Consider the following 119238-nt stretch of genomic DNA (forward strand, 5'->3'; position numbering starts at 1 on the left):
TTCGAGCCCATCTGTGCTGTTATTTTGTTGATGATAGGCTGTAATTGTTACTCTTCTCACAGCACAGACAGAAATGACCATTATGTAATCTCATATATATATATATATATATATATATATATATATATATATATATATTCCCTGAGGACTTGTTTAATGCCCGAACCTGCATGGTTCAGAAGCCAGAGCCTCGAAGGTAGTAGGCATTACATTTTCATTATGCGTGACTGTTTCTTGTATAAGGATAAAAAGGGATGAGCTTTATAAAGGCTTTTATCATTAAGCGGTATTTATTACTAAATCAGCTAGACAGAATGAAAATGTCTGTATGCTGTGACCCAGGTTTAACCCACTTTGATGTTTTTCTTTATTATCGTTTGATATTACAACTCTTACTTAATGTTCATCCGCTGTCTTTAATGAGCTATTTCTGAATGCAGCTGAGCAAAATTGTTGGACATGCCTTTGTGGTTTTATGGACTATGAAAGCATCTGTGTTTTGTAACGCCTACAGAATCACAGTGGCGTTCTTTGGTCTCCGGGATTATTTACAGAAGCGCTTTTTTACCCACCCACTGCCTGGACTTCCTCCCTGCCCAGCTGTGCTCGCCACGACCCCCCACAAACAGCAATTTAAATCAGGCCCACAGATAACAGGTCCTTGTTCGTGACGGACTGTGGGCGCCTGTGATGGCACTGCCGGGTAGCCTTGCTCCGGCATCAGCCACCGTTACCGCTGGGCAAATTGGCAGAGAGGCTGGTTTAGACACGAAATCACCGCTTGAATTCAGCTGCATTCTGTTGTTAGAATGGACCAGTTTTTTTCACATGCAGGCAAAAATGGTAAACATGCTGAAAACTAAACACGGAGGCATATTTTTATGACGTTGCCATCTAGCATGTCAATTTCCGTATTGTGTTTTGGCCTTTAATTTGGTTGATATTATGTTAGATGAAAGAATTTTTCAAAGTGCCTTGTAATATTTTTAAATATCATGCAAAGATTTTCTGGGAAGAGGGTACAGATGTACTCGAGAAATCTGAATCAGATGTCAAGTAAAACAATTTGCCTTGAGATCATACGTGACCCAGGCAAAGTTCTGCTCAGAATCGCCTTAAGAGTAGGGAGGACATGACAAAATCTTAAGACTTTCAGTGTAAACAGCAGAGTAATGGGGTGTTGAAACCTCTCTTGAACTGCACATTCAGTATGAGAAGAGTAATTTATTATTAATGACTATTTGGATACTAGAAGTGCTGTCTAAAGGCACTTGTAGAGGTCGTAAAGACTTCTGATGTCATCTCCTTCCCGTTTTACTTAGGCGAGCTGGGCATGGGATCCCTTGTCAAATGATTGAATAGGCTCTTCCTTTCCTGGAATTGAGGCAATAGCCTCTTAATGACCAAGAGAATTTATGTTCTCAATGACCTGCCTTTGATATTGTATGAGAAGATTAGAGCTTGAAAATTCTGTACCTCCTTCCTGCTGTACTCTCAACTGCATCCCACGTTCCCACCCTGAAATTTATGAGCAGAACAGTCTTTAGTTGCTCTCTGAATCCTCTCCCACCTACAGCAATTTTCCAGGTTCATCCTTACCCCCCCCAGCTTTGACCATCTCCTAGATTGAACATCCAGGAGTTTAACAATTTTGAATCTTGCCAGGGCATACTGGTAATCATGCTCAATCTAGCATGCTTCCCCTGTACGTCTGGTAAAGGTAACGGCCGCTCAGTGCACGATGACTCCAGGCAACCACTCACAGGGTTTTCACTGCAGCAGAAGGTATAGATCTTGGTTGCCATTGTCTTCTTCTGCACATGTCTTTGGTTTGGACTGTGGGAGGAAATCCATGCAACCATCTGGAGAACATGGAAACTCTTGCTAGAATGTTCTGGATTTGAGTCCAGGTCAGAAACCACTGTGCTGGTACTGTGAGGTGCCGGTGTTACCTACTGTGACGTCAATGTTCCTGCACCCTCAGCATTGAGTACAAATGAAGTTGGTCCTCTACTGAGTGACGGCAACAAGCTGTGCCGCTTCAGGGTCATTTGAAACCTTGTGCCAAAGCAACCACCGTAGCTGTGAGATGCTATTAACGTCACACGAGATATGTAATTAAAGTGTTCGTATGTGAATTAAATCTATGTGTACACAGTGAGTGCTGAAATTTCCAATAAAAACACTTGCTGCTCATTCAGACACTGGGCTTTCCAAACATTGCACCATGCTACCATTGTTCCTCCACACTAGCTGCAAGGACCAGATACTCGCGTGCTCTGTGGGATCTTTGTTCTCTCCAGACTGAACCTGTGCTCCACTATGCTCCTCTTCTCCTACTCCTCCTCTCTCCTCCTCTTTTCTTGTATTCAGGCCACATGGGCCTCCCCCAGTCCCTCGCTTCTTCGTCAGGCACCGTGCTTCTCCGGCTTCTTGCTGCTGTTCTCCACCGTTTGCACCCTGGAGCGTGAACAGCTGGTGTCCCCGGTCACTTTGGTTTGCCAGCGTGTGTTTGGAGGTGTCAGGAGAGCAGAGTGCGACTCGCGCAGACGGGCCGTCTCCGTGACGGGAAGGTGTTGTGTATAGATGGATAGCTGTAAACATTTCGTATCTATACACGTAAGCTGGAGGGTTCGAAAAGGGACCGTGCAGCCTGATGTCTTTCTGTGAACCTTTCCGTAATGTATCGAGAATGGCTCACTTTTTAAAGATGAGGATGATGCACAACGTGATCCGCGACGTTTCTAAATTATGCGAGTTTTCGGATTTGCCGGGTAGGTATGTTTTCACCGAGGTTGTCCTGTCTAACAAGCTTGGAACCTGCGAGGAGCGCCGAGAGTCTGCATGAAACCTTTGAGGGACTACGCAGCACATTGTTTACCAGCCAGTGCCCCCCACCTTCCTCCCCACCGCCCCGCCATAGCCAGTTCATGTGGTCTACCCAATTAGTAAAGGGTTTATTTCTGGAAATGTGTTGTTTAAACCGTAGGGGTGCGGTGGTGCAGCAGGTTGGACCACAGTCCTGCTCTCCGGTGGGTCTGGGGTTCGAGTCCCGCTTGGGGTGCCTTGCGACGGACTGGCGTCCCGTCCTGGGTGTGTCCCCTCCCCCTCCGGCCTTACGCCCTGTGCTGCCGGGTTAGGCTCCGGTTCCCCGCGACCCCGTATGGGACAAGTGATTCTGAAAATGTGTGTGTGTGTTGTTTAAATCCGCCCGTCGCCGTGCTCTCTTCTTGATCTGGGTTGTGCCGATGCAAACTTGGCCAGAGAACTAAGGGGAGGTTTGGCTGGCGGATGGCAGGAGGCTGTTCCCTTCGTGACAGCCGGGGAAAGGCTCTCTTACAGCCTGCATTTAGACCAGATTTTGTCTTTCGCCTGCTGTTGTTTTATCACGTTTGCGTGTCATATAGTAGTTCCATTGCTGTGGAAAAACCCAGTAATTTTCATAACCAGGTGCAGCTGCACAGGTGGTGATGCCTTGAGACTTGAGGTCCGAGATCTTTGTGCAACCTGGCAGCACGCATTCCCGTTCACATTTCTTGGATGGACAACACATTTTTGACCAGTTAAACTTATTAACAGTCAGTTGTTCAGTCGACGTTGACAGCATGTAACGCAGTGTTTGGGCTTTTCGCAATCAAAAGCTCCTGGGTCCCGAGTTGGGTTACTAACACTCCCTATTTGAGCTTTCCCCTGGAGAGTTTTATGTCTAAAGAGAATTACTCACGACAACTTTGTTTTTCCTCATAACGAGGTCATGGCTTCTCAACAGTTCTCTGCAGTTATCTGGAAGCGCAAAGGAACCGTGTTGCTGCTCACCACAAATGACACCATGCCCATGAATCATCGAATGGAAAAAATACAATACGGTGGGCGAGTGATTAAGCTGCGCTGAAAAAGCCAGCATACTCTCTTATGCCTACTTTTTTCCCACGTTTTTTTTTTTTTTTTCCTAATGAAATTACTCTTTATTTAGCTGATGCCTTTGTCCATGGTGAATTACAAAAAGCTGGTCAGGGATTGGACTTTTTTAACGACACCATGATTAGTTAGCAGTTAGAATAATCACATTTAGCTTGTTCAAGCCATCATAGGATTGTCTCCTGTATTTTTTTTTTTTTTTTTCCCCCATTCAATGCACAGCTGCTGTTGAAGTCCTAACAATGGTGCAGATTGCCAAAACTCTCACATTAATCTCTCACAACAGTATGATAGCGACCCACAGCTACGGTATTTGACGCTACCCCTTCTTTTACAGCCGAATGCCTTAAGCTCCAGGATCTTTTTTCGTTGAATAGGAAGATGGTCAATGCCATTGATCTGAATGATGCTGGAGGTTGGGTTGAATCAAGCCAAAATGTCATCTGAAAATGTCACAGCTAGGTTACCTATTCTGTGCTGGTGGATTCCCCTTGTGCTGCGTGATATTATTCAAGTCCATACTTAGCACTCAAGAAAAAGGGTTGAAAGTTGGCAGTGTTGTTGAGGACAAAGTCGGCTAAGTAGGTGATACATAGCAGGTCTAGTGGATATACAATATTATTTAAAAAAAAAAAAAAAAATTCAGCAAAATTGTGCTTTTTTTTTAAAAAAACTATCGCACCGAAGATTTGAGAAGAATGGCTGTCCGTTTATTCTTTTACAATGTGCAAGTTCATCTAAGTCTCACAAATTTGTCCCTCTGCTGTGTTCTGTTTCACTGCACATTTTCTGGAGTAATTACTTCCCTGGTGATTATGCCTAATTTGAATAAGAAGAGCAAAGGAACTGTCAGTCAAGGGAAAAAGTTGGACTTTTTTTTTTTTTTTTCTCCCCTTTTCTTCCATTTTCCAGCAATTCCTTGATTGTGTTGAAATGGGTTACTGAGTTTCTCTTTTCAGTATGTCCCTACCTCTAACCGTATGTGCTGCTCATAACGGCTGGTCGCATTGTGCATGTTTTTGTGTGTTGATTTCTCAAGTCGGCTGGAGATGTTCAACGAGTTCTGTTAGGAGTTTTATGAAGTGTTTTAATTGTCGTGATTTGGTTGAGTGGCTCATGTTTCTCAAAATAAATATGCGTGTATTTATTTATTTATTTATAAATAACTTCATTCTTATAACATACAATAATAAGTTTTTATTTATAACGTTAAGATCATCCCTGGATAACCCTTTACGCAGCTACTCCTGTAATGTAATGCAAATGTTTATCTCCAAAAAAAAATTACTAGGAAGGTGATTTGGAATTGGAGGGGGTGCGGTGGCGCAGTGGGTTGGACCACGGTCCTGCTGTCCGGTGGGTCTGGGGTTCGAGTCCCGCTTGGGGTGCCTTGCGACGGACTGGCGTCCCGTCCTGGGTGTGTCTCCTCCCTCTCCGGCCTTACGCCCTGTGTTACCGGGTAGGCTCCGGTTCCCCCGTGACCCCGTATGGGACATGCGGTTCTGAAAATGTGTGTGTGTGTGTGTGTGTGATTTGGAATTGTGGATATTCGGATAAAGTTTTACGCAGCTGCTCATGTGATGAACATTGGTGCATATGGTGAAACTAACTGTACTTATGAATCACACGTCTGCAAGTACATCTCTCTTTCTCCTAACGTAATGCACATATCGTATCTTCTATGAGATGTACGTCGCTTTGGAGACAAGCATCTGCTAAATGAATAAATGTGAATTATTTAATTATTTAGTGCTAGAACCGTATTTCATGGCCTATTATATAGAAGTTTTTTTCCACTGATACAATTAATTGGTTTTTCAGTGTCTTTGTTCATACGTGCAAAATTTAAGTGTTAATTTTACACGAAATGTAACTCAACAAGTCAACGCATGAATAAGTAAAGGTTCGCCAATGTATTGTGACGGTGGTGTTAGTTTTGTTTTGCTGTATATATAAATTTAACTATGAGATCCAATAAAACAGATTACGTTCGCAGGAAATACGTGCGACTGTGCCGTAAGTAAGTATTCTAAAGGGTAGAAAATATTAATTTGGGTGATGATAACTGTGATAATCGCCTTGAATGTCAGCACTCCTCCCATGTGGACTAGTTAATGGTGATTCACTACTACCGTTGTTGTGTTTACCTTATAAGCTAGTTCTACTCAAAATTAGTAATATTGTTAGAGTGACATGGTAACTCTGTCTTTATGTTTGTGGGTAATTTTAACAGACCTTTTTTTAACAATAAAAAAAAAAAACTGATCAAATCTTTGCTTAAAAGATTAAATGACCCTAGAGTTGTCTTGCTATTTGTTTTCTACAGCCCTCTGCTGTTTACACCAACTGTGTTGCTTGTGAAGTGATCACACGTTTATCTTATCACACTGAACTCTGTTAACTGGACGCAGCGTACAGTAGATGGGCCATTTCCGCATCTCGGGGGCCGATGACCTCGGAAGGACACCTGAGCGAAACTCTGCAAGCTCGGCTTCGAACGGCCGCTCCGCCGTCTTTGCCCGCGTCCCTCCCTGGATCTCCCTCCTGTGCGAAGTCTCCGAGGCCGAGCAGGAACCGTAACAAAATCTAAAAAAAAAATCCTCGCCGGCAAAGGAGGACGATTATGAACGATTCAGCTTTTGACACTCAAAACTGTCCCGCAGTTTCAGACTTAGGGAGCAGGTGGCGAGAGGGTGGATCGGCAGACAGGGTTATTGCTGCTCAGCTCCGGTGCTCCGTGTTTGAATCTGCTCCATATTCTCTCTTTGCAGAAGGCTCCTAGCGTCTGAATGAGCCTCATCCGGACAACCCGGTTTCCCTCGACAGTCCAACAGCCACGCTCTTCGGAAAATTCCGGGCTGTCTCAGCTGACCTTACCTACTTGTATGAAGAAGAACTATGATTTGGGTGACAGGCACCTTTTGTGGGGTCTGAGAAACTTGACCCTTACTGTAAGTTGCTTCTGTAAAAAATATACAGAGTGAGTAAAGTGTTAATAAATCAAAGTTGCCTTTGTCACTTGGGACAATAGTGTCTGCAAAGCAAGTAAGATGCCTCAATGGCAATAAATCAAAGCCATGGATCAGAGTAGTTTTTAGCTCTTCCTTACTTTAGAGCCGTTCGCCTTTCAGGAAAGCACACGAGAACATTAGTTAATTAAGAAAAATGTGCACAAAAACACGCGCGGGGACAGGTGGGTGTCGGTGTCATGCTGTTCACCTCGACCATTTGAGGCACTTGCCGACGTGGGTTCCTGCCGCTTTGCGCGTGTCCGTCAGCAGCGGTTCGGTGCCGAGGTCCTTAATTATATAAAAGCCCTTCCACATTGTGGCAGAATTGATTCTCTCCTGCCTGCTGCACAATTGTGACTAAGTCTGGTGACTCATGGTTCTCATAAACAGCATGTGTGGAGTTCTCAAAGCGACTGGGGGGGGGTGTTGCTACAGCGGACCACTACAGTAATGCGCTCCTCAGTTCAACTCAAATCAACCATCTGCAGCACAATTCTGTCAGCCACCCGCCAAGGATATGATATAGCGCACACCCGGATTTACCCCAATCCCAGCTACGCCAAGATGGCCATAAATATTTCACAGCATCTGTGTTATTAATAAGAAAACATCCCACGGGCGCCTTCCCATCCCGAATGCCAGACGACGATCGTTTTTCTCTGTGTCGACGTATGTTATTTATAGCTTTCTTAACATTCTTACCACGTTGTTTAGTGAAAATACTTCCTCCTGCTTAAGGAATTTTGTGCACGGATGCATTCGAATGCAGAACATGTATTTAAAAGATTAATCCTTCTCCGTCGGCGTCTTAATGAAAAGAATGTGTGAAAATTGTTACGCGAGTTGTGCGGTCCTTAGGATTTGCGGAGCGGTTGCGTGTCGACGGCTCACTGCGGGAATAACGTGCTTTATGGGATGAGGAGTGCGAGCTGCGGTCTGGGGTAGTCGTCCGCAAGAGTGTTCCCCTAAGGGTCAGACGGCTCGCGCTGTTCCGGGGGGGCGCAGACCCCAGAGGGGGTGGGGCGTCCGCTGAATCACTGCAGGAGCTATGAGGTGACGCAAGCAGCGGACCTTGAAGGAACCACTGTATCTCCCAGCTCAGCCCGTGCCTTATACGTGTGACATATGCTCCTCCCAAAGCCGAAAGGCCCTCCCCAGGAACAAAAGAGTGCTGGAGCTTCTGGGCAGGAGGAGGCTGTCAAGGTGATCGCTGTACACACGCACACGCACCAGCAAATCTGTGCAGATCCAATGAGTACTCTGATAAGACCAAGACTGCAGGAAGAAGTTGTGTACCTTCTCGGCCTGCGTCTCAGGATATGGAAAGAAATCCTCAAGAATCTGCGAAGACACCAAAGTGAAGGAAGGTCACGGCTACAGAATCACTCTGGTTGAACGTGCCAGAACATCGGAGTAGAAATACTTAAAGGCCACCTAAAACCGCTGCTGCAACCTGTAACATCCAATAAATTACTGAAATAAGTCTTGTTTGTGAGGCATGGTTTCTCACTGTCCATGTTCATGCATCCAGTGAAGGAGATGTGGAGCTGGATGTGATACTGGGCGTCTTAGGTGGTCATATATGTCTCCGCAACATCTCCGATTGCTGTTCGGGAAGAAGGTCGGGAGGAGTTATTATTTTGACCCTGGCAGAAATGCCAAATGAGCTTCAGGAGCGAGAAGATGCAAAAGTTTACCATGGCTTTTAGATGAATTCACCTTTTAAACTTTTATTTCACACACGTTCTCTTATAACAAAGCCAACTGAAAGAGTTTACTGTTCTTCAGTTGAACGATTACTTTCAGGCTTTCATTTTTATTGGTAAGCTGCAATTCCTAAGCCGGGTCTCATGGCACAGACATGGTAGAATTCCTTGACTATTGCGGGTGACTAATGTCATTTAATAGTTTATCATTTATTGATCTGTCTGTATAAAGGGCAGTGGGCATGTGGGAATTTGAATATGGGTATTTGTACAAGGTGGGGCGTGGTGGTGCAGTGGGTTGAACCAGATCCTGCTCTCTGGCGGGTCAGGAGTTCAAGTCCCCGCTTGGGGTGCCTTGCGGTGGACTGGTGTCCCGTCCTGGGTGTGTCCCCTCCTCCTCCAGCCTTACACCTTGTGTTGCCGGGTTAGGCTCTGGCTCCCCATGACCCCGTATGGGACAAGTGGTTCAGGCAGTGTGTGTGTGTGTATTTGCATGATGTTTTTGTGTTAACCCGCACATAAGTACATTTCTACTTCAGCTGGAGCCGTCTGGTTTGAACAGTTGTTTCCTTTTTTAAACCCGGATGTGTCTCTTTGGGGGCTTCTCGTTTTATCCTTTCCCTAATTTCGCTGACAGGTGTGAAACGGGAGTGTGGCTACCAGAATGTAATTAATAAGCGGTAGAACTATAATACTGGGCACTTACACATATTGTCTGAACCACTTGTCCCATTCAGGGTCACGGGGAACCGGAGCCTAACCCGGCAACACAGGGCGTAAGGCCAGAGGGGGAGGGGACACACCCAGGACGGGACGCCAGTCCATCGCAAGGCACACCAAGCGGGACTCGAACCCCAGACCCACCGGAAAGCAGGACCCGGTCCAACCCACTATGCCACCGCGCCCCCCCACTGGGCGCTTAACATGAGTTAATTTTTTTTTACAAAAATCCAACTGTCTAAATGGGTGAAATCTTGAACTACGAAGACATGAAAGAGCAGTCAGCTTCTTTAGATATTTTGATATCATTTACACCACTGATTGAGGGGTGGCATTGTGGTACATGTCAGTGCCAGACTCCCACAGTTCCTGCGCTGTGAGTTTGAACCTGAGTTCAACCTCAGCATCATCTATGTGGACGTGGCTTGTTTTCCCCGTGTTTGCATGTATTTCTTTCCGCAGTCCAAAGACGTGTGTTTGAGGTGAACCGATGACTCTAAGTTGCCCTTAGTGTGTTTGTGTGTGTGTTTGTGTGTGTGTATGGGTGTGTTATTGCCTGGCATTTTAGCCTGGAATTGCACCCACGTCATAATGTGCCATGAATCCTATAATTCCTGGAAATGGGTCCAGACCACTGCGACCCTGTATTGTATAGACAGTTCCTAAAAATATAATGTGGATTGTGGATTTGGGTTTGGATGAATAAAACATTATACACACACACACACATTTTCAGAACCGCTTGTCCCTTACGGGGTCACGGGGAACCGGAGCCTACCCGGCAACACAGGGCGTAAGGCCGGAGGGGGAAGGGGACGCACCTAGGACGGGACGCCAGTCCGTCACAAGGCACCCCAAGCGGGACTCGAACCCCAGACCCACCGGAGAGTAGGACTGCGGTCCAACCCACTGCGCCACCGCACCCCCTAAAACATTATAAATCTTTCAATTTTTTTTTTTTTATTTAATAAAAATATTTGTGCGAATGTGTGACACTACTGTATGATGATCAACCTTATCAGTTTTAACCCTAACATTTTTCAGGTTACAAATTTAAAATAAATTATTCAATAGTGATTATTATGAGTTATACTTAATACACATTTAATATTGGTGGTGATTTCTTCCTGAAGTCAATTGGCAATTATATTTTGGAAGTTTTTGGTAGCTGATGTTGTATATCCTATGGCTTTTTTAAGAGCTGAAGGGCCACTCCTGGAAGAACCTGTCTTACTTTATAGCACTGCAGATAAACCTGTTCATCATATCTTTCCTTTCTGCATTAGTGTACTGTAAGTTAAAACATTTACATTTATTTAGCAGATACTTTTCTCCAAAGCAACTTCCAATGAACTCTATATAATGCTATAAGCCCGCACATCTTATTCACCGTGGTGACTTACACTGCTAGATACACTACTTACATTGGGTCACTCATCCATACAATCAGTGGAACACACACTCTCTCTGTCACTCACACACTATGGGGGAACCTGAACAGCATGTCTTTGGACTGTGGGAAGAAACCAGAGCACCCAGAGGAAACCCACAGAGATACAGGGAGAACATGCAAACTCCACACAGACTGAGCGGGGATTGAATCCACATCCTCTCACACCACCCAGGAGCTGTAAGACAGCAGTGCTACTCGCTGAGTAAACTAACTTGTTAACTAACTTTAATGACTTGTTTCTTGAGATATATCGTAAACAGTGTATAATTGATTAAGTTATGTAGATGAGGATAACACAATAATAGGATCCTTGTCTCATAATTTCAGGCAACAGTTTTGAATAATATGGGTGAATAATTGAGAGATCGTAGTGTAACAGTTATGCGTTATTTATTTCAATCTGTTTTGCCTTCTAAAGTGTGCTTTCGGAAAAAAAACTTGTGCAAATGTGCAAAGCACAACAAGGAACATTTCAATCAGCTTTCAATCTGGCCACAAGTTTCAGCGAGGCAGCTTTAAATCAGAGAGTTAAAGGTAGTTCTTCATTCACTTTTTTCAATTCAGTTTTAAATCCTAAGAGTGAAAAGAAGATTTGTGGGAAAATAAGAGGTTTTTCTCCCAGACTAAGTGGTCCAGCACTTCCAGTACGAGTCTGGGGACGGCGTGATTAAGAGCTAAATTGCCCGTCTGGTTATTTCTTAAGTTTTTTGTTTTACTTAGGTTTCCTTTATCCTCACGTCTGTGTTAACCTTTATTCCCAAGACAGTCCTCGCAGAAAGTGTTTACGCATATGGTTTTTCCCGCAGTTTTACTTCAATTTCTCAGATGAATTTGTGCAGCTAAGCAACTTTAGGAAGTGTTTAATCTGATCCCAAGTTCTCATTTTAGAAAGAAGATGACAAAGACTATAAAATACAGTATTAAGAGAAAAAAAATAATGTGCACAGTGACACTAATCATGCTTACATTTTGGATTATTTATAAAGACAGTTAATTATTTTGCTTGTTTTTGATATTTTATGATGATGAGCGGCATGACTTAATGCAAATGAACTTCATTAACAATGATGTAGTACTATTTTGACATAATTGTTTTGCAGTTTATGCTAAAGTGTGTCTATTTCTATAATGATAACCACAGAGAATACAAGAAGACAAGGAGGCAAAATTCATTCAAATCAGAATTACTTCAGTTACAGGGTAAATCTCTGTCAAAGAACTATCCATTATATATAGAGCTATTAAATATTATGAATGCAGGTAAAAAAACTGAATGTGTAAAATAATTTATTATGAAATATGTGAGCTACCAAATTACAGGAGCCGGAAATGGAAAGTGCAGTATTTTGACAGTATATTACTGAAATCAACGTCGAAGCTTAATGTATGTGTCTTAAAGCAATGACTGTTGCAGAATTTTTATAGCTTTTCAGGCCGCAAGCCTTCTCAGGGTATTTGAAGTGTTCAGTTATGAAGGTATAGTGCTTTTCAACTTAGTGGGTGGATGTGAAAGGAAGTTCGAGATTAAGAGCGGATAGTTGCGGCAGCGTAAGGCCTACGAAGTCTAGATACATTCATCGAAAAGATGGATGAAAGGAGGAAATATTAACAGCGCTCATTACTGAAAGGAAGAACATTTTTCACCTATTTCATAATTAGTAGAATAATTTTTTACCTGTCATCATTGTAGCTTCACATAACTGAATCAAGGTGCTAAATGAGAGGGTCCAGAAATCTTATGGGAAATGAGCTTTCTGCGGGTATTGCATGGATTTACCGACTTCGACTTGTTATGGCTCTGGGTCTCGCTTTAGCGTGGCTTCCTTCACGTGACCGAATAGCTGTAAGCAACGCAGCATGGAATGTAATCGTGACACTCGCTCGCATCTGTACCGGAATGTTGCGGGTTCGACACGTTACGACTCTGCGTGATGATAGTTCAGAATTTCTATTTCAGGGGATGCAGAGCTGTGAGACTTTGTTTCCAGCCATGTGTGTAGTTTAGCTTTGACCTGCTGCCTTATTGCTTCTCATAATATGTTTAAAAAGTAGTGAAGCACAGTTGAACATGAAGTAGTTTCTAGATGGACTCTTTCAACTTTGTATTTTGAAGTAAAAGCACCAGTATTAAAGAAACATGATTAAATACCAGTTGAGCCAGTTTATGTATGGAAACTACCTGGACCAGCAGTGTTTGGGTTTGAGAGCCCTGTTGTTGTATTTATTCTGTTCTGTGCATTTCATGTGTGTTATGTCGCTGTCAAGGTTGTGGAATCGCTTATGTGCCTTAGAGGTGCTTGAAACAATTTTCCCTTTTTTCAGCTACACATGTGGCCGTACAGTGCAGGGGAGTTGTATTTTGGAGGAGAAAGCCTTGGTTTTCAAATAGATTGTGCTGCTGCTGTGTTGTGATTGCGGTTTCGCGAAATAAAATTTGAGACTGTAAAATGGAAACGTGTACAAATTTGTGTTTGGCTGGGAGTCGTTAAATATTCCGTTGTTAACGACTTTATTCAGCGAAAATGCAAGCGGTTTCTCGGAGGTTCTGGGTTAACGATACCGGCGTTGACAGAAAGCAGAACAAGGCTGTCTGTGCCCCTTTCCAACAATTACATCTCTCTTACATTTATTACATCTGTTCATTTAGCAGATGCTTTTTTCCAAAGAGACATACATCTCGGAGAAAATACAACTTGTACATTACGTTAGGAAAAAGCGAGAGGTAGTTGCATACGTGTGATTCCTAAGTAAGCTTAGTTTGTTTCTTTCCACTTGATGCACCGATGATGTTCATCACACAAGCAGGTGCATAATTTAAAACTCAGGATAGACTAATCCCGATTACCTTCCTACATTTTTTTTAAGGTACACAAGCATTTACATACAATACAAAAGTAGCGGCTGTGTAAAGGCTTACCTGGGCATGATCATAAAGTTACGGTGCATGAACATTTACACCATACATGAGTTTGAGAGATCATGGGCGAAGTGATTCTGGAAAAGGTGAGTTTTCAGACCCTTCTTGAACATAGATAAAGTTTCAGCAGTTCTGAGTGAGAGGGGGAGGTCGTTCCACCACAGCGGAGCCAGAACCGTAAGGGGTTAGGACAGTACCAAGAAGTCATTTCTTAACCTTTCTGTCAGGATGTTTTGATTTTTGGGGACTTAGTTCCTCTTTATCTTTAAAGATGATGTACAGTCCTAATGTATCATCTGCTCGTATTTTATATGAAATCTCCAGTAGCTGTCTCGTACTATTGACCTTTAGCTTCAACTGAACAATTACAATAATGACACCTTTAATGCCACTGCAAGTAATGAAAATGAGTTTTCGTAAATTTTTCCGTGGTGTTTGATCTACCAGGGTTTTGAGGATCGTCGCTGCGCTGCAGCGAGCGGATGATTGTGTTCCTTTTAAATACGGTTCTGCGAAGACTGTGACAGTGAAATGAAGCAGAGTTTTTTTCTTAGTTCAGCTTGGGGTTGGAAGTGGAGGCCTTTGATCGTGACACTGTAATGAAGGCAGTCCACTTCGCAGGAATTTCTTTATTCTCCTGGCTTATTCGTTTTGTATGAATGAGACATATTCCTTGGTATCTCGTTGAACATTTATTTATAATTCATGGAATCTGAACCATGGCTATGCTGCTGTGGTGTAGGGTTCAAACTGTGAATGGTAATGGTGCACCTGTCAGCCCGACAGCTTTACCACTGTCTTTTTTTTTTTTTTAAACTATGCGTCACAGTATATTTTCAGCTGTACTGTCATTTTCGCTTTCGTTTCTAAATCGGTTTTTTTTTTTCTGCACCACCACGATATTCACTTTTTTTTGTTTGATAGCCACTGTAAAAAAGTAACTTGAACAGAGTCACAAAATGTGTAAATGAAGCAACGTTCTTGTAAATAAAATGCACTTGCTGACAGAGACGCTGAGTAAATAAGAAAGGTTGCGCTTTGCAGGAGTGCGGCCAGCCGATGTTGCCCAACGGTAGATGCTAGACTGTCAGACGTTACGAACAAACTTAGGGACTCGAAAATAACATAATAGTGTTGATGGGATGGCTGGAGTAAGTCTGGGTTGACGCATGTCGTAACTTGAGGACTACCTTTGACTGGCAATATAAACATCCATTATTTATTTTAATTAATTTATTGTTTATGTAGCTTAACAAACACTTTTCATTCATATGAAGCCGGTGAGATGCACTACAAATGTATATTTTTACTACTTGTTTTTCGAAATGCCTTTATTAAAAGTACGGCCGTAGTCCTGCCTGTGTCGTGTCCAGTTTGCACCCTGCCTCACACCCTGTGTGACCCTGCACCGGACAAGCGGTTATCGATAATGAGTGGATGGACATGTGTAGTACCCTTCGTGTCTAGTTCCTTTACCGTTTGTAATTTTCCCTACTTTTGTTCCTTTTTATAGGTCATTCATTTTTTAAGACGATGGGGTATGATTAAAAGCAAGCAGTGAAAAAGCAACAGATTCAGTTGCACCGCACCCGTGACCCAGCTTTCGGACGCCGGCTCTTAATCGTACGGCCGTTCCCGGCAGAACGGTGCCGGTCGCCGTCTCTGAGCCGCGAGGTTCCGGGAAGCTCGCTTGTTTGCGGACCGCCTCGGCGTCGGCTCATATTTGACTCGTCCGCCCTGAGATTAGGAGCTGTATTCACAGCTATCCGTTGCACATTCCCCTGGAGTAAATGACCGTCTCTGCGCTTAAGAATCACTGTAGATGTGCTACAACTCATACCCTTCCATGTCTTCACTGGGCAGGCTGTTGAGGATGCGCTCTTTCCTAAGATGATGTCGGTTACCTCCCCACACAGGTTGGAGTTTGATGGTGGAACTGTTCGCTGCGGGAAGGACCGGAGGAGACCACGGAGAGGGAGCGCGCCCGTCCTCCAGCTGGGATGAGGAAGAGCAGGAGTGTGCTGACGGTGTCGCCCGACAACGTGAGTGTAGCGCGGCCCTGTTGGCGTTCTCTGAATGTTCTCCGTCTGCTTCCGGTGCCAAGAAACGCTACGGAGTAAACACCTCTCATATACCAAGTTTCCTTTAACCACCTACCTGTCTACCTACCTGACACTTTTCTCAACGCAGCTCACCCATTTATATAGCCAGGTGTTTTATGGTACTGGAGCTGGGATTTGAACTTGGATCCTTTGAGTGACGGGCAGATAGTCTCGCCGCTACACGACCTGCTGACCCAGGTGTTAGACCGTACGGGTAAATAGCCCAGGTACACAAACAGGCGCAGCCGCTCCCAGAATTAATGACGAATTGTTTCTTTGTGTAACAGTATCTGTGATAAAAAGCAAATATTGCTATGTTCTTGTGCGGCAGAACCAGTGATTAGAACGTGAACGCGGTGTATTTCGGCACGTGGCTGAAGGCGCTCTCGCTAAGACTGTGGTTGCCTATAATAAAAACTTGAACGGCTTAAGTGTTCGTGTGTGGGGAAAAATAGATTCAAGCACAATCCCGGACATTCGTTTTTCATAGGTGTCCTGAAGTGGCTTAGGTACGGCATTAGCACGGACAGAAGGCATTAGTCAGGGAATCGTGGGTGAGAAGGGAAAAAAGGTGCCACTTTAAGAATGACTCATGGGCATCTGATCAAACCGAGCGGACCGGAGTCTGACGGCAGGGTGGGGGGGGCGATCGTGGAGGGAAAGGTCAGCCCATCTGTTTTTCCTCACAGGGAAATACAATTTGTGTTCATAATTGCCAGCAGATCCTAGCGGACCTGGGATTTTGCAGCTCTGCATCCCTCGTCTTCATGTTCGCTCTGCTTCAGCCGCTCTGGATCCCTTCCTTCTCGTTCGCTCCGGCCTTCATCGCTCGCTGCTTTATCCTCAGCTCCGAACACGTGTATTTTCGCTCAGTTTACCTTCACTTGTCTTCTATTCCTCGCTTCTTCGCCTTCGCTTCAGCTTCAGATGCTGCATTCTTCGTCCATTTCACGTTTCCCTGCTTCTCTCACGCCTCTCTTCTTGCTTCCGCTTCACTTAGTCTCACGGAATAGGCTTTACTTCCTCGCAACTTTCTGCCAGCTGGTCTGTGGTTTGACGGGAATTTTCGTGCTAGACCGAGACTCGCGTAAAGAATGTCTCGCGCAGACTCATCCGGTCGCTTTAAAGCCCCCGTTAATGACCGCTGCTGACTAAGAGCTGTGCGCTCCTCCGACGGTCCTGCGGTCCTCCCCTGCTCTGCCCTGCGTAGGACGGTGATGAGAAACATGTGAGAAGGGGGATGTCCTCCTCCCTGCCCCGTCTCCTCGTGCAAAATACGTCCCGATCTGTCCTCCTTTTCGCCGTTACTCACTTCGTTACTCGGTCCGTTTTATTTTCAAATTGCTCCCTTCCCAGCAAGCCTCCTCGTGACACTTAACGGGGAATAGTGCAAATAAAAATTCAGATATGCTGCAGTTAACATGAGTAATAAGAGTGAGGAGAAGATGTCAGAAGGCAGTGGAAAGGAAGCAAAACTCCGATTGTATTTAGGGGGCAACAGGTGGCATGGTGGTTACAGCTGTTGCCACTGACCTGGAAGACCCTTCGGATCCCACCTCCTGCTGCAGTTTCTTTCTGCAAAGTACTTATCTTGAGTTACTCTAGTAAAAATGACCCAGCTAAGTGGGTAAGTCATTATCTGGATGCCAGTGTTCAAAGGTTTGGAATCACCCAGAAATGTTTTTGAAAGAATTCATGCTTTTTTTTAATCAAGGTCCTAATAAACTGACTGAAAAATTAAGAGCCAAGACATCATTACTAATGTTGAAATGGCTACTGCTGCTTGAGACGACTGATTTACTTTTAATTTTCCACGTATCAAGTCCCATTTTCGGCAGCCATTACTCCAGTTTCGTAATTGTAAACCCTAATGGTAATGGTCCCAATGGTATGGAAATCTTTATAATTGTGTCACGACAGCTATTATAAAGCCATCCACTGTTCTGTTCAAGAAAGCAAGTAAATTGTGTTTCCTTGGGTTGCAAGGTGCTGGCATCCCTCAAGTTCATTTCTGGGTTCAAAAATGGCCGAAACGAGACGACTTTCTTAACAAACTGGTCGGTCTGTTGTTGCTTTGCGAAATAAAGGTTATTCCAACGTGTCAGATTGGCAAGAACACTCAAGAGTTCATACTGAGGTACTTGAGAGAAAGGGGCAAACTGGATCTAGCTGGGACAGAAAAGGAAACATTTATTCACTTAGCAGACACTTTTCACCAAAGCAACTTCTAACGAACTCTATGTAATGTTACCAGCCCACACACCCTATTCACCAAGGTGACTTACACTGCTAGATACACTACTTACAATGGGTCACTCATCCATACATCAGTGGAACACAATCTCTCTCTCTCACTCACACACTATGGGGAACCTGAATAGCATGTCTTTGGAGTGTGGGAGGAAACCAGAGCACCCGGAGGAAACCCACACAGGTACAGGGAGAACACGCAAACTCCACACAGACTGAGCGGGGATTGAACCCACATCCTCTCGCACTACCCAGGTGCTGTGAGACATCAGCGCTACTTGCTATACCACCGTGCCGCCAAAACAGAAGGGCCAGATGCCCAACTGCACAGGACGATAAATACATCAGCCATATCTGAAACTGAAAAAAAAAAACGGTTAAATTGGGCACCAGAACACAGAGAATGAACAAGGGATGACTGGAAAAGAGTATTATGGACAGATGAGTCTACGCTTTCACTGTTTTAGGTGACGCTGGTATTTACTTTGTAATAAAATCTCAGATTTGCTTTCGAGAAAAGCTCGAGCGAAACAAATAAATAATAATACTTGGTGAAAACACTTGGAATTTCCACGACCAGCTGTTTGCCCACATATCATGGACACGCACAACACAGTACACAGACCCATCATCTGAAACTGCTTGTCTCATACGGGGTTGCGGGGAGCCGGAACCTAACCTACAACACAGGGCGTAAGGGGACGCACCCAGGGCGGGATGCCAGTCCGTTGCAAGGCATCCCAAGTGGGACTCGAACCTCAGACCCAACGAAGAGCAGGACCTGGTCAAGCCCATTGCGCCACCACACCCCCCCAACACCGTACACTTAATGACAAAACTGTAGTGCTTACCACATGTTTTCTGAGGTGGTCGTGTGGTCACCTGGCCTTGCCCACGTGGTCGTCAGGTGATCTTCAGTGGAGAGAGGCAGCTCCAAGACAAGGGCCTGGAATCAGCCGACTGGAGCACCACACGTACCCTCGGTGAGAAGTTCTCGTATCAGCTGTCGGCAGGAGACGAACAAAGGAAAGACTAATGTTGCTGTGTAAGCATTGCCGGTCTCTGACAGCGGTTCTCACTGCGTTCGGGAAGTCGTGCAGATGCACATCGGTTCCTGGGGGCCAAAGTCAGGCAAAGCAGGGGTTAAGGGAAGAAACGGCTGGGTTTTAAATAATGCCTCGGGCGTCCGCTGGGACCAATTACGCATCTGGCTTCAGCTCAGTGCAACAAGGTTCCTGGTGAGCAGACAGAGCTGTCAGACCAAAGTCCTAATGAGTAAAAACATGAGTGATCACATCTCCCAAAGTAGCCTTAATTACCATTTACCTTTGCATAGTCTAATGCAGGCGGTGTTACGCAGGACTCGTTTGCCTCAAAGTTCGTTTTGATTTGCCGTGCAGCGTTAACCCCTTTATGCATTTTACTTTTTTATAACATTTTGGGTTATAAATTGGGCGCTTTCAAAAAAAACATAAAAAAAAAAAGAAAATTACCTCGAATAGCATTATCTACTATGCTGCTGTTTGGCTGTAGTGCTCTTTTACTGTGGCCCTTGGAGTAATTATGGAAAATAATTTACCGTGTTTTTAAAAACGTCCACAATATTGAAAGGAATGAATTTATCACCTCATGTTGTGATGTTTCATTTAATGCCCCGTTTATCCGGCGCACACGTAGCGCTCTATTTGAGGTGTGACTGTACTTTAGCAATTAATTTCTTACCGCAGAAACTCTATTCAAATTCTAAATCTGTCTTACGTACCTTAAAACATATATCATGCTGCTTTCTGTGCCTGAAAAGGTTAAGTCCACATACATATATATGTGTATATGTATATATTTATTTTTTTGCTTTGTTTTCATATGCAATTTTGACTGGGGGAACCTGTGGCCAGTTGAAGCGAGCAGCTGGTTACTAAAGAGGCAAGACACAGAGGTGTTGACACACACCCGGGCAAGTGATATAAGGAGCCGGAGCGTCTCACGGCTCCTGCGCTATACGATGGAATGTGTGTCTGAATGCAGCCCAGTCTGTGTCGGGGTCCCGTGTTCACCCCGTATTCGTGTGGGTTTTTCTCCAGGTGCTCTGGTTTCCTCCCACAGTCCAAAGACAAATGTTTCAGGTGAACTGCCGACTTTAAGTTCCCGTAGATTGTCAATATTTGTGTGTGTGCGAGAGAGTGTGTGCCACACTGTTCTGGTGTATAGGTGGCTGAATGACAGCAGTGCGTTAATGTCGTGTGTCAAGCATTGTAAGTCACCGTGGATAAATGTGTCAGCTGGATACAGTCCTAGTTAATGAACGCTACGTAAAAGTGTCTGCTAAATTAGCGTTAGTCAGTGTTTACATGTTTTGCTGTGTCTTCATGCTTTTCGCAATATACGGTGCCGTCGTGCATTGCAGCCGGATGGATTTGTCACTTTTTTTTTTTTCCCAGCTTTTAATGAGATTTTCTGGAACTTTCTCATGTCATGTGGGAAATGCTTCCCTTTCCTTCCCTTATCCATTTCAGCTGCTTCCTGCTTAAAATGCAGGATCGCACACGGTCTGATAGTGTTGCCATGGCAACTCGTACTCCTTGTTCATTCATATTGTCGTTACTTGCCAACTTTACTGAAAGAGTACCCTGTTGTACCCCTCGCTGCTTCTGCGTCCCGGTCTCTGCGTTATGTGTGAGCGTGTTTGCCCGTTTTTGTCTCTGTCTGTTTTCGTGTTTACCGCTGTTAGTGTGCTCATCTTCATGTAAGTTTGCCCATAGTATATATGTGTGTGTGAGGGCGGTAGAGTGTGTTTCACTGGGGTGTAGATGTGGAACTTGCATGTAGGGTGTTTTGTTGGGCAGCTGGATAGAGCTGCTGCCTTTAGATCTAAAGGTCACAGGTTCGATCCCCCCTACCTGTGGTACACTTGAGCAAGGTATTTACCATAAATTGCTCCGGTAAAATTACCCAGCTGTAAAAATGGGTAATAACTGTAAGCTCAACATCCTAAGTTGCTTTGGAGAAAAGCGTCAGCTAAATGAATAAATGTAAGTATGCGCACATACATCTCATGTTTTAGGGTGTGTTCATGCATACATGCGGGCGATACAGCTTCAACCGCGCAAAATATTCTTGTCCTTTTTTTTTTCCTCATAATTTCGGCTTCAACCGCCCCACTCAGTAACCCAGTGAGGGAGCGCTTTGAGGGACAGGTTGCCGCCTTGCTGTTCACATGTATTTGAGAGACGCCTCGGTAATATAGACTCGAAGCGGTGAAAAGGCTCGCTGTGAAGTTCAGTCATCGAGGGATTCCAGCGATGACGACGCGTTGCCGAGCATCAAGTTTCCAGGGCCGCGTCGACACCTTTCTGGGCAGCTGCTCAAAGGAGGCTCCCGACACGCAATCTTCACGCAAGACAGGGGAAGCTGCCCGTTTCCAGTTATTGTTCCACGGCTGAGCTCAGACGCCGATATGTATATATCTATATCTATAGTTCTGACTCATTCGTACGGTGGGATATTTCCTCAAGCGATTCAGCTTCCGTTCCTGAAGTTCGACAAATTAATTCCCAAAATGATAATTTATACAGATTACACACACCAGATGTGTGGGCTTGTAAATTGTTGTGCCAGAGTTTTTTTCTTTTTTTTTTTTTTTAATTCAGGTTTCTTGCAATAGGTATTTTATACGTTCTCATCTTATTTTATTTACATTTTAAATTTGCCTCCGTTGATTTTATGTGGCTGTTGTGCTTTATTCGTATTTATCTGATTGCTGCCTTCTCTGCTAGGGCGCACTTGAAAGAGACATTTCATTAGTTAAATTAAGGTTAAAAAAAAAATCCATTCATAAGGATACTACGGTAGAACTGATAACCTTGAAATAAGCGTCCTTTATTGCAGCGTTACGGTGACACAGTGGTGCAGCGGGGAGCCTGAGCCCTGAGGATGTGGATTTGAATCTGGCTCAGATTGTGGAGTTTGAATGTTCGCCCCATGTTCGCGTGGGATTCCTCACACGGTCCAAAGACAAGCGTGGAAGAAGGCAATAGTAAACCATTTGTGTGCCTTCTCTTACTATGCTTTCCGTGGAAGGGGAGGGTACGCATATGGTTTACTATTGAGAGTAATAGTTTTCAACAACTACTGATATTCAGCCACTATTGAAATTCATAGTAAATATCAAAATTTAGATGTTATAGCAGTGAATGAAACCCAGAGGAGAGATATGGTGGCACGGTGGGTTCAGCTAGTGTCTGCCATGTGGTGGGTCTGGGGTTCGAGTCCTGCTTGAGGTGCCTTGTGATGGACTGGTGTCCCATCTGGGGTGTGTCTCCTCCCCCTCCCTTTCAGCCTTGTACCCTTTGTTGCCAGGTTAGACTCCTGCTCAGGACAAGCAGTTGTTGATGATGGATGAAACAAGAACTATATACACTATTCATATAACTGCATTTAAAATTGCAATAATAAAAGAATGACAGAATCCATCCCTTATTCATAACTGCTTCTCTGTTGTAGAGCCTTGGCGGTCCAGAACCTCTCCTGGAAGCATAGGAACCTTGGACAGGGCACCAGTCCACGATCAACACTGACTTACCCTGCTCCTACAGCTGTGTTACCTATTGCCTCTTAATAAATGTAACAAATGTTGTAAGTGTGAAGGAGAGGCTGCTCCGGTTCCCTGTGAGCGCTGTGTCACGGGGCCGAAGGTGTGGAGTACAAGGGGCGGGGGGTTGTGTTGGAAGAGGAGGATGAGAAAAGCAGAGCGGTTCCCTGCACGTTGGCAGAGCCTGCGGTCGGCCGCCCCAGCTCCTGTGGTGCGGCCTTATGGGAGTAGCAGGAAGCCCGTTCGAAACCCGCCTGGAGCTGTCCGTCTAACTCCCGTCCCAGAAACGATTTTCCCATCGGTCATCGGTCAGCTCAGCGTTGCACGTCACCTCACGGTCAGCCTCGGGTAAGCCCCTGTATCGATAAGCGAACCCAGGCTATCCCTTTGGAGCCATCCTCGCCACACTTGCCGAGCATCACACGGGATGCTGGCATCTTATTGCCGTCGTGTCCGGAGCACACTGCCAGCAACCCGCGAGAAAATCTCTGTTGATCTTCTGCAACAACAACCGCTCCAAAGCGAATTCTTTTATCGGTTGATCCATTGGTCCTCGGCACACACGACGTGACCTTGGGGAACCTCCAGTCGGAAGGCACAGACACGGCACCGCTTGTTAGAGAAGGTCTTACCGGAACGTTTTGGCACAACTGGATTGATGTGTCTCTCTCACTCACTGCGGATGAGGACAAGGTCCTTTTCGTATGTCCTGCTGTTGCCGACAACGAGTGGCTAAAGTGCCGAAAGCTGATCGGATGAAGAAATAACACGACACCTTGCCAGATCGGTGCCCCCCCAGCCACCGTAATGCAGACAATTTGATTCTTCATATGGATCTTGGTGTAACGACCTTTAAAAGCAAGTACATTAGGAAGCAATTGCTGTAATGTGCACTTGAGCGGAAATAATGTAATATTTCCGTACGTATGGCGGTTAGTGCAGTCCATCCGTTCCTCACTCTTTCGGCACAGCGATACATTTCCTTTCTTTTCGTGTGTACGTTTGTGACGGGGACTGTGATTGATCGCATGGATTTCCATTTCGCCGCTGGCTCACTCATGGACTTTGCATGTGATTTTTCTCATTTTGTATCTCTAATGACCAAACAACTGGGGTGGGGGGGACAATACCCAGCGAGATGCTCCCACACCACCAGACCAGGCCGGGGGCAACTCGTGAGACAACTTGCTTCCGTGCTGCAGCAAAGGCGCCTTGTACACAACGATATTTTCTTCAGAGGCGACTTCCGGTGAATTCCAGCGCACTAAGCACAAATTCGCATCTGTCCACGCGGGCGGGACACAGAGGCCACCGGTGTAGTCAGTTGAGTAGGAAACGGAGTATGCGGGGCGTCATTAATAATGCAGGATAACATCACGAGATGTACGATGCGAGAGCGGCGCTGCAGAATGCCTGCGCTGTTGATTTACGTGATGGCTTGGTAAAGGAACTCGCTAATGGTCCATCTGACATTTGAAAATGCAAAATACCCAAAATGCTTTAGTCACCGGTGGCCCGCTTACGGGAATTAAAGGAGCGACGAAGAAAGTGAGCTCTCCCATGGTGTTCGAGCTCAGATGCACCGAGACTAGACCGTTAACTGTTCTTCAAATCAGGCGAACACACGACATTCTGCAGGGAAGAAATGTGCAATGTTGGTTTTACACGTTGATATACGGTACCTTCTCATAGGTTTGTCGAGCCAGTGACACACTTGGCCCGTGGCTTGTGCGACAAGGCTTAGTCCGCCATCTAGCGGACTCTCTGCCGGCACAGTCAGTTGGAACCCATCAGCGGGAAACACACATTTCACAGAATCAGCTCTGTTCTCACGCGCTGAATGTAATCTTGAGGGTGAGATGTGTGTGCCTCTAGAGCTAAGCTGCTCTCGTGTATGGAATTGTTTCCTACGTTCCCTTGTATGCCTCGGGTTGCTGTCACGAGACCCTTGACTTCCATTAAAAGTTCTTCCTTTAAGTTCAACGTAACAAAAGGAGGCCGAGACGGTCACGTGCGGTGCTCGTGAGGAGGGGTTTATTAACGGGCAGGTGCGTCGGTGGACAGAGGGACGGGGGGGAAAGGGGGCACAGGGAACTGGTATCGAGGGGTGGTGCTCCGGGTGAGGTGCTCGGGATCGTGCTTCCCGGTGCTCCGGCTTCGTCTCCGGCATCCAGGCTTCACGCTCTCTCTCCCCCTTACTGGTCCGCCCGAGGGAAGAAATAGAGGACCTGCTTAGATTCCGGTGTCGTTGCTCCGCTCCCCGCTCCGCCTGGCCCTTAGCCCGCCCCGGCAGGCTACACCCAAGTTTCAAGTTTATTGTCATAGATACAAGTACCATGTACATGTGTCACGCAAATCTTCCTGAATGCTTCTCCACAGACTATGGACAAAGACAATAGAAATACTGCACAAACAAAACAATGACAATGACACTTTTAAGCATGTTGCTCAAGGATACTACAGCTAGAGGCGAGATTCGAACCTACGACCTTTGGGTCCAAAGGGAGCAGTTCTGACCACCATTGTACAACAAAATTTGCATGGTGAGGTACCAACTAAGAGCTCTGAGAAACACCTCGCGAGAACACAATTTTTTTTACTCGGGATACGTGTCTTGGTGATGCGAAGCCTCGCACAAAGCAATCGTCCCCAAACAGGACATGACCTCTCATGTACATCTCTGCTGTGCCGTCGACGTGTGCCGGCACAGGCAAGCAGCTCAGAAATCCTGCGAACCTTGGTCACGTATAATAATTATCCCCAAAGCAATGAAGTGTTGAAGCTGAAAAAAGCAACGAAAAGCTTAACACTTGCAGTGATAAATGCATAGAATAATGACATTTTTAATGACGGTGTGATTTTATTTATGATTCATTTATTGCGTGAGACCCTTTATGAATAACTTCGCAGACAAGGTACAAGTGCTGAGTGACTGCAGTAATTATAATACAAGAACTGCCTTGTTAGGTGTGTTGTAATAGTAATAATTTTAAACTATGTTATGCAGAGCAATTGAAAGGAGTGTTTCAAAGCACTTTACGATAAAGAAGAAAGATTTGTGGCTTAAAGTTGCAAAGGAATTTATAGTAAATATCATCATTTAGGAATTACAACAGTAAATAAAATATATCTGCATTTAAAAATTGCAACAATAAAAAAATGACAGAATCCATCCATTATTTATAATAGCTTGTCCGTTGTAGAGCCTTGGTGGTCCGGAGCCTATCCCGGAAGCATAGGATAGGAGGCAGGGGTACACCATGGACAGGGTGCCGGGCCACATTCATTCACTCTCATTCAGTGAAAAAAAAACACACACACACACACACTCACTCACTCACTCACTCACTCACTCACTCACTCACTCACTCACTCACTCAGAACAATTTAGAGTCACCAGTCCAACTGAAACCCATATGTTTGGACTCTGGGGAGGAAACCTGAGTGACCTGTGACGGAGTTGGATTCAAATGCACGTTTGTGTAAAACACACCAGGAGCTGTGAGGCCCCTGCTATGCCTCTGTGCCACCAGAATACAACAGAATTGAAAAGGAGCCCACAGATGTGTTATGCGTAAGTGATTTGCATAACATGGGTCTTAAGCTGGGATTTAAGGGTGTCCACCTCCATTCTGATATTCTGGACTTGGTTTTGAATTGGATCTTCTCAGTGATTAAAAGATAAGGCAGGAATTATACACATTTGATGAGAAAATGGTAAACCTTTTTTTGGTTTAGTTTTCCATTATTTTTATCCATTGAAATGAATGGTAATGAAGAGTTCTCTTTACAAGCAGATTTTCAGGAATGAATTGTTCTTGTCATACAAAGGAAGCCTGCAATTAAACCTGTGTCCTTGGACCTCCTAACAGGATGGCAAGGAGCCCCCAGACTGTGACTCATGCACCAGCCCTGCCTGCACCCTGGGGGTTGACCTGCGCAGGGGTTACAGGCGCTACTCCGGCAACCTGCAGCTGCCCCCGTTGTCATGGAGACAGGCGGAGAGATCCCGCAGCCCGGACGATGACCTAATGTCCCGACCCACCACACTGCCGATTGTTAACCCACCCCGCATTGACATCACGCCCGTTGAACCAGAATGGTGAGTGTCCCCTGCGTCCTGCACCACTGCGTCCTCACCTCCTTCTTCTGACCTTTTTCTGCTTTACGTCTCGACGCATTTCTCATGTCCTCAGACAGCAGCCTCCCTGCTGTTCACAGAGCACAGAGTTTGGGATTTTAGTTCTGTCTGGTACACGTTTTCCAAAATATATTAACGAAGAAATGAAATTTTGAATGCACGAGTAAATTTATCTAACAGAGCGTCCGACATGAATGATATTTCTGTTTTTTTCTTTTTAAGAATCTGTAGCCAAGGCCCTCGTCAGTATTAGTTATTGAAGAGGAAATATGAATACAATATCCATATTGACTTGGCAAACTGAGATTTTATTGTTTGTACGTATGAAAGCAGAATGATGTAAATTTAAAATGCACTGCAGCTCAGGTTCTTGCTTGTAGGAGACTCAACCTTTTCAAAAACAAGAGTCTTGTGTATTTGAGAGGAGAGACGAGCAAAATGTGGATATTGTGCTCAATGAATTGCTTACCGCAGGGGGGCGCTGTTACTCAGTGCTGTCTTTCCTTTTGCTGCAGCTCATTTGAATATTCAGATTTTGCTTGCCAGAAAGGTCCTGGTGGTTTTAATTAGGATTTTTGTGCATTTTTGTTCATTTGTACCACATTCCATAATGAAAATGGTCAGAAATGGGCTCCATATTTGATTCCGTGTTCTGGTATGTTGTGAATGTAATATAAACAAACAATATGTGAAATTCAGTTAGGTTTTTTGGTATATTTAAACCAATGTTTCAAACACTTAGTACACGTTATAGAGGATGAAAAGTTAGACGTGATCATTTTATAATGGTGATGTGTAACGTAATACAAGGGTAAAAATGATGATATATAATGACATTGTTTGGCAGCTTATCGTTTTATTGAGTCAAAGTGCCAAGTTATCAGGGCATACATTTCCATTTTCCAAACCGCTTGTTCCATACGGGGTCACGGGGAACCGGAGCCAACCCGGCAACACAGGGCGTAAGGGACACACCCAGGATGGGACGCCAGTCCGTCACAAGGCACTCCAAGCGGGACGTGAACCCCAGACCTACCGAAGAGCAGGACCCGGTCCAACCCACCGCACCACCGCACCCTCTCTCAGGGCATACAATAAGGTCATTTATTTTCCCTTTCTTTGCATTCACAGCAGGTCTGCCAGGTGACAAAAAGCATGAAAACCCATGTCTTACTCCGGTAGCTTCTTTTTTGTATATTACACACATTTCATCAGTGAAATAAAAAGTACCTTACCTTGTACTTGTATGAGAAAAAATAAAAATTGATGCTGGCAGCTGGAGCAGAATGTTATACTTCTGACTCATTATCTGAAGCACTTGCTAATCGACACTAATTTGTTGATAAACTGCATACGGTTGCTCTTCTGCTTCATGCTTTTCCCTCTTGCTTTACTTGGGTTCACAATCTCCTCAGCTACATTCCTGGCAGTGCCTGAATGCCACTGATGACTGCCTGTCTGCTAAGAATGGGCAACATATTATTCCATAAATAGTTTCCAAGAGGCAAGTCTGGGGTTTGAGTCCTTCTTGGGGTGCCTTGCGATGGACTGGCATCCCGTCCTGGGTGTGTCCCCTCCCCCTCCAGCCTTCCGGCCTGTGTTGCCGGGTTAGGCTCCAGCTTGCTGCAATCCCGCTTGGGACGAGTGGTTTCAGACTGTGTGTGTGTGTGTGTGTAGTTTCCTGTTGGGTTTTCGGTTAAAGGTACAACATTAGGTCCCATGTGGTCCTTGTCCTTAATTAAGCAGGCAGCAGGGTTGCAGTGGCTGGAGGCGTCACCCTGAAATTAAAGAACCCAGGTTTGAAGTCCTACTGTACCGCCCATGATCAGTGTACACACCCTGATTTGCTTGAGTTACATTTAATTTGTGCAAATGAGGATATTTAAATGTAAAAATAGATAAATATTTGCAAGTAGCTTAGTATGCAGTGATAATATTGTCAGTTGTTACTGTAATGTAACGTAAATGTTTACATGTATCTTTAAAAATAATTACTAGGAAGGTGATTTGCAATTGTGGATACTTGGATAAAGTTTTGTGCAACTACTTGTGTCATGAACATTGGTGCATATGGTGAAAGAAACTAACTGACTGGATTTAAGAATCACACGTTTGTAACCATGTCTCGCTTTCTGCTAATATAATGCACACACCGTATTTTCTATGAGATGTACGTCGCTTTGGAGAAAGGCTTCTGCTAGATGAATAAATGTAAATGTAACTCACCTAAGGAGAAAACTGTGAGGTAAACATGGGTTGTTTAATAATAATAATAATAATAATGATGATGATGATGATGACTAGCACACCAGCTCCTGACTGTGTACTAGTCAGCCCTGGTGGGGACTTCACATCTATAATAACCACTGAGTTCTGCTGCCTCTTACTTATTATGGAACGCTATTATTACTCAATGGACTGTTTTATTAATAGACTCCACTGATGAAAAATGTGCTCCACTAAGACATTGCTCTGGAAGCCACTTCTTGGACCTTCTTTCCCTCCCTGCAAATGTATGACTTCTGGCCTTTTACAGCTTTTGCAACGCTGCAGGAGAGAACCCGTTGAATGTGCTCATTTTTGGAAACTGGTCTTTTTCGCATTGCCGGGCAACTCTGGATCTCCCAAGTGCTCATTTAATATAATTTGATAAGACCACGAAGGCTTTTGTCACAGAGACCCACACGCATTTCGCTGGTCTCCTGGACGAAGGCTTCAGTAAGAGCTCACAAGGGAGTCTGAAGTGCGGAAAGTGGTTTAAAGGTTAAAATGTTTGTGCCATTCTATTCACGCAACTCGTCACAGGGGGGTTGTTTCTAATTTCGTGCATGGTGTGCTTATATAATCTACGTGGGCAAATTAGGCTTCGGCTCTGGGATCCTCGGTCTGTGTCAGTTTGTCACTCGTGGCATCTTGGTGTGGGGTAAACGAACGTACGTCCTCTGAGGTTTTGTCTTTATCTGTTGGTAACTTGCAGCAACTCTTTGAGTGCCAAAGGTGTTTACAGGAAATAAGTGAGGAGATCTGTTTACAAAAGCACACTTTACATGTGCCGTCAAGTGCGCAAAGGGTAGCGATCTACCTCATCTTCTTGCCAGAGAGCAAATGATCCCTTGAAATAGCCTACCTTCAGTCTTTAATGAAGTGCCGACCCCTTTGTGCCAAAGGGGGTATCACAACGACATAGATCCGAACCAAGGGACCTAAATATAACATATTTCAGTGTATTTATGCATTACCATCTTACAGTCCACCATGCTTATAAAATGCAATAATTCATCAAAACCAAGTAATTGCGGACTTCAAGGTACGTTTACATTTACATTTATTCATTTAGCAGACGGTTTTGTCCAAAGCGACGTACATCTGTCACGTCCACGCCCACAACACAAGCGACAACACCTAACTCCGCACTAGCTCATGAGTAATCGCTCACCCTATAAAGACCCTCTTCAGCTCCCGTACCGTTGCGGAATCTCGTTTGGGACAACCGCCCTTCGTCGTGTTACTACGCTCTTGCTCTGTCCACGATCTCCGGTTTTTTGACTCCTTGCTTCGTTCTCCGACCACATCCACGGGTCCTCGTTCCTGTCCCGTTCGCCGATCGACCGACCCTTCGCCCGTCCCTGGTTTTGAGACTTTACCTCTTCCCTCAACGTCTAACGAACAACGCTGCACTTGGGTTCAGCCGTCTCGGCACCCTGTGTTCCGTGTGACGACATCTCAGCAAAAGTACAATTTATGCGTTAGATTAAGAGAAAGAGACATAGTTGCAGATGTGAGGCTGTATTCTGGCTTACAGAAACCGATTGCCATTCATTTCAAATTACAGTTCAACTAATGGAAATGATGGCATCGAATACAGCACAATAATTAAGGATCTTGCAATCTGCAGATGAAAGGCTGACGGCTTTCTTTGCCCGAAGTGGACTTAGGATGGAAATGCGCTGGGAAAACAAAGACGGGAGGGTGCTGAAGCCAGTCGGGGTGCATGGATAGCCCCGGGGGTTATTCCCTCTTCGGTTCGTTCAACAAACCGTTGATTCAAACTCTGGAAGACAATCACAGCCACCACCCTCGTCTCACTCCCGCTTTCCCAGTGCGTCTTTTCCCGCTGGGCCACCTCTGGTGTCAGAGGCACTCGGGCAGGTGCCGGAGTCGTTCTGGTCCAGCATGGTCATCGGCCTCACGCGTTGGAAAGCATCTCCCCCCAGTCATGCTCCCTATGCCGTCAGGTGCTTCATTATGTGAAAATGCAGCAATTTGAATGTAAATATCCATTATTGCGAAATATGGATTTCCACTGATTAATGGGGCTTCGCTAACAAGCTGCATCTGCTCTGCTGGAGCTGCAGAATTGCAGATGAACAGTGACATGGATTTAGAGAGCTCAGTGTTTGGGAAACCTACTCTGGTAATAATATGTATCATAATTGCAGGATAAAAAATTATCCAGATTCATTAGACTGCTGTCGGCAAGAGAGCTGCCCGTGTGACTGTTTAGTCTCCGTGCTGCGTGCTTTGTGTCGCCCGAACCTGCCGCTGGTTCGGAGAACACGCCGGCACGAGGCTAACTGGTGCAGCGATGTGCAACTACCATTGACCCGAGTGTGAAATCCAACATGGAGCAGCCCGTCCGTAGACCTTCTGCCAGAGAAGCTGGCAAGAAACATAGGATGTTGGCCGGTGTTGCCCCGCGGCCTGCCCCCGGCCACCGTGGGAGTGCCTCGGTCGCACCAGCGAAGGTTAGTGTGTCACATTGCCGGCGTGACAGTCATTCGCTGCGACGCCCTCGAGCTCGCTGAGACACGTCACGCCGATCACAGTATTTGCGTGGACAGCGCCGCACACCTCATCCCTGCGCTGTGCCCGTGCTCTAGCTCTCGCGCTGTTTTGCTGCCATACTTTCAGCATAGAGTGTGCCCTGTTCTATTAAAGGTTTCTGCGTTTTATTTTCCCATCTGTTTAAAAACGGACTCTAATAAAAATGACGTGCCAGATCGCAAACCTTCAGTTGCCAGCAAACCGAAACCAGAGAGAAATTTGTATCTCAAATTCCCAGAGCATCATCCCCGCCTGATACTGGCACACATAATGAATGTATTTTTTTTTTTTTTCTTTTTTTTTTTAATTTAAAATAAGCCTGCCGGTCTGTCTGACTGGTGCCGGTGAGATTTGTGAGGTCACAAGTCATCAAAATTCAGCAGCGGCTCCATGCCTTCTCCCAGCCTGACAACCCGCTGGTGCCGTCAATGCAGCCGGCAGCCAATCGGCAAGCTGGGGGCGGAGCCTCTGAGCACTGCGTAAATCTTACACTTCTGAGATTTTTCATTCTCAATGAGTGTGTGTCACTGTGCTGGAGGTTCTAGGACCATTTTTTTTGCCTGCTTTCTGCTCGATGGTTTTGGAGGGTGATTTTCCTTCGGTCTGAGAATGTCTCTTAATCTCCTCAAGGAAAGTTCCGGACGGGAGCTTCACAGGTCTGGGATCCTGATGAATATTTCATAAAGGTGGAATCTGAGGATGAATGGCTTCACTGAATGCCGGTGTGTACTTTGTTGGTGCGCCGTAACCAGCAGGAGGTTTGCGACACACAACAGAAAAGGGTGCGAGTGAGACCGAGGGAAGGTGGGGGGGGGGGGTGGGGTGAGAGAGACACTGGGGATGGGGAGGGAGCACAAGCCCGGCTCTCTCTCCGGAGGTGTAGCTGAGCTTTGAGAAAACCCTGCGCTCAGCCAGGCACCGTGCAGCACTGTGCAGGCTGCTTGTGCGCCGCCACCCCAGGGGGGTCAGTCCAAGGTCGGCCCGTCGAGTCCGTCCCTTGTCGCTTCAACCCGGCTGCGTTCACCTCTGTCCTGGGACTCGGATGTCGTAGACCCTGCTCCCGGCACGCCTCCCCAACATCCCCGTACGAACCTTCACGGGGGGCACTAGTGTGGGATCGCCCGCGCCAGCATGTCCGAGAGAGAGCCTCCTCCAGGAGAGCCGGACCCTCGCGTCCGCACCTTCAAGGAGCACCTGCACCTGGAGCTGGAGCCACCCGGGAGGTCCGGGAAGCGGGCGCCCTCGCCCCGGGCGTCACCCCGCACCTCTCCGCGCCTCTTCCGCAAGCTGACCGTCAACAAAAGTGTGCGGCAGCGCCGGCGCTTCACCGTAGCCCATACTTGGTAAGCCTGCGGCAGCCTGGGGCTTTGCATTCTACAGGCGTGGGCCAACGCACCTTTACTTGCTTCTTTGCCGTTCCCTGTGAACAAGGGCGTCAATATGAGCTCCCGAAGCGAGCGTTGACCTTTGTTATGTTGAGCGACATTGATTTTCACCATGCGGGAGCATTTTGCCAATTTCGTCGGCTGCGTTGTTAAAGTTGTTGCGTCACGAATATGAAATGTGACACGCCCACATGAGCGTGTTAGTAATACTAGTAGGCATTGTGCTTTCTCTGAAATCCATTTTTCCATTTTAAGGCTCTTTAGGTATAGTGTGGATATACACCTCTGTGTTAAGTGTTGAGAACTTACCTGCTGATGCATGCAAATTGACTAAATTAATAAGTATTTTTCTGGTACGTGATGCGCGTGTACAGATGCGCTTGGTTCGTAGTTTTGTCTCTGAACAAGGGTACGAATATTACCTCTTCAGGCAAGCAGTGACCTTTTCTATGTGCTTCACCAAATAGGGTTTTGTGAGTTTTGTTGATCGCATTGTTGGAGCTCGTGTGTCATAAAGATGACTTCTGAGATGCTCACGTGACGGTGTTGTTTATAATAATGTTTATTCTGCCATTTTCTTTCTCTGGAATGGACAGTGTAGACATTTCCAATTGTGGATGTGTCGGTACTCAACTGTATGTTCAGTTGAATTGTTCGTGGATACAAATTGTATGTATTAATATGTTTCTGACATGTGTTGTATGCGGTCATGTGTTGGATTTCTATTCTGCCAGTCTACTGGTGTACAGCCTACAGTCTATAGTGGACCCGCTTTGGAATAACGCTCGATTGTTGTGGGTGTTTAAAAAAAAAAAAAAAAAAAGGAAAAACAGAGAAAAAACTTAGTGATACACCAGAAAAAAATGCAACACCACAGAAATCTAAGTATAAACATGACTGTTTGTTTATTTTTGGTCCTGGAGGAGTGTACTTGATAAAACTGGTTCGGGCTTTCAGAAATTGTCTAAACCAGGTGAAGGGCCCCTTTGCTGCTGTACGTGGAGCTTGAGCCGTGAGCCAAACTACGTACCGAAATCCTCTCGAGCACAACATCACAGCGTGAACAGGTCAGCGTATGAGTTAATCGCTTCTTCGTTGGGTACGGCTTCGTGGCAGATTATCACTTACGAATATATCGGTGTTTTATTCTGAACGGTTCTTTGGAATTTCTTGAAACTGTTCGGGAAAGAAAGTGTTGAAATTGGCCCGACTGCTGCCTTTGGAATACACGCAATAGCTTTGCCCTCCAACACACACACACACACACACACTTTCTGAACCGTTTGTCCCATACGGGGTTGCAGGAAGCCGGAGCCTAACCCGGCAACTCAGGGCGTAAGGCTGGAGGGGGAGGGGACACACCCAGGACGGGACGCCAGTCCATTGCAAGGCACCCCAAGCAGGACTTGAACCCCAGACCCACCGGAAAGCAGGACCAACCCACTGCGCCACCGCGCCAGCGCACCCCCCACTGCCCTCCAACACGAGCTGTAATAAGTCTTCTCAGCCCTGTGTAGATCCTCAGTGTGGATTACAGATACAGATGATGCAGAGGATGAATTGTGACGTTCGCACAGGATTCACTTCCGTGTCCAGAAATGAAAACGATGTGACTGCCACAAGAAGGGTCGGCACGGTAGTGCAGCGGGCGGCACGGGTGCCTCCTGCAACCTGTGCTGCGTGGTTGGATGTAGGTTCAAATTTTGCTCAGGAGTTTGCGTGTTCTCCTCGTGTGTGTGGGTCTCCTCCGCGTGTTCCGGTTTCCTCCCAAACTCCTAATATATGTTACAGGGGAACTGCTGAGTCAAAATTGCATGTATTTTATGAATGTGTGTGTACGTCCCTCCCTGGTAATGGACCAATGTCCAGCCTAAGGTGTACACTGCGTACACTGCCTGTTGCCCTCTGTGTCCGCGATAGACTCTGGACGGCTGCAACCCTGCACAGGACGCACAGTAACTGATACTGAGTGGTATGAAAATTTCCACTGGCACTTGTGAAATTTATTTTTTGTGTTTCTACATCGCACGGAATGTATGTGTTCGCGTGTATGCGGGTATGTGGATATTAAGCAACTATTTCACCACTTTTGGGTGAATCTGTAGCAGTGCACCTGAAACCGAGGCTCCGTTTGTTCGGCGTTATGCATTAGGGACGAGGTGAGTGTCATAACCCTCGAACCAGCGACCCGGTTGGGCTCTGACATTCAGCCGAGGCGTGTCATTCTTTTCTGTGGATCGCATGGGTGACGGCTGCGAGGACGCTCGCCGGCTTTTAAACGCACACAAACAATGAAAGCGTCTGCTGCCCTTCGGCGAGCGCCGCAGACGGACCAAGAAGTGGCAATTGGAAAAAGAATTAAGGCTCCTGAAAGGTCAGAAGCTATTACAACTCCTACCACGCCTCTGCCTAAGCGTCACTGTGCAAAACAGGGCGGCCAGGTTCTTGTTTGATTAAAATGTCAGGTCACTTCGGTCACAGACAAAAAAATGAGACCAGCCACTGCTTGATAAAACCTTGAAAGGGGGTTTTAAAGTAAATTTGTAAAACAGAACAGGCATGTTCTCTCTGGATTTTCTGCTTTATTACTCAGGTATTAATGTTCCATCTTCAAAGTCCCTGCCCTCTGGCATTAAAGTGCATGGTCTTTCTGGAACCCGTGCTGTATGTTAACCTTGGCGCCGACGACGTACGAATCCTTTCCGTTACGGCCACCTAATATTATATAAGGTGATAGACACAGGGGGGGTGCGGTGGCGCAGTGGGTTGGGCCACAGTCCTGCTCTGCGATGGGTCTGGGGTTCGAGTCCTGCTGGGGGTGCCTTGCGACGGACTGGCGTCCCGTCCTGGGTGTGTCCCCTACGCCCTGAGTTGCCGGGTAGGCTCCAGTTTCCCGCGACCCCATATGGGACAAGCGGTTCTGAAAATGCGTGCGTGCGTGTGATAGACACGTGCACACGGCTAGAGTACATAGACCAACCACTTTTTGACATCTCAGGTGGAGAGGGAAACTGCTGGAGGTGGTATTGTGTAGCTGTGGTAGCGGAGCGGTCAATACGTTCACCTTTCTGCCCTGCTCTCGCTGTGGGTTGCCTCTAAGCGACGTCTGACATAGACGTAGATGGGGGGTCCTTCACCCGGTGCTGACGGACAGGTACGTACCGGTGTTCCTTCGGCACTGCGGCTCCTCTGATGTCTCCGCAAGTTGCTGTGCACGCGCGCAAATGGTGCGATACCGAAGCGTGGGAAGCGGAGCGGGGTTTTTTCGGTATGAAATTCCATAGAAGGGCTCAGAAGCATAAAGCAAAAGCACTCTCGGTCAGCAGGGCTGAACGTCCGTTTTCTTCACCTGCCCATCGCAGGAGAGCAGCTGCCGTTTCGGTCAAGGACGTCAACATAACCGAACAGGTGTGAGACCTTTGGGCCGCTCCCTTTCACCGTCCCCAAGGTAGTGTGTAAAACACACACAGAAACCGCTTGTCCCAAGCAGGGTCACGGAGAGCCAGAGCCTAACCTTGCAACACGGGACGCAAGGCTGGAGGGGGGACATACCCAGGATGGGACACCAGTCCATCGTAAGGCACCCCAAGCAGGACTTGAACCCCACGCCCACCAGAGAGCAGGCACAGGCCAAACCCGCTGCGCCACCATGCCACCGCACCTCCGAAAACAAACCCTTGGCTCCACAAATGGGTGCATTAGGAAAGGTAAGCTATGCAAGCTGCTTTGGGCCTTGGACTCAGCGAACTACCTGCTAGTGAAAAGCTTCAGCGATGCTGGTTTCATATGTGGGTTTATGGTCATCAGAGGGTCTGTGCGCGTTGTGCTGGGCTCACACTGGGATGAGTGAAAGCAGCATGTTGGTCTCGCGCTGTTGCTTCTCATCGAGGTTAAAACACCTACTTGGTGTGGTCCGGTCGCGTGGGCCCATTGAGGCTCGGTGCACTCATCGGGTCCCTGAAGGAGATCCGTTTTCAGTTTACCCTCAGTCCTCTTTCCGTGTGGGCCGGCAGCGATGCCATCTCTTCTCTGCACGGAAATTTGTCTAATTAAGTGTTTCTTTTCAGGACATCTTTAATGTATTGCTAAGTCCCATCAGATTGTTAGCTCGCTTTGTTCTGAGCACTGGGGCACATTGGTTATTTTAATGAACGAGTTTGAGGAACAATAGACGGATCTCAGTGTAAAAGAACATCTTAACAAAGGCTGAGTCTCAAAATGGGACACGGAGGAGAAACGGTTTCTGCAAGAGTAAGACACGACAGTAAGACTTTGACGGTTTATTTTTTTGTTTCTCTCGCTCGTGTTCCCCAGCTCGTGTGGTTCCCCAGAGCGTGGCCGTTCTCTGTATTTATAGGGCATTCGTAGTTTTGTTTGTAAGCTGGGAATGCGGGAATGTTCCAGAAAGAAGCAACATTCAAATTTGCAATCCGTTTTTGAGTGGTGTGGTGGGGAAACAGCAGTTCCACTGAGGTGCCTCATGAGTAACTGGGGTACCTTCACCAGCCTGCGTTGTCAGTTTGTAAGTACCGAACAACGCTAAAGCAAAAGCTGCTGCTGTAGAGGGCAAACATCTCCTAGCCAAGTGTGTGAACAGATGTCTTGTTGATCTTGGGAACTTTTGTGGCGTCACTGGCTCTCTATGACCTGCTATACTCTTAGTAGATCAGAAGGCAAAAGGTCTATAAATCTAGTGCAACAGTAAATCACGCTATATCTACCACCCCAGAAAATTTCCACAACATTAATCAACTGTAATGCATCTGCCATTTTTAATGAATGACTTCTGGAAATGGGTATTTTAAGGACTTCCCTTCAGGGTTGCCTTCTTCTTCCTTGTCTTGGTTCTTTGAAAGCCGGAAAGGAGTGAAACTGTCTTCTTGATGCCGCTTTCCAGGGTAGGGAATGGTAGCGTGTCCAGGGCTGTCAGAAGACCCAGAAGTGGTAGGCCAAGCTGGATCCTCTTAGACTTGCAGGGAACTAATGTTGTGGGTCCCTTCAAATCCCACTGCTCTGTGTCAACCACTTCATCCAACACCAAGAGAGTGTAGTTTCTTCCACTATATTCTTTTCTCACTCCTTAGTGATATTTTCAGATACTCTGTTAAGTCTTTAGAGCTGCTGCAAACTGTAGCCACTGGGTCTGAATGGCCACCTTGGGTTCTTCTTCTCTCGGAGATGACATGGCTTCCGGGTGTCATAGAGCAGCCTCAACTCGGCTGGGCCTGCTTCGGTCACACCTCGCCCGCTTGAGCTTGCTCGGTATGTCATGACATGTCTTTACTGGTGTTATCAGAAATGTGTGATTGATCTTCAGCTTTTTTTAGCGCCCCGCATTTGCGAAAGGCTCCGGATACATCTCTCAAATGCTTGTCATAGTGTTTAAAGTATTTTAAAACCTCTGTTGTTAGTTATCATAGAAACAAGCCAAAACACTTTAGCAACAAGTTATCAGCTAAATGAATAAATGTAAAATGTAATAATAAATGAAGCTGTGACTCTGGGCCCTTACAGTTGCATGGGACTTGTAATGTGTGAATCCCTGTGGGAAGCACATTGCTCTTCACCTGCAAGACTTGAAATTGAAGGAAGACGTAAACTGCTTTGGTTTCTCAGAGGAACAGATTATGCCCCAAAGGATAATGTCAGCTCCAACACTTTATGCTTGTTGTTATAGTAAGCAGATAGGTTAATGCAGATTTAAATGGCCTTAAAATAGTCTTTCAGTCCTACTGTAGGATTACAAGAAGGTGAAAATGGTCATGTGTTGAAGTGCAAGGCAGGTGTTGCAGTGTAGCCGTGGTTAATCTAGAACCTGGTCAGAGCTAATGATCTGGACTGGTCATCTCCATGATCTGAAGGAGGATGGGGCATTCCATATCCAGCCCCGTTCTGAGATTGTTACGTGGACAACTTCCGCCTCCTTGTCGCAGTAACCCAGGAGAGGTTGTGCAGGGGTTAGTGGCAAGGTGTTATGCGTTGAAGCAGAAGAGATCTGTGAGCAAACATTGGCCAGATACCCCCTAGATTTATTTCTGCTCTTATTATCTGTAGCGGTCATAGATTAAGAGCACGGCACAGTCCATTCACTCAGAAAAAAGTTTCTTGCAATGGGGATATTAGCCAGAGGCAAAGCTTTCCAGGTCTTCCAAGCAGCCTGTGTTTTCTCTTCATTTGTCACTGTGGGCTAAGAAATGGTCTTCTGTGACAATCTCCACGATCTCGGACAAAGATCTTTCATTTTAGGATAAATTGCTTCCTAAGTGTGTTTCATTGATTTTGTGTCGTTAATTTATACTCAGTAATCATGAGTGTCATACTTCAGTGACTTAGTATGTATTGGGGATAATGTACTCATTTGCAAATCCAAGTGAAGCATATATATTTATACTACACTATTATATACACACACACACACATCATCTGAAACCACTTGTCCCAGACAGGGTCACAGGGAGCCAGAGCCTAACCCAGTAACACAGGGCATAAGGCAGGAGAGGACACACCCAGGATAGGGCACCAGTCCATCACAAGGCACCCCAAGCAGGACTTGAACCCCAGACACGAACCCCAGACCCACCGGAAAGCAAGACCTGGTCAAACCCGCTGCGCCACCACATCCCCCTACACTATTATACACAACATTATATACTATAACAGTAGTTGCTAGATAGAAGTATCTTTTTTTTTGTTTGTTTTTTTTTCCATGGTTTCATTCCAACACCAAACCAAATCAAAGATGACTTAAAGAGCAAGTTAAGTACTTTCTATTTGCCAACATATCTTTAAGGACTTTTGCAATTATTTATTACAGGCTCTGAAAATAGTTACCACTCTTGCCTTGATATCATATTGGCATGGGTACCTTTCCATGGAAACATTCAGAGTCTAATATTTAATGATGGTCCAGTACTTGCTTTGATACCAGTCGCTATAGTAACCTGTCCCAGGTCGCTAAACAGTCAGTAAGAGTTAGTCTGTATAATTGGCATTTAATAGTCTTCCACACAGCTTGACTGGCAGACTGGGATGCGTCACGCATGCAGGATGTATTATTAGTCGCTGCATACTATTCAGATGTAGAATCAGTCAAATGGTGACACAGGAAGCATCGCCGGCTAAAGGGAGTTTATTTATTCATGTGTTTTTACTGCCACATCAGAGATGTTACAGTGCTGTGGTCTAATGAAGTGTATGAGAGTGTTGGTATAGTGTAGAAATGTGAGAGATGCTTTTGATTTATTTATGCATGCTAGATTCCGAATTTTGGTGCTTTAATACAATCAAGGTTATGGGATAGAAGGTAATAGTCTATGCTACAGGCTCTATGGGGGTGGGGGGCACAGGGGTGCAGCGGGTTGGACCGGGTCCTACTCTCTGGTGGGTCTGGGGCTCGAGTCCTGCTTGGGGCACCTTGCGACAGACTGGCATCCCGTCCTGTTTGTCCCCTCCCCCTCCAGCCTTACACCCTGTGTTGCCGGGTTAGGCTCTGGCTCCCCGTGACCCACCTGTGGGACAAGCGGTTTCAGATGGTGTGTGTGTGTGTGTGTGTGTGTACAGGCTCTATGTGTTTATTTACATTTATTCATTTAGCAGACGCTTTTCTCCAAAGTGACTTCCAGCAACCTCTATATAGTGTTATCAGCCCACACACCTTCTTCACCAAGGCAACTTACACTGCTTGATACACTACTTACACTGGATCACTCATCCATACATCAGTGGAACACACTCTCTCTGTCACTCACACACTATGGGGGAACCTGAACAGCATGACTTTGGAGTGTGGGAGGAAACCAGAGCACCCATAGGAAATCCACGCAGACACAGGGAGAACATGCAAACTCCAGCCAGGCTGAGCGGGGATCGAACCCATGTCCTCTCATACCACCGCAGCTCTGTGAGATATCAGTGTCACAGTGCTGCTGTGTTTATTTTAAAAGCATCCTGTTTTTCCAACATTTACCAGCGTGTCCCAGTAGAGGATTTAGGAATTTATTAGTTTTCTGGAGTGTGCAGCAAAAGGCCTTTTCCCGAAGGCCAGTTCCCGCCTCTGGCCCTGACCGCCTTCAGTACAGTACTGTGTGCTTCCACCAAGGCCAGTCCCTCGCAAGTGCGCAAGCTCTGGGGTCTGGGCTCTATAGCAAGGTGTCCAGTTTAAGAACATGTCTGAGTGGACATGGTGCAAATCACACTAAGGAGTGATGTACCAAATGAAACGCAATACTTGCTGTTGTTCTCCCGTCCAAATTGTTCTTACCTTGTTAATTAAGAGAATAAATTCTGGTGGAATGACATTACTACCAGGTTTGAGGCTGTGGCTCTGCATGCAAAGCTGAATACACCCCTGCAGCTATGTGGGGGGTCTTACTGCAAGAGTAGCTTCCACTGCAATTTGACATTTGACTTTGCTTGTCTTATCAATTTTACCTGTTTGCCTAAGATTTTTCTGAGCTAATTGACCTAGTGTCAGGTCCATATAGCTTGGTGAAAGAGCACAATGTTGTGGAGATTTCAGTTGTGTTGTTCGAACTAAACACATCAGATGCTAGGACATGCCTATATTGTGCTTTCAGCCAAAGTGCTGTTATACAAGAGCAAGCAGGTGATGGTACAAGGCCGTTTTGACAATATTATTGTATATTTCCTTAGAATTACATTTATTCGCATAACGGAGGTTTTTCTCCAAACTAATGTACATGATTAGTATTTAGCTGACACCTTTGCCCAGTGTGCTGTCCTTTGGGTGGCACAGCGAGTATTGCTACTGTCTCACAATGCCTGGGTGGTGCAAGAGGATGTGGGTTCGATCCTTGCTCAGTCTATGTGGAGTTTGCATGTTCTCCCTGTATCTGTGTGGGTTTCCTATGGGTGCTCTGGTTTCCTCCCACACTCCAAAGACATGTTGTTCAGGTTCCCTCATAGTGTGTTCCACTGATGTATGAATGAGTGACCCAGTGAAAGTAGTGTATCTAGCAGTGTAAGTCACCTTGGTGAATAAGGTGTGTGGGCTGGTAACACTACATCATTGGAGTTCATTGGAAGTTGCTTTGGAGAAAAGCATCTGCTAAATAAATATAAATGTAGATGACATATAATACCAGATACACTACACCGAGTTACTCACCCGCTGTATCGCCGTGATGCCCTTACAAGGTACACTTGACCAGAAGAAGCTCTAATTCCTATAACGTTATTACAGTCACATAGCTGGATATTTACCTAAGCACATTAGCTGGTCTGTTTAGTTGTAAGGGAGTAAAATTTGCACCTTTTGGTTTGAAGTGCATTGAAGCACCGTACCAATTCCTGGCCCTGCTGGATTTCATACACATCCTAATTGTAAACAAGGTGAAGTAACATAGGAAGATGTTCCCATCTGGGCATGGAACATGATGAAGTAGAGCAGCACCCCTCGGTTCAAGTGTCCATCGCATTCCGCCACCGAGGTGTCCAAATACGAAGTCCCTCGTGTCCTGCACGTGACGTCGCTTACTTCTGTGTGCGGCCGTTTGGCTCGTCCGATGCACCGCTCTTATCCGAACGGCCTGTGCTGCATCCAGAACGTACTTCCCTCATAACCGCGCTTATGAATTTTCTTCCCTCCCTGCCTGAGCCTCCCACATCTCTTCTGCTTACATGCCCTTTATCGTATTTGGAGCGGTTTCTGCTCCTGCTTTGTGCTTTGCTTTTAGCCCCGGTTGAATCCCCCGGTGCATTGTCGCTGAAGTGTCAACGAAATCAAGAGTACGTGCTGTAGCTGGCGCTCGTGTGAAGTGCCTCTCGTGCTGTATCGCTCACGACCAAGTGTAACGCTGCAGAGAAACTCTCATATACCCCCTTTAAATCAGGACCGCAGATGAGTTATTTTAACTGACGTAATGCTGTTGACTCATGGCTGCCTTACTTTCTAAACCATATCTCTCTCTCGTATCTCTGCTGCGGAAATCTCGTTCTCGCGGATTCATCTTATTAGTGCAACGTCAAATATAAAACCACGTGTGTGTTTCCGGAGGCAACGTCTAAGAATTATTATTGTTTTTCCTCCCCTCTATTCTGCCTTTATTTTTTGTGCCTCAGGTGAGAGATTATGTGCCTTTCGAACCCTCCCCTTAGCTCCTCGAGAAACTATTTCCATTGTCCGACCCTAGCCAGAGAAAACCCATAAAAGACATGGTTATTTGATTCTAGAAGCGTTACAGTCCCACACGATAGAATGACACGGCTGGGGAACAAACCGCAGGAGATCAAGCTTTTTCCAAAGTGTGTGCGCAGCTGCGTCGGTTCGGAACCGCGATTCTCGTGGCTGTGATTTTGATCTCCTGCCGACACGCTCGTCCGTGCTGCGTGACTGTGATTGCGCTACTGGGGAGGAATGGCAGCGGTTTCACATAAACTAAAGAGTCATAATTTGTTTCTTTGCTGCCTTGCTGCATGATGTGATGAGCATATGCCATGGATCTCAGCATTACACACTCTGCTAAATATTCTGAGAAGGTATGTAATCTCAGATCTGACTAATGTGTCCCGTAGAGCTATTCCCGTTTCCAATTTTTTTAATAAAGGCAGCCTTTTATATCTCCATGCTAGCAATGTTTTTTCTTTCTTAGCTCTTCCGTTCTTTTTCTGAATGTATTTGAACATCCCGTACAATCCCTTTTACTCACGGATGCTTTTCCGTTTCTGTAGATGCGACACGAATAGAATAAAGTGCATCAGGGCAGTCCCCTCCTCGAGTCACTGGGGAGATTTCGACACACCGCGAGCGCTTTGGCAGGCGTGCGCGGTGGGCTCGCGTTCAGCTTTTTTAAAAACTGTGGGGAAAACAGGTTGAGCAACCCGAGCAATTGGCTGAGCTGGTGAAATTTTAAACCGACTTTGACGCGACGCATGTACCTCGCTCTCCGAATAGCCCGGAGACAGCAGCATTCCAAGAATTATTTTAACTTTAAATCTTGGACCTCTGTGCTCCTTAAAAATATCAGGTTTTTTTTTTTTATTATGTGATGAAATGGAGTCCCTCCCGCTTGGCCTACGCTGTCTCACCCGCGTCGCCCGGTTCGAAGACATCCAGGCACAGCTGACGTTCGGCCGTGTTCTGCGGTGTTTGACCTTTTCTCGCCCTTATCTCTACAAACAGATGCTGTTTCAACGGCAACCGCTGTCAAAGGCTTCCCAAAAGGTCAAAGGCATTATTAGCGAGTCACATAAACATGTACTACCGGCACAAAACAGATCCCCTACTGGGACCGATCCCGGTGAAGTGCCAGCAGACCTCGCAATCCTGCGATGCTCAACAAGGACATTTTCAGCGTGCCTTCTTTGGTTTTCCAAAGCCACGCTTTTAACTGGCGCATATTATGCGGGAAGCTGCATAGAGAATTGCTTGCGAAGGTGACGTGTCTTCGGATCATTCCGGAACGCTGCAAATGTGCTAATCCTACACGGATGTACGCGCTTCTCTCTTCAGCAGCAAATTTGCGGCAGGTTGTGCTTAGGCCCGCTCACTTTGAAGGTACAATTCGGAGAGCTTTTCATTTAAAAGCAAGGAATTTAAAACGCTGAGTTCGACCGACACGTTCAGGAGGGATTTCACACATCACGTTTCCGGTAAAGCCCGCGCTTGAGTCGCGTGAAAATGATTCGTGGCATTAGCGGTCCTAGGAAAGCGAAATCGCCGCCGTGCATTTGTTGTGGAATGTCTAACGTGTGATCTCAGCGGGAGGAGTTCGATGAGGGGCGTAATCCGGGTTACTTCCGAACGTCAGCGTGCCGGCGGTTCGCGTTGCGACCCCAGGAACCGATGACGAGAGGCGATCGTGAGCGAGACCTCTTCCGCGGGCTTCCCGCGCTGACATTTTCCCCATCTTGCCATGGCATTTAAAAAGCCGTCCGGCTATCGGTCAGGTTCGCTTGCTTTGCCCATTCGCGGTATTCACGAATGCCAAACTCGGGACCACGATCCAGCTCCGAGGGCCTCTCTGGCTCGATGCGAGAGCTGGGGACGGTAAGCTGCCGAAACTCGCAAGTCCCTATGTCACCTTCACGCGCGCTGGACTCGTTTGCTATCGCCGGATTTGCACGTAATTGCTCTTCCCTGGCGCGCCATCGGAGAAACAAAACGGCAATGAATCGTCGCCTCGTTTGCGGTTCGCGGTTTTCTAACTCGTTAGGAAGCCGAACCTTTTTTCTCCTCTCCCGTTCCTCAGCGCGCCTCAGCGGCTGTATCTCCCGCCTAATAAACTGCCGCGGGATGGTTTGGAGGGCCGTTACTCCGCTTCGTCCTGATTTATGGACACGGATTAGGAGCACGCTGAGATAAAGCAGGTTCCGGCAACCAGAGGGCCGGCAGAAATAGTACCCGAGAGGATGCCGAGGTACAGACGCAAAGCAGAAAGCCGTCCACACCCACTGGCTATGAATAACTGTGCCTTTTAAGTATATTTTGAAAGAAGAGGTCGCAGCACGTAGCACCCTGTCCCTTGAGACCTGACTGTCGTTCGCCAACCCGTCACAGCTGACAGTAATTGTTTGTGGCAGTAATAGTTAATGTCTGATCAAAGATCCGTGCCCGCAGGTCCATCTGATTCCTCATTATTTTCTGCCTACGCTAAAGTCATGGGCATGTTTGGATTCTAGTCACGGTCTGGGTTTTGCCATTATTTTCCCGGTCGGCATTCGCTGAGGAAACGCCCGGCGTGCCGGGAGTTTTCGGATGCTGCCGGACGCCGTTCGTATTGTCCGCGCGACGCCCTCGTCCCCGAGCGCGGGGAAAACGGCGTCCTGCGGGTGCTGCGGTCGGCATTTCGAAGTGTGTGAGTGACACTGTGCAGCGTTCTTCTGCTCGAGATATAAGATGTGCCAAGTGGTCCTCACAGTTGCGTGTGGATAATGAAGAGGCTCCGGTTACTTAGCTCAATCACACTTGCTCCACTCAACAGAATTCCACGCATTCTATCGCGCGCGGATTTTTCCATTGGGTCAAAAAAAAAGAAAAAAGAAAAAAGAAAAAGACCGCTCTTACGTCAAACCCAAATAAAGTCCATAGATACTGTTACCAGAGCAACAAGCACCTTCGAGGTATTTTGTCTCCAGCAGATGCGGCATTCATCCGCGAAGACGAGCGTCTTGGTTCCAGCACAGGGACTGTGTCACGACAAGGTGGTGACTCGCGCTGGAGACAAGGGTTTAGGATCCCAGAGGACGGTCTCCACCTAGAAGTCCCGCTACAGCTTCTGGACCGCATGTGCGGCGCGTTTCGGTCTCACGTGTTCGGAGTCGCCGCGATGACTCCGAACACGTGGCGCTCGTACTGGGTCTTGCCAGCTCCTGCCATCTGTACTCTCTTCCAGAACGTTCCCAGTGCTTAGCGGGGTGGTGGGGTGTGTTTGGAGGTGACGGAGAAACACTTGATATCCTTAAAAGCCGATTTGTAACGACAGCAACGAATGAATGATGCTGGCTTTGGCGGTCAGCATGATAAGGGCTTGTCGATACGGGAGGCTCGCATACCTACGGGTGTCACAGCGCCGCAGACCCTACTAGTTTGGTGCAACCCGCTGATCTCCTGCTTCTCCACTTTTTAGATTTTTAGAACTTAGCGGAGTCTCAGCAAGAGACTTAAGACATTACTCTTGTTTCAAGAGCAACATACAGATTCAATCACAGTTTTTTCCTTGCCAAATTCAGGTAGGACCTCTTCCGTGTTTGAGCTCGGCCGGTGCTGGTGTCGAAGGGGAGATGCTCAGTGGTTCATTTTCCACTGACGCTAGAATGGCAAGAGGAACAGCACAAGGGCAGAAGGCAGCAGGTAGCGTAGCAGTTAGAGGTCTTGCCCTAACTGTAAAGTATGGGTTCTGGGTTTGGATCCCACCCCTGCAGCAGTTCTCTTCATGAACACACTAACCCTGAATTGATCCAATAAGAATACCCGGCCGTATAAATGGGTAAATGATCGCGAAATTGATTTTCTGACATTGTACGCCGCCTCGGGCAAAGTGGTCAGCTAAATAAAGGTTAATAATAAATGTGGGAGTCAGATGAACAAAAGGATTTGCGGAATACATCCTAACATCTCTCACCGAAGGGGTACCAGACCCTCGGAGGCTGCGCAGGGAGTGGCGGTTGACGTATTGCCAGTCTATTTTCAACAGCTTGTTTTAAAGCAAAAACTCCGAATGGAAAAACAAAGAAAAGCCTTTTACGTCGCTGACCGGCTGTTCCGTTTACTCGGATTTTTATCGCAATAACATCTTTCATATTAAATCACGCACGCAATAAACTCCGTCAGCGCTGCAGCAATCGTCCCTTCTCGAACGACAAGGGCATACTGACGCCACGCCGCGGCGCGATTAATTCCGTTTTGGCGGCGACGGCAAACGTTTTCATTTGCCGTTAATGTAACACGAACGCACTCCTGGGGGATCTGCTGGAAAACGATCATATCGGTGCACTCGAAAGCTGGGAAAGGGCGGCTTTTAATTAACGGGCCCTTCGAAGCCGGCAGCGTCTTAGAAAATGACTTTATATCAGCTGGGTTTGTAGCTACACCCATCAGTTCGTTTAATCGGAAGCATCGCCGCCGTAGTTACCGTTTCCTTTCATGGAAGGTAATTGTTCCGTTCTTTTCGTGCCTCTTTTCTGCCACATTTGCATTTTCGCGTGAAAGGCCTTTTCACCGCCCGTCCACTTGCTCCTGCTGCTCCTGCCGCTCCGCACCTCTCCCGTTCGGCGCTTATCGCTCGTGTGTCCTGATCTCACTTGCATTCTCCCGCTAACTTCGTCGCCTCTAGTGACGGGGGCGTTTCAGAGAGCGCCAGCCGCAAGCGACGAGGTAGCCTCCCCTGTTGGGGTCCGAACGCAGGGCGCCATTTCAGGCGGAGAGCGAGGGAGAGATGGAGAACATGGCGGGCGGGCGGTCGGCCACCTCCCAGTCCCATGGCAACCGCGGGCTCCTTTGTTTGTTCCGCGGGTGGTGGGACGGGGGACCGCCACGGCGAGCGGTGGCGCGCAGGGTGGGATGCACGTCTCCCACGCTCTGTGCCCTTCTGCCACCTACCTGCTCACGGGCGCAGGAATTCCTGCCGTGCGTTGCACACGTGCGAGTGACACGTACGTTACGGCAGCCCCGAGCGTGGCGGTGATGCAACATACCGACTATACAACCGCGCTGTTAGTAGGTGTTGTCGTGCCGTCGAAGCTGTGTACCGCTGAAGAGCAGAAGTTGGGTGCGCGTGCAAGTACCTGGCTGTAGGCTACTGCAGCAGGAGGTGGCATTTGAACGCAGATCTTTTGCCTCTCAAAGCTGCCTGCTGTTCCAGTCACATTTTGCTGAAATCATCTGCAAAGCAGGCAGCTTTAAGAACAAGCGAGTAGCGCCGCTGTCTCACAGCGCCTGGGTGCTGCGAGAGCACGTGGGTTCGATCCCCCACTCAGCCTGTGTGGAGTTTGGGTGCTCTCCTCGTGTCTGTGTTGGTTTCCTCCAGGTGCTCTGGTTTCCTCCCACACTCCAAAGACATGCTGTTCAGGTTCCCCCATAGTGTGTGAGTGACAGAGGGAGTGTCTTCCACTGATGTATGGATCAGTGACCCAGTGTAAGCAGTGTATCTAGTAGTGTAAGTCACCTTGGTCAATAAGGTGTGTGGGCTGGTAACACTACATAGAGTTCATCGGAAGTCGCTTTGGAGGAAAGCGTCTGCTAAGTGAATAAATGTAAATGTAAGCAATTCCCTAACTGAAATGTTAACAGTAATTGTAGCATACAGGTAACAAAGTGTCCAACACAAACAAAATTGGCGACGTCCCACAAATGTTTGCGGTGTCGGCTCAGAGCTACCGACCAGCACTCTTACTTTCTTACGCTAATAATGGTAACTGGTTGACCGTGTTTTCGGAGACCTTCCCTATCAAACCATCAATGGCTTTGTGTCCTTTTTTCTGCATGAGTCCAGTGAAACCAAAAAAAGGAGACCCCCCCCTAACGCTCTGTTGACCAAAAGTGAACTCTTTGTTGGCTTTCATGTGTGTTTGCTTTCCTATTTTTACCTCTCCATGGGCTCTGTCCAGCGCTCAGATTCTCATGAACATGTAAGAGCGGGAGTTCAAGAAGCGCTCGCATGCACTTGATCCTTTCTGGAATATTCTAGGGAAACACGAGCGGTTTTCGTGTAACCCCATTCTGCAAGCGGGGATTGTTTTGAGCTCGAAGTGCAGAAACTTTCTGTTTTGGAAAGCATCTCCCGTTGGACTTGTAAATGTGGTACGATAAGGGTTCCGTGACCACGTGAGGAAATCGTCTTCTTTTTTAATCTTCGCATTCTATCAAGCGAGGGCTTTGAACGACCGAGCACCGGGACCTTTTCAGCAGGGGCCGCGGAATATGGCTGAAACGAGAGGTCCGAATGTTTGACAGGTTGCACTTCAACTAATTCCCTTTTATCCTGGTGGAATCTTGCCTGCTGGAACAAACAAACTGGGTATTATGCCGGGTGATCCTGTTAAATATTCGTTCAGGTAGCGTATTGCTTGAAGACCTAGACTTACAGTCAGGGGCCCATCTGTGCTATTTTAGAGTGAGGTCCTTTAAATAGTGTAGTAAAACAGAATTGTAGGTGATAGTTAAAAAGTTCTTTTGGACTGTACCTATTTTCTAATTATTTTACTTCATTATTTACTAGTCTCCATTATTTTATTAATCATATGTATTGCATTCTGGGGGCGCAGTGGGTTGGACCAGGTCCTGCTCTCCAGTGGGTCTGGGGTTTGAGTCCTGCTTGGGGTGCCTTGCGATGGACTGGCGTCCCGTCCTGGGTGTGTCCCCTATGCCCTGTGCTGCCAGGTAGGCTCTGGTTCCCTGTGACCCTGTATGGGACAAGCGGTTCAGAAAGTGTGTGTGTGTTTTGCATTCTTTTCATGTACATATTACTACGAACTGCATGCTATAGAGTGTTCTAGAATGCAGAATGCCTGTGGCTGAAAGCCCTTGAGTAGCTTTTGTTTGAAGAACATGCTGAGTTTGAACTGGCTGAACTAAAAGATGTAATAGAGACGTCGTAGGGCAGGCTGCAAGCACAAAGGACACACACGGAACAGTGCGAGCATGTGAACATCAGCATTGCCGTTTGTCTTTTTTCACATGTGCCTATACGTATCTGCGTGTATCTGTGATGGATAACACCTGGTGAGAGTCTGCAGAACAGAAATAAAACTTTTACTGAGCCTTAGTGTGACTCCGAAGAACCTCAGACTGACTGAAAAAAGATCAATTCTGACAGTTCTAAGCTTTGATAAATGACTTTAGATAACACACACACACACACACACACACACACACACACACACACACACACACACACACACACGCCATGTCCACAACCACTTGTCCCGAGCGGGGTCGCAGCAAACCGGGGCCTAACCCGGCTACACAGGGCGCAAGGCTGGAAGGGGAGGGGACGCGCCCCGGATGGGACACCGGTCTGCCGCAAGGCACCCCGAGCAGGACTCGACCCCCAGACCCACCACATTGCAGGCCCCGCCCAAACCCGCTGCACCACTGTGCCCTCCACTTTGGATAATAGCGTTTGTTAAATGGGTAAATTGTGCCAAAAAATAAAAGAGGCAGTAGGTGGCATAAAGAGGGGGTGTGGTGGTGCGGCAGATTTGGGTCTGGGGTTCGAGCCCCGCTTGGGGTGCCTTGCGACAGATTGGTGTCCCCTCCCTCCTCGGTCTTGCACCCTGTCTTGCTGGGTGAGGCTCCGGCTTGCTACAACCCCACTCGGGACAAGCGGTTGCAGACAATGTGTGTGTGTGTGTGTGTGTGTGTGTGTGTGTGTGTGTGTATTAGGTGGCATAATGGTCAGTGCTGTTACCTTCCACTTGAAGGACCCATGCTTGAATTCTACCTCCTGCTGTCATACCCCTGAGCAAGGCACAGACTCTGAATTCATGCAGTAAAAATTACTCAAGACCATAAGTGGATAATAGTCGTATGTTTCTTTGAAGAAAAGTGTCAGCCGCATTAGCGAATGTACTGCCCTGACTCGTGTTTCTCCAAAGAGCGGTACAACCAGATCGCATTGGTGACCTGCTCAGCATCCGATCTGCATCATACTATCTGAGGCTGGCTTCGCTCCGTGTCTCGCTTGCGATCGCATTGGTTACATTCGCTCCCGTCTCCTTCAGATAATCTGCTCTGCTGTGTGTCACTGCCTTGTTGCACAAGTAATCAATTTCCCTGAGCCAATTAGAGTGACACAATGGGCAGTTAGGAGGTAAAGTCCTTGCTGAGACCAGTGTGTTTGGTGACGTCCTTTTTCTGCAGAGAGGCTCCATCCAGGCTCAAGTCCACCTGTTCAGTGCAGAAAACCCTGGAGAGCAAATTCACATGGCAGGGAGAGCCAGGCTGTACGCATCACACTGAAAATTCATAGTGAAGTTTCTCGGTAGTGAAAGTACAGTATATGGCTCAAATTAGACTGGCTAAACACTATAGTAAGGATGGGTGCAATGTGATAACATCTAAACTGGGTGATTGTCATATGGATACCTTCCCTTAATGTTGAGTGTCTGGCATGACAAGCAGTTTATGCTGTCATAAAAAAAAAAAAAAAGCCATACCCACACACACAGAGTCTGAGATCGCTTGTCCGGAGCCTAACCCAGCAACTCGGGGCATAAGACTGGAGGGGGAGGGGACGCACCCGGGATGGGACGCCAGGCCTTCACAAGGCACCCCAAGCAGGACTTGAACCCCAGACCCACCGGAGAGCAGGACCCAGCCAAGCCCGTGCCACCATGCCCCCCCTTCCATGCCCATAATATGCAGTTTGTCTTCTTCTCAGGGGCTCTGATAGTAATCACTGTAATTGTTACCCAGTTAAGGTATACGGCACAGAGCTCAGGTCGACACTGCTGTTCATCGGCCCAGCTTGTCGGAAGGTGTTCTGCTTTTCAGGTTATTTCGCCAAATGAGGAATGAAGCCAAGACCGCATCCCTCTTTCAATTAGCAAAACAGTTCTGAACAGCAGATGAAAGAATCGCTGCCTCTTCATCTCCCTATTTAACCTTTAGATCCAGAATCGAGCAGCTCGGCAGCGCCCCAAGCAAGGCTGATTTTACCGAGACTTAATGTTTTTTTCAAACAATCTGGCTTGTGGTGGCATTGATTTTCAGCAATTAGGCTTTTTGGGGATTATTGAAGCCTTTAGATCACACTGATCGGGGCTGTAGGACGGCTTTGGCGGCTGCCGGGGGGGGGGCTGTGGGGCGCTGACTGGTGGGCACGAACAGTGAGATTCAGGAACACTCATACACCTAGCGTGCGGTCCGTGTTTTTCGAGGACAGAGTATGGTCTGGTTTCTGAGTTGAGCTGTGGCGTGAAGGTCGGGGGGGACAGTTTGCACACTTTTGTTCCAGTGGGAGATGGATGTTTTCATTCGTGGTCAAAAAACCAAAAAGGAGGATGATGTGACATTAAACAGACCTTCCTGGGACAAGGCAGGTTATGTCAAGGGAGCCAGATGGTTTAGTGTGAGGCAGAGAGAGTTTTTCCATCATGCAGTAAAATGAGGCAAAAGGTGGTGTGGTGGCTGTAGTCATCAGCTGAACTGCTCCAGTAAAAGTTACCCTGCTGTATTAATGGGTAAATAAATTGAAGTAGCTGAGTGTACAAAGCTCACACTATTAAGTGAGAGCCGCTTACAAAGTAGCCAGCACGCACGGTGGCACAGCAGGTAGCACTGGTGCCACACAGCTTGTGGGCTGTGTTTTTGGACATGGGTTCAAATCGAACTCAGCTTTGCGCAGCTGCTTTTCCGCATAATCTTCCTCTCTTTTGTTTTCACGTGGTGGCAGCCAGTTTCGTCTTGTCGGTTCGGCACCCTTTACAGGTGGTTCTTGACTTACAACGGGGTTACTTTCCGCGACACCCATCATAAGTGGAAAATATCGTAAGTCAAAAATGCACGTAATACACCTAACCTACTAAACATTGTAGCCTAGCATACGTGCGATGGCCATTACGGGCTTGCTGCCTTCATGCTGGGCAATTATCTTGAGTTTCCCCTCAAGAATAATTGCCCTCCTCTTCTTCTTGCCACCAGTAGCAGGAGACACAAATGGGTATTTCTGTGATATTATGGATGCACAAAACACAACGTAGATACGGGGGGCATCTGTATAGCGACCGTACAGCAGACTGGGAGATGTGGATCGCTGCCGTTGCCCAGCATCGCGAGAGAGTATCACATCGCTCACCCAGGTAAAAATCAAAATTCAAAACTGGAAGTACGGTTTCTACTGAATGTATATCGCCAGCTCACCATCGGCCGTTTTTTGAGCACCAAGTGCGTGCGGTCAAGTTGACAGTACGTTGAACATCAGCATGTTGCTGGTCTCCGCTTCTGCTTTCATCTTCGTGGAAGGTTGGTGTCGGCGTAAGTGGGATAGGGGATCAGTGGGTAGTGCTGGTCCCCCACAGGGCCTGAATGATGTGGTCAGACACAGGTTCAGATCCTGCACAGTCTTCATGCAGTCTTGCTGTGGCTATAGGGAGGTGTTCAGGTAAATTGGTGACTCTGCATTGCTTTTAGTGTGTTGATGAGGAGTGAATGAATGTTAGATTTCTCTCCTGTATAGACTGGTGAACGACCGTGTGGAGTTCAGTGCAGTATGTCCGGACTTCTAAGTCACCGTGGATGAAGGCATCCACTCATACTACTACTAATAATCACTGTTTGTCACTTTGAGGAATAGTGTCTGATAAAAACGAGTAAATGTGAATGTGATGGGTGGGTGAATTAGATTAGATCTGACCTGATTGGTTGGTATGACGTCTGTATGTCTGCGGTATGACATCATTTCCAGTTTGTTCCCCATGTGTTTTGCGAACAGCACAGTGGGGCAGATGCATCTGCTGGCATCTTTAAGACCGAGGAGAGGAATCCAACCTCCCTTCCCCCCCGAGGTGGGAGGAAGCACAGAGTGCAGGGTTTTCGGTCATGAAGGATGCGAGAAGACAAGGGTGCACACCTAGGGAGAGAGCAGAGGGATCCTACCTGGAAGACACAGCTGTCTGGCAGGAGATCGTCATCGTCTCCATCGATGTCAGCCCAGGAGAGGAGGTGGCCAAAACAGAAGCTTTTAATTCACAGCTGATGCAATGGAGTTCATGTAGTGATGGGGGCGTAGTGGCAGAAGATCGTGTTTTCATTTTTCTGACTTTGCTAGTTCCCGAGCGACATGGGAGAAGCGAGCCGGTCGTGTACGCTGTGGCGGTATGTTTGGCCGGTGAGTTACCGCAGTAGCCATTGTGCACCGGTTCGACTTTTCCAGAGGCGGGAGATCACTTTGCAGTTCGCCGCCTTTAACTGAAACACACGTGCTGTTGTAAGCAGTTACAGGAGTTAAGCTGAGGACCCGGTGTAATTGTACAGTTGAGCTAATGTTGTTAAGTCACCTTACGTAGGGAGGGGTCCGATAAATAAAGGTTCACTATCAGAAGGATGAATTTTATTAGAATCAATTAGCAGCGCAAGTTCAGGTTTTTGACAAAGCCAAGAAAGGAAGCAAATTACGATGCTGGCTATGTCTATTTACTCCTTTAGGCAAGTTTATTCTCATGAATATTACCTGACATTTTACTGTTTGTCGCGTAGGGAGCCCCTTGAGAACATCTGCTGCCTTGTTGGGCTGAATTTTGTCAACAGTTATTGCCAAATGCTGCTGAGACATCTGCTCGAGTCAGCGCACATGTTTTTACGCTGGTTTAGACGATAAATCGGGAAGAGACTGACTCTTTTCCAGAACAAATATTAATCTCCGATGTCTTGCACTGGGCCGGTCGTGCCAAAACTAAGCGGTGGTTTTCCGCATTATCCAGTACATGTAGATAACCACGGGTGAGGAACAAGACGCTCTTTGTGCTGCAATGACATTTGTTTTCAGTCCTGTCTCTAGACTGACATTTCATATTTCTGGAATTGTTCAGATGCCTCTCGACGACCGATGACTCACGGTGGCTGCATGTGCCACTATGAGATGATGGACCATTAAGACAAATGCATTTGAGCCATAAATACTCTGTCTGGTGCTGCTGGGGATGGATGCTTTGTCTTTAGGGTTTTTATGTGGGTTCTGCGAATTTCACTCGTTCTGGGCTTCTCGTCCGTGTTTTGGGACAAACGTGATGACGCCCAGGATGGAGCTTAGACGTGCAGCAGTGAACGAAGCCAACGGCAGAGCTGCTAGGACAGGGAACATCTTAATAAAAATGCTGCAGGCGAATTAGGCCACAGCCTCTCCCTGAATGCATTTCGAGACCCCCCCCCCCGTGCCCACCTATCCTCTGTGTGTTGGCTTCTAAATAACCGATTTTATTTTGCTGCAGCGTAACGAAACGAAACCATGACTGAACACCAGTTGACTGTCCCTATATTTCTGAAATATAGTTGTAGCTTTATATTATAATTAGTCTAAATGTGAGAGAAAAAACATTGCAGTGATTCACTTTTTTGTTGTTTTTGATATTATAACAATACTGTAGTTGCAATGAAAAAATGAATGGAAACTTTATAATTGCATTGTTGTTTATTTGTGTCATATTGTGTTTATTTAACCAGCATTATTTAAGCAGTATTTAAGATATCTTGCAAATAACTGTTTTATATAAAGTTTTGGAAATATACTGTACTGTACTATATGTTGTCCAGGACTGTTCAGTTCTTGTAACACTGAGCAGTGTTGAAGAGAGAACTGTGAGATCCTAGTGTTGGAGCGCCCCCTAATGTTGCTCTGTGGAGTAACAACATTCCCCTTTATACTGTATTACAGTTCAGCAGTGCCAAAGTCCTACTTTTTCATCACATTTTGACATAATGAAATCAGAAAATGTTAAGCTTGATTGGATTTTTTTATATTAGCATGTCCTCCCTGGATTCCGTCTTTCGCCTCCTCTACAGGCCATTTCCTCTCAACTTATTTCTTTCATCTCTCCTATCATTAACTTGTTGCCTCTTCAGGTTGTTTCTCATCTGCTTTCAGAACGGCCCCCCATCTCACCGCTGTTAAAAAAAACACCCTCTCTGGACCCTACCTCGGTCGAGAATTACAATGCAGTCTCTCTTCTCCTTTTTCTCTCAAAAGCTCTTGCACGCTCAGCCGATAAGCAGTTATCAGTATGCCTTGCCCACACCATCTCCTTGATGGTTATCAGTCTGACCTACGCCAAGACAGCCTTTTTTGCAGTGTCAAACGCTAGAATGGCCTCCCTTGCCTCAGTTCTTGTACTCTTCGACCTGCCTGTCACATCTGACATAGCTTCCTGGACAGCTTGGCATCACAGGAACAACATAGTTGAGTCTGCTCATTACTGAAGAACCTGTGAGTGACAATGGACACTAGTTTCTGCTTCTCTCAACACATTGTTGCCATAACCTGGGCCTGCAGATACCTCCTGGATAAATTCCACAGGATCTGTCCTTATCCCAGAAGAAACTCTAGAGAGCTTCTGGTCCAGGTCATGGTAATATCCCACCTGGAAGACTGCACCTCTCTCCTGTCTGGCCTTCCTGCCTCCTCTATGAAACCTCTCCAGCTGATAGAAAACGTCACTGCGCAAGTTGAGTTTGACCTGCCAAAACGTTACCGTGCATCTCCTCTCCTCATCTGTCACACTGGCTGCCTGTAGCTGTTCGCATCAACTTCAAGGTTCTGGTTATAACCAAAAATACCATCAATGAATCTGCTCCCTGCTACCTACAGGACCTGATTGCTCGTTGCACCCCAGCCAGATAGCTAAGCTCCTCCAGCACTTGCTGTTTGGTGGTCTTACGTACAAGTGGTCCAAACCCAAAATTTTTGGTTCTGACTTCAGTGTGGACAAATGAGCTCCATGGCTCTCTCAGAACTGCTCAGGCATCTTTCAAAACACATGTCTTTTGGGCCCTTCTCCTCTGATATCCGATCTACTGCATTAACTTGCACTACATTATCTGTTTAAAAAAAATTGTACTCTTTACCAATTCTATATGCAGCTACTCACAATGCATGCTGATTAAATGGTGGCATCAGGCAAGCTGCCTGCACTTCAACAAGCACATCTGCCTGCATATTGGTCCATATGTTGAAGAAATGCATTTTTTCCTCAAAGTTGGACGTCAGTTTGAAGAAAAGTGTCTTGTAAGTGAATAAATGTAAATGTAAGATGTACAAATGGGGACTGCATTAATTTTCAAAGAGAAACTGCAATATGGGCTGTGGCTGTGATGATAATCACTAAGAAACATTACCCAAAGTTTAGTATATGAGAAATTGCATCCATTAAAGAGCTGTTGTCTCCGATTTATTTTAAACAACTTTATCTGAACCGTCACATCATCTACCATTCCTGATCATCCCAACAAGTCGTTAATGTGTTATTACGTGCGTCTTCATTTTTTCAGTTGTAAATAGTTCTGTATACAAACACTTATTTTTGTTTACTAACAGATGCTATTTGATGTCATCACTTCACCTGTAGTTTTTCAGGACAGACCTGCTTCTCCAACCCTCACAATGAGCAATGGCAACAGCAGACTCTGTGGTCTGTGTGCCTGAATTTTCCCTGTCCCATGGTGCCTCATTTCCTCAACGCCACATTTACATCATGTCCTGAATGAATCAGCCTCATGCACCACACCAGCTTATCTGATCTCCCGGCCCTAACCGAGAAAGTCTCTTAAACAAATTCACGTTTTGATGTGGAGGCATCAGACTCTGCCTTGGAGCTTCGTGGTGTAGGAAATCCAGCAGGAAGGCGTGGGAACACAGGGAGGGGCTGTGCATTCGCTGAGAGATAAGACATCTGTCCAGCCATGCCAAAGTACCACCACCGCCTTTCAGTAATGTGGTGCTAGGTCCCCAGCTTATAATTAACTTAATCTTATTGAGATTTTTTCTTCCTGTTTCTAATTTAGCAGCATAAGTAAAAGGTCAGGAACTACTAAGTGATAGGGTATGGTGATTGTGGAGGCCCAGGCCTTATCAAGGCAACTGCTTTGTTTATGTTTGCATTAACGCCCAATAATCTATGGAACGATTGATGGAGGAGTTTACCACTAATGCTATTAATGCACAATGTGCTCACTCAATCAGTCAGTCAGTCGCTCATTCACGTTCTGGGATGTGTTTAACATTAAGTTGAAACACAACCTTTGGTTGCTAGGAGTGGTTAAGGTACTGGTCTAAGGCTTCTTCTTATTGGCTTTAGGTAACTTGGAACCAGGGGGGTGCGGTGGCGCAGTGGGTTGGACCACAGTCCTGCTCTCCGGTGGGTCTGGGGTTCGAATCCCGCTTGGGGTGCCTTGCGGCGGACTGGCGTCCCGTCCTGGGTGTGTCCCCTTCCCCCTCTGGCCTTACACCCTGTGTTACTGGGTAGGCTCCGGTTCCCCGTGACCCCCTCTGGGACAAGCGGTTCTGAAAATGTGTGTGTGTGTGTAACTTGGAACCGTGCACCCCTCCAAAAAATAATTTCATAAAGACATCATGTTCACTCATTTCAACTGAATAAACTAATTATTTCCAGTGAAACTTTGGAGACATTTTAAAGTTGGAAAACCAGATTTTTTTTTTTTACAGTCGCTGGCTAACCAAAAGGATTTTATATTTTTTATTCATGCCCATGTAGTCTGCTTTCAGAGCTTACCGCAGTTGGAATATTTTCCACAGAAATGTCAATTACATGATTAGCGTACACACACACACACATACACCACACCACACATCCTAGGACTGTAAACTTGCTGTGAACCCTCAATGTAGTATTATCGCAAGTTAGTCCACGTGCATCTGGAGCTGCCAAAGTGCTCTCCTGTCAACCTGGCACCAACATAATTTATTGTCACACAGAGCGGCAGCCGGGTCCCTTGAAACTGAAGCTTTATATTAAACAACACAATGTCCATATGACAGGACCACTGTGGTCTGATATGGGCCCAGGTTTACCAAAACATATGTTGCTTGGAAGTCCTCAGGTCTTCTAAAAAACAGCTTTTTTATTTTATAAAGCCTGATGAGATCAAGGAGAGTTTTTATTTAAGTTGTTCTCTTTGTGTATGAAAGAATACACACACACACACACACACACATTTTCCGAACCGCTTGTCCCAAACGGGGTCGCGGAGAGCCGGAGCCTAACCCAGCAACACAGGGCGTAAAGCTGGAGGGGGAGGGGACACACCCAGGACGGGACGTCAGTCCATTGCAAGGCACCCCAAGCAGGACTTGAACCCCAGACCCACTGGAGAACGGGACCTGGTCCAACCCACTGCGCCACCGCGCCCCCCTATGAAAGAATATTGATCTCTCAAACTTTCAGAAAAAAAGCATACTGAAACAAAACTTTTTTTTTTAAAAGAAATAAAGATTTTGACTGTGCTGTATCATACGTGGTATGTGGGGTGACAGTGGTGCAGCAGGTAGCAGTGCTGACTCACAGTGCCCTGACTGTGGGTATTGGTCGAATCATGTTGTCTGTGTGGAGTTTGCATGTTCTCCACGTGTCTGTGTGGGTTTCCTCCCACAATCCAAAGACTTGCAGTTTAGGTGGATTGGTGATGTCGAATTACCTGTAGTGTGTGTATGTGTATATGGGGATAGGCTGTGAACTGCTGTGACCCTAATCAGGACAAGCGGTTAATGAAAATGAATGGATGTATCATATGCAGAAATCCAATATGTTTCTAGGAGTATAACGTCATAGGTTTATTCAGTGACACATCATTGGTTACGTTTGTTGCAATAAGTTTAGGAAGTCAGTTTGTTAGGCTTCTGCGCCAAATTTGTCATCATTTGTGCGGTACGCAGCAGTGAACAGAGATACAGTAATCATATATGGAGAATATGAACTTCTGTTCCAGTTGTAGCATCGTTGTCTGGCTGCCTGGTTTGGAAGAGTTTCAGTGATATTCTGATTTACTCATTTCTGCCCAGGCTTTACGAATAAATCTAAAGAGTAGGTAAAGGGAATAAGTTTTCCCCACCCAGTGACTCCCCGTAAGTTATTTCAGCTTTGTCAAAACTTCAGTAGGTCTCTAGCCATGTTCACGTGTGTTTTGTGGGCCATGAAAACTTACTGTACATTTTGACTTCATCATCTATTAAAATTGAAGGAAATGTGGAGAAAAATGTACCGCATTCAAACTAACAAGTATACTGATTTTCAGCAGAAGTGTGTAAATATTTCACAGCTGCCTCAGTGGACTTGAGAGCAGCATTTAGTGTTGTTGCTGGTGACGGTCACGATGAAATTGCGGAGCGCGTTCTAACATCACTCACTTACATTTATTTATTTAGCAAGTGCTTTTCTCCAAAGCGACATACAGCTTATAAAAAATACAATGTGTGCATTGCAATAATTTCTTCTTTTTCTGGCACAATTTTAGGGTAACCATTTTGGTCGTTGGTACTACAGCTGGAGGTGAGACTTTCCCACAACTTTTGGATCCAAAGGCTGCAGATGTAACACTATGCTGCCAGGTAGCAGGCAAAGCCTACGTTGCCCTGCTTTTACTCTTTTAATCATCTTATTTACGGACATTCTGATTTCTTTGTATTTAATTTAGTCAAGTTTGATGTTATTGCTTAAATTTTATTAAATATTTTACCTCTGTCCAGACTGTCTACAGTTTAGAGTCAGTCTCCACTCTCATGACCGACTCTAACTGGGGGATTTACCAAAGAAACATCTGACTAATCTTTTCGAGGATTACTTACCGAAGCACCGTGAAAGGGAAAAATGTAATGGATATAAATTTTTTTAAAAAAAATCTGTCAGATTTGGACTTTTTTTGGCGCTTGTTGTTGTTCTTTCCGGTTTCTGACTTCTCCAAAGTACACTCAGTCAGTGTGAGCATTTCTAGGAAGTGCTGCGTCATTTGACGAAGAAAGATGTTTTCTTTCAGCTTAGTTAGTAGTTCTCCAGAACTGAACATTTTTAAATGTATGAAACAGAAAGTACGCCTCTCATTTGTGTTCTATCCAAAGTGCAGCACTGCTAAGTACATGTTCAGATTCCCATTTTTTACTGTTCTGTGTCATGAAGGTTCCCCAAAACGAGGCGGTCATGAAGAAATTAATATTCAAACTCATGTCAGAGCATTACTTTTTTAAATATACCCCCCCCCCCCCCCCAAAAAAAAAAACGAAAAACAAAAGAAAGAAAAACGTGACAGAGATGATAAGAAGGGAATTAATTGGTCTTCAGGTGTATTTCATACTGAACTGCAGGCAGGTTAACGGAAAAGTTTTCATGAGTAACCCTTCTCCTTTTTTCTCACATGATGAATTCATTTACATCATGCTTAATAATCCTTACTAAGTTCGCAATATAAATTCAAAACCGGTGTTATAAACGTTACCAAACTTTGTGACCTGATGGAAAACAAGTACAGTAGTATCTGACTGACAGCGTGACCGCAGTCGATTGTACACCGTGACTGGTTTTACTTCTGTACTCAACTTGTCTTTTTTCCCGTTTCATTTATTCCTATTTGCATTTTCTTCACTTATTTTCTGCAATTTCTGCCGTCGACATTACGACAGATATGCAGAGTATATGATTAGCTCAAAGGTTTCCCCACGACCACTGTTCCTCGCGCTCACACATGTTGTACTGGACAGTTATCACGCGCGCTGAGACGTGAACGATGCTACGCTAGTGTAACACTCTGTGTTACCAAGTGAAACATATAGATATGCGGTGTGAAGCTCGCGCTAAGAATCACGGAAATAGTGGGAAATGTGAACTGGCTTTTCGGGGGGAAACGCGTGGCCGTGGTCTTTGAAACACGATTTCGCAAAAGTTTGGGCGAGAGCATCGCATCGTTGATCATCGGGCTGTGTTCTCTGGTCTCGAGCCTCCGTGCGGGGTTGCGTCCCGTGTGTCTCTGGGACTGCTTGGCGCGAGAGGCCACGTGGCACGCCATGCCCCATGGCTCATGACCACCGGCATCGGTTCGCAGCCCCGCTCGCTTGACACATCATCATCATGTCTACTTACTCAGTGTATCATGTTTTCTGTGGGAGAATCGAAGTGGGAATGAAACGGAGAGAAGGCGGGATGCGTCCGCACCACCTCCAGAAAGGCAAAGGAGAACTCCGCCCCTCGGACCCTCGCCGCCGGTGATGACCGGCTCATTCCCCGGCTCGAAGGGTGTGTCATTCTTAGCCCACGTGCTGCGCTCGGGGCGAGGACGTTATACTCCGCTCCTGCGGGTCCGCGCCGGGTCTCTCCGCCAGCCCTCGTCCCCTGCGCTACGCACCTTACGAGGCGTCTGGTAGAGGAAGTCGCGCTCCGGCCGGCAGGAGTCGTGTCACGGGCACTACTAGCGGCACGCTTCCCGCTGGTGGCATGCGCCACGCGCTGCTGCACCCCCCGGGGCCATGATTCGCCGCTCGCCCTGCCAGCGCAGTCGAGTCCACTTTGACTTCAGCGAGGAAGGCATTCGGAACGCGCACGTCACCAACTTAAGGTCAGCGCTCGCAGCCTGTGTCCGACTGTCACTGTGTGAGTGACTGTGTGTGCCTGGCTGTGCGCGCTCGCTTTCTGCTCCGTTGCAAAATATTTGACTTCGCTTCAACCAGTGTTACGCTCTGGAGGTGCTGAGCGCCCTATCTGTCGCACACGGCTCTTTCTGTCTCTCTCTCTCTCTCTCACACACACACACACACACACACACACACACACACAATCTGAAAGTAGAATGAGGCTGTTGTTAGCGAGAACCAGAGTGTGGAAAAAATGATTCTGAAACGTGCGGTTTTTTTGGAGGGACAGTCTGAGTCTCACTTCATGTTTTTGTTCAATTGTTGTAACATCATGTCACATCATGTGTCATCAGAAACTGCGATGTTGGGCGGGATAGCTGGGGGACTTCAGCTTTTAAACCAAAAAAAAAAAAAATCATTTGTAGCAAAAGCTCCGGCTGTGAGTACGCGCGCCGCCGACGGGCTCAGACAGATCAGATGGTCGATCTGGTCTCGGCTCGTGCGTGTGCTCGCGCTTCTCCCGCAAAAAAAAAAAAAACAAAAAATAAAACCCTGCGCTACTCCAGTTCGAGCTCGAATCTGGGTGGGAGAGCAGTGCGATTGTGGCGCTTGCAAAACCAAATAGCAGCCCAGATCATCTCCCACTCAAAAAGATTTTCTTGAAAAATAAAAGGGAGGACGGGCATCTCTGACAAATACTTGTTAGCAGTGTTAAGTAGCGCGGAGTGCCTGTCTGTGTCTGTTCTTTGCTTCGTTCGATCAACGTTTCTTATTCCGCCGTCCTTTCGCACTGCTGTGCTTGTCTGTCTTGTCACTAATTGTTTCTGTAGCGCTGTTCTGTGTGTGTAATTTCCTCCAGGATCAACAAACTGGCTGCCTGTCCTGTCACTACATTTATTAATTCAGCTGACACACACACACACACTTTCTGAACCGCTTGTCCCATACGGGGTAGCAGGGAACCAGAGCCTACCCAGCAACACAGGGCATAAGGCCAGAGGGGGAGGGGACACACCCAGGACAGGATGCCAGTCCATCACAAGGCACCCCAAGTGGGACTTGAACCCCAGACCCACTGGAGAGCAGGACCTGGTCCAACCCATTTCTCCTTATTTACCCATTTACACAGCTGGGTAATTTTACTGGAGCAGTTTAGGCAAAGTATCTTGCTCAGTGGGATTTGAACCTGCAACCTATAGGTCCACTACACCACGTGTCTGTCTCCTACTTCATGTAGCTACTTGTCTGTACAGTTACAGGTGGATGGTAAGAGGTGGCGGTGAGTGAGTATCCTCATTTTATTGGAGCTGCTTGTGGTTTTGAAGAAGAGGACCTCAGCTGCACTCTTGCTTGTTTAAAGAGGACTCTTTGATGTGCCTAATGCTGTCCTTCTCTGCTAAAATGGAATTACTTGAGATCTTGTGGTTTTGATGAGGGAGGATGATTTAATAAATCATGGAAAAAAAGTCGAGGAGTCAGGCCACCGCATTGAAGGGAAGAGCGGTTGTGGTCACGCTGGGCAGTGTGGAGCGATTTGGCCGCTCATTAATATTCCCATCTGGTGTAAACGCAGGTATGCGAACCCGAGTCCTCGGAACGGTGTGAGAAAACACAGCTCGCGCACCACAAAAACAAAGCAGCATGTCCTGTGCTGCGGCTTTCTGATTACATCTGTTGCTCAGTGTGCATCCTTTTCTAAGTGCCCAGTCTGTCCCCCCCCCCCCCCCATCTCTAGCTGTAGTTAGTGAGAAAAAGTGTCAGTGGCTCTCAGTGCTTTTATTTCCTCCTTCCACCAAAACCACCTTCGTACGAACCTCCGTTGTTCAGCTTAGGTCTAATGTAATAACGTTTGATGCTCGTCCGTGATTCTCACCCTTTTACGTCAGTTACATTGTTTCCCCTCTCCTCGTTGGATTGCAGATTCTCCCCTCTCCGTGAGCTCACATTGTGCCCTTTAGCGCCATTTAAGGTAAAGCGACTGTAGAAAAATGCAGACAAGTCTTGTTAAATGTAAAGCGCGGTGTGTCGTTCCCCACTGAATTCCTGCACCTACCTTTTCTGCCTCTATTTTCCATAATAAGAGAGCTCTGCCATCCTTGACTTAGTAGCCAGAAAGGGTTTGTTTGTACTCGGTTTGTTGTAGGGGAAGAATAAATTTTGCCGTGCTGGATGTTGTCATGCAAGAAAGAGTCTCCTCCACAGTTTCCACGCCATGTTTGGAGTCCTGGTTTTGGTTTCTTCTGGGTTGATTCTCGTCACAGATTAAAGTTTCTGACGGTTTGTTTCTTGCTTGATGCTCTTGTTTGAGGAGCCTTCGCTGGCTTTGCTTCTGAACATATACATGCATTTGTTTATTTAGTTTATACTTTTGTGACTTAGTGTTAGGCTGGTGGGGGGGTGCGGTGGCGCAGTGGGTTGGACCGAGTCCTGCTCTCCAGTGGGTCTGGGGTTCGAGTCCCGCTTGGGGTGCCTTGCGACGGACTGGCGTCCCGTCCTGGGTGTGTCCCCTCCCCCTCCGGCCCTACGCCCTGTGTTGCCGGGTAGGCTCCGGTTCCCCGCTACCCCATATGGGACGAGCAGTTCAGAAGATCTGTGTGTGTGTGTGTGTGTGTGTGTGTGTGTGTGTTAGGCTGCTTACTTTTTTTTCTTATTTTACCCATTGTCACAGCTGGGTGAATTTTACTGGAACAATTTAGCGTAAATACCTTGATCAAGGGTACTACAGCAGGCAGTGGGATTTGAAAGTGGCTCCTTCGGTGCAGAGGCCAAAGATCTAACTGCTACGCCACCTGCTGCACCTTCCTTCAATTTAACCGCCCAGTCAGTGTGTTTCAGACCATGAATCACTTACCACCGTAGAAGTCCAGGTTAGGTGTGTTGTTCCTGTGTTGTACTATAAGACTCCGGGCCTTGAATCAACAACCTTAAGACAACAAGCTCATATACTCAAACACCACTGCTCACCAAATTAAATGCCCGGATCTTCTTCCCCTTCAGACTTTAATATTGTGAGTTGTCAAGATCATGCGTTTCCTATTCTTGCTTTAAAAAGTTAAACAAGATTAATTTTTAAGAGCTACATGTGATATACATTTGTAAATATTCCAATTTGCTTATCCAGTTATGGGTTGTGATTATGTACAGCATCCAGGAACGTCGGTACTTGGCTTGGAAGCCATCAGATTCACAGGTTCAGGATTAATCCTGACCTTTATTCCACCACCATATATTGATACAGAAGAGAAATAAAGAAAAAACACAAGTTAGAAGTGCTTTCCATTATTCAAGGGATGCGTACCAACCAATAAATCATGGACAGTAATGTATTAACAAATAATAAACATTTGTCAGACTACCAAATCACAAATAAGTACTACTTGTTGATATTTTTTTATATTGGTAGTGAATACGAATATGAATTCTCTTGGCTTCATGGTGCTCCTGGGGTTGAGCCTGGACTGGGGTGACACAGCTGCCCATTCCTCTTATGAGATGAGGACCACAAGCTCACAGACATTTATGGTTTATGGTTCATAAGTTTACCTGTGTCCCAGCTCATGTAGAGGGAAACAATTAAACCTCTTGATGAATTTCTCTTCTTTTTTTTTTTTTTTTTTTTTTTTATCCATGTTCTCTGTGTGACAGTGTTACAGCAAGGTGGATTTACCGTGTCTGGACTTGAGTGTAGTAATGTCTGCGTTTACACCCATAACACCCATGGATGGCTTGCGGTCCTTCAGCTCGCCCAGATGATTTCACAACCTGTTACTGGAGGAGAAATAACCTCACCCTTCCTCTGAGGGGAAAAATGGATGAAAAGAGACTGGTTCATTCGTCTTCTTACCTTAATGCCATGAGTCATGGGAGCTTCCTGTCCTTGTGCGGAATTTGAATGCCTCCAACGGAATGTGGTCCAGACCCATCAAAGAAGTGTTTTTCTGCCTCTGGCCCATGCTAGCTGTTGAGCCTGGGTGTAATGGGCTGCGAGTCCACATGATACGTGGGTCTCGTCCTTAGTCAGGAGGAACCCGAGAGGAGGAAGCTGGCACTGTCACTCCTGGCTGTAAAGTGGCACCCTGCAGCAGGAGAAATATTAGTCTGAGTAATTTCACACACGGACTTGTACCGCGCTGTCGTGGTCCACCGGGGAAGTCGTGGACCAGTCGGCGAGCGTTTACGCGTTCGCTTCCGTCATGTCCCTCGAAAGAGGTATAACTTGTGAAGGCCACTGCTTAATGTAAATATTTTTTGTAAACACGTACACCCATTTTAACTGAGAATGTGTACTCCGGTTGCTAAGTAAACGCTTGGCTGAGAACCAACTGATAGCGATGTGTTGAATGAATGTGGATTAGCGCTCTGGCCCAGCGCTCCGGGAGCTGTCTGCTGCGGGGCCGTGTGCCGTCATGACCTCCTCGACTGGAATGTAGGGGTGGAAATCCTATCAGGGTCCCAACCGTTTGATATAATCCTTACTCCTCATGCAGTCGAAGCAGAGAGCCTTCGGTCTGTCCACATGTAACAGGTGAAATGTCACATGATTACATCCCCCCCCCCCCCAAAGGATTTAATGTGGAAAGGCTAACAAGTTTATTGTGTGCTGTGTTCATTCATCTATTGATTCACTATGTTCAATCTTGATTGCTGAGAAGAGGTGCAGGAATTTTGAATAAAGAAAATATTTCCGTGTGTTTGCCTGTTGAGATATGCAAACCTTCCTACCTTCATCCTCGCATGGCTGGACTACTGGGCATCTGTTGTGTGATTGACCACTCGTTCCACTGTGTCAGTGGCTTAAAAAAAAGATTGTGACATGAAGTGGGTAGCTGGATAGAATCCATCTCAGTCTAAGTGTAACTTGGGAAGTGGAACCCCACCCACCCACCCATATCTGGTGTCCCCTAGCCTTGCACCCAGTTATTCCAGGATAGTCCATACTGCCACGCCCCTGACCAGGACAAGCGGTTATCCGAAGTGAGTTAGTGAGTGAGTAACAGAGAGATTTTAACATGATAGTAATCTTGTTGTTAAATTACTTTGATTGAATTGTATTTGATTGTATTAAAAAAAAAAAAAAAAAACTCTTCGACCTTCATTCTGACAACCACCTTTATCCAGATTTGTTTGTTTTTGCAGAATTTAAAAAAAAAAAAAGTTTGATAATATTGTGAAGCACTGGATTTTCTGAATTCCAACATCACATGCAGATGAACTGTATTTAGAAACCCTTCTGATTCTTTAAGAATTGCTGCTTAATTTCATCCGTTTGAAATCTGTTTTCAGTTTGTTCTCCCAACAAATCGGTCTGACCGTTCCCACCACGTTTTGAGCTGTGTGTTCGTCAAATGGATGTTGCAGAGCAAATGTCTTTGCGTGTGCTTTGCATGCCAGTGTCAGCTGAGCCATGCGGATGCAGAAAATCACAATGAGACCGAATTTTGTTGTGATCTCAGCGTGGGAGAATAAACAGGAGAGCTGTTGGCTCTCTAGAACGTTATGCCTTGTCACGAGGTGGGTCATGGGACACGATTGCAGATGCGTGTGTTGGAATTGCAGGCCACGAACAGTGCTCCCCTTCCCCTCAGCTCAACGCAGCAGCTCACCTTTGTGCTAAAATACATCCCCATCCTGTGAGTCTTCTCTTCTGGGTTTCCACTACGTCGGTCACAGAACCTCAGCTGTGCTCCATCAGTCTTTAAATCCTCCTTAGCTGTAATAATCAGACTTTTGCATCAGTCTTCTCCAGCTGATGCAGAATGACACGGCGTGAGTTTTGTTTGACCTGTCAAAGCGTTCAAATGCGTATCCCCTCCTTATCTTTCTGCACTGGCTTCCTGTAACTTGACTTTGTCAGTTCGACATGTCCTCCGCTTGCAGCGTACAAGAAGGTCCAAGGATCAGCAGCCCTATACCTACAGGACTTGATCACTCCTCACGCCCCAGCAAGAACACTGTGCTCCTCCATCTCAGATTGCTTGGTGGTCCTGCTTGCAAGGAGTCTGAATTGAGCTCCCTCCGTCCCTCAGGACTGCTGAATCCCTCCCAGCATTCAAAAAGGGTCTCGGTGTCATTTTCCGCAAGACCCATTTCCCTTCCAAGCTCCTGAAATTGTTCCAACTCCAGCTGCAGCATGCTGTCGTGCGACACCATCAGCCAGTACAACTGAGTATAACAACACCGACAACCACTACCACCAGTAAAGTGGCAGCATTGCGCTTTAACATCATGACTCTGCTTAAAGCTCTTCATGTTGGTGCGCTTTTGTGTATTCTTGAGTGGTACGTCGGTTTGGAGAAAAGCACCTGCTAAAGAAGAAAGCCTAAACGTAAATAAACTATAAACTATTAAACTAAATAAAGTGGCTATTAAGTGTGGCCTCCCATTTATTCACTTCATTGCTGGAATTCAACTTCCTCTATTTTATTTGCTTAGAAGGAACTTTTTCTGTGGTCATCTACATGGTTTAAGACCTTTCTCTTGCTTCGCATTTCCTGTGCCGCTATGTAGCGTCAGTCCTCAAGGGTACAAGAGCAGGACCTCTCCCCGAGCGCCTCGTCGTTGCCGTAGCCGTTTCGCGTGACTGTAGACGGCGACTCGGTCGGGACACGCGTACGACAGCATTTTTTGTCCTGGCCGTCTCTCTAGGCTAGAGGGATTTTTCCTAGATGGGAACTGAACTCGATCTTTCCGCCGTCCCCCGCAGAGCCCTGGGAACGTGGTCCCAGCCCTTGTGCAGCAAAACGTTGAATCTTGCTTTTGAAGTGGACAGAAGGCGCTCTCCCTGCTGTGCTAGCCCGAGTCTGGGGGCGCGGCGCTGGAGTTTCCCATGCGCTGGAAAAACCTGGACGGGAAGCGCTCGGAGGGGTCACCCGAGGACGTAGTACGCCTGCATCTTCTCTCTCACCGACCCGCCCTCCTCCCATCCGGAAAGAAAAGGAAGAAGTTTCCATACTTCCGCAACGTGTTGTACGGACCTTGAAGATCTCCCTCCTCGGTTCTCTTTGACCGCTACAGTCCCAGAACGATCTAGTTCTGCAGGCCGTCACCCGTAAAATGACGGCAGTTATAGGGAGAACGAATAATGTTGGTACCAAGGTCCAAGTGCGAAGCTGCTCCCAGCTGAATGCCAGAGGACAAGCTGTGAAAGAAAATCATCGTCCAGCGTTGCAGAGTATTAATTGCATCACCGTATGTGACTGCTGATAATTGGGAGTAAAATCTGTACGTCTTTTTTTTTTGAGCAGCTTTTATTTTTTGGGCTTAAAGCGAAGTGAGCTGAACTTTGTGCTGTAGTTTAAAATAACCGGCAGTGAATCTGCCCGATGTCTGTGACGGAAACGGATTTCTATGCCTTTGTCTGGTGCGCGCGTGCGCTCGTATGTTTGTGTGTTGCCATGCGACTTTATCCCTCTTTCTGTATGTGGGTTACACGCACACGAGTGTGTGGAAGGGACGTACAGAGACAGGAAGCGCGGCTGCTGGGTCGCCGCCGCCGTCCCAGGAGGCGGAGCTCTGCGGCTTCTGGGCCGCGTTCACCCTCGCGCCGGTTCCGCATGCAGTGCGGTTCACACCGCCGTCCTAGTGGGGGTGTTCTGTGTCCCTTGTGGGCTCATGTCATGTTTCCTGTGTCCCCAGCTTCGATGTGGAGAATGGCCCGTCCGCGAGCTGCAGCCCTCTGGACCCCCAGGTCTCCCCCGGCTCGGGCCTGGTGCTGCACACCAACTTCCCGGGCCACACGCAGAGGCGCGAATCCTTCCTGTACCGATCGGACAGTGACTACGACCTCTCGCCCAAGTCCATGTCGCGCAACTCTTCCATCGTCAGCGAGCTGTAAGCCCCGCCTTCCTACGTCACGCCGCCCCGCCGTTGTCTAACACCCGGTGCGCAGAGAACGTCTCTACTGTGTCTGCTTTTCCTTAGCCTGGGCATACGTTGCAGAACCGCAGGACGTGAATAAGCAGGTAGCTCAAGGCTTGCTTCAATGGACACACCTGGGACATCGGTGTTCCCAGAACGTGTGTTCGTATTGTGCTGTTGCGTAAGGTATTTGGTTTGTTTCAGTAAAAATATCTTGGTACGAATTGGTAAAATTGGTGTTTTTTTGCTGAAGTGTCTCTGAGTCTGTCTTCAGGATAGAGTGCTGTATCACAGTACGTGTGTTACGCCGTATTCCTTAGTTAAAGGTGTCGGTACATTAGCAACGTAATGATGTGGGAATTTTACCTGGAACACCAGAGCAGGGGAGGCAGCAGTAAGCACTGAGATTAAGCAGCGTAATCATGGCCTTGGAGAGGTAAATCTGGCCATAAGGTAGGGAGGGAGGTGTGTGTGTGTGTGTGTGTGTGTGTGTGTGTGTGTGTCGTAGGTGTAGCTTTCATGGGTACACAGGTGCAAGTTCAAATGTTGTCCTCTTTTTGGAAATAAAGTGTGCTGTTGCTGCTAAAAATGTTTGGATTGCTGCTGTTGGTATCCTAATGAAAATCAAGGGATGTGGGTTCACATCCCACCTCCTGCGCTAGATCACTAGACCAAGGTATTTACCCTCAGTTGATATAGTAAAAAAAACAGCCGGTTGCATAAATGGGTAAATTGCTCTAAGTAGCTTAGTGTACAAATCTTAACAGTGTTCGGGAGAAAGAAAGGTAAATGAAATGAAAAATTGAGCATTCAGTGTTCAGTGATGATGTTTTCCATGAATAATTGAGCTATACTGTATGGTAAAAGAACCCTGCATGGAAAGGGGAAGCTGGGGCAGTTCATGGGGGGCCTGCATGTATAGTAAACTATTGTACAGAATACGGTATAAAGTGGTGCCGCTTAACTGTTTTAAAGTATTTAATTTGTAGTACTTACTGTGCTCTCATTAAATTAAGTTCTTTTATGAAATTATGTGACCTTTACCCAAGTAAGTGATCTCAGTTGTTTGCAGCATATAATCATTTAGCAGAGTTGCTTTTAGCCAAGAAAATCCCTCCGTTATCATTCCTTCCCATTACATTTTTCTTTTTCCCAATGGCCGTAAAAAATGAAAAAGGGGGGAGGAACTCTTTCCCAGAATGTAAATTCCTGTAATACATCTCCGTGGGGCATTTCTGTGGACGTCTGAACTGTTTGTTTTAAACGCGAGGCTCAAATAGCGCTCTGTTTATTTGTTCGTAATATATTTATTCGGGGAATGTAGTAGGACGCAACCTTAGTTCAGCGACATTCGTTCAGTCGAGTGGTTCAAAAGCTCTTTAACGGTTTGGTTTGTCCCCCTCTATTCCACACCAGAAGCTACCCTGATAAACACGTTTGACTCGGATGAAGACAGCCGAGCGGCACGGTGTGAATTGTGGAGGATCCGTCTCCTTTATGGATCTTCTTAGAAGGGGCTGTTTGACTAACGCTGCTGAATACTGTAGTGCAACCCCTCCTCCCTCAGTTGTAGTCTGTACCATGCAGTAGAGCTGAAATTGATTAAATGTAACCTCTTTGCTTCTTTCACAGTCACGGGGATGACCTGATAGTAACGCCTTTTGCTCAGGTAAATTTACCGCGTCAACGTTGTCCTCAAAATAAGATATCGCGTTCGAAAAATACGTTGTTGAACATGTCCGTTGATCTCGAAGGGCTTTTTTTGTTTTTTAGGTACTTGCAAGTCTTCGCAGCGTAAGGAACAACTTCTCTGTTCTGACGAACGTACAATGTGCCTCCAACAAGTAAGTGCAGGTCACTTTGGGAGGTGACATTTATTCTGACCGGCTCTTTCAGTGCTCTACACTCTCTTCAAGCACACTTTACCCTGTTTATACCACAGACTGGTGCTGGGAATTTTGGACAAGCTTTGACCACTAGGTGGCAGCAGTGCAGCAGCAGTACAGGCACCAATGCACAGAAATTCTAGAAGGTGTTTTAATTATTTGGCAGTTCTTGTCTCGGTAGAACTGCGTTACGCACACGAGCGGGCTCACGGCAAACCGGAGCCTAACCCGGCAACACAGGGCACAAGGCTGGAGGGGGAGTGGACGCGCTCCAGACAGGACGCCAGTCCACTGCATGGCACCCCAAGCAGGACTCGAACCCCAGACCTGCCACACAGCAGGCACCAGGCAAACCCGCTGCGCCACCGCACCTCCCTGGTGCTACATTACCAATCATTCAAATGTGATACATATGAAATACACATGCAATATATTGGAATGTGCTGTATATTCAGGAACAGCCGCACGACACACACACGTGCATACAGCGCTTGTCAATGCCAGCTGGTGGTGTTCGGTGCATGGGGTCAGTACTGTAGTACTGCTCACAATTGCAAATGGCAGTGAAGGGAGCCACAGCCGCTCAACCACCTGCTCCCAGTACCTGGAGCGTTGTCTCTCTCCCCTTTTCACTCCATCTCCAGTGAAGCCTGTGCTCTGTCTCTGCTGTCTCTCTCAGGAGGTCCCCTGTGGCCAACCAGCCGCCGATCACCAGAGTCTGCCTATCAGGTAGGGCCCGGCACCTTCCCACAAATCACCGGGGTGTATGTATCCTCAACAACTTGTGTGTGTGTGTGTGTGTGTGAGAGATTGGGAAGGCACTGTGAGATCTGAGAAAGCACAGAGACTGCAACTGGGAGGAGAAAAAAAAAAAAAAAAATGAAAAGGTGCCAAGTTAAGATTTTCATGGGACTTTTCTTTTTCAGCAGCTGTTGACATTTAACAGACACTCTTTGCCAAAATGCAGTGCTCATGAACTAATATTTAGCTCACGTCTTTGTCCAGGGTGACTAAAGATGCGAGACACTACACTGAACTCCCTGCAATCATTCGCCCGTCTGTAGAGCAGAGCAATGTAACGCACTCATAAACACGGTGAGGGGTTTAGGGTCCCCAGTCCACTTGACTCCTGGAAAAAAGCCATGTAAACTCAGCGAGAACCTGCAACTGGCGCACAGAGCGAACAGGGAGTGAACCCACAGCCCAGGTGCACCAGCACTACCTGCTGATCCACAAGGTCGAAGGCCATTGTGAAACGCTGCAGCTGTAGTAATATCGTGCAGTAGGTGCAGTACTTTGGGACATTACTTTTGTGATCTGTGGTCTGCCAGGCTTCACGGTAAAATGTCGGTAAAATACTCCGCAGGTCACAGCGCAGCGAGGCTGCGGCGCGTTTTCACTCCTGCCGTTGCTATATGCGACGGCCCATCGGAGGAAACTTCTAGAAGACAGACACCTTTGGCCCACTGTTTCTGCATGTTGGGTGCACTCACGCGGCGTCTCGCATATGTGGCTGTCACGGATGCTATTAACGATTTCGCAACAGGGCGCACTCGTGTGTACGTGCGTGCGTATTTGTATTTCTGAGTATCTGTGCCGTGGTGAAGGTTCCTCCGTCTTCGCCAAAAGTGCCCTCGTGTGTGAATTTGTGTGAATCTATGTTTGCGTATGCACGCTTGCGTGATTGTCACCCTGATTTGGTGTGTTGGTGTCTGTCTGCATTTGTGTGCGCCTGGGATGCCCCCACCTTTGTGTCGGTAGCAGGGTGGACGGACGCAGGGTCCCCGTTCCCGTAATCGCGCGGAGCAATCTTTGTATCGCCGCGCGCCGGGCAGGGGGCTGTTCAGGGTGTTTTGGGTGCGAGAATGTGGTCGGCGAGGCGGTTCCTGTCAGCTGTCACTCATCCGGCCTGCTTAACACACCACGGCGCCCATTGACGTCATCGTGGCTGCGTGTGGGCTTTGTTGACTTCCTCCCAGCACAGATGGATGGAGCAAGCTTCCTGTGCAGGAAGATGACAGAAGGGCAGGTGCTGGTAAATTAGCAGAGTCCTTAGCGCTACACTCAGGTGCCTGCGGGGCCCCTCTGGTTTGGGGCCACTGGTTTGCACCGCGCTTGTGTCGCTTGCGTCAACTGCGTTCGCTGTCGCCGTTTATTTAATCGCAGTAGTACGGTGATCCTGGGGACAGATGGTAGTGCAGTGAGGAGAGCTGCTGCCTTTGGACCCAAAGGCTGCAGGTTTGAATCCCACCTTCACCTGTAGTGTCCTTGAGCATGGCACTTACCCTAAGTTGTTCTGGTAGAGTTACCCAGCTATATAAATCGGTAAATAATTCATCACATTAAGGTCAAGCACATATAATACATTGCATGGCTGGACCCCTCCCCCCCCCCCCCCACTAGTCTTCCTGTGCCAGAAAGCAATTATAATTTTATCATCCTTTTGTTTTATTCTCCTGGGGCATTTTGGATGTACTCTTCTTGGCGCTTGAGTTTTCCGAGCACAAGCCCATGTCCTTAATCGCTGCGCTTTTACACTGCTTTTCTAGAGATAAGTCCGTGTTTTTACCGTAGTGAATCACTCTCTGTGATGTAAGCAGGTCCCGGCATGTCCGCGTTAGAGAGACAATAAGAATGAAGGAAAACAAATTTCCTCCCACATCCTGGCCCATTGTCCATGGTGTCAACCAAACAGCATTTATTGACAGGAAGCAAGTGCAGACTTTTCCTGTTTTTCCGTCGTCCCTGTCACCTGTCAGGGCGACATGCTGAGCGGTTTTCCCCGAGTCAATTAACAAACTGCATAGGAGTTTCCCCGGTGACGTAAGAGATGGTCTGGATGGGGGCTACCATCCAGTGATCCCTAGTGTTTATCGGAAGGGATCATAGAAGCGAACGTTGAGCATGAAGTCATCGCAACCTCATGACCACGGAGCGAATGGTCTTGTTACATAGATCGTTGAATTGCGTGTTGCAGTGAGCCGTAGGTCTCATCTCCATGAACCGCTGAGTCACAGGTCTCGTGCTCATGACCACTGGGCGCTTGGTCTCGTCTGCATCATGGAACTAATTCACCACCCCGGCGGCCTGCCGTGAACCGATGACGGCAGCTGAACAACGGGCGACCTTCTTGTCTTCGTAAAGCAGAGGTGGCCACAGGTCAGTTTGCACACTGGAAATCGAGCCAAAGGCATCAGACCGTCGGCCGGTGTTAGTTTAACGCCGTTGTTCCAGAAGTCCGGCTGCTACGCTCTGTGGGACACAGCTCGCCTCCTAAAATCCCAGAATGCTTTGTGTCCGTCTAGTCTGCTTCTGGTCCTTGGAGATATCACGAGCGAACAGAAGCTTTGCCTTGATTTTGGCTGTTTATCAGCATAGAATTTTCAAGTCTTTTAAAGGGAGTTTCACAAGTTCACCGTTTTTTTTCTATTAAAATAGTGGTTAGGTTCGAAGAACACGACTCTTCCTCTTCCAGGAAAAAAAAATACCTTTTTCTTTATATATTATTCGTACGGAACGCTATTGGGCATTTCGGTTTAATTCTGTCGTTCTCCAGCCTACTCCCCACGCAGCTCTGTGCTGTCAGTGCGAAATTTAACTTTTACTTCCTCATTTGAATGTTTGGTGACACCGTGAGCGGGACGCTGTGTCCCGTGAACTGCAGTTTATCTTGTCATTCTGGCCTTTTTTGAATGAGTGTCTACACATTTCTGCTGATGTCATATAGGCTTGCATGTGGCTACACACGCCATGCAGTGGGAACATGTGCCAGGGAGATGAAGGCATTTTCCTGTGCTTCTGGAATGCGGTTCTTACATCGCCAAACCAGATGGCAGACAGTTTTCCTGTATGGCCTTCGCAGATGCCCTCCCCCAATACTGTCTAGGCTGGCGCATTACAACGGGCGAAGACTGCGGGCCGGTCCTTGGGAACATGGGAAAATTGTGAGGGGGGATTTATGTTGGGAAGAAGCGTGACGGAGTTGGAGAAATTCAAGCTTTAACGTGAAATTTATAGTGATTATATAATTATTATTGTTACTTGAGTCACGCTTTCATCCGAACAGATTGACTTTTTTTTTTTCTTTTTTTTTCATTCGTGCAGCTGGAGGTTTTGTTGGAGGAATTCCGCTTTCTCGAGGATGCTATAGCGTACGATACTATAGTATAGCGTTCCCTACAAGATGCTGGAGGGCCAAGTGGCTGCCAGGTCCAGCAGCTCTCTGTCTTCATGTTTTATTTAGTGCTTCTCTGTAGCGTTTCAACATTTCTAGCATTTTGTTTCCCTTTTCCCTTTCCCCTCAGTCTTCTTGTCTTAGTTCAGTCCTCAGTTCTTTTTTTAATGTTTTTCTGCGCTATTTTTGTTGTACTGAGCTTCATCTGTTCTACCTCTTTACCTCATTTCACCACACTTTCTTGCATTTACATATCATTTGCTTATTAGTTCTTAATTCTCATGTTTGGCCCCTGCGTGCAATCTGGGGTTAATAAAGTTCTGATTTGTTCAGGATTTGACCTGGAGCATGCTGTATTGGGTGCGGGCTCGGTGTTACGGTTCTGCTTGAGCAACCGATGATGACGCTTTTCCTGATAGCAGCTGCTGCCCTGGGGAACCTAGTTGCTCGGTAGGACCTGAGCCAAAGCGCCGAACTCGTACACTTGCGGTCAGCTACCACCCCGGGTCTGTGCATCTCACCTGAGTAGTGAGTAAAACCAGTAGCGGTAAACATTGGTAAACATTGCCAAACCCTCAGCTGCCCCTGATGCTCAGATTTAGCTCTTCTGCCTGTTAAACTGCCCCTGGTGTCCAGCAACTGCCATAAAGTCGAACAGTCCAGAGTGGCCCTGCCCGCCCCGAATATAGCCTTACTTCCAGTCACTGTTTGCGTTTCTCAGAGCAGGTACTTCCCGTCGGCTTGAAACTTCAGCCGGACTTTGGCTCGCTTTGGACAAAGAGAATGCTGCCTTCCGAGGTCAAACCCGGCCCCTCGTTTGCTTCCCACTTACGGAAAAGCTGTTTAGAATGCGTAGCGTATCTGTAACAGACTGAGATGTGCTCCTTCACGAGCCTTGACCTGGGGTTTTGAAAGTCGGCTTTGTGTCCACATCTCTTGTTGCTGCTGTTTCTGGGGAAAGAGGCTAAAGCTGAATTCAAACAGCTGCTTGTAGCGCCTGCTGATAACTGTAAAACATGATCCGGAGGCGTTTAAACATTTTGCGGGCTGGAAAGTGAGTAAACACTTAATGTTTAATCCTGTCGTGGTCCTCTCTGTCCCGGAGTGACCGCTGGCTGGCCTTGTCCCTTCACGGCGACGGATCGGAGGCTCCGCGTTACCGTGTCAGAGTGGCGTTTCAGGTACAATCACGCTTTCTGGCGTTAGAGAAGGGATCCGTGCCTAATGTCATCGCTCAGTTCCATCGTCACCTAAAAGTTCTTTATGTCTGGGACAGCAGCTGGGGTGGCGGTTGGAAGTGCCATCTTGCACTCAAAACCCAGGTTCGAATCTCACCTCCCGCTGTAATACTCTTTGAGCATCGCACTTACCCTGAATTCACACAGTAAAAATTACTTAGCTGTATAAATGTGTCAATCATTGTAAGCTGCTTTGGAGAAAAGCACCAGATAAATGTGTGACTTCATTTTTTTTTTTTTTTTTTTTTTTTAGCTCAAGTGCTTTTTGTACTTTTCTGATGTTAAGCCATGAAAACTGTGTGCAACGAGGGACTTGAGGATTTGTATTGCAGTTGTGTGTGTTATCCCACCGTGTAAGTTTTGACGTTGCTGTAGGATTTTTTTTTTTTTTTTGTTTCGTCATCGCAGCAGGGTTATATCGAAGGTTGATTGTGTAAGATGAGGGGGATTCAGTTCTTGAATTTCTTCCTGCCGTGTATCGGTTGATTTAAACCTCCTGTTTACTGGCAGTGCGGGGCAGGGAGTGGTAGGTGCTCCCAGAAGTCGGAAAGGCTCGGTTGACTCTGTTTACTTGAGCTTTATTGCATGGTACAAAAACTCCCTGTTTACCACAACACCAAAATTGACAGGGTTGGACACTTTTTACTACGCAGTTGGGTGTAGAGCACATAACTCGCAGACTTCCTAATGTCAGCTTTGTTCAAAGTAACACACTAAGCAGCCTTCGTTGTGAAATGTTTTTTTTTTTTTTTTTTTTTTTTGCTGTTTTTATTCATAAAATTATAGTTTCTTCTGCAGTGAGTGATCATCTAGCATTTAATTCCATATCCTCAACTGAATGTGCTCTTGCACAGACCAATATCTGTGAAAAACGGTACTATTACTTAGACAGCAGTAAGTTTGTACGTGTTCCATCTGGGAATTTTTATTGTCTCGCTTACTTAAAAAGGGAAAAAAAAAAGAGGTGGTCCGGAATGGACTCAAACCCGATTCCCTCCAGAGCTGCTTGTTGGAGCTGCATCAAAGCGAGGCACTGTTGTTGGAGAAGTTCACCGCAGCAGATACCTTCAGAGTCCAGAATGCCTCTTTAGCCTCTCTTAAATCGTGTGCCTGTTTCAGCCTTTTCCTACTGAACCTGTCAGCCTTGTCGATCTCGCCGAAAGCGGTTCTGTCGAGCTGCGGAAAGTTCCGGACGAGAGCCGAAACCGGTCGTTGGGCTCCTCCGCCACCTGCCCGCCGCATGAGTGAAAAACAGATCGGGAGGCTCTTGTCAGGAGGATCCGTGCGCTCGGCGGTTCACGTTGAGAGCGTCGAGCGCAGGGCGACGCCTCGGGATGACGCCCCTTCCCGGCTCCACGCTTGAGATGCTGCCTCCCTGGCCTCACGCCCTCGTTCTTCGAGACCGGGCGGCTCACGTGGCCCGTTCGCTCGGGAGATGAGCCGATTTTTTTTTTTGGGCGTCTTCGGCGAACGCAGTAAATAGGTCGCATTTGAAAAATGTTTTCATAGGAAGACATTCCACCGTGTCTTCATAGGAAGCGCCTCAGTGCCGCAGCTCTTCGCTTGTGTTCGGTAACGCAGGCTTGCGTACGCAGGCCACGCATATACAGGCTTGAGCGGCAAAAACCTCGTTTCGCTTAATCTGCGCACATGGAGTGGCACGGCTCTTATCAAGAAAACAAACGAATGTAAAAGTAATGCCCTTGAGCAAAGTGCTTGACCACCGAAGCGGAGTTTGCCGAGCGGAAATAGCCAGCTCTATCGCTGTAAAAGTGTCAGCTGTTTTCTGCGAAAGAGGTTAAACAACAAATAAATTAAATAATAGCCACTCCGTTAGGCCGCACTTCACTCCACTCGAGCTCAAGAACAATTGGCGTGTCATGTGAGAAAGGTGCATGTCTTTCTCTTCGTACCTTAACCGATTCGTGCTTTTGTATACAGGCTCACGTGGCTCCAGGGTCCTTCGCGTACGCGCTTTTCTCCTTCACGTTCGTTAAGCTCACGGCGCCGTACCCTCAGCCGAAGGCGAATGACTTCGCGCCGGGATTTCACTACGTCTCGAGCACGGACGAGCAAACGGAGAACGCGGGCTTCTCTTACGTACGTCATTTGAGAACGTTTTTTCCTTTCCGGACATGGCCTTTAAACATTTGTATGGGAAAATATTAAACGTTAGCCGCTTCAACAAAAAGGGAAAATACACACACACATTGTCTGAACCGCTTGTCCCATTCGGGGTCACGGGGAACCGGAACCTACCCGGCAACACAGGGAGTAAGGCCAGAGGGGGAGAGGACACACCCAGGACGGGACGCCAGTCCGTCACAGGGCACCCCAAGCGGGACTCGAACCCCAGACCCACCGGAGAGCAGGACCCGGTCGAACCCACTGCGCCACCGCACCCCCTCAGGGAAAAATACCTGTATTAAAAATAATTTTTGACATTTGAACTAAAAAAAGTTCCCATTTAAATTACATTTTTAGGTACGTGTGTGATTATGTGTTTATGGCATTTATTTTAATTAACTACCAGTCCTCAGCTGCTTGAAATAATGGTACAGAATGACACATTTTGGACACGGGCTATTATCACTTGATTTCCCATGATACTCAGTGGGAGGGCTGAGAGAGACCACAGGAAACTGCAACCCCCCCCAGCATCTGTGCTGTGTGCACAAACCAGAACCATGTTTACCTTGCAAATATTTGTACACATTTCCTGTGATGGAGGCTGATACATTTCAGACTGGGAGGTAGGTCTGTGCGACACTGCGATTCGCTTCCACTCGAGGCCTCTGGCAGGAGTCGAAAGCCCTCTCTGGTGTTCATGCCGACCGCTTGGTCCGTGTCTTGAGTAAAGCAAACAAACCCCCAGAAAAGTGCCTAAAGTCAAGTTGAACACGGGCTGTTTTTGCCCTCGCCGCAAGGGGTGCTGTAAATGAGGCTGCTGAAGTGTACCCCATGAAAATTTATTAAAAAAAAAAAAATTCACAGACGTTGGTGTTCATTGTTCCCAAAGAAGATGGAAAACAAGCTATCCAGCGTCCTATGGAGAGATTCTGTTATTGCTCTACCTGTAGACACGGAGAAATCATCGCTGGCTGCTATCCGAGTGTCTACACTCGTATGACTGCCGTTTATCTGACACCTTTGTCCAAGGTGACTAAAAATCCTGTACACGCTATTTAACTCATTCAACCATTCGTATAACAGGGCGGTGTACCGCTCGGACACTGTGGATAGTTTAGTCAGCGATTTAACCGAAAAAACATGTCTTTGGAGTGTGGGAGGAAACGAGAGCACACCCGTACAAACACGAGGAGAGCGTGCAGATTCCACATGGACTGGGGAGGGTTTGAACCCACATCCGCAGCCCAGCCGTTATGGTGCACCAGTGCTAGCCGCTGTGCCGCCCTACTTGTACATGCATAGGAGTGGATGACCCCAGCCATGCAAGCGTGGCTGAATGGACCGTGCGTTAACCACTTGTTCCTTAGCTTAGCCATAGTATAAAAAGTGATGGAGACAGGCTGTAGTTTAATGTAGTTGCTCTATGGAATACCCTGGAAGCGCAGCGATGCCAACGGGGGATCCCATTGCGCTCCCTTTCGGGAGCCTTGCTTTGGAACGTGCGCCGTGACTGGCGGAGCCATCTGCCGTGTGCGTCACAAATAGTTGGCGCCCCTGCCGAACGCCGGTGTCTGCCACTTGAGAGGGCTCTCCGCATGCTGCCGTGTCCCAGCTGGTCCCTATCAATTCTCGACAGACGCAGGCGGCGTAGGGTCAAGGCAGCCGGAGAGGGCGAGCCTCTGCCCGAGCGCCGCGTCGGGGGAGCGGGGACGAGTGCGGAAGGGACGCGTCGAGCCGAAACCCTTCCGACGAGTCAAACTTTCGAAGGGCTCTCTGCGGAGAAACGCGGAGGAATGCTGCCGTTCTAGAACGGGGCGCCCATATTTGTCGCAGCCTTGTGGTCGGGTCTCTAGGCCTGTTCCTGGAAGAGGAAGTCTGTGTCGCGTTTTCCCTGCGCTCCGCCTCCGAAGGAGTGCTGCGAAACCTGGAAGCTTGCACACGACTAAGTATTTGAATTATGCAATTGACGTCAGCGCAGCCATAAAGCAGGCGACCGCCCGTCCCCCAAGGGATCTGGTGCCAAAAAAAAACTCCACGCTGCATTCAAACATGAGAGAGGAGTGTGGGGGGGGAAACCCAGATGGTTCTTGTTTTGATACTCGACTAGAAAAAGGCCCTGTGTTGAAGTGCGGGAGGAACCCGCAGCACTGAAGATTGTTTATGAGAAAGAGAGTCTCCTTTTAGCCCGATGCTTTATGACGATTTAAATCCAGCCTAGACGTGGAGAACGGCGTCGGGTCGCCGACGGAACGGGCCGCCGTTGCGAGTTCCCTCAAGGCGAGCGCCACGTGCGTATTTGGAAACGCGTTGATGCGAGCGACCCTCGTAATTCTGAAACCAAAAGAGAGCGAAAGGGAAGGAAATGCGACCTTCTCGGATTTGCCGTTGACTCGGCCCCCAGATGCGGTGACCACGAGGGGACTTGTCACCTACCCATAAATATTCTCTTGGCCCTCTCGCTTGCTTTCCGTTCACCAAAGTTAAGCTCTCTTTCGTTCGTGCTCTTTATTTGCCCAGCAGAGGCCTTTAACCAGAGCCGCTTACATACCTCACGCATTTGTATATATTTATTCAGCTGGGTATTTATTGAAGTAATTTGGGCTAAGTACCTCACTCAAGAGTTTAACAGCTGTTCCCATCCATTATGATCCCATGACCTTCTGGTTGGTTCTGTGACCCACGAAACCGGTTTATTACACCGTGCTTCATTATACTGATGCTCTCGTAGTTGCACGATAGAATGCGATGGACTATTGAAGAAGTGGGTTTAATAATGTAACTGGTTAGTCATTTTTTTTTTTTTTTTTTTATTAATCGTATGTTTCCGTCGAACAACATCCAGCACGAAGTACTTAGGTTGTGTCCGAGAAATTATGTTGAGTCTTGGGTCTTTGTCAAAGGGCGTTACCATCGACTTTGCCCTAGAGATGTCCCTGTCGGCGTGGAAACCATCAAACGTGTACCTGAAACGCTGGATGTGACAAGCAGAGCAGGAAATCTGGAGTTCTCGTGGTTGCTGAATTCGCTCGCTGACGACAAAAAAAAAAAAAAAGTGCACGGCACCCTTTCTCTGGGCTCCTCGGCTATAGGTGTCGGCACCGGGGGTTCGTACAGGGACACTGCTTCCTAATTTACAGTGTAGTACTGTGCTTGTTTCGTGAATCCAGGAGTGTCATGCTAACAATACTAACAGTGCTCCCATTGAGGTCTATCGGCGATGCCTCCCAGCTGGCCGCCGGTTCAAGTGAGGTGAAGCAACAAAAGCCGTCCCTGTGTCAGGAAGCTCGCCGCCGCTCCTCGGTTTCCTGCTTATAAATAACATCGACCCTATCTTCCAGGGTTTTTTTTTTTTTTTTTTTTTTAAGGGTCGTTTGTGTAGTCTTCCCATTTCTTCCTAGGTGCCCAAGAAAGCTTTGGTGAAAACCTGCTCTGCCACTGCTCCTCGTACGATTGCCAGGCGTTTTGGGGTCCCGCCGCAGCTTGCACGGCCCAGCGCCGCTCCGCCAGCAGAAGCGGGAAGAGAGCGGTAGCGCGCGATGGCTTTTTTTCCCCTTCGTTTGTCACACGCATAAGGCGTGCCCGCTCATTAGTTTGTTTGGGACATAATCCCCCCCGATCCAGCAGGCACATGCTTCTAGACACACAAACGGATAGGAGAAAGGGGGAATTGTGGGGTGGCGGTGCAAGAGCCGGGCTGATTTATTGCTCACACAGAGGCCGTTCTGTGCTTAAACCTCTAGGGTCTCGGTTCACGGTGAAAGAATCGCACTGTGAGCAAACCTCACGCTGAAATTGCACGCACGTCGTCCGCGAAATTGTGCCGCGGTCTGTCACGAAGTCGGTTTTCAGATGCAGAGAATCGCACATTATTTCGCCATTTTCTGTATAAAGCCCTGCATGAGGTCATATCTCACTGCATATTGGATGTCTGTTTTCTAAGATGGAAAACATGCTTTTTGTCTCGAGTGTTAGCACTTGATAGCAGTTTTCAGTTCTGACATACATATTCATTCATCCGTTATCAGTAATCACGTGTCCGGTAGAGGGTGATGGTGGTCCGTAGCCTATCCTAGAGGAACGGAGTCGGTCCGTTTTTCACAGAATAAAAATGTTCGGGGGAAACAAATGGAAACAGAAATATGTAGGAACACATTTCTGATTGGGAAAACTTTGCAGCGGAATCCACATCGTCTCATTTTCTCTGTTTTCTGTGACCTTCCTGCCTGGCTTGTGCTTCTTCGGTTTCGTTTCGGATCCCCTAGGAGGAAGGCGGAATTAGGTTCCTTGGGTTTGCTCAGAAAAAGCACACGTCGCCTGCTTGATTTATTGTAAATGATGCACTTCCCACTAACTGTCTACCAGTTGAGCAACGGTGCAGCAGCCTACTGAAAGCCTATGACGCATCCTCAGTCGAGGAGGAAATCGCTCCCGCTGCCTCTCTGTGTCCGAGTCCCCTTGTCGATCGCTGCCTGCTCTTGGTGTGGAGATGTTTGAGTTTCCCTCTCTGCTCTGGTGCGATGTCTTTTAGTCATAAGAAGATGCAGAATTTCCGTTCGTCATAACTTTGACGTTTTAGGCTACAGAATCTTTTCCTTCATGATGCCAATACTGCAGTTCCACATTTCTCTTGGTGGCTCACCTCCTCAACTACGGAATCGTGTGACGGCACAGCTGCAGCAAATACCCGCAGGGCACGTGTCCCAGAGGATGAAGACAGAGAATCCCAGCCTCTGACTGGTGTGTGGGGGTCACCGTGGAGGTGGCCCGTTGCGCGCGGCATGAGTGCGAAGCTTCGGGTCTCCGCAGCTCTCGGTTCTCCTTAACGCAGACGACATCATGTCAGAACGCGACATGTCGGAGAGTTTTATGGAAGCGTAATAAGCCAGATTACTGCGTCCGGTCATACAGATGGCACACAGACGTATGGAACACCTGCCCTCAATCTGTCATATGTATGCCTGGTTCCTATGCCATTTTCATAATCTTTTTTTTTCCGCATTGCCATCCGAGCCACGTTTTTAAAATCAACTCTGATACTTTTGATCTCCTTAGTTTTCTTCTTAAGCAAACAGATGGTGAATTCACAATATGGTAATAATCAGAGGTCACCCTAAAGTCTTGCTATTTGAACATGTGAGCCTTTTTAACTTGTGACCTTCAGTGCACTTACGTGTGCTCTGTTTAACTTGTCTGTGGGGCAGAGGTGGCGCGAAGGCAAGTGAGCACGTAGCGGTGGGCCTGGGTGTGCCTGGGTGGGCCGAGTCGCTTGGCTTCAACCGGTACAAGTGCCTCTGCTCTCCTGGCCCCAAATCTGGGCCGGGCTTTCTGGGTGCCCCAGTCCCAGGGAAGTATTTCATTTACTCTGCAAACAAGCTAGAATTTAGCATTTTAACTGGGGAGCGTTGGCTCCCGTTCCCTGCGGCACACCGGTACAAAAAGGGCTTCCATTCCCCACCGTGAACCACTGAGACGGCGGTTCTGGTTCTGCGCGTTGGGCCGGTGGCAAAGTAATTCGCGTTCCGTGCAGGATTACGTTTACACGTGTTTAGCTGACGCAGCACTACAATTTACGTACGTTTACTTACTTGACACTCTTCTCCAAAGTGACTTGGTGTTGAGGTGCGTCAAAGTGCTTTATCCTTTTATACACCTGGGTCATTTTAGTTTTAGGGTAAGTGCTTTGCACAGGGGCACCTCAGCGGGAGGTGGGATTCACACATGTGTCCTTGAAAGGCAGGAGTGGTAACCATCACGCCACCCACTGCCCTGTCTGACTCTTGGGCTTTCTATTCCACGCAGCAGACCAGTAGGAAAGCACTTTCTGTGTGCCGGCAGGAGAGGGGCTCCTATTCCCATTTTTTCAGTGTCTGCCCTCACTCACAGCGGCTTCTCAACTGAGACAGACAGTATTACTGGCACTTCAGGTTGTCCCACTAACACACATGCACGGTGGAAACTCTTCTTCCTGCTCTTGAGAGTAGTTGTGTGTGTGAACGAGTCAGAGTGGGAGGGCACCCCCCTTCCTTTCCGCTGGGGGCCCATTGACATCACAGTGCGCCGAAGCCAGGAGGCAGAGTCACCACGGCGCGGTGGTGGGAGGGGGGGAGAAAACCGTCTTTCCCAGCCAGCGTGAGCCTCTCTCCCCCGCCGCGATGAAGGAGCACGGCGGCTCGGCCCTCTACGGCGGAGCGCTGGGAAGCCCCCCGGCCACCGTGGACACCCTCCAGCCTGACTACGTGTCCGTGCGTCTTCTCGCAGAGGAGTCGTACCAGAAGCTGGCCGTGGATACCATGGAGGAGCTCGACTGGTGCCTGGACCAGCTGGAGACCATCCAGACGTACCGCTCCGTCAGCGAGATGGCCTCCAACAAGGTAGGACGCGGTCACGATACCTGTCGAGAGATGCCGCTTGCGTCGAAAGCCACGTATTTCAGCCAGGACACGTGTGTTTGCGGCGGACTGTGAAGTCCTCATGGCGACAGACGCTGCGATTTCAGTTTATTTGGCTTTCGATAACCTGACGTCTGGCATCCTGCGGTTTGTGCAACCTTTGAAACTTCGATAATTTTGCTTTGAATTTTTTAAAAAGCATGTTAGCAACTTAAAAGTGGCTTGTTTCTGACTGAGTTTTTACTGAAGAGGAAACAGGAAACACAAAAATGTATCGTAGATGAATGCATTCTCAAGTCTTCGTTAATATTACATCCATCAGAGCAGGATGTGAGAAATATACATGATATACATATTTAGGCTGTTTACAGCAGTACTTGTGGGGTGGAGACCTGTAAATTGTTGCAAATATTTGTAAATTTCTCTTATGCATCAGACCTCCAGTTAACCGGTTGGGAGGATTTCAAGGAAGTTTCTTCAGTTTTTTAATCAGTGAAGAATATAAAGCTTTTAAAACTTTTAAAGAGGCTTTAAAGATGGGGAAAGGTCAGTTGACGCTGATTATTTAAATGCGAGGATATTACCTTTAAAACTCCGAACATTTTGAAGAAAATAAGTGTTTTCTTTGTCGTTTAGTTGAATCGCGGCAGTTTTCTACAAAATTGTAGAATTGCTACAAATTGCTTCGTTGTTGAGATTAAAAAGCAAAACTTCTTCATTGTATGCAAAAAGGGTGCATGAGGAGTTTGCCGAACCGGCTGCGGGGGGGCGTTGCGGAGTTTGTCTGCAAAACAGGATGCATACACTGTCCAGGCCAGGCCAGGCCACCACTCCACACACGTGGAGCAAAACCAGCGGCGGACGAAGTCGGGAGAACCGGGCCCCCTGGGGCCTTAGTGAGCCATGGGGGGCTTTGGGGACCAGCAGCAGACCAGAGGTGTTAAGATTTCTTCTTCTGGGCACGCTCCCGGAAGCAAAGGCTCTTGTTCATACTGAGCAAGCGATGAAGGCCAGCTGTTAAAAGGTGTGATTTAACTTCCTGTCTCCTTTCCCTGAACCCTGTTCCGCTGCGCTACAATGGCTTGAGCAAAGGCCTGCCTTTACCTTTATCCCTTCATGACATTAACATGCGCTGAGCAGTTAACGTCCTGCGCGCGCGGTACGCCGGGTTTCTGCCGACAGCGCCAAAACGCACCGTTACAGCTCATTGCTCCCCAGAGGTGTCATCGTGCGGCTGCTTTTGCTCATCGCCCGCTGATCGAGGGGCTCAGTCGCTACGGCAAAGACCCAAACCCTAACTTCCGGCATTATCGAGAGCGTAAGCATCTACTTTTTATCAATTAATCAAATAATTTTGCCGAGACACTTTTATCTCAGTACGTCAGATTTTCCCCTCTTTCAGTCATAAAGAATCAGTTTTTTTCTTTTTAATGAATTAAATGAGATTAAGGAGGTTTACAATGGCAGGGTAACCCTCTGTGGGACTGAGTCTGCAGGCTTCTGCATTAAAATCCCCCGTCTTGCCGAATGTTCGAGGCTCCGGTAGCAATCGGAAGCTTCATAATTCCACTTCTCCAGGCACTTCAAATGAATTGTTATGAACTTGTACAAGGAGGAGGATTTGTAGTGGAGCTTGACTTAGATCTTGACGTAGACTATTTTTGTTTTGTATCTGACAAGACGCTAACATGTAAAGATATTCTCAGCGATCGTGTTTCGTGTAACTGCAGTTCAGGCTGTTTTCTCGTTTCCCCGCATCTCTGCCAGAGAAAAGGGGTGCTGGGCTTTCTGAAAGAATCCATGCAGTCGGCTCTCTTCTGCGCACGTGGATCCTCGGTAGGCTTTGGGTTCGGTGCCCTGAGGCCGCGAGCCTGGCGTTTGTAGCTGATGATTGTTAAATTCAGCAACGTGCACGGAGAAGCAGTGTGCTGAGAAAATGCAAAAACATAATGCATTGCGTCATCATGTCTTCTGTCAAATTCCATTTTTACAAAACCTCAGATAATCCAAATATCATCATGCTGCTCAAACGCAGCTGGCTGCCAGGACTCAGGAGCATCACTTGGGACCCGTCCCGTGCACAGGCGCTACATACCGGTACCGTGCAACGTGTGGAGGGTGCAGGCCTGCGAAGGAATATTCGAAGCTTTCCAAACGTTGCTGTTGATCGCGGCGACCGCGGCTGTGACCATTTTCCAACTCGCACGACTCCACTGTTTCTGGGAAATGATAATAAAGCAGCTAACAAACGGTTAAGCTGCTGCGAGAGCCGTGACCTGTTTGCTGTTGACAGATCTCACGAGGCGCGGTCTGCATTCACCCTTTTGTCACAGCCTGTCTCGCGTAAGATCTCCGCTTTCTTTCGCTTTGGGGAACGCGAGCGGTGTCGGCCAAGCAGGAATCGCTCGCGTTTTGTAATCTGGGACTTTAGCGCGCCATTCATCACTTGTCGGCGTGTGTCACCTGGGACGGGGAGCAGCGGGAGGGGCTGGACGCTGCCAGGAAGCGGTCGGACGCTTGGGGCGTTTGAGCAGAAAGGGAGGGCGATATATAAAAGAGGTGGCGGGGCAGGTCCTGTGCGGTCAGAGGCACGTAACCGAGACGAAGCGCAGCCCTCCGAGTCAGCAGCGCGCTCAGGCACCCTCGGCACCCTCGCCTCGCCTTGCACCGTAGCCGACACACACACACACACACAAGTTGGGCCCATGTGCAGGACGGCTCCTACCAAGATGGGACTCTACTGTCCCGGGAAGAAAGGAAAGTCCCTTGGAATGAGTAGCGTGCGACGACAAGTAAGTCCGTGCAGTTTTTTTTCTCTCTCGCTCTTTAGTTTTCTCACATTTGGAACTTATTCTAGAGGGAGTCTCAGATCAAGGGGCTAAAGGAGGTTTATTTGCTTTTTTTTTTTTTTTAAAACAGTTGCGAATTTTCTGCTGCAATCCAGAAATCCAAAAATTTCTTGCAATCCGGCAGGACCAAATGCTCGTTCCCACCGATCCTTTATTCTAGCGCAGTGTCCTAACGGGCGTTTCACGTGTGTGTGTGTGTGTGTGTGTGTGTGTGTGTGTGTGTGTGTGTGTGTGTGTGTGTGTGTGTGTGTCGCGTGTTGATGCAGCGCTGACCGCAGTTCTGTGACGGGCTCGTGTGTCTGGCGTCGGGCGTGGAGGTCCTGCAACAGTCCATTTGCGTCGGGGTTCGAGGGTCTTATTTACTTTTGCGCCGGTTTCCCACAGAAGGTGTTTCTTACAAGCGCCTAAATCACTGACTTGCAGTATTGTTTTTTCAGCAACATATAAAGAAATCCATAAATTCCTTGCAAGTACAGGAATTACCCCCCAGAAATGTCAGATTTACTTTGCCATGTTTTCTGAGAAGTTTTCTTCACCACTCACTCAATTACGTTGGAGAATATTAAATGGTGAACCAGGTAACATTGGGAGCGTAAACGTTTATTCTGTTCAACTTTTATTGCGTTAGAGCACGATCAGCCCAACTGAACGCTGGATGGAGAGAAGTCGTTCCGCTTATTTTTGCCAGCGCGAATCCTGAAATGTCTGAAAATCAGGACTGAGCTGTTGCTCATTTGCCATGTCCTTTAGACATCAGTCACGCTTTGTTTGCAAGATATATATATATATTTTTTTCCCTCCTTCCCGCTGCAAACCTTTTTGTTTTCTAAGTGAAACAGGACTTATTTTTAATGAAGGAGCAAAAGAGCTCCCTGGGGAAAGTATGAACTTTGGGAGCGCAGTGCTGCAGGGCAAGTGTGGAAAGTGTCCTGAGAGTTCTAATGTACCTCTTTGGGAATTCATCCTTTTTTAAAAAAATTTTGCTTTAAAAATTACAAAATTTTACTTACTAATGGTAGGATTGGTGGGTCAGTGCGGGCCTGCACAGGCAAGTTCAGCTCTAGCACAAAGGACGAGGAACGGGAACGGTTTCAGCTGAGTGCTCTCTCTCTCTCTCTCGCTCGCCCACTCACTCATCCGCACTTCTCATACCCGGTTTCCCCATGCGGTGATTCCATGCCTGCGCACTTTGTTAAGAAAAGAACGGCTCTGACTCATTCGGCGGCGGAACGGAGATCAAATATTTGGGTTTGGCTGCTTCCACAAGTGCATAGCAAGTGGGTTCTCCTGAAAACGTGACATCACTGTATACCTCACAAATGCAGCAGCTGTGATTTCCTGTGTGAGAAGAGTCTTTAGCTGATAAATAAATCTCTGATTAATATGTCTTCGTTTCGGAGCTCAGTTCTTGATGGTCCTTGTAAAGAATGAGAACAGTGAGATTCAAATGCCTTTTTTTTTATCTGCTTTTTAACACCTTTTTAAGGCCATGTTTAAGGTTTTCTGTTCTCATTTCTTTTAGAAACTCATGTACAGCGTTCTGATATTGACGTTAATTACGTTAATACTGAAACGTACGATATATTTAGAGAGAGCGAGAATTCAGTTCCATTTGATCCGTTTATACAGTTGGGCGTTTTCAAGAATTTCACATTAAACACAGCACCGTACTACACGGTAGAATCAGTCTCTCCCACATAATTAACCTTTCGTTCCAAGTTTGACCCCTTAACCGCCTTGCTACGTACCTCTCTCCAATAAACAAATAACGTGTAAAATATAAATATAAAGATGGATACACACACACACACACACACACACACACACACACACACACACACACACTTTCTGAACCGCTTGTCCCATACGGGGTCACAGAGCCTACCCGGCAACACAGGGTGTAAGGCCGGAGGGGGAGGGGACACACCCAGGACGGGACGCCAGTCCGCCGCAAGGCACCCCAAGCAGGACTCGAACCCCAGACCCACCGGAGAGCAGGACCCGGTCCAACCCACTGCGCCACCGCGCCCCCGTAAAGATGGATAGCGTTTCTTAATTTGAAAGACGTGTGAGAGACAGTTGAAGCACCACGGGCTACGGGTGTAGTCTCAAGGAGTGAATGGTAAATCCAGAAAGGCGAAGCGCGTTTGCCGATTCACGTTTCATGCCCACAGAACACTGCGTCTGTTTTGGCAGCCACTATCCTACAGTTTTATGCTAATGGTATGCTAATTTCAGGTACGTCCGCCCACATCCTCTTCTTGCGTTCTGTGTTACAGCACTGCAGCATCTTCTCGGAGACTTTCTTAATGTCTCCGCGCTTCACGCACGATTTATATTACGGCGGTTCGGGGTGTTTAAGCAACTGTGCTTCTAAACGTATATGATCAAAATAAGTTTAAATGCTGTCATCAAAAATATAGGGATGGTGCATTTTGATCTGCATCCCGATCTCCTAGGTGCTGTTACTACCACTTATAAGATACTGCCTCATAGGAAAACTGCCCCGGATTGCAGTGGAAAAACGCTTCTGTCTGTTCCTTATGAGAGGCTGATTTGCACCCAGTATGCTGTACATCTTTTTTTTTAATTTTTTTTTAAATGTCTAAAATATAACGTGGATGATCACAGTACCACACAGACACTGTTGAAGCACATTGCTAAAATTTAAACTTTGACTTAGAGATTATTGTGGGTTTTTGAAGAAGACCTTATGTGTTATCGCGAATAGCTTTACGTAGTGGGAATGGCGAGCAGCCGGACCGCTGATTTAGTGCGAGTCTCTTTTCATGAACACGAATGATGTAAACAGCAACAAACATGGATGCTCGGTACATGGGCTCCGTCCCCGGACGGCCTCGAAGTCGGTGCGTCTCACGAATGGCTGAGCGGCACTGGCATGTGATGCGCCTGCATGGGGGAGACCTCCCAGAAACAGTGGCAGCGAGTCATGTGATACTGTTGCCATGGCGTTAGGCTCCGGTGCTGCGCCGTGTTCAAGGGTCCTCCGCCAGTGGCGGCACTTGGGGGTGATGTCATCCTGAGAGATGCTGTTGTCCTCAGCTGTCCGACAGAGACCGCAAGCTGCCAGCAGTGCTGCCGTCTTGTAGAAAATGGGACCTTTCCCATCAAGAGATTGACACAATCCAGAATATACCCCAAGAACAGATGGCACAGCCTGAAAACCTCCACCTTATTTAATTTTGCAAATGGAACGTGTCGAGAATGGAAATTACGTTCGGATGACAGCGTTGCCATCGTTAAACAGTGGACCAATTAACCGAATTGCAGACTGTTGTCAGACTAATAATCCTGCAGCTTCCCCCGTTGAACGATGTTTGTCGCGGAAAAGCTTCTGTTAAACCCGAGCTGCCAGTTGATTGACTCGCAGCACAGCGGTACAGAACGGACAGCCTAAAAACAATGACTGTAATTGGCTAGCATGGCGCCGCAGTGCCGGGGCATCCTGAATCCGCTTTGCATAAGAAAGCGGGGGGGGGTTTTCTCCATTTTCTGTCAAATCATGTGTGCTGTGCGGCGAATGATGTTGCTGGGGATGGCAGGCGCGGGAGGCGGAGGGAGGGAGGGAGAGGAGGAGGAGAGGCATGTGGTGCAGTGTGTACTGGAGCAGGACTAATCCACAGAAGGAAGCCCCCTCTCCCCCCACCCCAAACACTTTGCGCCATCTGAGCATCTTGGGCTTTTTCTCCCCCCCATAATCCGTCAAACCTCACCGCGGCGGCTTCTGCCGTCCGACTGGATCTCGGCGGATTGGTCCTGGCTGCACGGCTTGCCCGCCCGCCGCCACCCAGGCTTCGTCTTCGCATACCGAAGGAGCGGCGAACGCAGAGATGAGAGGCATGATCCGGCCCCCAGCGGACATGGGTAGCTGCCGCGGTCCTCCCTGAAGCCCGCGGTTTCCCGAGCCTCTCAGCGGGCGGGCAGGAGGATACACGGAGACGAGGGAGGGGGAGAGGAGAGCAGTGGATTTCGTATCAAGAAATTCCACCGGCTCTGTCCCCGCATTTTGATTTGGAAAAGGAGCTCTACTGGCTTTCCTCACAGCACTGATCAAAATGCCTGAGGCAAACTACCTGCTCTCCGTGTCCTGGGGCTACATTAAGGTGTGTAACTGGACCTCAGGGGGGGCTCCATGTATTGACCGTGATGCTGCTGGATGTGCTTTTCGGTGTGTCTCTGAGCTGCGGGAGGTCCACCCTGTGCACGCCTGCACATGTGTGTTTGGGGTTTTTGGTGCTCTCAGGGAAAGCCCGTCACGTTCCACGGGCACACCGGTTGCGGGCATTATCAGGGATTCGTGTGGGAGATGCAGCGCATGAAATAAACAAGATCTTCCTTGGCTTTATTGTAACGACGGCGTTCGAAGTTGCCTTAATTTTGCCTCTGGATGCAGATTGCGTCAGAGCTCCTTCCACCCCAGTGCCACGTTCAAAAGCGTTAATGATTCCTCCGTACATTTGACTCCCGTCGGCTTTGTTGGACAATGTCCATTCCTGACTTCATGTGTGCCACCTCCTTTGAACTCGACCCAGTTACTCTAAATAAAATTGCGCTAATGCTCATTTATTGTGTGGGTTTCGGGAAAAAAAAGGCTCGTTTCCCGTTCAAGCAGCTCATGGGAAAAATCAGGCATGGTAACACCACAGGTCAATGTGGCTTGACCCTGTATCCTCTGTCTTGTGTTTTCCAGTTCAAAAGGATGTTGAACCGGGAGCTGACCCACCTGTCGGAGATGAGCCGCTCTGGGAACCAGGTGTCCGAGTTCATCTCCAACACCTTCTTAGGTAACGGCGCGTTTGCAGACATACGCCGGCACTGAGGCAAAAACCACGGAGCCGCTGCGGCAATTTGTGGGCTCATCGTATCACCTGGTCAAATCCCGATCCAAAACAATGATACCGAAGAACAGATATTTAAATCCAAAGTCTTTCAGCACATAACGCAAGTGGGTCACCTGGCTGTTCGCAAGTTGTTTTTCGTCAACCTGAACTGTCTCCGTGCTTAGGATTTAGGCGTCGTTGTCAGCTCAGCATGTGAAACGGTGCTCAACATTGGGGAGGCTGATCCAGCTGGGCGCCTGGCTGGTCACGATTCCGGTCACTCGCATTTTTAAGTGCTCTGCTTGGGGGAATCTGGGACCTAAGCAGGAATCAGTCTACCCCTTGTTAAGTGGCTGTGTGCTTCGTGCACTGTGTTATTCTCCAGGTGATTGACATTTCTGGCATTTTACGGCACGCCGCAAAATGTCCTCGTCTGTGTTATTTGTTTTTGGCAGCTTAGGCAGGAGGAGGGCAGTCACAGCTTTAAGGGGAGGGGGCACAATTTTGGGGTGGGCAGATAGGTATGGGTAGAAGAGCGCATTCTGTCTCTAAGATGCATTTGCATCTGTCTCCACCAGCATTTTTATCCAGCCATATCTGGTCTGTGGGGCTCCTCTCCGCTGCAGTGAGACGGGGGCGGGAAGGGGAGTGGGGGGAGTGGGGGGAGGGGGTTGCAGGGGGGCTCCGTGCATCGCGCTGCAGGAGCTGCGTGGTGGTCCCCCTCGCGGGTCACTGGAGCAGAAGACTCCGTGACTCATCTCCAATTAGTGTCGGGCGACTTTGACCATCTTGGCTTTCTTCACCTTTTCGCATTTCTGGAAAGGAAAAAAAAAAACAGGTAGCGAGCTGTAACTACTCAGCCATTACCATTAAAAATCGGATGGGGTGTCGAGGCGTTTGGTGTTAGTCATGCAAGCGAACGATTTAATGAGCACTGGATTTAATACACTGTTTTAGAAATACCCTGAAATACAGGCCCCACTGGGCTAAAGAGAGACTGCATCATTGCTAATTCATGATGACAGTCGGTTGCAAGGGACATGCAAGTCTGTGGGAAGATTCTGCGTGACGAAAACCGGTCTGCACAATGTTCCCTGCAAGCAGCCTGCATAAGCCAGTTAAAAATTTCACTTTGCAGTTTGCCGTTTAACCTCAGTCTCCGAAAAATCCCGTCTTCTGAAGACCCTGGATTCAGTGAATTCATTTCTGCTCGAGCATGAAGAATGGCTGGATTTGTGTCTTTGATCAAACTGAGGGTGAAACAAAATGGTTGTTATCCGAATTAATGTCAGGATAAATGAATGTGCTCTACTTGAGGATGGGTGGCAGCAGACGGCTTAACCACGACAGAACTCGTCCACCGAATTTGCCGCAGTAGTGTTTTTTCCACTCAAACACAGACACGGTAACTAATATTTACAAAGTAGGAAATTCAAAGCCAGGTGCTTGGGATTCAGCGCCGTTCAGCAGTCAGGATCTTAAGGTTGTCGTCATTATCCGGAAGACAAATGAAGCCTATCCCCTTTAGGGTTGCAAAAAAGCAATTTTTTTCAACCAGGTATAAGGTTATGGTCTGTTGCACAGCTTCTATAGGGCCCTCTTGCAATGTAATGCCCTTTGACGTCAGCAGGAGAAACAGTAGATGCTACAAGACAAGAAAGGACAGAATTTCAAGCAAAAGACTTTTGTTTGCTTCTGGGCAGTCAGCAGAAGAAGTTCCTGGTACCTAAAGATTAGGAAAACAGATGTTTTACATTTTTCTTTTTTTTTTTTTTTGTACTCCTAGCAGCTGAAATGAGTAATGGAGTTTAGTGAGTTACATATAGAAATCTGAAGCCATCTACCTTAAAATATTCTATTGTGGAGCCCATTGTGTTTGTTCTGCTCAAATTTTAATTCTTCCCATTTGATGTTGGTAGTAAGACAGGTCAATTGCACCCTTTGTGCTGAAATTTTTATCAAGCATCAAACTGAACCGCTTTTTTTTTTTTTTTCCTCCCCTTTTCAGACAAGCAGAATGATGTGGAGATCCCGTCTCCCACATCTAAGACCCGGGAGAAGAAGAAGAAGCAGCAGGTGATGACACAGATCAGCGGCGTGAAGAAGGTCACCCATGGCCCGAACGTCTCCAACTGCAGTATCCCTCGGTTTGGAGTAAAGACTGACAAGGAGGACCTGCTGTCGAAGGTAAAGACAGTCTTACTGCCTTCGATCATTTGTAAGAAATTACTCGTATAACAAGTACTCTTAAGAAAACATAATTATAATAATAATGAAAAGATCAAAGAAGGACACTGCAGTTATGTATACGATATACTATAATAATCTCAATATACTTCTTGTGAAGTAAATTTTCTCGAACTGTGTCCTGATATGGGTATCTCAGTGCATTGCGTAAATTGAATTCAGTGCTTTCCCCTGAAACCAAGACATAAGCGTATGCATTTATATTAGTCTTCCTATTTGAAGATCTTGCAGATCTTTTCAAATGCTATAATACTCTACTGTTTTTTGTGCAGGAGCTGGAGGACCTAAACAAATGGGGTCTGAACATCTTCAAGGTTTCCGAGTTTTCCAACAACAGGCCGTTGACTTGCATCATGTACGCCATCTTCCAGGTCAGTGTCGCTCTCCAGTTTGAACACCAGTATTTGGAGGATGCAAGGTTTCTGTGACCTGTTATGTTTCTAAATTGGAATGACATTTAACATGCATTTTTGTTTCTCTCTTACATGCCCAGTGATGCATAGTTAATTATAACTATGTTCCACCCCCTCTAACGGTATTTTTCTTTTTTTTTTTTTTCTGTTCAGGAGAGGGACTTGATGAAGACATTTAAGATCCCTGTTGACACCTTTGTGACCTTTATGATGACGTTAGAAGACCACTACCACTCTGATGTGGCCTACCACAACAGCCTGCACGCTGCCGACGTGGCCCAGTCAACGCACATCCTGCTTTCTACACCTGCTCTTGATGTAAGGCATTCCTCGCACTGCTCAGTTTCTCACGCCTCCTTCCTCATCACTGCTGCCGTCCGTTGGGTGCGGCCAGTGTTGTATGTAACAGCATGCTCTTTTTAGGCTGAATGTTTAATATGGTGTTTGTGATGTATTTATTTATGGGGTGCCTGCCAGTCTGGAACAGGTTCTCCGTGTTCTCTGAGGACAGATAAGGGTGTTTTCTTCAGCTCACAGATCTGTCTCGGGTTGATCTCCACATCATTTCCAGCGTCCTGACTCAAGTTTACATTTACGGGGCAAACCGTGTGCTGGAAACCTTAACATGTCGAGTGGGATTATGTTGGTATTAGCTGTTCCCTGTTGCTGTGTTTTCTTACAATAAATGTGCTAAGCAAGCCCTCTCTACCCCCTCTGCAGGCTGTCTTCACTGACCTGGAGATCCTTGCTGCCATCTTTGCTGCTGCCATTCATGACGTTGACCACCCTGGAGTCTCAAATCAGTTTTTAATCAACACAAGTGAGTACTTCTATCTCTCCATCTGGCAAAAGAAGAAAAACCTGGATTGCTGGATTTTGAAATGTATGCTCGGTTTAGCGTAGAGTCCTCCTTCCGGGCACAAGGCCTGCTTTAGTGTACATCTTAGACCTTTTGTTGGGGTGATCAGCATTCCATTCATGTTGGTTGACAGACTCTGAGCTGGCCCTCATGTACAACGATGAGTCGGTCCTTGAGAACCACCACCTGGCTGTGGGCTTCAAGCTGCTACAGGAGGAGCACTGCGACATCTTCCAGAATCTCAACAAGAAGCAGCGTCAGTCGCTCAGGAAGATGGTCATTGACATGGTAAAAGGGCCTTCTGGCTGATGCTAATGGTTTTTCATCACTTGCTTTTTGATCTGTGACATTGTGCTGACAGTTGCGGTTCTTCTAACTGTTCTTCAGGTACTAGCAACTGATATGTCCAAGCACATGAGCCTACTGGCAGACCTGAAGACCATGGTGGAGACTAAGAAGGTGACCAGCTCTGGAGTGCTGCTGCTCGACAACTATACAGACAGAATACAGGTATAGTTTCTCAGTGTCTGTTTTGAGGCAAGCAGCTCAATAATGGAGAGCAAGTTAATGTTCGGTATGAAACCCATTACAAAGGATGGAAAGATGCATTTGCTTTGGGTTCAAATCCACATGCCAAAGTTTTGGCCTTTTGGGTGCCCAACAGGTTCTCCGTAACATGGTGCACTGCGCAGACCTGAGCAACCCAACCAAGTCCCTGGAGCTGTACCGGCAGTGGACTGACCGTATCATGGATGAGTTCTTCCATCAAGGGGACAAGGAGCGGGAGAGAGGCATGGAAATTAGCCCCATGTGTGACAAGCACACAGCATCTGTGGAGAAGTCACAGGTAAGGGTCTTCCACACACTCAAAAGAACTCCTCGGTATGAGATACTTGGAGAATTTGCCATTAGTTATTGAAGAACCAGTTGGTTTTTAAAATTTTACAGTTTTTTTTTCTTTTTTTGTTAAACGTAATCCTTGGAAACACTTATACCAACAAAGCAATTAGAAGGTGAGGCAAAGTGAAAACCAGCACACTGTTCAGTTGTCGAGAAATGGATTTGCAACAATCTGCTTTAGAAGAATCTTGTATTTTCCAGGAGAAATTAAATGATCCAGAGGCGTTTTTAGCATTCGGCAGAAGGTGTAGAATTCCGGTGTGTGACACTTCTCTTCTCCTGTAGGTGGGATTCATTGACTACATTGTGCACCCGTTGTGGGAAACGTGGGCGGACTTGGTGCACCCAGATGCGCAAGACATCTTGGACACTCTGGAGGACAACAGGAACTGGTACCAGAGCATGATCCCCCAGAGCCCTTCCCCACCCTACGAGCAGGACAAGGGCCACGGTGGAGGTGACAAGTTTCAGTTTGAACTCACACTGGAAGAGGAAGACTCCGACGAGCAGAGTCCGGCAGAGGCATGTTGGCTGCCAGAGCCTGACGGGGAGGGAGTGGGGCCCACGCACATCGAGATCGTCACACACGACGCATCGCCTGTTGACACGTAGCCTCGGCACCCGTGGCGTTGGGGTTTTTTTTGTTGGGGTGACGGCAGATGGCTGTGTGAGGAGAAATCCTGCAGTCCTGTGTTTGAGAAGCCTGTCTGCTTACTTTCGGCCGACCCAGTCGGAAACGGACAGTCTCAGTGGAACGATGGAGCAGCTCTCAGGAAATTGCTGCGGTTACTTGGGACTTGTTGATGGGCTGGTCCGTCTCGCAGACGGAAATGGGAGTAATGAAGGCTTGAGGTCAATCAGAACCGTTTAGTTGGACTAGCATCGTGTTGCTGACACTGCTGAGAGACTTTTCCAACAGGTGACTTTTTTGTAACGGTATGTCATGAGGTAGCATATGAACTACTGACATGCAAGTATATTTGTACTGACCGTTTACTCTTTCCAGTCGCATATGTCTAAAGACTTTATGTGCCTTTTTTACAGTCGTCTTTTAAAAAGTTTTGTTTTTTTATTTATTGAGCACAGTCAATGTTAAAGGCTGTTTTTAACTGAAGGCTTAAGAGCAGAATATTTTGTTTCTTGGTTGTAGAGAGAATATAAAGTCTTCCTTTTTACAAATCCTGGGCAATATCTAAGCTAAAACACACTGGCTTTCTGAACAGACTTTCAACGGAACCTCTATTCCCTCAGTCTTTTTGGCATAAACATTGAATTCTCATTGGGATGCAATTGATCGGCGGATAGGTTCGAGATTGAGCACAATATTTTACTGTTAAACATGGATGGATTGTAGAATGCCAGTAAGAACACCTGAAACATCTTTAAGAAAATCTTGTCTTCTCCATACATTAACAGTGTTCTATGCGTTAATGTGCCATATTCTAATCACACTTTCCAACTGCGATGGACATAGTTAAGAGTTCCCCACTATGTTTCATCCATTTTGGCTTTATTAAAACCAACTCAGATTTCAGTGAGGCTGAAGTTAAAGATGAAACTGTAAGAATGGATGATTAAAGGGTGGACAAGGAAGACACCTTGTAGCGTCATCAGCATTTGCTCAGATTGAAATCCTATTTCTTAAAGCTCATGAACCTTAAATGTGTCCAGTCATATTGAGGCTTTTTCTGTTCCCCGTCAGCTATGAGTGTTCAGAATCCACACAGGTGTTGTGTAAGTCCATCTAGGTCTTGGCTGCATGATATCGCACACCCGTAACTTGAAAAACTTTTCCCTGGTAAAGTTACCGAGTCCTCGTTAACAATATATCGGTGTATTCCTTAATTTCCTTGCAATAAGCATATACTGTTCTCACTTTCTCTGCAAATGAAGAACAAAGCTGAATCACAACCAAAAATATACCCTCTGTTCTGTATGCATATTTTTGATATGGGTTCTCATCCAAAAACACATTTAAAGATTGTATGTATGGAGGAAAAGCTAGTCTCCCCCCCCCCCCCCCCCGGGCTGGATCTCACAGAATGCTTGTAGAAAAAATCTTTTTTTTTTTTTTTTTTTTTTTTTTTTTTAAATTTATGATTTTAAACGGATTTAAACGGAGAGCTTTTGCCAGATTGACAAATCTTTGGTTTTTTCTTTTTGCTCTGTTGCTGTTTTCTTTTTTGCTCCATTTGTGTGTTAAGTATCTTATACATGAAAATAATGTGCGTTGAGGTAAGCTGAAATGGAACGGTCAAAGAAACATTACAGTGCTGTCTATATCTGTGCTTGTGTGTGAGTGGGTGGGTGGGTGTGTGTGAGAGAAATGGGGAGACAGAAAGACTTGGGGAGAAAGATGTGTGTTATTGTTGCTCCATATTTGGAGATTACTTTTTTGTCTCACAGTCCCTCCCCTTTGCACCTGAGCCTGTATTGGTCTTCTGCTGTTTATAACAGTGTATTTATTACTTTTTCTTGTAAATAAATGTTGTAAAATTAATTTATATGCACTAGCATTCCCAGAAAGGGGTGATGTAACGTGTAAAAGGCTCGTAGTTAGTCTTTTTATCAGTTATGTATTTCTGTGTGTATATGTGAGAGAGCAAGTGTGTGTGTGTGTGTGTGTGTGTGTGTGTGTGTGTGTGTGTGTGTGTGTGAGAGAGAGAGAAAGAGAGAGATATCACAATGTTTGAATGCCCAGAAGAGTTAGGAGAGACATACGGAACCCATGGACAACAGGGCAGATTTGTAATAACTGTGGAGAAATATACAAGGTGGTTGGGGTTGGAGACAGGATGTTAGTCTACTTGTTGATACCCTTGTAACACACTAAACAATATTGGAATGCATATTGCTGTTGAAATCTTGATTCCTGTCTGCCAAGCGCAGTGGAAATCCGTACACAGCCGTGTCCATAGAAAACCAATTAATGTAAATTAGGTTAAGGGAGATACCGGTGGCATGTTTCAATTAATATAAACACCAATGTGAGTTGATATGACACACGAAATGTGATATCGTACTTATTGTGCTAATGTAAACTATCTTCTGACCAAACGTGTTAGCGGTTTTGAAATTCAAGTTGTCTGTTTAACATCATAAACTATGTTAAAGCTTTTGGTCCAAATAGTATCCAAACGGTTTTCCAAAATAGCACTGCATGACCAATGGGTTTGTATGTCTGTTGAACCACTGCGTTGTTCCAGGTGGATACTTTAATGTTTTTCAGACATTTCACACAATGTATGGTATAGTATTGTATATTGTGTTCTACAAAATATAAAATACTTTTTTTTTTTTTCCAATGAAATTATTAAAAGAAAGCATGAGTATATTTATTTCTGCATTTGGAGTGTTTTTTTTTTTTCCCATCAGTTGTTGACTTGACACTTGAACCCCAACCAAATACAGGTGACTCTTCACTGACCGGTGTTTGGATTCATGTATGAATTGTCCTGAAGATGCTAGGAAATGCTGAAGGTCCTCCCAAGGCACTCGTGCTTCTCCAGGTAGTCACCCTTCACCTGGTTTCATTTTTGTGAAGGTGCTGCCGGAACGCAAACGAAAGCACTGCTTCGCTTATTGCTGCTTTATTCTGGCGCTTTCCCATGGTCGTCGGCTGATGGAAATACTGAACTGTAACAAATAAATGGATGTGCAAACGATGACGGAAGTGGTCACACCGGGGGTTACCTAATCTCCACAGGATGTGCCTAAGAATGTCACGATATTTAATCCAACCAAAAATAAACAGCAGCCCCACTGTGGTCCCATTTGAGTGGGTGGCTCGCTTACAGAAATAACAAAAAAAAAAACCTTGGCTTCCGTTTCTTTGGGAGAGCAGGCTTGAGGCCAGGAGACATATGCCAACAACTGAGAGGTAATGAGATGGCTTCTTGGACGTTTTACACCGTCATGACATTTCACAAGGCATTCATCCTCTGCTATCCTGTCCTGAATCTGAGCCCAGTCACGCATGGTGTGAGCTTTGCTTTCACGAAATTCTGCAGCGGTCGGTGAAAACCCGGGAGCCGGTTTTCTCCAGTCTGAAGCCATGCAAGAGAAGCCGTCTGAAACGAGACACTTTGCGTTAAGTGCCCGGATGCGGGATGTCAATTCTGTCCCTGGGCGATGGTGGCATGGTCCAGCTTTTTGGAACGCACTCGAGGGTCATTGGTTGCTAAGGGATCTGCAGGCTCTGTTGTTAAAACACAGCAGGGTTTTGTGATTCTGCGGGCCGCTGACGTCAATCCCGCAGTATGAAGGTCAAATAGAAACCATCCCTGGGGTGACCGCATGTAAACCGTAAACATTCGGACTGGGATACATCCACCTGACGTTCCAATGCAAATGGGATGGAGTACAGGGAGGGTCAGTCATTCCCACCTAGGTTGCCTTGTTTGCTGTGTTTTAACCTTATGGGTAAAATTTGCTGAGGGGAAAAAAAAATACATGGATCAGTGCGTAAAGCTGCTATTAAAACTGCAGTTAAACTGATGCAAAATGCACAAGCTATACGAAAAGTATATAGGACCATGAGTACGAATGCTATTTTTTATGTTCAAGAATCTTCAAAAAATGGAGATCAAACTGAAAAATGTGGAATATGAGTAATTTTATTTCAGTATGTGAAGAGATTTACTTGCATTGTACTGCTACAGTACCGTGCAGGTCGGGGTCGCAGTGGTTTGGAGCTTATCCTGGAAGAACCTGATGCGAGGCTAAATAAACCCATTGCAACGTGACAAAAGAAAATAGACATTTCTACAATAATTGAATAATAAAATTAATAAATACTATACTGTAATGCTTGCGGTTGCCTGGCGTCCTCTACAGAGTGTACCCCTCCTAGTCTATAGCACCACACGATTCTGGGATGAACTCCAGACTGCCACAACCCTGGCCGAGACAAGCGGTTAATGTGAATGAGTGAGGTCTTTGTCCTTATTATGTTCTGTTTTGTTAAAAAAAAAAATGGTTTCTGTGTAGCAAGGTTACTATCATCTCAAAATGATGTTTTAAAAACTATGGATATTGATATAGAGCGCATTGGCATGACCAGTCGATAGCCTGTTGGTCGATCCATCCCTCCGTTAGTCTGATCACGTGAGAATGAACTAGGGGCAGCACATGCTCTCTTTACGCCGTGGTGCAAACGAGCTGAAATAACGTAGATGAGATGTGAATTTGGTGAGGTCGCCAGATCTTTTCAAGAACGCGGAATCGACTGGTGGTTTTAGCGTCCCCCGCCCAACTGAGATGTCTCCACAAACGGAAGATCCACCTGTTCGATTGCTTGGCGTCCGCTGCTGCATTTCTGGCCACCGTGAAGCACTGAAACCGATTCAAACATGTATTTCAAAGAGCTGAATTCTTTCTGTTCTGTTTCCATACACGTTTCTGCGTTTTCTATGGGCTTCATTGTCTTGTACATTGCTTTTCACTTGTTTGGGGGTTTACTCTACAGTAGGGTCTACAGTAGGCTGTAGAGCTGAGATGCAGTTAGGGATGTGCCACCCCTACCTGGCACCTGTAAATAAAGTGGTGGTGTTGCGGGGGAGCTTTGGAGCTTTTGTTCGTATCTCCATTATTGATTTTCAGCTTTTAGTTAAAAATTATTTATATTTACTCATTTAGCTGACACTTTTCTTCACGGTGACACAGCGTTGAGCGACTTACAATTATTTACTCATTCATACTGCTGGGTAACTCGACCGGATCGATTTTAGGGTAACTACCTTGCTCAAGTGTACCGCAGCAACAGGGGAGATTCGAACCGGCAACCTTCGGATCCAAAAGCAGCAGCGCTACGCAATGGGGGTTGATCACACTTTTGAAATGAGTAAATGTAAATGGAATGCTTTTCAAATTTTTTTTTGGAAATACTTCTTTTTAATGCACTACTTGCCTTCTATTCATGCTCATCATGTGCTCATCATTTCTCTGTCGCAGTGACCCAGTGCTGCTAACTGGAGTGAATAGTCCACGGACGTGCGGTGTTCCCACGTTGCTCTTACGCAGACAGCTGGTAGAGTAGTGGTTAGAGCTCCTTGCCTCTGGCTCCCAAGTTCGCAGCTTTGATGCCCCCATCCAGCTATAGTACCCTTGAGCAAAGGACCTGCCCTAAAATGCTCCAGTAAAAATTGCCCAGCTGTATAAATGGATAAATAGAAGTAAGTTTGTAGCTGTAATAATAATTGTAACCCTACCAGTGTAAGTTGCTTTGGAGAAAAGCATCAGCTAAACGAAAAAATGCCAATGCTCTTCGTGCTGCGCACTGGGCCGGTTGCTTCCGATCGGACGGACCTCTTAAGAACGCGGAGTTACCGAGGACCACTGACTGCGCTGCCATAATGTGAAAATTATCCGCTGGTGTCACGCACATGGTGAAACGGACAAGGTCCCACACGGAGAGTTATCGTTCGGCCGAAATCCGCATCAAACGCAGAGCCTCCCTCTTCGTTCCGCAGACGGCATTCTTCCAGCTCTCGCTCATGTGTGCAGCGAATGCCAGTCATGGTTCGGCAGCTCATGCAGCGTAACGTCCACGTACGCGTCTGCCAGGCTGCTTCTGTCCTGCGCAAACACTCGTTTTTCCCAGTCATTGTGCACCTGCATCTTCCATAATAGCCCCAAGCCTGAGGGCAAGGTGAAAGTCGGGGCTATTCAGCTGTCCCATTTGTCCCAAGCAGGGTCACGGAAAATCGGAGCCTAACCCGGCAACACGGGGCACAAGGCTGGAGGGGGAGGGGACACCAGTCTGTTGCATTGCGCCCTAAGAGGGACTTGAACTCCAGACCCGCCGGAGAACAGGACCTGGCCAAATCCACTGCACCCTCCCAGAACCTCAGTTACACACATATTGGCTGAAACCACTTGTCCCACACAGGGTCGCAGGGAGCCAGAGCCTAACCTGGCAACACAGGGCGCAGGGCTGAAGGGGGAGGGGACACACCCAGGATGGGACGCCAGTCCATTGCAAGGCACCCCAAGCAGGACTCGAACCTCAGACCCACTGGAAAGCAGGACCCAGTCAAACCCACTGCACTAACACACCCCCCAGAACCTCAGTTAGCCTTCTGGAATTTAACTTTTCTACCATCAATCATTTTGGAGCTGTAACACTCACAATAAAAATGAAGAAGCACTGACTGTATAAGGATTTTCCATATTGCTGTGCTGTACTTTAGGAAAACTGTACTGCTCTTCTGCCGAAGGTATGCAGCATTTAGCTTCAAGAAACTTACTGAAGGTTTTGTGTTCGTATCTTGTATCTTCGTGTTTTGCTACATGGATTTTCTGAAAACGAAGAAAAGGTTTCGGTAAAGTTATTTGATTTTAGGCTTTCACACTATTTTACATAAGAATGCTTTAAAGAAACAAATCATTTCCTGAATATACTATGACATCCGAGAATATACACTTGATTTTGAGAAGTTTATTTTGAGTGTATGAATAAAATTATTAGAAGAGATTTTTCAACGTGAGAGCAATAAATGGAACTCAAGTTGGAGACTGGAAAATATAGATAGAGTTTCAGTATACAGGCTGTTGGTGTCACCACCGCGCTCACACCACAATCACAAGCACCTGGCCATAATCAGAGCCACTAGGTATAAGAAGCACCAGTCTACCACTTCCTAGCTGTAGAATCTCACTTGAGACAACTGGCCTGTCTGTGCTCTCAAACATGACCTTGCGCTGCTTGTCCCATGTTGTGCTTCTTGTTGTCCCCTAGTCCTTATCCACGTCTCCTTGGTTATGACCACTCGCCTTGTCCCTTGACCACGACATCAGATCCTCGCTCCTGTCCAGTTCGCCGATCAACCGACCGACCATTTGCCCGTCCCCGACCGCAAGAACCAGCCTAGTCCTCCCCCGCTGAATAAACGACCCTGCACTGGGGACCAGCCACCTCCACATCCTCTGTTCTCCGTGACAGCTGCATGACAAAGGACCCTTTTCTGAGATTTGGATTAACAAGCAAAGGTAATTTCTACATAAAGTTCAAATAACGCGCTCACATAGGAAACACTCCTTCCAAAACTCACCTTACGATCAACTCACACACGAGATGTTTAGTGAAAACAGAAATTTCAGAACAGCACTAAACAAAGTGAGCAGCGTTCAGTCCAATGAAATTTAACTAAATATTCTGTAATATTAGTTATGGTCCAGTGAACAAAGGGTCCATTGGTTCTTTGTTTTGGACTTGATGTAGTAGAATGAACTCCCTCTGTCCCTCAGTGCTTCTGAATCCCTCCCTGCATTCCAGAAGGGATGACACATCTCTTAATCTGTTGCTGAATGCATTTTTGTTTACTCAGATTTTTTTATTACTGTGCACATTGCTGAGCTGTACGTTGCAATGGTGCCTGCTAAAGGAATCAGTTTAATGCATTACACATTTCTTTCTTCAAAAGTTATTGATAGAAGTCTATCATTAATTTTGCTGATCTTCTGCCTCTGTCCACCGTGATGAAAACCACATCTTCAGAGCGAGGCCCAGAAAGTACAGGGTGTGAGACAGACTGCAGTGCCAGTCCTTTGCAGACGTGTAGACAGCCTCGCTGATACGGAGAGAGCGGTTCACCAAAACTGCGTGGACTCTGATGGGGAACTTGACACGAATAGACCTAAGGTCAGCCCAGATGGCAGCGGGTGTGAAATGAGGGGTATGGTGTGAAGATTGCCTTTGAATGTTCTATATGAGTGAATTTTCAGTTGTATCATGTAGTAGGAGGAACGAGGAGCTGAGGAGCCAGAAAGGCAGAGCAACACATCTGTGAGGTCAGTCTGAGTATCGTAAGCAGGTAGTTTTACTGGGGATGTAAGTGTCCCTCGATTCCAGTGGATCTGTTTCACTTTTGCGCACCAGTGCTACGAAGCGCTGTGATCGTGGAGTTCCCCTTTGGAATGGCGCAAAAGCATGTTGGTGTTTGACTTTGTAGATTGCCTTTGGAGCGTCTTTCAAAACCGTGCAGTTTTTATGCGGATGAATCAACAACCGGGGTAATAACACGCTGACGATCAAGGAAAAGCCCACATTCTTGGCCGGGTTGTAAAGCTGCTGCTGCGTCACTCCAACGTGCAGCACACAAGCAGGAACTCTCAGAGAAATGGGAACTTTCAGACTCTAAGTCATGTGAGTTTCAAGAAACACTCAGGATCTGAAAAACCTGGGAGGGAGGGGGGTAATATACTTTAAAAAAACTTAAAATGCTGCACTATTATGAAAAAGCAGCACATTTTTGCGGTATATCAGAGATATTATTGTCTGGTTTGGTTCCAAGTGTGAGTTGAGTGGCACGGTGGCACAGCAAGTAGCGCTGCTGTCTCACAGCACCTGGGTGGTGTGAAAGGACGTGGGTTTGATCCCTGCTCAGTTTGTGTGAAGTTTGCATGTTCTCCCTGTGTCTGTGTGGGTTTCTTTGGGGTGCTCTGGTTTCCTCCCACATGCTGTTCAGGTTCACCCATAGTGTGTGAGTGGCAGAGAGAGTGTGTTCCACTGATGTATGGATGAGTGACCCATTGTAAGTAGTGTATCTAGCAGTGTAAGTAACCTTGGTGAATAAGCTGTGTGGGCTGGTAACATTACATAGACTTCACTGGAAGTTACTCTGGAGAAAAGTGTCTGCTAAATAAATGAGACACATGTTTAGTTTTAAGCAGAGCCCCACCATTTATATGGAGTGTGTTGAATGATTTCCTCTGAACTTCACTGGCCCCCTTGACGCACTTGTGTAAACTGTGTTTTTAATAATGGACACTCTTTGTTTGTGTGTTCAATAATGAGACTTTCAAAGAATGCCCATTTGGCCTTTCATAAACCTTGAACTCTAACATGTAAAAGTCTATGCCTCAAACGGCTTTTCCGCTTTTACGGAGGAGTGCTTTTTAAAATGTCTCCAAATGAGCGCCAGGCCCTAGTTAGTGAAGGAAGGGGAGGGATCTGGGCCTGGTTTCCCCGTCTGACCTGGCACTCCTGTTTGATGTGTCTACATGTCTGCCGGAGTGACGCTAATGCCTCTAATCAAGGGGATTGTAGGTTGCAGCAATGCCTCGGCTTGTCGGTGCTCGTTTCCCTCCAGAAAGGCGGTGCCGGGGCCGGATGGCGATGGCAGCCCTGCAGGGAGGGGGTACGGTAATGCATTACGCTGAAACACTGACAGGATACATGGAGCAGTGTAAGAAATCGGGAAAGAAATTTGGCAGGGAGTTGGGTGTCGGAGGCCAATGTGGGCACCGCCTGGGCAGAGCAACAGGCCACATTGGGTAGATGGAGCAGCAACTCCGTCTCCCTTTTGTCCACCTGAGAGGACAGAGTGACATCCTGAAACACGTTCCTCCGAGTGTTCAGATCCCTCAAGCAACGGTTTTTTGATCACTTATGTTCAGTAGATGCTGGAAATTGAAACAGTCATGGTTGCCTCTATGTAAAGTGTAGAACCAGTGGTGCAGTGGGTTGGACTGGGTCCTGCTCTCTGGTGGGCCTGGGGTTCAAGTCCCATTTGGGGTACCTTGTGACAGACTGGTGTCCTATCCTCAGTGTGCCCCCTCCCCCTCCAGCCTTGCACTCTGTGTTGCTGGGTTAGGCTCCGGCACCCCGTGACCCCAAACAGGAAAAGCGATTCAGACAACGTATGTGTTTTTTCCCATTTATACTGTAGCGTTGCTTTGTTAGCATCGGGGCACACAACACCCTGGGTTTAGATAGGGCAAAAAACAGATGCAGAAAGAGCATTCATTACAAACAATTTATTAGAATACCAGGGCACTAATGATTTTGGCCTGAGAACCCTACTTCCTTCAGGATCTGCAGCTCAAACCAACCTTCTCAACTTACTTAGCATCTCCAGACACTGGCAGACACAGTCACCCCATTATTTTCTCCTTAAGTATCCCTAGTGGTTACACATGCTATTTACAAGTTACCCACAATGCAACTATTTACACAAAACACCTTCCCACCTAAATACCAGTAACGCGGGTCGTTACAGTATTTTTAAGCTGACAATATTGTATTGAAAATTCATAAAATTGCATAGGAGAAATACTCCTGGCACCTGAATAAGAAAACACAGATTTTTTTTTTTTTTTCCCCAACTGGAATAAAACAACGTAAAACTGTCTAGTGTGACAATTTCATAGATCCTTCTCAAATACGGGGCTGCGCAGGCAGAACTGCGCTTAAAAAGCATGTTTATCTCCATTGCGGCGGTTTGGCGACGCCGTGTACAGTTCATAAGAAACTCTCCCATCTACAGATGAGTTACTCGTGAGATCCGTGTCACTGCAATTTGTGGTATTCTGGCGGAGGCCGGAATCCATTGCTGTCTCGTTGCGGTGTCCTTTCCAACCACATGACACGCTGTATCTGGCAGGAAGCACTGACTGACGAAACATTCTCATGAAGCCCTTGCTGGCACATTATTCTGAACCCCGGGGCGAGATAAACCGAACTCCCAAACACTGAGGAACATTATGCCGGGCAATTAAAATACTTTATAGAGCTGTAAAAATTTCGTACGAAAAGATTTTTTCTGCCGTAGGCAGGAAACTGTAGTATGATATCAGTTCGGCCGTTATTCCAAAGAATTCCAGCGTGTGCTTCAAACGGCACTTTTGCTCCAAGCGATGTGACCATTTACATAACACCAACGGTTTACACTGAGCATCGCACCCTCCCTGGGGCACCGCAGCGGTACGAGCCCCTCCGCCTTCCTGGGAGCGCTCCTGAAGGCCATATCCGTTGTTCTCCCGCTGTCCGTCAGCGATAACAAGATTTCAAGGTGGTATTTTCGGTGTCGGTGAAGGGCAGCAGCATCACGGTGCACTAATTCCGGTTCTGCCCCAACGTTACGACGAGTCGGTGCGACGCACGGGCGGCGCTGTCAAGGGAGCGATCCTGCGCTCGTGGGCCGCCAATCTCTGAAAACGGAAAAAAAGCCCACCTTCCGTCCTCCAGCAAGAGCCCGTTTTGGTTTTACTCGTACGTGGGCTCCCACCCGGTGCCTCGTTAGGGACGGGTGCGTTCTCATGTGTCGGCCTTAATGAAACAACATGGGGGTGCTCTGACTCTCAGGAACAGGATGGTTATCTCATCCGTTGGGCTGCGCGTGGGCGAACCCGGGACGGCGGCGTGGGGGAGATCGCCCGCACGGTTCGGTTCGCCTCGTAACCCGGCCGACGCGGCGATGAATGCTAAGTATTGCTGTCGGTTCCGGGGACGGGCTCCTAAACGACGCGAAGCGAGCCGGTACATCTGGAGGGCGTCCGGCACAATTTATTAACGGCTCCTGGTGCCGGCGCCTCCTCGCACAGGGGGAGCCGCCGGAGGGGGGAGCGGTGCTGTTTCCCTGGGCTTTGATGTGTCACTCAGTGTGTAGGAGTGCCCTATATTTACTGCTGCTCCGCAGCACCCCTCTTCGTTCCAAATGAAAAGTGTGCGTGTATATATAACATTCACCCGAGGGACGATCAGGAACACTTTTTATCTCTGTAATCCTCTGCCAAGCATTTGTCCTGAAGAGATGCCTCTGTGAGACTTTCTGGCAGGTCTTGGATTTCTCCCAGGTGCGGGGACAAAAACCAGCAGAGAAGCAGCGCAGGGTGGAGGGCCCAGCTCTGTGACGTGAAGGTTGTTGTTTCGAGTCCCGGAGGGCACCAGGCTGCACTCCCTTGCCCCTGGAAGGGGTATAAAATGTAACTTGCTGTACATAAAAGTATGAGTTAGGATGTGCGATAATGAGGTGCCTGATTATGTAACATAATTCCATATATTTTTCCATATAAGGACACTTTGCTAGGTGGCGCAGCGGTTAGAGCTGCTGCCTTTGGACTTGAAGAATCCAGGTCTGAATCCCACCTCCTCCTGCTGTAGTACTTACCCTAAACCGATGGGTAAATTCACAGCACTATAAATGGGTAAATCACTGTAAAGACCTCAACACTGTAGATTGCTTTGGAGAGAAACGTCAGCTAAACGAACAGGTAACTCGGCAAAAATGCGTCTATAAACATCGGTCTGTTTTTTTTTTTTTCGAAAATCTAAATAAATGTTTAATTTCACTATGAGAGTGTGGGAGGAAGGCCTGCGCCGAAGTGCGTCACACCGAACCGTTCAAGTAAACAAGTGTTTGCTCTGGGGAGCTATTTGTGTCAGTGACAGAGCATCCTGGAGAATGGGGCGGAAATGGCGCCACGGTACCCGGGCACAGCCCAGCGTTTACCGGCAGCGCGTCTGAACGGAGGCCCCCGGCCATTTAGGAAAGCAGAAGCTGGTGGCAGATGCTTGCCGAGTGGCTGGTCTTGACATTTCCACTGATCATCTGTCACCACGGTATATTAACAAGCACCTCCTCCCCCACACCCGAGCGCTTACTCTGCGCTTTCCGGGTACCGTGCGCACGTATGCCGCTGCTGAGCACGGCTCCGAGCGCACGTTTCCTGCGCACGAAAACCGGCTCTCTCCCGGGCCGATGAAGGACAGCGATTGCTTGGTTTTTGTGACTTAATCAGTCCGAATCAAAACAAAATTCCTCCCCAGAGATGGCGCGATAAGTCCCCGTCTGTCCTGGCGGGCCTACGTGCCGTTTGGAGGGTGGAAGCTGCGCTCCACGTCCCTGGGCAGACGCCTAAGAGAGTGTTTACGTTTACCTAATGTTTGGGGTTTTTTTTTTTTTTTACTGGAACTGCCACCTCTCACCTAAATCTGATGGTGCTGGTTGACTTCACCGGGTTTGTCAGCTGTGTGCTTGTGCAGCGAGGTGGTCAGCGTTCACTTTGACACTGGCAGACATCGCTTGTTGCTGAGCTACAATTGACATTTCCAGCACCTCACTGAAACTTTTCCAGTACGGTTGCAAGAGCATCATATTGAATATAAAAAGGCGGTGGCACAGTGGCACAGCGGCACAGCGAGTAGTGCTGCTGTCTTCCAGTGCCTGGGTGGTGCAAGAGAATGTGGGTTTGATCCCTGCTCGGTCTGTGTGGAGTTTGCATGTTCTCCCTCTGTGTGGGTTTCCTCTGGGTGCTCTGGTTTCCTCCCACAGTCCAAAGACATGCTGTTCAGGTTCACCCATAGTATGTGTGAGTGACAGAAAGAGTGTGTTCCACTGATGTATGGATGAGTGACCCACTGTAAGTAGTGTATCTAGCAGTGTAAGTCACTGCGGTAAATAAGGTCTGGGCTGATAACACTACATAGAGTTCATTAGAAGTTGCTTTGGAGAAAAGTGTCTAAGTGAATAAATGTAAAACACAGCTGAACATGATGTGTTACCTAATGGGAAACAATGATGAGACTGAGATTTTGATCATTCCAATAAATTCTAGTAATTCTGACCATGTGGGTTGGCATTCGTCACTTTTCTCCATGAGTTGAACAGGTAACACTTAATGTGTTTATATTCATTAATTTTTCCGTGTACCTCAGCTGAAATGTATCTCTCTCGCTTCACAGCGTTATTGCGCAGCGAGCCACAGCAGCGTCACACCACCGATGTATTAGTTCTACATCAGCTCAGGTTAGTGATTATTCCAGAGTGGTGCCTTTTGTAGTTTGTTTCGTGATGGAATGGGTTGAGGACGGGTGCTGTGTGTGTGTGTGTGTGTGTGTGTGTGTGTGTGTGTGTGTGGGGACAGTGGGGGTGGGTGGGGGCCAGACTCTTTCACAGTGCTCAGAACTGGAATGAGCAATTCGCTGCCAGCCTCAACAGGAAAAAACATGCCTCTTTCAGATTTTATCACTGCTAAATTGCTCTGCAAAGCTCACGGTGACTTTTACATTCGTACGCAGATTCCTGCTAGATGAGTACAAAAACGGCTTTCGGTTTTACACGTTATCGATTGACACGCGCAACCGGAGATCGACTCGAAGCCCTTCGGGTTTGTGCCGGGAAAGCAGGGATCCAGCAGGGCCTTGAAACGACGGCGTCGTGATTTCATCATGTCGATGTTCTTAAGCGCCGAGGACCTGGATGGGGGAAATAAAGTAATTTCTTCACACCGTGGTACATGTTGCATTCCTTTTCAGAAAAAAGCTGCTGCTGGGATGTTGAGTTTATGTGTTCAGCCCTCTTGTGGAGGTAAAAACATTTCAAGTTTCATTCAAAAAATATTGTCAGATAGTAGGATGGGGGGACACTTCGCTGGCCAGGCGACGCCGCACGAACAAGGAGTTGTCATTCAGCCTCCTTTAGGAGGGGAGCTTAGAGCAACAGGCATCACACGACATTCAAGTAATAAAGGGCATATGAAGCACCAGCCCTGCACAACAATACTATACAACAATAAATGCTCGACAAATATCGTAGGAAAAGAGTCAGGATTTTACAGAAGGTAGCACTTTGTTCAAGCAAATGGATCTGTAACCTTGTGGTTGCTGGTTGAACACCTAGGTGGGGATATATCGTTTAAAGATATTTCGCCTAAGTCCGGGAACGCTGAGCCGTATGAGCGCTGGCTGGGTAGCCGCTAGTAGCTGATGTAAGATGACGTTTGCCTCGGTTAGTAGGCGAGAGGCACCGCTAAACCTTAGGAACACAAACACAGCGGGAAGGTCAAATGGAAAATGTTTTACATTTGTTCGTTTAGCAGACGCTTTTCTCCAAAACGACGTACATCTCAGCGAAAATACAATTTGTGAATTACATTAGGAGAAAGAGACATAGTTGAATACGTGTGATTCATAAGTAAGCTTAGTTTGTTTCTTTCCGCTTGATGCACCGATGTTCATCGCACTAGTAGGTGCCTAAAACTCAGGATAGACGAATCCTGATAACCTTTCTACAATTTTTTTTAAGGTACGCAAACATTTGCATACAATACAGAAGTACCAGTTGTGTAAATGCTTATCTGGGGATGATCATAAAGTTACGGGGCATGAACATTTACACCGTACATGAGCTGGAGAGATCATGGGTGAAGTGATTCCGGAAAAGTTGAGTTTTTAGACCCTTCTTGAACGTAGACAAAGTTTCAGCAGTTCTGAGTGAGAGGGGGAGGTCATTCCACCACAACGGAGCCACAACTGAGAACCTCCACGCTTCACCTTTCGCTTTATATAATTAAATACGTTGAACTGCTCCTACGAAGAGTCCAGCAGCAGAGCTTGAGAAAGGTTAGTACCAGCAACTCACAGGTCACAGATCCACCCCGCGATGCCTCCTGTTGACCCTTAAATTCACTACTTGCTCTTGTGGTATTTCACGTTTAACCCAGTCACTAATTTGTGCTGAAGAACATCGCAATAGCATCGCTGCTGTGCGCAGCTGTGACAACAATGAAAACATCTTAATGGCTGCACACATCTATTGGCACTACACACACATGCACACACATCATCTGAACCACTTGTCCCATATGGGGTCGCAGGGAGCTGGAGCCTAACCCAGCAACTCAGGGTGTAAGGCTGGAGGGGGAGGGGACACACCCAGGACGGGACACCAGTCTATCGCAAGGCACCCCAAGCGGGACTCGAACCCCAGACCCACCGCAGAGCAGGACCCGATTCGGCCCACTGCGTATTGGCACTACACCTTTCCATAATACATCCCTTGATGCATTTTATTTGGTGTCATTATTTTGATGTCTCATCCATGTAGCGGTTATCTAATGAGCCAAAGAGCAGCAGCAGACACAGCGGTTTAACTCCAGTAGGGGTGACTGCGGATGGCATGTCGATTTTTGCAGTTCGTACCCCTTTAAGAGCAGTTATTAATAAGTAGGTCATGTTCCCCGTCGCATATTCACAGTCACTCCTGTATTGCTCCTCCTTTGTGTGAAAACGATATTCTTTCAGATACTGTGTTTTTGCAGTCCTACCAGCCAGTCAACATGCATGCCTGCATGTATAGATGCGCACGGACGCACATATGTGAGTGTGCATATGGAGTGAGGGAAATTTCACGAATGAGTTTTCAGAATAATGGAAAAGGACCTAAAAATGCTTAAAATATAACATTCGTTCATTCATTTCGGTGCTAACGTTTCGAGCTCGTTTCTTTTCGGTTTCCTACGGGCATGGATTCCACAGGAGCATTTACTTTTACATTTATACATATATGTTTATTCATTTAGATGCTTTTCTCCAAAGTGACAATACACACACACATTTCCAGAACCGCTCGTCCCATATGGGGTCACCGGAGCCTACCCGGCAACACAGGGCATAAGGCCGGAGGGGGAGGGGACGCACCCAGGACGGGACACCAGTCCATCACAAGGCACCCCAAGCGGGACTTGAACCCCAGACCCACCGGAGAGCAGGACTGTGGTCCAACCCACTGCGCCACCGCATCCCCCAAGTGACAATACAGCTCAGTGAAAATAGAGTTTATTTCACCACCAGACAAAGCGGTACAGATGAATAGACCCAAATATCAATGTACAGTCCGTTTGTCCAACACTTCGGTTTCGCTAGAGTACATTACATGAGAAACTGCGTAGACCACTGACGACTCTGAGGGATGGCAGGAGCTCGTTCCGTTACACATCTGTCTCCTAATACTGCTGTTCAACATTGCATCTGAAAATTAAGTCTTCTAGAAGAATCTTGGGGGGGTGCGGTGGTGCAGCGGGTTCTCCGGCGGGTCGGGGGTTTGAGTCCCGCTTGGGGTGCCTTGTGACGGACTGGCGTCCCGTCCTGGCTGCGTCCCCTCCCCCTCCAGCCTTGTGTCCTGTGTTGCCAGGTTTGGCTCTGGTTTGCTGCAACCCCGTGTGAGACAAGTGGTTTTGGATAGTGTATGCATAATGATTTTACAGTTTAAGTGGAAAGCTTGTTCCATTGTCAAGAATTAAATGAAACAACTGGCTCAAATTCATGAGAAATTGTGAGATGTAGGCCTGTACAATTCACTACAATTCTTATTACCAATAATGTGTTTATGATCTTTTTCAGTGATAAATTAGAGACCATTAGAGTGATTATACAGCCCACTCCACGCTCTGGTCTTACTAGCTGCTGTGAAGTGTGAGCACCCTTTAAATTTATTCATTTAGCAGATGCTTTTGTCCAAAGCAATGGGGTGCAGTGGGTTGCGCTGGGTCCTGCTTTCTGGTGGGTCTGGGGTTCGAGTCCCGCTTGGGGTGCCTTGCCATCCTGGGTGTGTCCCCTCCTCCTCCAGCCTTACGCCCCGAGTTGCCAGGTTAGGCTCCGGTTCCCCACGACCCTGTATGGGACAAGCGGTTTCAGATGGTGTGTGTGTTCTGTCCAAAGCAACTTAGTGTTAAGGTACTTATAATTATTCACCCATTTATACAGCTGGGTAGTTTTTGGTGGAGCCATTCAGGGTAATTACCTTGCTCAAGGGTACTACAGCTAGAGGTAGGAATCCAACCTACTCTGTGGGTCTGAAGGAAGCAGCTCTAACCACTGTGCCACCAGCTGTTGCTATAACTTCCCCCTAATTTCAGTCTAATTACCAAAGAGGACATTCTGATCCCACACCACACTATGAATCCTACTACCTGTCGTTTGGACCCAGTCCTTACCACATTATTTAAAGAACTCCATTTGTTTTTGCAGAACCTCTCATTGATGTTATCCATCATCAGACCTCAGTTAAAGAAAAAAAGGATGTAGACCAGAATGTACGTATGAATTATAGGCTTACAAACTTGCCATTACTGTCAAATTCAATATTATCTCAACTAAAATAATATACTAGAAAAAAATTCAATCTAACTCCTGCCCTGGTCATGGCAGAGAAACAGCATTAACTCATACTGTAAATTATATTTTAGTTTCATCCGAGATGGGTAATACCTCCGTTTTTATGTTGTTGGACTTAAACGCAGTTTTGAAACTACTGCCCACAGTAGGCTTGAATATCTGGGTGGAATTTCAGCTACTTTTCTTCGGCGGTTCTGTGTCAACAATTTTTGGAGAAATCCAAAGAAAGTGGATCCCCTTTCTAGTCTGAGGTTAGAGTTGGCATTGCCCAGGGTTCAAATACTGTATAATGTTAGCTTTCACTCTTGTGCTCACAGTACTCAGCCCTAAGTTCTGTCAAATCTAATGAGCGTTTTATTGCTAATCAGTCCATTGAATTACAGCAATGGATGAGTAACTTTTCATCTCTGAATAGTAGTAAAAGTGACGTATTTGTGGTGGGGATGTGTAACTTGTTCAATTATTTTGCTCTCTTTCCGGTCTCATGCCGGAATCCTGCGGTTTCACGGGAGCCACCTGTAATGCGGAATGCCTGTACCAATAACACAAGGTCTATTTCCATGTCAGCTGATCAAGCCCCAACCACACTTTATGTTGAGCGCATGGAAAATGTTTATGACGGCAATGGCATTTTCTTACTGGTATCTCTAGCTAATCAAAGAATTTCATATTTCAAGCAGTTAATTTCCAGCATTTAATGTTTGTGCCCTCTGACTGGCATCCTGTCCAGGGAGTAAAATGCCTCATGCCTCATGCTTCCAGGATAGGCTCTGGACCACCACAACCCTGCAGTGGACATGGGTTTACTGATAATGGACAGATGGATGGATGAACTGTAATGTTTGTCAATACTGCCACACAGTGGCGAAGAGGAGTACTGCACAGCAGTAAGTTCACAAGTCTGTCCAAGAGGGGAGCATCATCCTTCACAATCTTTCTGTCTTGCAACCTCTCAGCCTTGCAACGTGTGACTTGCTGCAGCGGGGATTACGGTGAAGGGAGGGAATCGGTGCTCGTCTTGCTGCTGGAAAGCCAGATGGTCACTTGGGTGACGGTAATACTGGCAGGGAACGAGTGGTCCCACACAGTGCAGACTGGTGGTGGTCAGTGAGTCAGGCCCGGTGCGGAAGACTGTGGCTCGGAGGCTGAGCGTAGACAACCACCATCCGTAATGCGGATAAAGGCGTCCACTAAATACAAGTTAGTCAATCATTGTACGTTGCGTTGGCGAAAAGTGTAGGGGGGTGTAGTTGTGCAGTGGGTTTGGATGGGTCCTGCTCTCTGGTAGGTCTGGGGTTCGAGTCCTGCTTGGGGTGCCTTGGGACAGACTGGCGTCCCATCCTGGGTGTGTCCCCTCCAGCCTTCCGCCCTGTATTGCCAGGTTAGGCCCTGGATTGCCGTGACCCCGCTCGGGGCAATCGGTTTCAGACAATGTGTGTGTATGTTGGTGAAAAGCCTTTGCTATGAACAAATAATGGTTGCTATAAATGAAGTTGGTTGCTTTGTACATACACAGTATTTCTTGATGTCCTGCTTCTGTGACCCACTGCTTTTTGGAAATCTAATTTAAAAAAAAACAGTTTTATATGTACCATGGAATGGGTTTCTTTCAAAACATTCTAGCTCTCATCACCAGCATCGCTGTATTCTTAGACCGCACAGCACAGTTGGACCTAAGACAGGACTTCTTCTCCATAGTCTCTTAAATGAGTCTTTCTTACTGATTGAGTAGAGGGACCTGCAATCTGAAGGAAATATGTCCATCAGAAAAGTCTACATCCATGTAACCCAGTGCTATTCATAAAATTAATAAAAAGAATTAAGTGTCCATTATACTTACTTGTAAATGTAAAAGTTTCCATCTGAATCTCTAGTTCTCACTGTAGGTCAGAGGTGAGAGACCCTAACCAACAGTGCACATCGGTGGTCCAGTTCCCATTTCCCACCTAACAGGTTGTATCACCGGGCTACTCTCTCTCTCTCTCTCTCTCACACACACACACACACACACACACACACACACACACACACACACACACGAGAACAAAGAGGAGACCCATCTCTAGGTACTCTCTGCTAGTGTGTGAGCAGAGTTGACAGCGCCACCCCCGTAGCCTTTCCAGCACTCGCTCCCCCTTTGGTTCCTCATCCTTGTCACAGCATTTCAGGGCCCCTTGTCTCATTGTAATCAAAGGGAAGAGGATGACAGAACTGAGTGACACATGCAGTTTCTCTTCATATT

At 47.0% G+C, this 119238-nt stretch overlaps 1 protein-coding gene across 6 annotated transcripts; it reads left to right on the forward strand.

Moving 5' to 3' along the window:
- Positions 1-15670: 15670 nt before the first annotated feature.
- Positions 15671-100258, forward strand: LOC108935114 (cAMP-specific 3',5'-cyclic phosphodiesterase 4B-like). Of its 6 annotated transcripts, none has more exons than XM_018753407.2 (16): positions 15671-15767; positions 26538-26767; positions 70173-70367; positions 72027-72063; positions 72168-72238; positions 72960-73009; positions 86081-86193; positions 93772-93865; positions 95910-96088; positions 96421-96519; positions 96715-96879; positions 97282-97381; positions 97554-97708; positions 97808-97930; positions 98085-98267; positions 98606-100258. In XM_018753407.2, exons 1-16 carry the CDS (start codon positions 15726-15728, stop codon positions 98930-98932), a joined length of 2163 nt encoding a protein of 720 aa, XP_018608923.1. In that variant the 5' UTR covers positions 15671-15725; the 3' UTR covers positions 98933-100258. The 6 variants fall into 6 exon arrangements, with proteins under 6 accessions (XP_018608923.1, XP_018608927.1, XP_018608924.1 ...); XM_018753411.2 differs by lacking the exons at positions 15671-15767; positions 26538-26767; positions 72960-73009 and adding exons at positions 32475-32973; positions 73663-73672; positions 78890-78903 and having other exon boundaries at positions 72168-72225; positions 86012-86193; XM_018753408.2 differs by lacking the exons at positions 15671-15767; positions 26538-26767 and adding an exon at positions 32476-32973.
- Positions 100259-119238: the final 18980 nt, after the last annotated feature.

The sequence above is a fragment of the Scleropages formosus genome, chromosome 3, assembly GCF_900964775.1.
Source record: "Scleropages formosus chromosome 3, fSclFor1.1, whole genome shotgun sequence".
Lineage (NCBI taxonomy): Eukaryota > Metazoa > Chordata > Actinopteri > Osteoglossiformes > Osteoglossidae > Scleropages > Scleropages formosus.

Excerpts from the sequence above, each read along its gene's own strand:
- LOC108935114 (XM_018753405.2), top strand. The coding sequence starts at position 88,161 with ATGCATTGCGTCATCATGTCTTCTGTCAAATTCCATTTTTACAAAACC. Across the intron at positions 97,931-98,084 it reads ACTATACAGACAGAATACAG|GTTCTCCGTAACATGGTGCA; the intron begins GTATAGTTTCTC and ends GGTGCCCAACAG. Across the intron at positions 98,268-98,605 it reads CATCTGTGGAGAAGTCACAG|GTGGGATTCATTGACTACAT; the intron begins GTAAGGGTCTTC and ends CTTCTCCTGTAG.